Below are 144,179 nucleotides of genomic sequence, written 5' to 3' on the forward strand. Positions count from 1 at the left end.
CCTGGTTTGCGCACCTCGAAGTGTACGTGCGTTGACGAAGTGAGCCTGTATTCCTGATTGCATGTCAATTACCTTCAAGCCGCACCCTCTCATCACGATACAAGCAACCCAGCCCGCAGCTGATTATAAAAAATGAATGCCCAGCGGACGAAACGAAAACATTTGACTACAATTATTTACCTTAAATTCAGGAGTTGGGGGGCAACGCCCCAACACCCTAATGAGGGAGCCGCCACTGCATACAAGTTACAAAATGGCATTCAAATATTGTTTATGTGCGGGTCCCCCATCCGCACAAAAACAATGTCCCCCTCCACACGGGCACCCTTGCACTAAGGTGTAAGGATGCCTGCGTTTACGCTTGTTAGCCAAAGTTGGTGCCAGCGCATGTGGAAACGCAGGGCTGCCCCATATTCGACTAAATAAGGAATATCCCTGCATTTAAAAGTGATGAGACCGGTCGGTAGCCTTCTTGTCTTAACGATATGCTTCACCACTTTATTGTAAATATGCCCCTACATTCACAAACTTCATGGTCTCTCTGCTTCATGCACAATGTGAAAAGCCAAACAAATACTAGAAATTGGGATGTTTTGCTCCTTCTGGCCGTACCTCTGACCTAGATGCTCTGCGGGTGTCTACTGTATTAAACAAGTTAAAAATCTATAGTCCAACGAGAGCAAGTGGGCAGAAGCCCAGAGGCACTCCCATGTCATGAGAAATGAATATACTATACCTGTTGCGGTTCCTGCAATGGTTGAGTGCTGCTCACATCAGAGGAAGGACTTGTCTGTGCTGGCTCCTGAGACTGATAAGATGCACAAAAGAAATACCCTGCAAATAATAGAAGAGATGAGGGTTTACTACTCTAGAGTAGTCTTCGAATACTTGGTGAGTGTTTGCCAACCACGCAGTACTTCTGACAAATGGGGAGAGTAAAAATATGGGCATGTTACACACACGCAAACATCTTAGAACAGCAAAGAGGGAGATTTTGAAAACAAAAAATCGAGCAAAGGTTTATTTTCCCATGACTTCTAATGAAGCATGGGCAATTTCAAAATAGAGACCCCTAAATTAATGCCATTTGTGTATTCAGAATCGGGAGTCCCCAAGTCTGTTGGCATGTATGTGTCAGTGCGGATTAGGATCTTAAACAAACATGGGCCCGCAACAATGGACATTTGGGCTTCCGTTTGTCCCTATCTATAACCATTTTGGTCTTGGGCACAGACAAAATGTCAACTGTACTCGAGCGAGTGATAGATAAAGTACTATAATGTCCCCTCTGCCTGCCTTTTGAAAAAGCAGCCAAGCAGTCTCATGTCATGTTCGACTCCTTCAGCCAGCCCTAGCTCAGTAGCCCAAAAAGCCAGGACTTGGGGATTCTGCCGACAGGGACTGCTCTTGTGTGAGTCGGACACGTTCTCTCTGCCTTTCATAGCGCTTTCTCTGTGCTCCTGACAGGTACAGAAAAAAAAGTATATTTACATTTCTGATATCTGATCCTGCTGCAGCACATGTGCAAATCCCACACATGACAATAGTGCTGATTCAGGCATTATTAGAAGTCAATGAGAGAAAAACATTCTCCCGATTATTTTTTGAAAAACCTCCCACTTTCCTCTTCTAAAATATTGGCATGAATGTGAGTGCTTTGATAGTATGCACTCCTCTTCAGACTCTCAGCGCGGCATTCTGTCTGTGTGGCCACCATGACTCCTACCTCAGGAATGGGGTAATTGCTTTTCACTGCTGACCGAAGGGCTGAGACATACCTGCTGCCTACACACTCCCTGCAAAGCTGTTTACTAGCCCTCTCTAACCTTTCCATAATTTCCTGGCCTCCAGAGCATCAGGTGTTTATCCTTAGGAGGCACACTGGGTGTATGAGTACCTCTCAGACTGCTGCCTGGCACTACTGTGGTGTCACAGGACTTCCATCCTCTTACCATGCCAGTGGAGGCTTTGTTTCTACTAAGTTGCTCCTGAAGAAAGATAACACTGGAGGACCCTTGATGAGTGTACTATACTTTCCAGAGTGCTCCAGGGCTATGCCCCCCTTTTTTATACCAAGAGTGAATAATAATCTTTTATGCACTTTGGTATAAAAAGAAAATTCTGTCTAGCAGCAGCTTAAGGCATCTCTGTTAGAGACTGTTGGAAAATGAGGCAGTATCTGTGAGGCCTGCACAAATAACATTTCTACATGTGTCCTTCAGTGGGAACCAAACACCCCATTGTAGTGCTTGACTCTCAGAGAGTAGTGTTGCAGAGCAGTGTAAGGCTTACTCAAGGGAGGTGGCGTGGGCTAGTAATCACCATTTACCAGTACTCAGAACTAACACTCAATAATTGATTGTTCAGTCTGTACTATGCTTTATAAAAGGAAGAGCACTACTCAATACCATGCAACAATTTGCAAATATACATGAGCTGTTGGAGTGACTTCATGGCATTGCATAACATGGGGTCTAGTACCACCACTCCGATGTATGCACATCACCTTGCCCCCAGATGCAGTAGGTTGACCATAACCTAGAGTGAGGGCCCTGCCCACTTGCACCATACCAGTGGCGACCTACCCCATTATCTAAACAAGCATATTTAATGGGAACACCTGCCAAAGTGACACATAACCCTGACTGAGCATCTCATACTGACCATACAGTATACACCCCTGAATCATAGTGGCTAACAATCTGGGCTGTTCATCACTTAATGCAGTAGCAAGAATACATTTGTAGGCATCACTTAGACTGACAGTCGTTATCATATCTGGTCACATTGATAATGGAATAACATTAAAGCCCCTGAAAGGCATCACAGTTGTAATAATAGGATTATGCATGTACAACCAGGAACCCTAGCAGGAATGCTTAGCAACCTAACCCACTTTGTTTATGTCTTCACATTATACATGTGACTTCCAGTCCCCAAAAGAAATGCTATTCCTGAATGCACCACCTGTGCAAGTACACCTTCCCACAACTAAGGGATCACCTCAGTGACAATCCATGTTAGACACTGCACACTTCATTGCAACCCTAAGCGGCAGCTCCTGATAGTTAGAACAAAAGTTTCAGCATGAGGTAGGTTTTAAAACAGAGATGAACCATTGAGAGGTTGTCTCCTTTGAGTCCCCCCGAGACTGAGGGTGGGAATGTTCCATTTTTGTGCTGGGGGGCTGCATTGCTCCTGCACCTCCCCCTGCACCTTTGCATGCATTTTGTGACGACCCCACACCACCAACAAGCTGGTTTTCTTTGCAGGCCTTCCTGAGGGAATTTTGGGGCATTTTCCTCATGCACAGTGAATAACAGAGCAGTGGTTCCCCCCGCTGCTCCGGGACAGCCGTGCTGCCATGGTTGGTGGCCTTATGGCACTTCTGCACCCTGTTGCGTGTCTGATCCCACTTCGGGCCCCTTTCTTCACAGGTGAGGGATTGCAGCTCAGGGACTCCCCCTCCCCCCCCCCGGTTGCTCCTGCCGGCTCCCCTCTAGCCTGCACCCTTCTGTGCAGCCACGGGAGCCAGTGCGTCAATCTGGTCTGCCTGCTCCTGCGAGCATACATGGAGGCTGCTGCTGGTCCGGCAGGACCTTCTTCCCCGCCTTCCTTCTACCACGGGGGGAGTGCAGCAGCACTCCCCCTCCTTCTGGCATCACTGAGGCCCGAAGTTGGGGGTCCCGAGCCCCTAGGAGGTCTTCACGGGGAGTCCGACGGCGCTCCCCGACTTCTTCGTCGGGGGCAGGATAGGCTCCTGGGTACCTTCACGACGTTCTCTTCTTCTGGGGGCAGCCCCGGGACCTGACCTACTACGGGGCACATCTAAGACCAGCGGCGGAGACCCACGTGCTCCGTCATCAGTCAGCTCAGAGGCCAAAGGTCACCTACTTTCTGGGGGGCATATCTCCAGGGAACCGATTTCCACCATTCTGACCTCTTCGTGCTCCTGGTGGCCAGCCCTAGCCACTTTGAGCTCTCTTCACCACCCTCCTACCCCCCCAGGAGGGTGGGCTTGGCAGGGAGCTGCCTTAAGTAGCTCCCTGTGCCAGCTTTTCACCTGGCTCTCCTTCTGGGCCTCTCATCTCCTTGCGTAGAGGCCCAGAATTCTCTTCACTGGCCCTGGACTCCCTGAAAGGCACAGTCCAGGGTCTTCGGACAGTCAGGAGGTTCCTCCTGCCAACTGCCCATAGCACCAGTCTTCCTCAGCAAGACCGCACCCCAGAGAGAGCTCCTCTCCTGTGGAAGACCTTTTAAAAGAATCTTGAAGAAGAAGAGGCATTTATAGAGCGCATGGCTACCCATGGGCATCCCAGCGCTAAAAATGACAGAAGCTTTTTGAGATCTATCTAGGAAAGAGCCAGGTTTTCAACAACTTGCGAAAGGTCATATGATTTGTTTCTTTCCGCAGTTGAAGAGGAAGAGAATTCCAAAGTTTGGCGACATTATAACAGAAAAGCCGACCTCCACTTCGGGCTCTTTTGATCCTTGGGACAAAGGCCAAGTGCAGTTCACCTGAATGTAAAGGCCTATTGGGACGGTATATTTTGACTAAAGGGGAGATGATCTTAGGTGCCTTCCCTCCAAGCAGTCTGTGGGTAATACAGAGAGCTTTGAAGTGGACTCTCTCCCGGATGGGCAACCAATGTAGAGCTTTCATGGCTGGCATGGCTGACTGTTGATATGGCGTGCTTATGGGTTCTTGCTGCACGGTTTTGAATCATTTGAAGCTTGGAAAGTACTGCCTCTAGGGCACCCAAATAGAGTGCATTATTGAAGTCCAAGCGAGATAGAATAAGCGCTTGCACTACAGTTTATCTACCATGAAAAGGAAGTAGGGAAAGTACTTTATGTAGTGTTAGAACTGGCTATTTCTGGTTGGCTAAGGCTGACGCCAAAGCCAGGCAGAAACCACCATTCCAGTCAGGGCAAGGAAGTCACACGCCAAGATAACCTCTGCTCACCCCCTTGGTAGCTTGGCACGAGCAGACAGGCTTATCCCGGAGGCGATGTGTTGAGCATTTGCGCACCCTCACAGCAACAACATCCCTCCCAGGCACACCACAAAAGGGACTCCACACAAGGTTATATAAAAATAACTTTTGTATTGTAAAAACACATCAGATAAAATCACACATATACATTGTGCCAACTGGAACGGGCAATATTCACATGGGATTATTTGCACAGGAGACAGGGCCACGTGGGCGCCTGTCAAAATCAGATATAGCACTTCTAGAATAAAGAATAATAAACATAAAATGGTAGTCAAAAGATCACAACCAGTATCCACTGGTAACAGGAACCAGGACCTTACTAGGACCACCTGTACTAAAAAGAACAACCACCTAAGTATCACACAGCATTTAGGGGTATAACCAAGAACACATTACCCATGATGCCAAAACACATTCAGAGGAGTAGTAAAGGGAAACACATGATGCATAAAAACATTCAGAGGTGTAAGGACAACCACCTAAGTATCACACAGCGTTTAGGGGTCTAAGAAAGAACATATTACCCATGATGCATAAACCTACATTCAGAGGAGTAGTAAAGGGAAAGAAAGACACATGATGCATAGAACTACATTCAGAGGTGCACAACAACTCAATAGCGCAAAAACACACAGTAGGCAGTTACCATCCTAGACACAGCAGATTCCCACATTGCGCACAACTTACATAAGCCACAACCTGTGGCAGTCCCTAGGCCAACTGGCCTTGTTGGACAAAGATGCCCTAGGTCCAAATGTCAGGGCGCGCTGCCATGCAGCGCCAGTCTCAAGAAAAGAAAGCCTAAACGTAGCAGCTAGCACTAAGTGCTGCGCAGCTGTGAAGGCCTGGCACCACTGTGCCCTCTCTGTCCCACACAGGGACTCTCTCCTGAAATTGCGCCTAAACGGTGCTGCTGCCCACTAATTGCTGGGCAGCTGGAGAATCATGAAAAACCGTGGCAGGGCCTTCAGTAGCCCCTCTGGCGAATTGCGCCACAAATGGTGGAGCCACACAGGCTCTGCAGCAAATCCTCTCTCTGGAGCCCTCTGGCTCCTCAACAAAATACCCCCCCTGAGCCTAGCAGGCTCTTAACACAAATAAGGGGTCGTTGGAGCCCTCCCTCGGGGGCTCGACATCAAGAACCTGGCCCCCGAGCCTCTCTGGGCTCACAACAGAAAAATGCGGGCGGGGAGTCCCTCTCGGGGGACTCAGAACAAAATGCCCCACGAGCCTCTCTCAAGGCTCAAGCAACAATGGTCTCGATGGTGGGGCCGCCCGCTACCATCTGGGGCCGCCTGACATGCTAGCAGCCCACGGGGGGGGCGGGCACCGGCAATGTGCCCCGACGCCCCCCTCTGCCATAACCACACCGGCCCCACTCGGCCCAGCCGGCCCCAACTCACCGGCTGCTGGCTGCTGTTCCTGTCTCTCCGGCGTCGGGACCCGGGCAGGCTCCTTCCTCCGCTGCGGGGTCGGCCTTACTCTTCTTTCCCTCGCCGGACATCTCTCTCTCCTCTGGGCTCCCTCCAGGCCACGGGAGCCCCGCACCAGCCCGACATCTTCTCCTTCCCCCGAGCTGCGGGGGCAGGACTTCAGGCCGGCCGCGACAGGATTTGCCGGCCGGTCAATCACTTCAGGGTCGCCGCGGGCAGCGCGGCGGCCCGATTCAGACAGGCAGGTGGGCGGTGATCACAGTGACGAAATCGAGGTGGGCTCTCGATCAAAGTAAATAATAAAGCGAGGTGGGCTCTCGTGAATTGGCATCAAAAAGCGCTCCCAAGCGCTACAAGGACAATGAAGCGCTCTAAAGCGCTAGGGGCGAAATACAGCGCTAATGGACCAGAGCAGCACTCTTCAGTGCTAGAAGGGAAAAATAAGCGCTCCCAGCGCTAGCAATGAAATGCAGTGCTCCCAGGCACTGTAAGTTTAAAGAAAGGTCCACTACAGTTCTTCAGGGGGAAAACAGCGCCAAAAGTCCCCAGCAAAGTAGGACACACAGTCCAGCAACGAGGTCCTTCCAGGCAGTCCTGAAATCATAAAGAGGGAGCAGCATAGCCCCCAGCAAGAAAAGTCCTCCAAGAAATGCAGCAGGCAGGGGGATAGTCAGGAAGAGTCCCCCAGCAGTCCATCAGGGCATCCAAGGGCTGGGCAGGGCTCAGGGAGGCAAGCCTTCCCCTGAGCCCAAGCAGCAGCAGCCCCAGGCAGATTCAAGTCCAGAAAACAAGAACACATTGGAAGGGGACACAGCCCCTTCTTATACAGAAAAAAGTCTTTGAAGTATTTGTGCAGGCAGTGTGAGAAACAGCTAGAACTGGTTATAGGGAAGTCCCTTCAGTATCAGGGACAGAGGTGACAGTCGCCCAGCGGGTGGGTGGAGCCAGCATTGTGGTCAGGCAGGCACAGCCCTTCACTATCAGGTGCCATCTCCTCCCACTTCCCTGGCAGCAGATGCTGCCTTTCATCCACGGGCTGACTCAGACAACCTCCTGGGCTCTCCGGCCCCTGCTGTCACCCTCAAACCAGACAGTCAATCCACAAGCAGGCCCAGGCACTCCTGGACCAGGCTCACCAGCCAATCACACGCCAGACACAAATTTAACAAATATGCCAACTTCTAAAAGTGGCACTTCTAGACTAGACACAATCATGCTGCATATACCATTAAGTAGCATTCAATCTCACGAGTTCTCTCATACCAAACTCGCGCCCTGCACTCCCCACACATCAGGAACTACCATGGGCATACATATTCCCCATTCATTCCTATGGGAGGGCAGGTCACTCACCACACATACACAGAGAGCTCAAGCACTTTACACTGTACCACAGTGAAAAAGTGCGCTGAGGCCTAAAATCACCACCACCAGGTCACAGAAACAGGCTAGGAAAAAGCAAAAAGTCTCGGGGTGAACCTGCCTAAAGGGCCGGGTCCAACACGTAGCATTTTAAGCATGCCAAAACAGGCCGCAACTACCTTCCTGGCTTGGAATTTAAGAGTAAGATCTGAGTTCAGCCAGAAACCCAAACTCTTTATGTTTGGTTTGGGAATGGGTGCTGATCCCATAATGGTCGGCGACATCTCAATTCGTCTGAATAATGAAGAATTACCAAGAATCATGAGCTCTGTCTTAGGGGCTGCCAGGAAGGCCCTTCTGCCCGATTTTGCAGCGACACATCACCTCTCGGCCACTGCTCCCTCCTTCCTGCACAGGCCTCTGGGATACTTAAAAATGACGTCGTCCAGGGGTCTCATGCCACATGGTCTCTGAAATGGCCCCTTCCCCCTTGCTGCCTTCAGGGCCCGGGCCCAGCGCAGCCCTGGTGCCTGTCACCTGGAGACAGCTGCTGATAGATAACCTGCATGTTCACCCCCTTCTTTTCCTCCTGGAGAGGAGGCCTTTGCCCTTAGGAATGCTTCCGGAGAAGGGCTAGGCCTCTGATGCCACAGCTTGGGGAGGAAGGTCATTAATCCAGCCTGGCAGGATCACACCCAGCCAGGCTCTGATTATGAGCTGAGTCAGAGGAATATGACATTTCTGGATGACCCATAAGCAGTACAGATATGGCTTTGGACTTAGCAGAATACCTCTTTTTACACATCTTACAGTGTACTTTGCGGCATGTCTGGAATGTGTAAGCCCTAGGGAAGTGAAACAACCCCATGTGGTCCCCATCTACATAGGAGAGTAATAGAGTGTTCCTACAGTGAAAACAGTAAAACACACTGACTTTCCCTTCCATGTGTCTACCCACATTATAAAGCCTATTCCATGTCACCACCCAACTCTGCATCATTCCTGCCACACCATTCTATTTGTACCTGCTCCTGGTCTGCGCATGACAGGAGTCTTTCCAGAGAAGCCCCTACACATGTGCACACGCATGTATACAAGTGTCTATATGTAACCAGTCCGGTGCCCCTTACTCTGGCTGCAGCGCTGTGGCCTTCTCTCACAAGGGGGACACCGGTAAAATCCACATACAGTCTCTGTCAACATGAGTTAACTGTGGGTGAGTCCCAGCTTATGAGGGTCTCCCTCAGTAAAAGCTTAAAAATTAGGTGTTCAAAAAGCAAAAAATCTGGGCGGCTCAGATGGGCAGAACCACCTTCTAACAGAGACAATGTCTGATGTCTCATGCAGATGCATAATGGAGCCTGCACCAGCCATCAGAGATTATCTGCTGCTGTTGAAACCCCCAGCTCTGGCCTCAGGCCCCTGGCATTCCTCAGTGCTTCCCAAACTGTGATGTGGTAAAGCTTCACAGATAAAGTTAGACACGGGCATTGCAGGCTGAAGCCCTGCAGTGCCCGAGGCCACACATCAATCCGCAAGTCACCTCACCCCATGAGTAGAGACTGAAAACTCGAATCTGCGCCTGCGCAGGTTTGAGGTTTCAGTTTAAATTTTGGAAGCTGAAAGGTTCAGCAGCAAACAGGACCTGCATAGACAGCAAGGTGAGTAAAAACTGCTTTTAAATAAGGTGTAGTATATGTGAGTGTATGTCCGCGAGAATGTGTATATGTGAGCCTGTGTGAGTAAAAGAGATTGTCAATGAAGGCGTGAGTCAAAGTGAGGACTGCGAGTGATAAGAAGACTGAGAATGAATAAGGGACGGAGACAGACAGGGAGTGTAACTGAAGGTTACTTTTTGTGAGACTGAGTGAGTCAAGTCTGAGTGAGTCCGAATGAGTGGGACAGTGAGTCAGTGTGAGAGAGAGAGTGATACTGAATGAGTCAAAGTGAGCAAGAATGATTGTGTCTGAGTGAGGTTGAGTCAGAATGGCTAGAAAACCTTTAGGGTTTGTAGAGGTCTCTCGGCGGCAGGATAAGGCAGTCTTTACCGATTGTTAAGTTTGCAGTGGCGGGTAAGGTTTCGCGCTGAAATGTCCACAGCAGGTTCTCTGTTCTTGGGGTCAACAGCTCTATTTTGCCTTTCTCTTCTTACGTGCATCAAAGTTCAGGGCTTTGGGATGCTGCTTGAATACAAAATTTAGGGGCATTAAATGTAGTGCCAGGTAATGGCCATTGCGCCATCTACCTTAGGTTGACTACACCCTCTATAGGACCCCTCCCACTGGGGTATGTGCATGCCCCTAACATGACGATTTCCCTCCAAATCAAGACGGTGGGGACTGAAAATGTGTTTCCCCTCACCTGCTACTTCTTAGGGGAGGTGCTAGCTGAAGGTGGGCACACCTCCTATTCTTTCCAGTTTTCCCACCTGTCCTCACACCAAGAGTGAGGTCATGACAGGACGGTTGGCATCCAACACTAGTTGGAGCTGCCTGGGTTACATTTCAAAGATGGCATGGCCTTTGAAGCGTCCCACCCTGGAAGGCTGTTCCTGCCCTGGGGAGGTGTGAAACACCTCTGCCCGGAGGAGACTTTGTTCCCTGGCCTCTGAGAGCGCAGGCTCTCACTTCATGAGGTCAAGTACACATCTAGTGGTGGCGGCTGGCTGGGGATGGTCAGTAACCACACAAGTAGTCTGTAGGTTTTCAGGGCGCACCTGATGTTCTGTACCAAACATCTGTGGGTACAGTGAAGCCATCATGGAGCTAGGAAACTTGTAATGACGAGTGTCCTGCACATGTACTCAATATGGCTTTCCAGTGCACTTACAGTTTCCAAGAATGGACTTAGATATTGTAGGGGCATAGCTGCTCCTGCAGCTATGTCTACACCTGAGGTATAGTGAACCCTGCATTAGGGCTGGTAAGGTCTGCTGTAGGGATGGCTTACCTATATCACAGGCAGTGTCTGTAAGTATGGCACACAGGTATGTTTGAACATGAGGATGCACTATTCACCAATCCTGTAAGGTATATGGTTCATTAAACCAAATGTTTTCAATTGTTCACCTTCCTATTTACATAAACAAATTTTGTTCAAAACATATATATGCTCATCATAAATCACAAACTGTTGCTGGTGCATATCAATAAAGACAACACATTATTATATATCAAGTGTGGCTTTTAGAAAAGATACTGCAACCATCTTCACAATTCAATACACTGTATATTTATTTTCTTTGTTGAATGTTCGATTCTTAAAGCTTGAGAACGAATGTTTGATGGTTCACAACTCCCAATGCATTTCGATGCTAAGCACCTTCATCAGGGGAATGCTGTAAAGATATACAAATATTTCACATGTTTCTGATTCTCATCATGTGCGTGCAAACACCATCATAATAAGTTAACTCAAAAATGTTTTATAAGGTACACAAACCACAGTTCTATATGTGAAAAATCCAATCTGTATACATGCAACTACACCAGTGTTGCAACCAATGTTATTAAGGCCCACTAAAAAGTGTGAGAGCACAATGTGTTCAAATCACGCAAAAAGTACAAAGTCATGCTATGCAACGTCAAAGATTAGTGATGTGAGTTAATCTCTAGTGTATAAAAACCTGAAAGTGCAAAAACCAAAAAGTAAACTCTGTGCTATACAAGACCCACAAAGAAACACTCACCGGCACCAATGGCTGCCAACAGAATACCTCTCTGTAGGAATACGTGTTCAGTATAAAACAGGACTCTACTGTCAACAAAAACGAAATTCACCAACACAATTCAAAAAGAGGCCTCATATTGCAAAATGGAGAGGCTAACCAGGTTTTTACAGGGTTGCACCTTGCATACTGTTTTGAATACCATTGTGTTGCATTCTTGCTTTTCCACTGCTTGTTTATTTTACTGTGATTACCTCATTGTGCTGGAGCCTGGAATGTAGGATGCGTGCCTGCATCTTACATCCTTGGTTCCAGATTCTGTCCCAACTGTGATATTATCTTGTACCTGTTACCTAACGGATGTGCTGTGCTTCCCTCTACTTAACTTGAAATAAATTACCATTTTTGTACAAAGAAGCTTCTTACTTTTTTACACTGGCGACGACGGACCTTCATCTATTTTCTGCCACATCTTTTCGAAGCACAGGAGCAGAAATTCAAAGAATCCACATCATCAACCTCGTAAAGCTCTTCACCTTCTTCAGAAGTGAAGCGGAACTCTCTACACGGATTTTCCTTCAAATCCGGTCAAGCTGCGCTAAGTATTTTACTTTTTAAAGATTTCTTCGTGTTTTCTCATTTCCTTCGTCAAAAAACGGCATCTGCTCTACGTCAGCAAACACCGAAGTGCCTGCCGTCTCCTATTGGCTACTGGTAACCTGCCTTTATGCGCTTATCCAATCGGCCTTGGCCAGCCTTCGCCTTCTCTCATTGGCTGCTGACAACCGGCCTTTGTGTGTCATCGCGCGTCATCGCGTATGATCGCGCATTGCTTCACGCAGGCTTACTGTGTTTCCTTGACAACGTGATTCCCGAGTGCGAAGGCTTTCCGCATTGGTTTCCTTGGCGGCAGAGTCACTGTGAATGTATTTCACGAAGGATTTCCTCATTTTCGGTGAGAAAACGCTTGTCTATCAACTGAAAACTGAAAACATTAACCCCTTCCGTGCGGCCGCGATTTTCCCCGTGTGCGGCCGCCGGCAGAACATGGGCGGGCCATGACGAACCCCAGCCGTCATCAGCACACGAGCACCGTAGTGCATGACGGCTGGGGTTCGTCACCAGCATGGAAGGGGTTAAGGTACTGTTTGAAAACATTGAAGACATTAAGGTACTGTTTGAAAAACATTAAGGCACTGGTTTTTCACTCTCAGTGACTTACATTATTTGTCTCAAGACTGTTTTCACGTTCTAATATATTTATATATTTCATCAAAAAGACTGTTTTCACGTTCTTACTCTTTGTGGATATCTTCAGTGGATGTTAATGCTCCTTTATTAGACTGCCATCTACTGGATATTTTTGATATTTTTATTTTTTTTAATTTTTGCTTCTTGTATTATTCTCTGGCAATTATTTGACTATTATTTTAACATGCAATTTGATCCACCATCTAAGTTTTTACAGTCGAAGGGTGATCCACCTATTTCATGGGCAAGATGGAAGGAGGAATTTTTTACATATCTCAAAGCCATGGATGGAGAACGCATGTCTGCAGAGAGAAAAAAGAACATATTTTTACACTGTCTTGGCTCAGAAGGGCAATTAGTCTTCAGAACATTACCACCTGTAAGATCTGGGGGTGACACTAGTGTTTATGATGAAGCTGTGGCTAGAATTGAAGGGAGGTTCAAGCCTGTTACTAGTGTCGCTTTGAATAGATTTAAGTTTTATACCAGGGTTCAAGATGAAAAAGAATGTTTTGATGATTTCCTTACAGCTCTACGTGCATTGTCATTACATTGTAATTTTGGTCTTATGACAGACGAAATGATCAGAGATCAGATCATTGTGCATGTAAAGAATAAGAAAGTTTAAGAGCAATTATGGATCTTAGGTGATCCTAGTTTGGAAATAGCGATTAGTACTGCTAAGGCTCTTGAACAGTCCGATAAGTGGATAAAAACATTAGATAAAGCATCTACTTCTTCCACCTCTTCAAGTAGTTCTACTTCTACCAGCGAAGTCAGTGTTGTCAAACCCCAGGAACAAAGAAATGTTGCATCTTCCAACAAAAATGATGGGAAGGCTAGACAATTCTTTTGTTTTAGATGTGGAAATCCTGACCACATTGCTTCCTTTCCACAATGTCCTGCTATTTCTAGGCAATGCAATAAGTGTGGACGCTCTGGTCATTTTTCCAAAATGTGTAAAACTCCCACAAGACCCTTCCAAGACACAAAGAAGTCTTCTTTTTCTTCATCTAAACGTCCTTCTGGTAATGTGTCATATATCAATGATGATGCATGCAATGATCCTGATATTAGGGAGTTTGGTATTGTCATTGCTATACAGGAGTCATTTGACTTATCCCAAGCTGATACTCTTTCCTCCCCTAAAAGCCCTGTAACCATTTTGGGTAAAGTGTTAGAACTAATGGTGGATTCCTGTTCTCCTTGGACCATTATCACACACGAGTATTGTGTCAAGTCCTTTGGAGATCTAATTGATGTTAATGCTTTATCGAAACCTGATATACGTGGTTACAATTTTGATGGGTCCAAGATCAACATCATTGGCTTTAAGGAAGTTATGCTTACTATCAAAAATAGTTCTGCTAATGTGAAACTTTATATTGCATGGAAAGGTGTGAATGTTTTGGGGTGGAGGGACCAAGCGAGACTTGGTGTCTCTCTAAATCCTAGACTTAAAGATCCTGTGTTAGTTTTAGCTATATCTGGTGGTGATTCCACTGAATCGTCTGAGTTCACTGAAATTTCTCGTGACTCCACAGAATCATCTGAATTCACTGAGATTTCTAGTGCTTTTCCTAAAGTGTTTTCTGACAAGTTAGGCAAATTGAATGGGTTTAGCCATAGGATTAAAGTCAAACCTAACTCTGTCCCTGTTAAACAGAAGTTAAGGGGAGTGCCTATTAGTATTAGGGACGAACTCAGGGATATGCTTGACACCATGGTAAAAGATGGTATAATTGAGGAAGTGGAATCGTCCGAATGGGTTTCCCCCATTGTTTTAGCCATTAAACCTGATAAAAGTATTAGGCTATGCATTGATTTAAGGGCACTTAACAAGAGTTTAGTCACTGACTGTCATCCACTCCCTAATATTAACGAAATGCTTTGCATGTTGGATGGGGCTAGTGTGTTTTCTACATTGGACCTGAGATCTGCGTATCACCAGATCGAACTCACTGAAGACTCCAAACAATTTACTGCTTTCATTACCCCTCATGGGTTATTTCAGTTTAAGAGAATGCCATTTGGTCTAGCTTCCGCTGCTTCAGTGTTTCAGAGAGCTATGTACCATATTTTCAAAGACCTGTCATTCGTCAAATGTTTCCAGGACGATATTCTGGTTTTTTCAAAAAACAATAGTGAACATCATACTCACCTTAAAGATGTCTGTTCTAAGTTAGAGCAATTTGGCTTGACCATTAAAGCCAGCAAATGTAAATTTTTCTGTAAATCAGTAGAATATTTGGGTCATACTCTCTCTGGTGATGGAGTGGTGCCAAAGAAGAATCTTGTTGACGCAATTATGAATGCACCGGCCCCTGACAGTAAAGAGAAGTTACTCTCTTTTGCGGGGTTGTGCGAATATTACAGTAAATTCATTCAAACTTTTGCCAACAAGATGGAACCTTTAAGGGAGTTGACTAGAAGCTCAGCCAAATTTGTCTGGTCTGACAGGCAAGATATTGCCTTCAAGCAAATTAAGAGTGAGATTGTTAATGCCCCTACACTCAAATCTTTCTGCATAAGTAAGAAATGTGTCATTACTGTTGATGCCAGTGTGTATGGCATTGGTGCTGTGTTGAGTCAAACTGCGGGTAAGGATGAGTGGTGTGTAGCCTTCGCGTCCAGAACTTTATCTCCCACTGAAAGGAGATACTCCATTATTGAAAAGGAGCTACTTGCATGCATTTGGGCTGTAGAACACTTTAGAAACTATGTCTGGGGGAACAGGTTTGTTTTGAGAACGGACCACAAACCATTGGTAGGTATTCTCTCCCCTGGTGGTGGCTGGAACTCGACTGCCAGAATTGCTCGCTTGTCCTCACGCCTCCAGGAATATGATTTCGAAATCATGTATGTTCCTGGAAAAAGTAATGTAACGGCAGATTTTTTATCCAGACTACCGTGCAGTATTGATAAGGTTTCCACCATTGACCAGGATGTTGATGTTATTGCTTCCATTGAGGATTGTATTTCGAGGGAGTTTTTAACATTGTCTGAGGAGGAGTGGTTTAGTGAAATGCCAAAGGATTCCATTTCTCAACAAATTTTTGGCTTTGTGAAGGATGGTTGGCCTAATAATAGATCCATTCCTTCTGACTTAGCTTCCTTTTCCCAAGTCTCTTCAGAGATTGAAGAATTTGGGGGGTTTCTGTTTAAATCTGGCAAGTTAATTCCCCCTGCTTCTTTACAAGAGAAGATTTTGTTGTTAGCTCACCAAGGCCACATTGGCATGTCATCCATGAAGCGCCTGGTTAGGGAAAACTTTTGGTGGCCTGGCGTTGACAAAATGATTGATAGGATGGTAAGGGAATGTTCTCAGTGCATTAGTAGTGACAAAATGCTCCATTTGTCTTCCGCTCCCCTCAAACCCGTGGCTTGGCCCAAATTTCCATGGCAAAAAGTGGCTTTTGACATCTCAGGCCCTTTTAAACAGTTACCTTCTAATGCCCGTTTTGCGCTTGTGTTGGTTGATTACCATTCTAAATGGCCTGAAGTTAAATTTGTAAATAGTATTTCCTCTCAGGTTATTTTGTTTTTCTTGAAAGAGACTTTTGCCAGAGAAGGTTTTCCTGAAACCTTTGTTACTGATAACGGTACACAGCTTGTTTCCTCCGAAGTTACACAGTTCCTTGACTGCTGTGGTATTAAACATCATACTGTGTCTTTGTACGAGCCTAGAGAAAATGGTCTAGTGGAACGTTTTAATCGTGTCCTCAAAGATTGTATCTCTGGGAATGGTTCTTCCGACGATTCCTGGTTGGAGATGGTCAGGAAAAGACTTTGGGTCTACCGTATCACGCCTCATTCGGTCACAGGTGTGAGCCCTTTCGAACTCTTAAAGGGTAGAGAACCTTCTTCTGCCATTTGCCCCTGGTGGGTTAAAAAACTTAATAGGAATGATTCTAAAGTTGATGTAGAAAGTGTTGTCAAACGTGTTGAAGACAAACAGCAGAGTATGAAACTTGCATATGATTCCAGAATGAATGTTAAACTTCATGATTTTGTTGTTGGTGAGTGGGTGAGAGTAAAGAAACCTGGTTTTTTGGTTAAAGGCTTCTCCAAGTTCTTTCCTCCTATTAAAGTGGTCAAGGTATTTAAAAACTGTGTTGCCACACAAGATGGGAGGGTTTGGAATGTTCGTAGGGTTGCTAGATGTCCTGTTTCTTCTAACTCTTGTCCATCACCATCACGAGCGCAGATCAATATGCCTCTTCCTGCACATAACATAAGGTGCTACAAGGGACTTGTTTAAAAGACGTTGATTCTTGGTTAACGAGTGGTTTAACAATTTCCACCCTTGTGTATCCTACAGGATATCTGGTTCAATTCAAAGCAACATAAATGCAGGGAAGGTAAAAATACAAAAGAGAGCTGGAGAAGGTGGGTTTATACTGAAATAGATCTTTACTTCAAATAAATGATGCGGGATGAAAACATAAGTAAATTCAAGCAGTGAGAGTCATGAACTAAGATTTTTTCTTTATTGGGGTAAGATGTGTTGCATTCTTGCTTTTCCACTGCTTGTTTATTTTACTGTGATTACCTCATTGTGCTGGAGCCTGGAATGTATGATGCGTGCCTGCATCTTACATCCTTGGTTCCAGATTCTGTCCCAACTGTGATATTATCTTGTACCTGTTACCTAACGGATGTGCTGTGCTTCCCTCTACTTAACTTGAAATAAATTACCATTTTTGTACAAAGAAGCTTCTTACTTTTTTACACATTGGAATTTAGAGTGACAGTTTAATATTTTCTAAAATTAGGAGTGCAGGTTACGTCCATTGAAACTCCATTGAAACATAGAGATATGTGCCATGTTGACTCTTTTAGTTTTGCTTGCATCAAGGCATGCAGCCTGCAGTGGTAGTTTGCATAGCCTTGGTGAGTGGACCCTAGGATGGCACAATTGGTGCTGCAGCCCCAGTGGTCCCTTTTCAGTTTCTGTGCCCTTGGTACCAAACATACCCTTTACTAGGGACTTGTAAAGTGGTCTGAATCTGTGCCAGTTGTGGTACAGTTTAAGGGGAAGAGCTCTGGCACTGGGGCCCTCGTTGGCAGGCACCCAGTACATTTACAGTCAAAACCACAATCCCCTTAGGTTTGGCCTACCCAACACAAATCAAAATAGAGAAAAAACTGGAAGAATTAAAAAGACAAAGCCATAACCCCCCCCCTTTTCGCAACTTCACAAAGTAGAAAATGCAACAAAAAACATGTACCAACTACCTTCCCTTCATAGTCACAACTAGCATCATCCTAAACAGCTTAGCATCAGAGGTAGTTGACTTCCCATATTTAACACCTAGCAGCCCAATAAGAATTCTAAAAGTGTAAAACAGAATTTACTACTTAAAAAAATAAAATAAAACTTCCCACCCCTGTTCATGGTCAGCTAGCCTTCAAGTGTGTTTCCTGCATGCCTCATTTGCTATGGTGGTATTTAAGGTGGCTGAGGTTTTGGACCTTCAATGGCAGCCAAGACAAATGTCTTTACAGAGGTGCTTCAGTAGTGAGTCACCCCATCTGAACCCTTCTTTTAATGAAGCCCTTACTGATGTCCTACTCGGGCCTGTTCTGCGCCCTACAAAGGCCCTGCTGTACCTAATACAATTTCCTGCCATGGTTGTTCCGCTCCTGGGGACCCGAGTTTCCTTACCCAGCACTCCACCCTGGAGAACTTCGTGGCCAAGGTCTCCAAATTTGGAGTTAATCCTGATGTGTTCCATACCACTCCACCGGATTGGGGATACAAGAGGTTGGATACCTTTGGGAAGACGGGTTGAATGAAGGAACCCCACATGCATTTACCACACATGCCTTTACAATGCTTTCACTACCCGACTGTGACGTTACCACATGTTACTTTACCACGCAAGTCATTACGATGACTTGGTTTAGGTGGCACTGGACTTTGTAATAGTATAAATTACTATTCCAACTCCAGTTTATGCATCAGTAGGGAAGGTGTTTGACTTAAAAATCCAACACCAGTCCAACATCGCGTCCCATACAGCGAGTCATTGCAACACTTTGTGCAATAAAGTAACATGCCGTAACGTCATAGTCGGGGTAGTGACTGTGTTGTATAAGCTGGTCTTTGTTGAAACTGCGAGGTAAATGATATTTCATGGAAGAGGATGTCCTCTTCTGCCAGCCTTGCACTGTGGTCTGTGAACACCGCATGTATCTTGGGCAGATACTCTCATATGATCTGGGACTCGGAGGAGGCCAAGCCATACTTTCCGAAGCCATTGCTGAGGGGAGAGATGCAGCAAAATTAAACGTACTATGCGCACTGAACACAACAGAGTTGCTGTGACCTCATTGTCGGCGGCCCTTCGGCGCCATACCTTGCTGAGAACCAACTGCTTTTCAGGGGATGCCCAAGCCTCACTAATGGACATGCCCTTTGAGGGGTCTCATCTCTTTGGAGAGAAAACAGGCTCAGTGCGGCTGTGATTCAAGGACAGCAGATCTATGGCTAGCTCCTTGGGCTTTTCCATGGCCCTTCATCAACATCAGTCAACCTGCTGCCACACATGGGGGTTTTTAACCACATTCATACCTTCCCAGCCTTTTTGTAGTCTTGGACCACAGTCCACCCATGGACCAGAGACCATGTGGGAGAGGTAGCCAAAGTACACCGCCCAAAGCAGCTGCAGCCTTCAAACCCCTTTAGTTTGCCCTCAGGCAGGATAGGCCATCACCTGCACCACCGGAGTTTGGAAACATCCGACCATTGTGTTTTACAGATTGTAAAAAGGGATTACTCCATCCCCTTTATTACAACACCTACACCCATGTCAACCACTTACAACCAGCTGACATAGGACCACCTCTCCTTGTTCCATCTGGAAGTGTTGACTCTCTTGGCCAAGGGAGCAATCAAGAGGAGAGGGTGCCAGCATCAGAAGTAGGTCATGGTTTCTATATCACTACTTTCTGGCGCCTAAAAAGGACAGAGGCCTCCGTACTTGCCTAGACCTGCACCTTCCAATTTATTTCTGATAAAGGAGAAATTAAAATTGTTCATGCTTCCTCAAGTCCTGTGTGTCCTGCACCTGGGAGTCTGGATGGTAGCATATGACTTGTGTGACACATTTCTATCTTGGCGTGAAAGGCACTGTGCTAATCCTACGCTTAAAGACTTTGATAGAAAAACAGACATTTGAGGTGAGTGTTGCTGGTGTTGAGGGTTCCCTATACAGTAGCTGCTTTACACCTAAACGTGAGAACTACCCAGAGTTATCTGCTTCATATATATATATATATATATATATATTCACTGAATAAACCATAGGTTTCACACCAGTTATAGTTAAGAATTAGCATTTAAAAAACCTAAGAAATTCACTGAAAAAACCATAGGTTTCACACTAGTTATAGTTAGGAATTAGCATTTAAAAAACCTATTAAATTCACTGAAAAAACCATAGGTTTCACACCAGTTATAGTTAGCTGGAAATTTTCCTGACATAAAACCATTGAAATTCCACGTTATAGTTAGTTGGACTCACTATAACTTGCGCGCCTGCAATGCACTGCTGATGATGTCACATATTACATCACTCATGACATGGTCAGTGACATCACTCATGACATCACTGATGACACCATCCTTGTGACAGAGTGACAGACCTCCTTTCACTGTAAAGTAACCCTTGAAACATATATTCAAAAATAGAAACTAACATTTTCAAAAAAGTGGAGATACCCATACCAGTTAGAACAACCAATTCAGTAATTCCACCATCTATATACACATCCACTCATTCACCAACAGTTCTATATAGTCACTCATACATATATTCACTCATCATATGTAGTGAAACACCTATACATCCTGTTACACACCGACAGTCATCCAAAAGGTACTCACACACATAATCACACATGCAAATAAACTATTGAACATCCATTAATTTGCATATACAGCTATACACACACTACCACTTTACTTCTAAGGAAACTTACACATACTCACTCTCTTAAACAATCACTTATAGAAACACATACTTATTTAAACAGGAACTCTTACAATCTCTCACTCTCACATATACTCACTTACATACATCAATACTCACATATACTAGATTAAAACATATGTCGTTACTGATAAAGACAATAGTGAGACAGTCATTCACTCACTAACACACACATATACACACTCATCCACCCATACAGTCCTGCACATATGCTGTCTTCAAAACACATACAGTCAGTCACCAACCCATGCAGCCACTTATACACAAAGTGAAACACTGATACATACATTTCAATATTTAAAAGTTACTCGCTAATATATGTATTCACTAAAATACACTTAATAAGGCAGTTAACCAAACAATTTATTTATAAAAAACCTAATAAACATAAACATCCATTTAGACACATATTTTACCATTTATTCTTCCATCAACCTTTACAAATACATATATAAAACATATTTATTTTTCAGAAAGACACACATTCACTGGATGGTGTCATCAGTGATGTCATGAGTGATGTCACTGACCATGTCATGAGTGATGTAATATGTGACGTCATCAGCAGTGCATTGCAGGCGCGCAAGTTATAGTGAGTCCAACTAACTATAATGTGGAATTTCAATGGTTTTATGTCAGGAAAATTTCCAGCTAACTATAACTGGTGTGAAACCTATGTTTTTTTCAGTGAATTTAATAGGTTTTTTAAATGCTAATTCCTAACTATAACTGGTGTGAAACCTATGGTTTTTTCAGTGAATTTCTTAGGTTTTTAAATGCTAATTCCTAACTATAACTGGTGTGAAACCTATGGTTTTTTCAGTGAATTTCATAGGTTTTTTAAATGCTAGTTCCTAACTATAACTGGTGTGAAACCTATGGTTTTTTCAGTGAATTTCTTAGGTTTTTTAAATGCTAATTCCTAGCTATAACTGGTGTGAAACCTATGGTTTTTTCAGTGAATTGCAAAGGTTTTTTTAATGCTAATTCCTAACTATATATAGGGCCTCAAACCTATATTGTCTACTTTTTTTTTTTTTGCCGGGGAGCGCCGCGGTCAGCGCAATTTTCCTTCGCGCTCCGGGGTGCGTACCGGGGAGCGTCCCGTTAGCGCTATTGCCGCGAACAAAAACATCATTGTGACGTATCGTGTAGCCGCGTCCGCGTGATACGTACGGCGTAAGCGCGCCCGGAAGCACCCACACGCATACGATCGCGCAACATAATTATCTGACGCGCTTACGCGACGCGCCCGTGGGCGCGTAGCATAAGCGCGTCGGGTCTTGTGACCTGAAAATAACACTTTTCATTGGTGCAGAACAGTTTTGGTTTCCAAATGACGAAGGCCTGAGTCATGTGACCTGGAAATAACACTTTTCATTGGTTCAGCTCATTTTTTTTCTCCAAATGATGAAAGACCCCACCTTTTTCTCTTATTCTGACTTTGTCCTTTGACTGAGGAAGACCTGTTTGGATATCTTTGTGTTATATTTTGTACTTTAAAATGGCTACAGTAGCAGCAGCAGCTGGAGCATCTGCACCACCACCACCACCACAACCACCAAGAGGACCACCACAAGATTACATTGGTGGTCAACAAGAGGAGGAGGAGGAGGAGGAGGAGGAGGAGGAGGAGGAGGAGGAGGAGGAGGAGAGGAGAAGGTGGCTGCAAGAAGACAATATCCCATACCAGCCAAGACCACACATTGTATGGGAATTTTTTTCTATCCCAGAGGGCAAGAAAAAAGTCAATGCGGCCAAGGTGACTTGCATAATCTGTGGCATGGAACTTTCAAGGGGGAACCCTAACAAAAAATACTCTTTTGGAAACAACACCATGATTCGCCACATGCAGCGCAGGCATCCGATCAACTATTCTGCTGCAGAGATGAGGGAACTGGCCAGTAACCCTCCCCAATCTTCAAGCACCACCTCCAAAAGAAAGCAACCCACTCCATCGGGACCAGAGGCAAGTGAGACGATCCCTTGCCTTCAACCACGGTTTGGGGATTTCCGAATAACATGTATTTATTGTGGTAAGACCATCTCCTATGGGGAACTGAGCATAAAGCTCATCGTCCTTGCTGGGGACAACCACAAATGCCCCAAAAAACCCTAATTTTTTCCTTTTTTCTTTTTGCTCCAGTTGAGCCATTTTCAATTCCCTGTTTTTTGTTTCTCCCCATAAAAATAACAAAAAAATTAAAAATTAGTTCATAAAAGCCAAAAAAAGTACAAAATGTTCAAAAAACACAAAAAAAATATAAAACAAGAAAAAGAAGAAAAAAAACAGTTCTTTTTTGAACTACCTCCAATTTATAAATAAAGGCTACATTTTTTTAAAACTCTGTCATTCTTTTTTCCCCATGGTACGCTCCCCGGTCCGCTTCCCGGTGCGCGTACCGGGCGCTCCCCCGCGAAAATCGAAAAAAATAAAATATAATCTTTTGCACCGCTTGCCCCTTTTATGGCCCCCACATCAAACCTAGGGGGTCAGGGGGGGTCTACCCTGCCCCCTTATGGTCATTTCCCCCTTTGTTTTTGCCACCTCTTGTGTCTCGATCCTACCGAGACACAAGATGGCGGCCGCTCCGGACTGTTTAGAATGTTGACAGACACCCGAGAGCCAATCAGCTTTCCGCACGCGAACTCACGTAGCGCGCTCGGTACGCTCCCAGGTACGTGTACCGGGGCGCGCTTATAGATATATATATTCTTTTGAACCTGAATTACTCAAAATCCACTAGAGCACATATCTTGAGACATAGCAAAGGCACATCGGGCTACCAGTCCCTACAATTTTGCCAAATTTGGTGGAAATCCATTCAGCCGTTCGGGCTAAAAGTGAGTCCAACCGCCCTATGGAAATTAACATGGGGAAAACACGTTTTGGGACCCCCCTTTTATCTCGGCCCCCGCTTGTCGAATCCCCCCCAAACTTTCAGGGAAGGACCGGAGCGCCACGAGGCAAATTTGAGGAAATTTTCAGGCAAATTCCTCAACCGGCGCCAAAGTTATTCCCAATAGAATGTTGCGGATTTCCTTTGGAAAACAATCCTAACTATAACTACCTACTGGCGACCGCCAGTAGGTAATATACATATATATATATATAGTGATGTCATGAGTGATGTCACTGACCATGTCATGAGTGATGTAATATGTGACGTCATCAGCAGTGCATTGCACGCGCAAGTTATAGTGAGTCCAACTAACTATAACGTGGAATTTCATTGGTTTTATATCAGTAAAATTTCCAGCTAACTATAACTGGTTTTGTCAGTGAATTTAATAGGTTTTTTAAATGCTAATTCCTAACTATAACTGGTGTGAAACCTATGGTTTTTTCAGTGAATTTCAAAGGTTTTTTAAATGCTAATTCCTAACTATAACTGGTGTGAAACCTGTGGTTTTTTCAGTGAATTTCAAAGGTTTTTTTAATGCTAATTCCTAACTATATAAGACCTGAAAGCCCACCAGGAATCTCCAGTATGCGCCAGGGGACTGCATTGCAGAGAGGTGTAATGAAGCCACAACCCTTTTTACACCTCTCTGCAACGCAGCCCCCGTGCATGTTTGAAGAGGGGAAACTAATTCCCCTTGCATACTGGGGGCCCCTGGGGGCCAATTAGCCCACCTGGAACCTCCAGTATGCGCCTGGGGCTGCATTGCAGAGGTGTAATGAGACTATGCCCCTTGTTACACCTCTCTGCAACGCAGCCCACTGCCGCGTTTGCAGAGGGGGAACTAATTCCCCTTGCATACTGGGGGTCCCTGGGGTCAACTAGTCCACCAGGAGCCTCCAGTATGCGCGAGGGAGCTGCATTGCAGAGAAGTGTAATGAGGCCACACCCTTGTTACACCTCTCTGCAATGCAGGCCACTGGCGCCTTTGCAGAGGGGGGACTAATTCCCCTTGCATACTGGGGGTCCCTGGATCATATCTGCCCAAACACCGATATTCCGAACGATTGTAAATGACTTTTCTTGAGAAACATTTGGATTTGGATTATCATGTCCTATACTTTGGAATTTTTGAAAGACTGACTTTGAGGATGCTATAAATTACTCAAGTCTGCCCGAATTGTGTGGGTAAAATTGATACCTAGTCACTTTTAATAAGAATATACTTATGTCTCGTCTAACATTTGGAAGAAATATCTAGTTATATGACAACGGGATACCGACATAACTTGAAGGAAATAAGAACGCCCTGAAGAAGTTCTGTTGTACAGAACGAAACATTTCGGCTGGCTGTGGTACATAAACTTAAGGAAAATAAAAGCATTTGAATATACACCAAGATTCAGCGCTTCAATAAGTACTCTAAGTGATATGAAAAGATTGGACTCATTGTGAAAGTGGTGCTGTGCCAAACTTTGGAATATTCTCCACTACTCTCTACTACTTACTCTCTCCCACTCTCTACTACTCACTCTCTACTGCTCTCTACTACTCACTTTACTACTTACTCTCTACTACTCTCTACTACTCAGTCTCTACTACTCACTCTCTACTACTCTCTACTACTCACTCTACTATTCACTCTACTACTCTCTACTACTCACTCTGCTACTCTCTCTACTGCTCTCTACTACTCTCTACTACTCACTCTCTACTCTCTATTACTCACTCTCTACTCTCTACCTCTCTACCTCTACACCTCTACACCTCTACCTCTCTACCTCTCTCTACACGCACACATATAGACATATATGCATATATATATGTGCATATGCATTTATATATATGTATGTGTATATATAAAAAAAACAACTAAACATTTTTTTTTCTAATCAGCTACTTTTAAAACTGTCATTCTTTTTCCCCATGGTACACTCCCCGGTACGCTTACCGGTGCGCGTACCGGGCGCTCCCCGGCTTTTTTTTTTTGCCCCGTGGGGCCCTTTTATGGCCCCCACATCAAACCTAGGGGGTCAAGGGGGGTCTACTCTGCCCCCTTATGGTCATTTCCCCCTTTGTTTTGGCCACCTCTTGTGTCTCGATCCTACCGAGACACAAGATGGCGGCCGCTCCGGACTGTTTAGAATGTTTACAGACACCCCAGAGCCAATCAGCTTTCTGCGCGCAAGTCGCGTGACGCGCCCGGTGCGCGTACCGGTGCGCTTACCGGAGCGCTGCTATAGATATATATATTTTTTTGAACCTTAATTACTCAAAATCCACTGGAGCACATATCTTGAGACATAGCAAAGGCACATCGGGCTACCAGTCCCTACAATTTTGCCAAGTTTGGTGGAAATCCATTCAGCCGTTCGGGCTAAAAGTGAAATCGACCGCCCTATGGAAATTAACATGGGGAAAACGCGTTTTGGGACCCCCCTTTTATCTCGGCCCCCGCTTGACGAATCCCCCCCAAACTTTCAGGGAAGGACCGGAACGCCGCGAGGCCATTTTGAGGAAATTTTCAGGCAGATTCGTCAACCGGCGCCAAAGTTATTCCAAATAGAATTTTCAGATTTAACATTGAAAAAAATCCTAACTATAACTACCTACTGGCGACCGCCAGTAGGTAATATATATATATATATATATATATATATATATATATATATATAATCTATACATATGTGTGTGCTGCCCGGCATTGCCAAATGACACCTTGGGCCCTTTTTCCTGCTGAAACTGCAGCTGTACCTTCACCAACCACCGCCCAACAGCCGCACCCACTGCACAACGGGCAAATACCGGACCCCACGCGCCAGCTGTATTCTGCTCAGCGCAAGCTCCCTCCACAAAAATGCAGTGGAAATCTGGGACATACTCTACTCTATCGACCCCGACATCACCTTCCTCATGGAAACCTGAATGAACCCCACCTCTGCCCTGGACATCACCATCACCATCCCGGATGGCTACAAGATCATTCACAAGGACTGCATCAAAAAACTGAGTGAAGGCATCCCCATTGTACACAAAAGTACCCTCCGCCTCAATACCCACTCGGACGACCACTCAACCAACATGGAGCACCTCCACTTACAGGTCCAGACCAACCCGAACACCACCCTCTGCATCACCCTCATCTACAGACCCCCGGGCCCGTCCACGCTTTGGCGACTCCATCATCGACTTCATTGCACCACACGCTCTGGCCTCCACAGAATACATCCTCCTCTGAAACTTCAACTTTCACCTGGACAACCTCAATGACAAGAACACATCGTCCCTGCTGGAGTACCTCCCCACCATCGGAATCAAACAATGGGTCTCTTCCCCCAACCCACTGAGCAGGACACACGCTCAACACCATCTTCTCTGCCAGCGGCAACATCCCCTTAAGCCACACCTCTGAGCTCCTTTGGATCGACCACCCCTGCGTCCAAACCCACCATACACCACTGCGGCCAATGCTAACCTTTCAGAAGTTGGAACAAAGTAACTGCTCACAACCTCCCCCAGCAAAACCCCACCTCCGACATCTGCAGACACTAATACCTCAGCATGCAACCACCATTGATGGATCTCTAACTGCGCCAACACACTGGCTCCCCCCCCAAAAAAACAGGCAAACGACATTCCAAAAAAGCCAGCTGGTTTTCTCCCGTCCTTCATGAGTCCAGACGCATCTGTAGATGGCTCGAGAAGAGATGGAGGAGCAGAAAGACCCCAGAGGACCACTCAGCCTTCAAAAACCACTGTCATCGCACACCACCACCTCATTAGAACAAAGAAAGCGTCCCTACAAGAAAGGATCAACACCAACGTATTCAATAGCAAAGAACTTTTCGCCAAACCCAGCACAGAGACAGGAGACAACTCACCCTCCCAAGACCTCTACAGCAACCGCAGCACCTTCTTCCACTACAAGATTAAGGAGATATATGACAGCTTCAATACCCAATACCCTCCCCCCCCCCGCACCACCGCACCCAATGACACCGGACCCCAGCAGACCCTGCTCAGTTGGACTCCCCTCATTGCTGACAACACCCTCAAGACCATGAAGAGCATTCTTTCTGGAGCCCCCTCGGGCCCCTGCCCGAACCACATTTTCAACAGAGCCGCCACCTCCATTGCTCCAAACTCTGCTGCACCATCAACTGCTCCATCAACTCCGCCACCTTCCTGAAAGACTGGAAACACGCAGAGATCAACCCCTTGCTGAGGAAACCCTCTGCCAACCCGAAGGACCTCAAAAACGTCAGACCCATCTCTCTGCTCCGTTTCCCAGCTAATGTCATTGAGAAGACAATCAAAATCCATCTTTCTGAGTTCATTGAAGCGAACCACATCCTGGACCTCTCCCAGTACTGCATCTGAAGCAACCACAGCACGAGCCCGCCCTACCTGCAGCCACAGATGACATCTGCATCCTCCTCGACCAAGGTGAAACTGCAGCCCTCATCCTCCTGGACCTCTCTGCTTCCTTCAACACCATCTCTGACCGCACCCTATGCACAAGACTCCACAAAGCTGACATCCGTGACAAAGCCCTGGAATGGATCCGCTCCTTCGTCACTGGCCAAACACAGAGAATCAGACTACCACAGTTGCACTCTGAACCCACAGAGATCACAGAGCTCCTCCCTGAGCCCCACTCTCCCTGAGCCCCACTCAACACATTTAACATCTTCGCCTATACCAATGACACCCAGCTGATCCTCTTCCTCACCAACAAACCCAGTCTGCCAGGGACAACTCCTGGTGGCCCACAGACCTTGGATCCCCCCATACCTACAGCCCTTGAATCCCCCCACACCCACAAACCATGGATCCCCCCACACCCACAGACCACGCATGAAACCTCTGCATCATTCTGGACTCCAGATCAACGTAGTCTCATCATCCTGCTTCCACATGCTACATTTTCTCCGAAAGATCTTCAAGCGGATCCCCACCATGACCAGAAAGATGGTCACTCACACACTCATCAGCAACAGACTCAACTACGACAACACACTCTCCGCCGGCATCAATCAGAAACTCCTCTGCAGAACATTCAGAATGCCTCTGCCACACTCACCCTCAATATCCCCCGCCACGGCCACATCACTGGGCACCTGAGACCTCCACTGGCTCCCAGTCAACAAAAGAATCTGCTTCAAGCTCATCCTTCAAAGCTCTACACGACATGGGACCTGTGTACCTCAACCACCGCCTCGCATTACACTCACCCACCAGACTCCTCCGCTCTGCCCAACTGGCCCTGGCCACGTTTCCGCAAGACCACAGCCGGAGGACGATCCTTCTACTACCTTGCAGCAAAGACCTGGAACACACTGCATTTCCATCTCAGGTAATCATCATCACTGCCTCAATTCAGAAAGGACCTCAAGACTTGGGTCTTTGACTGAACCACAGTGCCTTCTAAGGATCAGCAGTCCCCCTACCAGCGCCTTGAGACCCTTACGGGTGAGTAGTCACGCTGTACAAGTCACATGATTGATTGAGTGACTCATGTGTCAAGGGTTGCTTTTATTCAATTCAAAGCTGTGATACAGTGCCTGGAATGGTATAACACTTTGGTTATTTTATTTCTTGGCATGGATGGCACTAGCTAATCCTGTGTCTAAAGACTTTGCTGTAAAAATGACAGAAGACAGGGCCTGATTACAAATTTGGCAGTTCAATGGACTGCCAAACACATGTAGCAGTGCGGGTACCGGCAGTCCTCCTGCCATATTATGAGTTTGATGGTCGGACCACCGTAGGACCGCTGTTACCACAGGGTTACAAAATCCCTGTCAGTTTTGCAGCGTCTGAGGCCCGCAATATGCTGGTGGTGCCGCTGCGGCACCGCCAAGCATATTACGAGTTTCCTGACGGCTACAGTTTTCATGGCGGTAAGCCCACCATGAAAAGTGTGGTGGTGAGGAAGCTAAGGGGGCCCTATGTGGCCCTCTGTTGCCTCTGGGCCAGGAAACACATGCAGGGGGGCACATGGTTTGCACCCCTGTCTGTATGCACATCGTGTTCCAGCACGGCATGGACTTCGCAGTCCATGCCATGCTGGAAAATGCTGTGGCGGTTGCATGCTGCCTCCTTTCTAAGGCTCACATATGACTCTTTGATAGGCACCGCCATGGGCCGGCAGGACTGCCTGACATGTATTTCAATCAGAATATGGCGGGCAGCTAGACTACGAGTTTGGTGGTCTTGGAGTATGGCGCTGGTGTGGCAGCCCACTCCAAGACTACCAATCTTGTAATGAGGCCCTTAGTTACTTTTCAGCTTGGAGTGGATGGAACTGTACAAATCCTATACTTAAAAATGGACATTTGAGGTGAGCAGATTTGTGGGTGTTGTAGAGTGCTCCATAGAAAGGAACTGCACTCCATGTAAACTTGGGAACTACCCAGAGTTCCCTACTTACTCTTTTGTATAATTTAGACATCCTGAAACGATAAAGATATATACATATGTGGCCACGCCCATGTATATGGATTTATATGTGTGTGTGTTTCTTTTTATTTTGTACATGAGAACCTTTTTTTTTTCCTTCCTTCCCTTTACGTCATCTACCCCCTTCCTAAACCCTGAAAGCACCATTACCTCCCTTTATCTCTACCCACCTCGAAATCCAAAAATAATTCCTACCTCCCTTTAACTCCAACCACCTTTAAACCCTAAAATCATCCTTACCTCCTTTTATCTCTACGCACACATAAAAAATTATGTTATTTACAAAAATACTCACCTATGTGATAAGTACGGTGTGACAAATGTAGAAATACTTACCTGCATTGCAAATAGATGCATGTAATGGATGCATGATAAAGACTTGTTCCTTGTTTTATATTCTGGTAAATCTCTGTTATTAATTGTAGTTGATTCAATGTAGTCCTCATTATATCATTTCAGGCTATGTAAAATTCATTTCAATATGTAATATTAATTCTAAAGCAAATCAACATAAGTTCATTGCAAGCCATATTCATTGGGACAGGTGTCATATTCATTTAAATATGGCTTGTGTTCATTTCGATATGTGGTTATAAATTTCAAAGCATGTTACCTTTATCTTAAATAGTTTCATATTCATTTAAAAAATGCCATATTAATTTTAATAAATGTCATATTCCTTTTGATGTGGACATATTCATTTTAACAGGTGCCATATTCATTTCAAAGTGGTTCATATTCATCTTAACATATGTCATATTCCTTTCAATGAATGTCATATTCATTTCAATGGATGTCAGATTCACCTCAACACTTGTCATAATCATTTTAACATGGCCCACATCCATTTCAACATAGGTCATATTCATTTCAATACATGAAATATCCATTTTGATGTATATCATATTCATTTCAAAGCATAACATATTGATTTTGACAAGTTTAATTTTATTTTCACTGTTGGTCATATTCATTTTAAGACATTTTAAATCAATTTCAATGGGGCTCATAGTCATTTCAATGCATGTCCTATTCATCTTAGCATATATCATATTGCTTTCAATGGATGTCTCATTCAAAATAACAAATCTTATATTCATTTTAACATAAATTATATCCATTTCAACACATATCATAATCATGTCAATGTGTATCAAATTACTTTCAAAGCAAGCTGTTGATTTTACTCGTATTCATTTTAAAACATGGCAAATTCAGTTCAATAGATCTCATATTCATTTTAACATGTATCATATTCATTTGAATATGTAGTATATTAATTTCAATGCATGTCATATTAATTTTGACAAAAGCCATGAGAATTTCAGCTTTGTTCATACTCATTTTAAGGCATGTTCAATTGGGGCTTATATTCATTTCAACACAAGCCATGTTCATTTGAAAACATCTCCTTTTCATTTCTGTATATCTCATTCATTGCAATCTAGGTAATATTCATTTCAACTTAATTTATATTCATTACACTATGTGTTACATTAATTTCAGTGTATGTTATTACAATTTCAATATGCATTATATACTTTTCAGAATATAATATATTCATTTCAGTAACTTATATTCATTTCAATCTGTCATTTTCATTTTATTATATGTCATATTCCTCTTGGCATATGTTAGTCATTTCAAGGAATGTCCCATTATTTTTTATGCATATTGCATTTGATTCACTGATTGCTATATTGTTTATAGCGAGGGCCAAATTGATTAAAGTTTCATTGATGTATATTTCAATATATCTCTTATTCATTTCAGAGTGTGTGTTATCCATAATAATGACTAAGTAGTATATTCACTCTGCAAGGTTTCATATTTGTTTTGGTTCGAGTCAGATTCACTCTGCCAGGTGTCATATTTACCTTCACATATATTATATTCATTCTGGTGTGTGTCATAATCATTTTGCATCACGATATGCATTTCAGAAGGTGTCGTATATGGGGATCTGTAATTTTGACGTGAACGGCTTCCCATAAATATGAGCACTCCTAGCCAAACCCTTTCAGACCTTTCAACATGTCGCTGAATGTGTTTGCGGGTTGGCCCCTATTCATGAGAATGACTGATCCGAGGAGGAGGATAGCAGAGCCTCCACCCTGAGTGCGGAGTCTCCGCTCCATATAAAGAGTGAGGTCTCCTCTCATGGAGTGGCGACACCGCACTTGGGGTGGAGCCTGTGCTATAGGGCAGAGATTACTGAAAATACACAGGAAGTGACATACAGCACATGACATATAGAAAGCGGAAGATAGCCATTTTGAGACCATTCTGTACCATCCTCTACTCAGATAAACAGCCTGTACCATCCTGCACTCTGTGACGATATCCTGCCCTTCAACACAGCTGAGGGCCTAGATGAGAATGCACCTCCTCTTCAGTGAATCTTAATTATACATCCTCAGTGGGGTGGTGCTAGCTAAGCACCCTCTGCTTTATGGGGCCTGGAAACACAGATGAGCTACTCAGCGAGTGCACAAATTTGGTACAACATGTAATGGGCGTGTACAGGCAAGATTTGCCACATGCACAGGGAGGACCTGTGACATTTGGCCTATGTAAAGGCCCAGGTATGTCCTCTCAACCCCGTTCACAGCGGCCCGCATGACCACATTATAGAGGAGGGTCCTGAAGGTAGGCTGCCTTCATGCTCAGATGGAGGAGTTTCAGCAGTAGAGACCTGGTAAGTCCATTAACTGCATTATGTGCCATGAAGTTTGATGTCAGTGGTGAGACAGTTGTCCTGTTATGTAGTGTTTGTCACCTTTAACTTTTTCTTTGTTATGGCTGCAAACTTTATGAGGTGTATGCATCAGTACAGCTTCAGGAATGGTGTTTACAGATGGAATTCTTGAAGTTTTTACCATGAATGGGTAGATTTGCATCACAATTGCAATTCTGAGATTCATGACTAGTGAACCAAGGACCTTATTACAGTTGTATACTTTGGTGAATAGTTGGATTTCACACTGTTCATTGTTGGTATGATAGTATGAACTGTTCCTATTGTTTACAACAATGTTTACACATCGCATGCCATTACAACGCAAGCCATTACAACGACTTGCTGTAGGGGCAGAAGGTGTTGGATTTTAAATCCAAAACCTTACCTACTGTTGCACAGCCTGGAGTTGTAAACATTTACAAGGCATGCCTTTACAACGCAGTCTTTATCCATTACAACACATAGGGGGTCATTAGGATTGCGGATTTTCCGCATCCTCTGGGCCGGCGGAAGCCACCGCCGGCCCAGAGGATGCAGAAAATCCGCAGCGGACCCACCAAAGACCCACCGCCACATTAGGATGGCTGGTGGGTCCTGATTTCCGTCCGCACCTTTTCCGCCGCGGTTGGCTTACAACCGCGGCGGAAAAGCACTAATATGGTGACGGTGTCTCTCAGACACCGTCAGCCAGATTAGCATGGGCTCGGATACATGCTTTTCCGCGGCGGCTTTTCCGCCGTGGAAAAGCATGTGTAACTTCACTGCGGGGGCCCGTTGCGGGCCCCCTAGGTGAAGGGTGGGTGGGGTATGCACATGGGGGGTACCTATGGTACCCCCCTGCATTTGTATGAAGAAAGCGGCAGGCACCGCGCGGTGCCTGCCACTTTCTACATGCAAATGCAATGCGTGCATTTTTAACATTGCTGCGGGTGCACCTTGAAGCTGCACCCGCAGCAATGTTAAAAATAGAGGATGTGACCGCCAGGGTGGCGGTCACATCCTAATTGCACAGGAGGGAACTCCGCATGCCATGCGGAGGTTCCCTCCTGCTCTGGGGTCGCGGACGGACGCAAGTCCGTCCGCGATCCTAATTGGCCCCATAATTTTAAATTGCATGCCATCACAACACATTTTTAGAAACTACATTTACAATGCATTCCATTACAACGCATGCCATTACAACGCATACCATTAAAACACATTTCACTGTTAGGGCAACAGTAAGGTAATGTTGGATAGTGTAGGGGTAAAAATTACTATTCCCACTCCAGTGAGTGCAACAGTAGGGTAAGTGTTGGATAGTGTAGGGGTAAAATTTACTATTCCCACTCCAGTGAGTGCAACAGTAGGGTAAGTGTTGGATGGTGTAGGGGTAAAAATAACTTTTCCGGATTTCTTACCATACACTGTGTTGTAATGGCATGGGTTGTAGTGACATGCGTTGTAATGATATGCAATGTAGTGACATGCGTCGTAATGACATGCGTTTTAGTGACATGCAATGTAATGGCTGCGTTGTAATGGCATGCAATGTAAAGGATGTTGCATTGTAATGACTGCGTTGTAAAGGTAGTGCGATGTAATGACTGTGTTGTAAATGTTTTTTACCTTTCTAAACGCATGCGTTGTAACATGACATATTCGTTCCTATGTTCTATCCCATATGGTTTTCATTTGTGTTGTTTATCATACCTACTACCTTTTGCTTGAAATAAAGTCAATGCAGCTATTGTGTCCCTTTTCTTACTCGATATGATACTTGCATATCCAATGTGTACTAAATGCACACATTTTTCCAACAATGCATTTTCCATAGCCGTTGATGTAAGGTGTGGTTATCTTTCTTTTTCCAAATATGTTAGTTGATAGTAAGTTTAAGATGGTTGTGACTGTGCCGTCGGGGATGAGAACTGCACACATTAACTGAGTTACCTAGATACACCTAAATGTGTGGAGATGTTCGTTCCGACTGTCTAGTCTCTCCACTCATCAATTTACTATAGATGAATAGTTTGTGAACATTGTTGAAACCCCAACTAACACTCCAGCTGAATTTTAGCTTTGTAAATACTGCATAAAATACTGACCAAATTTAGTTATTCATATTAAAGTCACATCACACCTAATTATGTATTTAATTCCACCTAATTATGCTTACTTAGGTCCAACAATGTCATGACTTGGTTTATATTTTCTCTACCTTTCAAGAAACTTTCAAGAAATTTGCTAAGAAACCTCAGGAGCATACGACAACATCCTTGGCTCATAGGCGGGTACTTCTTCTTGATGCCATCAGCGAGGAGAAGGAGGGAGACCAATCATTCAGTTAGGGTAGTGTGCCCATTTGAAACTGACAAATATCACCAAAAACAATCCAGGTGTTGGCTGAGGAAGCTTAAAGGGGGAGATGGAGAGGGACACCACCAGCCAGGGCAAAGAAGATTTTGATTTTCCTCCTGGCCCATAGGATGAAGCAACTGATATAATGTCGCAAAAGCAGGCCCCACCACCATCTGGCCCTGTCACAAGCCCCCAGCCTTACCCTATGCCATTGGGGCCTCCAGGAGCACCTCCTGACACAATCCCAACTCCAAGTGCTTGCCAAGAAGGTCAAAAGCTAAGGGAAACGTCAGCCCCTGACACCCCACAATTCTCATGTGAGTCCCAATCCCCGCCCTATGTGTTGCCTTCTGTGGATGCACCCCCAGGAGTCATAGGGGCTAAAGGTGGCGTGAGATCATCAATGTCTCCATAACCGACTTCAGTGCAGCTATATTGTCTGTGTTGACCAAAATAGCCCACCCAACCTCCTATAATTGTGTCTCCAAGGATATCAGCCCTCTTTGTTTCACCTGCTATCTCTCATGTTGCCTCCTCCTGTGGGGTGTCCGGTCCTTCATTGGCCAGCCACAGCGTGTACACAAGTGCAGATGCTTTGCACTTCATCTTGAAAATGAGAGCAAGAATGGACAGTGCCTGTCTCACCCAAGCCTGGACACTAGTATGTAACCTACATGTGTTGTGGGGGGGACAGACATTGTTTTTTTGAGTTTACTATGGTGTCATAAGCCACCTACCTAGATCACAGGTTATCCCAATGGGGCAGCAACGCTAGTACCTAAATCCCCTCACAACTTGCCCTTGCTGTACAGAAGGAGACACTGCTCTGGTGGCAAATCCCAGGGGGAAATGGGTTGGAGTGGAGACAGCGTGTGGAGTCAAAAGATGCTGTGACTCCTCTTCTCAACCGCAACTCTGCAGCAGGCATTCACACCAGTCTGATAAATGGTATTTTTTAAGGTACCACCTCACAAAAGCTCTTTATCTCTCAATCATCCTTTAGCTTTGTTGTCAGTTGTTTTTAGATAGTCCATTGAGGTTCCTTCATCAAAGTTGTGAAACTTTAGTGAGTATGATTCCAGCATCAAACCCACAAGCTAATCTGGAGGGGGTTAGCTTTACCCAAGCCCTTCCTGGCAGAGCCCAACAAGTTGAACAAAAACACTGGTTATCTTGTCTGCAAGCACGATGTTCCGACTGAGTTCAGCATGCAGCAAAATCAAGTTTGCTAATGCCCCTCTCCTTTTCTTCTTATTTTTCCATCCTGGTGTGAGACTGATGTGAGACATCCTTTTGTGGTGAGATCAAGGTGGAAGAAACTAGGGAGCTGGCAAGGCAGAGCCCTGGAAGTCGGGAAACAGGTAAGTGGCAGGCGAAGAGGGTAAGTGAAGGGGAGGCGTATGGACGGTCTATAAATAAGACTGCTTTAGAACGTTCATAAAAGTCATATTCAAATTATTTGTAACAAGGAACAGGTGCGGATAATTAACTTGATGAGGCTGCCTACTAGAATGTGCTTTAGAATGTTCAAAGAGGTTGCATTTCAATTGCTTATAGCAAGGACCACGTGCAGATGATTCATTTGATGAGGCAGTCTTCTAGAAGGTGTTTTAGAATGTTCACAAGGGTCGCATTCTAACTAATTGCTTATAGCAAGGAACAGATGCAGATAATTTGATGAGGCTGTCTTCTAGGTATTTTAGAATGTTAATAAAGGTTGCATTCTAATTGCTTATAGCAAGGAACAGGTGCAGATAATGAATTTGATGAGGCTGTCTTCTAGAAGGTGTTTTAGAATATTCACAAAGGTCGCAATCTAATTGCTTATAGTAAGGAACAGGTGCAAAGGATTAATTTGATGAGCGCAGTCTTCCGGACGGTTCATGTTGAGCTCATGTATGCTGTTTTCTTGATGCTTATTCTGGTGTATTTTCTGGATGTTTCCGTGGTGCCTGAAACCTGACCTTGCATATGCATGGTATAACATTTGTAAAAGTTATTGAGCCTTTTTAAACTAACCAGGGAACACCAGCTGCAACCAGCTATTACCAACAGAATGTATTCTGGTCAAAGGTCAGGGTACAAGACGTTTGTTCATTCATAAGTGTTGGGAGCAATGATATGAGTCTTGCCGGTACATTGTGAAAGTCAACAGAGGTGAACTGTGTCAGGAATCCTGGCAGTCACCCCTCCCAAAGTTATCCTTACAGGTCATGGTAATGGATGGAGTGCATGAAATCGTATCACCAGATGGGGGGTATGAACCGAGGAGGCTGGTACCCATGAACACTCTGAAGGGTTCTAATCCTTCCAATCTATTTTTTTAAAACATCTGTTTATTTGAAATGTGTTAATATACATCTGCTTATACATTAAATATATATAACATTTGAATTCCTATACAAAGTTTTAAGCAGTTGTGTTGTATAGGTGTTATTCACAGCTTTCCATTTCAGTTCAAGCTTACCCGCTGTATACATTATGCTTTACTACATGGAAAATGCAGTAGATAGAACTGGAACCCTTCCGATCAATTAGGTAATATGGTTATCCCTGAGATCGTTTAGAGTCCAGGATATTGTGCACTTCTTACTCTAGTTGGACATTAATCAGAATAGGTGGGGTATCTTTTCGTGTGCTGGGGTGGTATGGCTTGATCAGTGAAACGTGAAACGCTGGGTGGATAGTTTATTCAGGGGGAAGCTGTAACTTGACGGTGACAGGATTTATTAGCTTGATAATGTCATAAGGATCTATAAACTGTGGTCGTAGTTTTCTTTTGACTTCTAGTTAAAGGTGTTGTGTTGATAACCATACCATCTCCTTTTTTGTATATAGGTGCTATAGGGCTAGATGTAGGTAATTCCGATTTGCCTACTCTTAAATACCGAATTTTACCGATTCGGTATTTAAGAGTAGGTAAATAGGAAGGAGGCAGATGCAGGTAATTTTTATTTTACAATTACCGAATCTGTAAGATTCGGTATTTACCGATTCGGTAAATACCGAATCGGTATTTCCCATTGATTCCTATGGGCCTTGAAGCCTATAGGAATCAATGGGAAATACCGATTCGGTATTTACCGAATTGGTAAATACCGAATCCTGCAAGGGGGAACAGGGTGTCACTTTGACACCCTGTAGCACCCCAATTCCAGGCTTGTGTGCCATGTGGCACATATACATGCCCTAAGGGCATGTCTGTGTGTCACATGGCACAGGTGTACATGCACAGATGTGCATGTACACCTGAATTCGTTATTTACCATGCAATAGTATTACATGGTAAATACCGAATTCTAAAGGGCCTGTGGCACACTTAAAAGTGCCACCTACATCTGCATTTACAGATTCGGTATTTTTACCGAGTCTGTATTTACCGATTCAGTAATTGTACCGAGTCGGTAAATACAGAATCGGTAAAAATACAGATTCTGTGAATGCATGCCCCCTACATAGGAAAAGGCATATACCGGTCGGTAACGGCCGAATTCGGCCGTTACCGACCGGTAAATGCCTACCTACATCGGGCCCATAGTTCTGTGCTTGTCAGCTAGTGGCTTCATGACTAATTTCGATTTTGCGAAACTTGACCTAGCGTGTTTTTGAATCTCATGCAGTTGTTCTAATCTCTCTGTAACTGAATGTAGCGTAGTAGAAACTCCTGATATATCAATGGGAAGGGCCTGAGGATGCTGTCCTAACATGAAGAAGAAAGGTGTGTAGTTTGTGGCAGAGTGGGTGCTGCTATTATGAGTAAATTCATGGATAGGAAGCATCTTAATATAGTTTTTAGGGACTGGTTGTCCTGTTCAGTTTGCCCATCGGTGTGTGAGTGGAAGGCAGGTGACAAGGCTACCTCCTTTCCTAACTTATCACAGTGTTCTCCAGAATTTAGATGTGAACTGAACTCTGTGATCTGAGATGATTTTATTCAGTAGACCATGCTTTCCTACAATATGATCTGTGGTAAATAAATTTTATCTAATCATTTTTTCCATATCATTATCAATAAAAGACAGCTCATTCAAATGAGAGGCAGAGTCCGTGGAATCTGAGTCATACGGGCTTTAATGGAAAATCCTCGAGGATGGGACATCATGTTCCATCACCTCTAAGGTTCAGGAAGGGACATTCTTCTTGTTTATTAACATCACACAATATATATAGTAAAACAGTATAATTGCATTGAATACAGTAGGCGTGACAATTGAAAAGTAAGAGATAAGAACACATGTGCGTAACAGGAGGCGTGTAAAAAGGCGTACACATGGGCGTGCACTTGACATGTCAGAGAAACGTCACAAGAAACGTCACATGTGGGTGGATGCATAGAGAAAGTTGCAGGATCAGCAGAAACCCTTGACCTGTATGACGTGTAACTGGGGAGAACTGGGGGCTTTGACATTTGCACGAGTGGAGGAGACTGGTGTCTGGGATGTCAGAACGACCTGTACCTATAACATATCTTGTATCTCATGTTTGGAGGATGTAGTGTCTGAAGGAAAAGGTCTCTCGGGCATAGGCCATTCAATGCTGAATACTAGTGCATGCTTACATGTCTTGGTGCAATGCGCGGAGCCATGGGCCTACCATGGCAACGGGAGCAGTAAATCACTTGCAAGGAGGACAGGAAGGCCGGGCCCTTTGCTCTGCAGCCGGGAATATGTTTATGTATTTCACTGACTGGAATGTGTTTTCGAGGAGGCTGAGCAGATAACTGTAGGCAAAATATGATTTTGGCAGGCAGTCCAGGTCGAGCCGGGCTCCGCTTCGCTGGCAGGAAGTAAGGCAGGGGTCAGGGATGCATACAGCTTTCGGAGACAGGAAGGATGAGACAAAGGGGCCTCGTTTAAGGGCCTAGCTCGACTGGGCCAGGAAACATGGAGAAAAACGTGTGCGAGATTCAAAAGTGCACCATGTAAAAACGTTGGCACCATAGGCATAGAAGTTTAATTAACAGGATTTATTTGCATGACTGGATAGCTAACATGTTAAGGATGTACACAAATCCATATGCGTCTTTCTAGCATGAACAGAACAGAAGTTACACGACATACAAGGAACATGGGTGCATTGATAGGGTGCGAGTGGGGGACACATTAGCTACCTGAAAATTTCTAATACCTCATTCCCTCCTTGGACCCTACTACACCCTTTAGGATATATCTATATTCATGAGACCATCTATCTGTTCGTAAAGCATCATTTGTTCATCTTTCTTTATTCGGGAACGGGAACGTGTACTTAGATGGGGAATACAAGCTGTGGCGCACAAGCCGCAAATCGCTGGCCCACATTGCAGACAGAGACAACAACTGAATACTATAGCCAATATTATTCCCAGGAATGATAACAATTTCCATCCCCAGGCGGAAATTACACTCCAGAACCATCCGGACCAAGTCCAGGAGCCTGGATTCTGATGTATCAGGTGAGCTATTTCATGAAACCGAGTTATGGCCTTATACACGGATGGCGCGTTATTAGGAATAAACACGCAACAACTGGATCCGATGACTCTACAAGCCCCGCCCCTATCTGCCAGGATGACGTCAAGGACAAGGCGATTTTGAAGAACAACAAGTCTCATAGAAGACTGTTCCTCGGTCAGGTTACCTAATGCAGAAGTAGTCTCGTTCACTACTGCTTCTAGAGTTCTAGTTAATTTGCGTATCAATTTACTATTCTGGACAGGACCTACAAAGAAAAAGAATCCTTTATTGAAATCGGTATATTGCTCCCATGTTGTTTCAGTCTGGTTGACAATCGGGGTCTTGATCTCCCTCCTATGTCTTACATGTACAAGACGTGGATTTCTGTGATAATCAGGCGGTGCTAGGAAAACAGGTGGCAATAGGAACGCAATATAACACGTCCCATCCCAATCCAATGGCAGACGTACATAGGCTGTCTGACCACATATGAAATAGGAATGGCGGGAAGCTTTGAAAGTAGACTTTCCTTTATCATGGAATTCGACCACAGTATTACAATCACTGTGTCCTAGATGTACTGAACCATTCTTTCTGACGCATAATTCACCTTTCACGGGCAAAACTGTAATAAACGGCAAGTCCGAATTAGTCTCAGACTGCACATTCAGGATCATGAGGTTAAGTGTAAAATTACCTAATCCATACACTTCATTATCTAGATCGGTCCCTGTCCTTTGGGGAAGACCTTCTTGGTCTGGGAAACATATTTTATTCATGACTGTATTCAGGTTCCCCCATATCCAATTGCCTTGGGAAACCTTGGACGTACTTTCTAGGGAGGACATTAGAGTAAACCATGCACCACATGAACCGTTATGTGTGAACGGGTAAGGAAAGAGGGGCAGAGCTCCCTTGTACTTCTGATAAGGTGGGAGTCGGCCGCATACCCAACAATTCGTGGCATTGCTGGTCTGGTGAGAATGATGTAACATACGGATGAATGTATTGTTGCACATTGCTAATCGATAGGATAATTCATGTGGGGGCAGGTCGCTGAAAGTGTGCTCTGTGGAAACACTAGAGGAAGCGTGTACATGTGCATTGAAAGGACAGAAAATATGTAACATTAGACTTATGCCAATAATCGTAAGACTCAGAAAAAACATAAAAAGTAACGTAATAATGCAATGACTTCGGAGATTTTTACAATATTTCTGGTTCTTGATCTCCTGTCTATCTCTCTCGTTATGTGGGTCTATCTTATACATGTCAGAAACCTGTCTAACCGCTTCACCCGAGGGGGACTTAAACAATTAAACGCTGTCTGACTTACTAGACCTCAACTTGGTACGGTACTCCTCTTGGGGAGTCTTCTCTAGCAGGGGGAGTTTAGAGTCAGTCTCTAGAAGTGGGCAGTCCTTGATCGGAATTTCTGGACACAGTCCGTGAACTTTTTTAACGTGGCTCGAGTGCAGCCAGCCTTTTCTTCCTTCCAGCTTGACTGCAGTCCTCGTTGACATCAATACCAATTTAGGCTGCTTCCATCTGGGTTCCAGCGGACTTTTCCTATCGAAGTTCCTGACGAAGACATGGTCAGCCGGGACGACCTCATGCGGTTTCACTTGGGTGTTGTCTGGAAAGGCAGCCGTGACCTGTGAACGACAAGATTGTAGTGCAGACATCAAGGAAGCCAAGTAATCTGTCAGCATAGTACTATCAACATCTGTAATTTTCTTCGGCATAGGCGTACCCCACATATTGGTAGGCCGCCCGAAAACTATTTCGTACGGAGACAATCCTGTCCTAGAATGGGCTACCATTCGCATGTAAAAGAGTGCAACTGGCAAGGCTACGATCCAATCTACACCTTTTTCTGCACATATCTTTGCTAGGCGTGTTTTCAGGGTCTGGTTGTGTCTTTCTACGAGACCTGCTGCTTCGGGATGTCGGACACAGTGAAACTTCCACTGGTAACCTAACAGGAGTGATACCCTTCATGAGCTCGGACGAGAATGGCTGTCCATTATCTGAGTACACGACACGGGGCAAGCCGTATCGCGGGAAAAATTCACGAACCAGCTGCTTAGCAGTGGTCGCGGCAGTGTAATCTGGAACTGGATATGCTTCTGTCCATCTGGAAAGGGCACATACAACTACAAGAACATATTTGAATCCTCTACATCGGTCCATCTGGATATAATCCATCTGTAGGACTTCAAAAGGATGATCGGGAGGGTGGAAACCACCTTGTTCCACGGGAACACCTTTGCCTGGATTGAACTGACAACAGATCATGCAGGTACGCAGTTTCTGTTTCGCTGCTGCTCGTAAATGTTTGTTGAACCAGAGATTCTGTAAACTGTCTAACATGGCTTTCTCTCCTAAGTGTGCTGGACTATGTGCTGTGTTAATGATGATTTGAACCATAGAGTCGGGGAGGAACCATGTGGCTCTTCCCTTCGTCATCCATCCCTGATCTGTTTGGATCCTTCCTTGTTCAGTCCATTTCTTGATTTCGTCTGGGGTGGCATGTGTCTGTATGTCGAGTACGTCTAGAGTGGGATCCTTAACTGTCAGGCAATGTGTCAATGTAGGTACATCAGTCTTTGTCATGTCAGTCGGAGTGTCTGTCTGAGCTGTGAGTTTGGCTGTTCGATCTGCCAGGTCGTTACCCTGGGAAATATTGTCAGTAACTTTAGTATGTGCTTTGCACTTCATAATGGCTATGGCTGTAGGCAAGTGTATTGCTTCTAACAGAGCTTGAATAAGGGGACCATGTTGTATCTTGTTACCGTGAGAAGTTAAAAAACCTCTCTCTTCCCAGAGAACTCCGAAGTCGTGTACGACTCCGAATGCATACTGTGAATCTGTGTATATGTTTACTTTCTTATTCTTGGCTAGTATACAGGCTTGGGTCAGAGCAATGAGCTCTGCGGCTTGAGCAGATAGTGTGTCAATACGATGTGTTTCTATGACTTCAGTTTCAGTGGTCACAGCATATGCGGCCACTAACTCTCCTGTGCTTGTTCTCATACATGAACCATCCACGTAAAGTGTCAGGTCTGGGTCGGTCAATGCAATGTCTGTCAAGTCTTGTCAGGGCTTTGTCACTGTATTGATGACTTCTACGCAGTCATGTGGTGTCGGATCAATCGTGCTCGAGGGTAACAATGTGGCAGGATTTAGTATGTTGCAGCATCTGATTTCTATGTGTGGCTGGAAAAGTGTCAACTCATAACCTGTCAGTCGTGCTATGAACAAGTGTTGAGTCTGGGTACGGTTCAGAAGAACTTCCACAGAATGTGGAACCTGTACTGTCAGGGGATGTCCTAACACTATTGAATCGCTTTGTCTGATTGCTAGAGCTGTCGCTGCAACTGATTTGAGGCACGCAGGCAAAGCCTGAGCCACTGGATCCAATGTACTAGAAAAATAAGCACAAGGCTTATGGTGTCCTGCTTGATCTTGTGTGAGGACGGATAACGCTGTGCCATCGCGTTCTGTGACAAAAAGTGTAAAAGGTTTACTGTAACATGGTGTCGCTAAAACTGGTGCTTGACATAAAGCTTTCTTCAAGTCATTAAAAGCCTGTGTGTGTTCCTGAGTCCAAGGGAGGACAGTCTCCTGAGTTGTCAACTGTATGAGAGGTTTGGCTACAAATGCATACTGGGGAATCCATTGTCTGCAGTACGAAGTAAGGCCAATGAAGGCCCGTACTTCCTTTTGTGTCTTGGGTTGTGGAAGATGTGCAATTAACTGGATACGATCTGGTGTCAACTGTCTACCCCCCTTGGACAGCAAGTGCCCAAGGTATACCACTTGCTGGACACAGAATTGGAGCTTCGAAGGGGACACTTTATGCCCCTTTTCGGCCAGAAAATACAAGACTGTCAGTGACGCACGCTCGCAGTCACGTTCGGTCCGTGCTGTGATCAATAGATCATCGACTATGGCTGAGATACCCGCCACCCCCTCTCAACACAATCCCCAAGAATGGGAAACCGGAAACGGTTCTGAACTTTTGGAAGACGGGAGGGAGTGACCCTCCCGGCCGTATTTATTAAAATATGAAACAAAATTAAAACATTAAAATAACAGTTTCATATTAATGTACAATTTCATTTCCACATTGCGATGTTTGGCTAACCTTAACATATTCTCTAATACAAAGGTTCTCCTAGCCGAACTAACATCCTACAAAACGTTTAACTTGAAATTGTACATCCTAACGTTTAAGGGCCAACGGCAAGGTCGTAGCCGGTGTCAAGATCCCTAAACCAGACATATCCCCCTCACTTGTGAGGGGCGACCGCACAGAGGTGTACCTCAAGTGCATTTACCAATTTCCCTTGACTTGACGGGGGCCCCAATAAACTCGACGCCATTTAAAGGTCGTCCGAGGACTCGTGTGAGGTATCTAGAAGGTAGCGTAGACCCCCTCCCAAACCCCACACAACTTACCACATCTGCCGTCGCAGATGTCCAGGCCCCGGGAAATTCCCCAGGAGGGGGCTGTAGCCCCTCCTACCCAGGAAGGGGCCTTGACCGCCTTTCCTTTCCTTTCGGCGGCCCATCCTTAGAAGGGACCGCCTCCCCGTTGAGGGGCCAATGGCCACCTCCCTCGAGCGCTCCCATCCGTAATGGGTGACGCCCACCCATAGGGATCTTCCAATTACTGCTCACCGATCATGACCTTACCGCCCGACCAAAATAAATACGACAATTCTAACTAAATTACTAAATGACTAAATTACTAAAAGACAGTAACAATTTACAACTTTATTAAAAGGCATGATTACTGATCAACACTAGTGCATAATTACTTTATTTGCAAAACATATTATAATTCGACCATTCTTTATTGCATATTCAAAGTTATCACGATAGTCATCACCACCTGCAAAAATTAGTGTTACCTCATCAAACTTTATTCAAAACCACTTGCTGTCCCCAGGGGCTGGTGGGTGGGTCAAAATTGGCTCTTCGTTCCGTCTCGAACTCACGTGTAGCGAGGAGGTGCAGCTTCAGAGCACAGGAACAAGAGGATGCTTTCTTGGCTTGTTGCTCCTTTTATCCGTCTTCAGGGCGGGCGTCAACCCGCCCCTGCCTGCCTCAAAGGGCGTGGCCGGCCGCGTCAGTGTCTAGGCCAGCCCACTCCAGGGCGGGAAAAAGCGCGCCTCGGCTACGCCGCTTCGGGCATACCAGCCGAGACTCGCCTCCCGCCCAAGATGGCTTCCCGGGGGGATCGTGGTACTCCGCCATACGTTCGGGGGGACCGAATGGTCGCCCCTTTCCATATGGCTGAGATACCCGCCACCCCCTCTCAACACAATCCCCAAGAATGGGAAACCGGAAACGGTTCTGAACTTTTGGAAGACGGGAGGGAGTGACCCTCCCGGCCGTATTTATTAAAATATGAAACAAAATTAAAACATTAAAATAACAGTTTCATATTAATGTACAATTTCATTTCCACATTGCGATGTTTGGCTAACCTTAACATATTCTCTAATACAAAGGTTCTCCTAGCCGAACTAACATCCTACAAAACGTTTAACTTTAAATTGTACATCCTAACGTTTAAGGGCCAACGGCAAGGTCGTAACCGGTGTCAAGATCCCTAAACCAGACATATCCCCCTCACTTGTGAGGGGCGACCGCACAGAGGTGTACCTCAAGTGCATTTACCAATTTCCCTTGACTTGACGGAGGCCCCAATAAACTCGACGCCATTTAAAGGTCGTCCGAGGACTCGTGTGAGGTATCTAGAAGGTAGCGTAGACCCCCTCCCAAACCCCACACAACTTACCACATCTGCCGTCGCAGATGTCCAGGCCCAGGGAAATTCCCCAGGAGGGGGCTGTAGCCCCTCCTACCCAGGAAGGGGCCTTGACCGCCTTTCCTTTCCTTTCGGCGGCCCATCCTTAGAAGGGACCGCCTCCCCGTTGAGGGGCCAATGGCCACCTCCCTCGAGCGCTCCCATCCGTAATGGGTGACGCCCACCCATAGGGATCTTCCAATTACTGCTCACCGATCATGACCTTACCGCCACAGGCCGGATAGTTGACCGGCTATCCGGACCCCCCACAACACTCCTGCCTAAAGGTCATGTCATAAAGTCTTAAGCCAAGCTATCAGGTCTCCTATGAGCAATTCGTTCCCCACCCGGGACAAATGAACACCATCCCCCAAATACATACTGTCCCCTGTAATACAACCATGCGAAATACAATGCAGTGTACTTGAACGGAACAATCTACTCATTTTATTATTAATTTTCCTCACTGAATGATTTAGAGCAGGAACCGAAATAGCCCCCCGCCACACTTTCCGTGGGATCATATGGGACCATGCAATTGTGCACCCTGGAACTCTTCTCGCCAACCAACTTACCGTGGAAAGCATTGCCTCAAGAAGAAGTCGTCTACCAGTGGTCACCAAATCATTGCCCCCAAGATGTACTATGACTACAGACGGCGGTGACCTCGTCCGCCCTAACAAATCCTCAAAAAATGATCGAAACTGGTCAATACAGAGCCCGCCCTTTCCGTAGAAGGACACACTGTACCCGTATTCCCCAGCCACGTGAATCATGTCACCTGCTTTGAATACGTCCGCGGCACGCCTCACGTATGAGTGGCCCACGACCCACACCTCCTTTTTCACAGTCGGTGATGTCTGACCGCTGGCCCCCTGGTGTCGGGTCGACTGCACAGTCCGCCCCGCCTCGTAGGCTTGCGCAACTGAAAACCAAACAAAAACAAGAAGCGTGAGTACATCATTACAGCTTCACAACATGTGCAACCGCACATACCTCTTATAACAATTCGAGGACCAACGCCCCACACGTTTTACTTGTTCAACATTCAGACCCATGGCTGTAGCCTCTGTAGCAGCCCCTATCCGAAAGGAATGGGTCCCAAACTCGCCGGGGTTCAAGCCCGCGGCCGAAACTGACATCGCAAGCACCCGCTGAAACTGAAACCTCGTCAGTGGGGTGGCGTCAGCGTGTCTCAACAAGGTCCCCCCCCATGATGCCACCCTTTGTGCTAAATATTCCTCCACGCACACCACAGGACACATGGGAGACCCGGGAATCCTTCGTATGATTATGCAGTCCCCAATCGCACCCTGATCGGTCTTGGACCTGACAAACGAGACAGTCATTGTCTCCCCCCTGACCTGAACGTGCTCTCGGCACAGTCCCCCCACGGTATCCCGCTTGTTCCTTGCTACTAATTCGCTTATTCGCATAGCCCCATGGAATGCTAGCACAAAAGCGGCTCGGAATAACACTGATTCATACTGGGATGAACACGTTGCAGGAAGTACCGATAACAACAAAGCCAACCTATCGGGCGCCTTTCGTCTACTCTGCGACCCTCAAGGCGTTGCCACCCACGTAGCGCTTTTTGCACCACCAAAGACGCAGTCGGGTCTTGGATCCCATGAGCCCTTGCCATAAAGGAGATGGCGGCCCGATGCCTCTGGGCCGTAGCCACTGATTTGCCTGCCTGATGTAAGGACAGCAGAAATTTTACCACTAGCTCTTCCTGACCCCAAAGCTCTCCCCTAGCAGTCCCCAAAAAGGCCCAATAGGATCGGAACGCCCCTTCATATGCCTTCCTCGTCCTGGGTGCTAAACTCTCTCCCACGAGGTTCTGTAGTTCGGGGCACCGAGAGACCAGAGAGCTTCGGGAAAGGGTGCCGCCACCGGGTCCGCTGTGGGCAGAAAACCCCAGAAGGCCTGCATACGAAAACGAGAAAGGGAATCAGCCGCTTGATTCATTACCCCCGGCACATGTCTTGCCCTAAATAGCACGTTCAATTGCATACACGATAACACAATTTCTTTGAGCAATCTCAGAATCCATTTGCATCGTGCTGCCTGGCTATTGATACACTCAACCACGGTCATGTTATCAGACCAAAAAACCACAGAGTGATCTCTGAGTCCCTCATGCCAAGTTTTTAGGGCCACCAGAATGGGAAAAAGTTCAAGAAAGGCAATGTTACTTGTCAGCCCACACTCATGCCACCATAACGGCCATTTTTGGGCCGACCATTGTGTGCCGAATATGGCACCAAAGCCAATGGTCCCGGCCGAATCTGTCCATAGCCCCAGCTCTTCGGAGGACACTGCCGGTTTATTCCAGACAATTCGACCATTGAACTCCGCCAGAAATGCCAACCAAATGCGCATGTCCTGGCGAACCTCTGCCGATAGTCTCGTGCGATGATGACCCTCCTTCAGGCCGACCATGGCCTGAGCGATCGAGCGGGAAAAAGGCCGGGCCATCGGCATTACTCTCAAGGCAAAATTCAGCTGGCCCACTAATTGTTGTAATTGATGCAGTCTGACTTTAGACTCACTAATACACTTTTCCAGGGTAGCCCTGAATCTTAACACCTTTGCACTCGGTAATCGAAAACAACCTTCCTCTGAATCGAGCTCGATCCCCAGGAACTCGAGGCAAGTCGAGGGACCCACAGTCTTACCTGGTGCCAGTGGCACACCAAAATGCTTCATCAAGACACAAAATTCATTCAAAGCCTGTCCACATTCCGGATCCCCAGCCGCCCCCAGAAACAAAAAGTCATCGAGATAATGCATGACATGCTGGAAACCCGTCCTCTTTGTGAAGACCCATTGCAGAAAACAACTGAACTTTTCAAAATAGGCACAAGATATAGAGCATCCCATCGGCATACATCTATCCATGTAATAGTGACCCTGAAACATGAAACCAAGGAGACGCTGATCGTCTGGGTGTACCGGGAGCAACCGGAACGCTGACTCAATGTCTGATTTAGCCATCAGCGCTCCGGGCCCTAGGCGATTCAACATGGCGACGGCCTCATCGAAGGATGCGTACCGCACCGAACACACATCCGGGTCTATCGCATCATTCACGGATAGACCACGTGGGAATGATAAATTATGTATCAACCTAAACTCACCCGGGTCCTTCTTAGGGACCACCCCCAGAGGGGAACAAACAAAGTTAGCACATGGGGGCTCATCAAATGGACCGGCGACTCGACCTCGAGTAACCTCTTTCCCAATTTTTTCCTGTACCACGGTTGTATGTTGTAAGACCGACAGTTGGTTTCTACATTTTGCTAAACCCTGAAAATCCCCCACTGGGATGCGGAAACCATATGAAAACCCGTTCCGCAACACCCCAGCGGAAACATGATCCGGGTACTCGCTGAGCCAAGGAATCATTGCCATGGTATCAATCGGAGTAGGTAAAGGCGCCCTTCGGACTATTTCAGACCTGCTTGGCGCCTCCCCTACCACTGTTATCACCTGTTTTGGCTCTGCACATGGACTCAGGATGGGATGGTTGCCCACACCCTCCGCATTCATGTCTAAACTTGCATGACCCCTGGGGCCTCGTACATTTACCCCTGTTAAAGTTCCAACAAATCCCCCGTTTACCTGTGTTGCCGTTCGGCTTCGAGTGGTAGTCATTACCTGTACTCGATCGAAAGGGTGTCCCACCATATTGGCGGGAAGATTCACCCCCGCTGCTCCCTACCAATGGTAACTTCAACATACCAGTACTCTCCATTTTCGACCATGAAACAGAATCATAACAATCCCAAGTCAAATTTTTGTCGTGTTCTTTTGCTTTTCTAAAAATATTGTCGTAACAAAACCACTGATTGCCCCCATACGATACAGAATATTCCATGATTCGTGACTGATAAATAGGCAATTCAGACAGTAACTCGGGCCTACGTTCACCCATGATGGCGGTAAAAATTCCCCATGCCCTGCCCCAATTGCCAATGTTTTCGTCAACCTTAAAGGCGGCCATCTTTGCGCGCCAAACACTCGGATGCATGAGCTCCTTTTGGCTCTTAACATGCTCCATCTCATAATGATCAGTAAGCAACGAGAACATGTTTACATACTCATCTGCCCACATCTTTTCTTTAATAGCCAACGGAACATGCTGACCCAACTTTTCCCTTCGTGAGGGTGCAGACTCGTCCCTCGCAATCGGCAATGGCCGCTTACCTGAACCAGAAGCTGCATCTGCCGCTGGACCTGCTCCTGTCGATTTCCCACCCGCCGGAGACGGCGTGATAACTGGCGATGGTGTTTTCACCGCCTCCCTATTTTCACGCAGTTGCTTCATCAACACCCGTGCGTCGTCAGCCGTGGCGCCCTCGCCATCTTTCCCCAACCACGCTGCCAATTGTGCTGCCAACTCGGGCGGCATATCCTCCCCGGACACGGGGGTGACCACTACGGGAATCGGATTCTCTTCCGTCGGCACCGGAGTCGGCCTCTCGAGTGGGGCACAGGGAACCGGGATGTCCCCCCCAGCTGCTCCCCTTCTGGGCCTCTTGCCTTTTCCTCCCGGAGCAGCTCCTGCCAAGGGTCGTTTCGGTCCCCCTTCCCTGTCTCTATCCGCCATCCGTTTCTTCAGATCGGTCACTTCTTTCATGAGTACACGCAGCATCTGGTCGGTAGTCATTCGCTTTCCGACTTTCTTAGGCATTCTCCGACAGAGTATCTGTAAGACAAAGAGAAAGATTACCACACTCAAAATTGGCTCTTCGTTCCGTCTCGAGCTCACGTGTAGCGAGGAGGTGCAGCTTCAGAGCACAGGAACAAGAGGATGCTTTCTTGGCTTGTTGCTCCTTTTATCCGTCTTCAGGGCGGGCGTCAACCCGCCCCTGCCTGCCTCAAAGGGCGTGGCCGGCCGCGTCAGTGTCTAGGCCAGCCCACTCCAGGGCGGGAAAAAGTGCGCCCCGGCTACGCCGCTTCGGGCATACCAGCCGAGACTCGCCTCCCGCCCAAGATGGCTTCCCGGGGGGATCGTGGTACTCCGCCATACGTTCGGAGGGACCGAATGGTCGCCCCTTTCCAATACTGCAGTAGAGCAGTGTCAGTAGGCATATGAATACTGTCTAGTTGTCGTTTCAGTGCTTGACTGTAAATACTAGGACTTTCTGTGAACCCTTGAGGTGCACGTGCAAATTTGAAACTTCGGCCATTTAATGAAAATCCGTATAAAAATTGGCTTTCCGGATGTATTGGGACGCTAAAGAAGGCGTTCTTAAGATCTATTACAGTAAAGAACACAGCTTCGGAATCAATAGCAGTCAATAGTGATGAAATATCTGGGACCACTGGGTACTGTGGTACTATACATTTATTGAGTTCGCGAAGATCGATCACCAGTCTGTAGACTGGAGGTGCATTCGGGTCAGTTCGTTTAAGAATCGGAATGATTGGAGAATTACATACATTGGAGTCAGTTTCTACAACTACTCCTTGGGCAATGAGTTCGTCAATAATTTTCAGTAAGGCTGCTACAGCCTCAGGAGGTAATTTGTATTGTCGGATTCGGGGCAGTACAACACCTTGCTTGAGTGTGACACGATAGGGAGAAATATGCATACAACCTACATCAGTAGGACCTTGCGCCCATAAATGCTGTGGAACATTTTTCAATCTTGCATCAAAATCTCTCAACACATAATGACCCTTAAAGTCACGTAAGAACAATCTCACTCCTTCCGGGGAGCAACATATAACAGTTCCTAGAGGTTTCAGTGTTTTAATACCAAGCAAATTTTCGGGACATGATTTCGTAAGTAACAAGTCTGTAGTACGGGACAATGGACCAACTGCAAGGGGAACTGGCTTTGATACTTCGTTAACAATGGGCTTTCCTGAAAATCCAAGGGAAACATTCTGTGAGCTTGAGAGGGGTGCCCCTGGAACCTCGTCATGACTGATGGTCGTTCTACTTGCCCCTGTGTCAATCAAAAATTTTCTGTCTTTCCCTAATACCTGACTATGTACATAAGGACCATCTTGATCTACAGGAACCTCGATAAGGGGCAAGCCAATCTCCCTCTCTAGGCTGTTTCATGTGTACTGCTGATAATCAGGGTAATCTGACTGTGCATACTGGTACATTTGTTGAGTGACGTGTTGTGTTGCGGCAATGGGTTGGGGTTGCGGTACAGCTACTGTCTGTTGCTGTGCATTCTGTGGAGGTTGTGTATTCTGTGGAACGTGTTCTGGTCTAGGCGGACGTGGTCTTTCTTTCGTTTTGCCTGTAGCAATATTGTGTTTGAGAACGGCACATTCATTTATGTAGTGACCTGGCTGTTTGCAATAATTGCAATTCCCTTTAACAGGAGCTGCAGAATGGCTAGTCTGTGTGTTCTGCGTGTTACCCCTCTTCTGACCATCTGCTGGAACAGACTGGGCAACTAGTACTTTCATTTTCGTGTCTTTCATACGTCTCTGTTCATGATCGTGTTCCTCTCTAATTCTGTTCTGGTGGTACTGTAACATCTGTAACATTTGGGAAGGCGTATTTGCTTGCCATGTGCTTTCGACTTTCAATACTCTGTTCTTAACCTGGGGTAAGGAATTCTCGACTAATTTGGTTACAAAAAGATGTGGGTATGACTCGCTACTTGTTTTCAGGCCACTATTAATAATGAAACATTTCTCGAATCTGGAATAAAAATCACTAGTGTCTTCGTCTTGTTTCTGTTTGCAGGCTGAGATTGAATCCCAGTCTTCCTTTTTAACCGTCAATAATCTAGGCAAGACTTGTACTAATAATCCTGGTAATGCTTTAGTTTTGTCCCCAAGACCTAAACCTGGGGTACGTCCCTTTTCCTCGTCTTCTAATTCAGTCCAGTTAATCTTTTTATCTCCCACCTCCCATTCTTTCTCTTTCAGTTTCTCGTAAATCCCTGCTGGCAACAATACTTTTAACATTTTGAGAATGTCGGAATACGTGTAATCTCCCATAAGTAACATGTCTTTTAATTCACGGTGGAACCCTGCAGGATCTTTATCGTGACAAGGTACTATTTTCTTCATTTCTAATAATTCTATTTTTGTCAATGGAGTGTATACAAATACGCGTTGAAGCGCACCCCTTGTAGTCTGGACGGGATGAACTTCTCGTAAGGGATTCTGTCTGTCTAGGTGAAAAGGCTGTTTTACTGGAGGTGGAACAGGAACAAAATGTGGAGTCAGGAAAGTTCTGTATTTGTGACGTTGTTCTAGAATGGTATTAATTAAATCGGTACCTAGGCCTCTCAATCTTCTCAGGAGTAAGTCTTGCAATATGTTATACAATGGACCTGGATCGGATTGCTGATTTTCATATAGTGTGATGAGATGTTGGATCATGTATATACCAGCTAGTCGCTGTTCTTCTGGAGTAAGACTCAAAAATGTTTGCGCTACTGAATCATCTTTATATATACTGTCATTTCCAGCCCATTGGACTGCTGACCGTGCTAGTTCCTGATCACGCATGATACTAAGTTCATGATAACCTATTCTTTCTTTCAGTATTTTATCAGTGTCTTGGAATACATGTTCAAGAGAACATTGCTCCGGTATCGGGGAAAGGAAACGTTTCTTGTTTTCTAGACGAACGGGTCTGTCAAAAGGTCTGTCAGAAAAATACTGTTTAGGGAGTTTCACTCTACCTACGTACGCTATGGTATCTGGATTTTCTACTTGATTATCTATTTCTTCCTCTTCCGAGGACTCATTCTTGTCTGACTCGGCTTCCCTTTCAGCCTGTTGTCTGTTATGTATTGTTATTATTTCTTTACGGATCTTTCTGGACATGGCATCTATACAATTCTGTTTATCATGTTTACAATCTGCAATATTCTGACTCCATTTTGTCAGTACATCCATCTCTTCTTTGACAGCACCTGGCCGATCTTGTTCCCTTATCAAACAATTTATCATGAATCGTAATATTAAACCTTGTGTCTCAGCTTTCTGATATGCCATGGCCTCGCGAATACATTCTGGTCTCTCCCCCGTTCTAATAAAATGATATATTTTGTCTAGATGGTTTGTCATTTCTGGTAATAACATCAAATAATCTGTAACACGTCGTAGACGTAACGAGGCTAACATCATGTCTCCTTCCTTGCCAGGTACTGGATCATATCTACAATCGGTAATATACTGTCTAAGGTTTTCGTATGCAACCGCTTTTGGCGTACGTTGCAATGCGAATTCTCTGATTGTCATTCGTTTTATTGGTGGCGGGGTGCGAAGGTGGCCTCCCACGGCACCTCCTGAAGCGGAAACGTGGGCATGAACTGACTGGGCAGTGGCTGCAGATGACGTAGCGGGTAAAGGTGGCAATTGTAACTGATGTGCACTCTGTGTTGCATCCGTCGCGAAAGGATTATAAGGACCAATAGTAGGTGGGACAGTAACAGAAGCAGTAGCAATAGGGGAAGTAACAGGCGCAGGAAGCGTGACTTGGGAACGTGGAGGGGTTGTGGTTTGGACAGCGGCTTGGACAGATGGAGCAGGCTGCTGTACATTATTAACGGGTGGTACGGGTACATTGGTATATGCGGGAGCTACGCCATCTAAATAGGAAGAAAGGAAAATGTCTGCTGCGGTCTGTTTGTGACGGAGTTTAGTCGGAACCAATGGTGGTGGCAAGTTACGGGGTACTTCCGGGGTCGCCTTGGGCAGGCCCTCGGCCAGAACTGGATACATGCCTGTAATAAGTGCATTTCTTTGGTGGTCTAATTGTTCTAATCTGATCTGTTCTCCTTCTTCTAGTAACTCTTTTTCTTTGGCTTTTTCGGATTCTTCTCTACTTCTCTCTGCTTTTCTGATTTCCTTTTCATTTCGTCTATGCGCTTCTTTACGCCACAATTCTATGGCATCTTTCTGGGATTGTCTAGCTTTCTTTTTCCACAATGCTTCTTCTACTCTCATGATGCAATCAGCATCCCATGTCCCTGAGACAGGCCATCTATGCTTCTCTTCCAGATACTTAGTGTAGTCCACCCATAAATCTAAATACAGCACAGCATCTAGGCCATGCTTGTGGTACATAAAATATCCTGGAGTGTCCCTAGGAGGGACGGGAACTGCTTCTTCGAGTATCCCTTTCCTAGTTCCTATCTGACGTAATTTCGAGAACAATGGCATGACTGGAGTGATTCGGACGTGAACACAATAAACACAGTAATAAACAGTAAACAATCATTCACCCCACGGCATTAAAACACATTAAAACATTTCGGACTGGAATTACCTGGAACACGGAAAACACATATTCTGAAAATCTCGAGATAATACTGAATAACTAGATGCACTGCTGAAACAGTACAGACAATACCAGTCTCATAAAGAGGCACACCGGACCGTATCCACCTAAGTGAACACATCAGGACCAGATCTGTGTACCCAGACCTGTCTTGACCGGGGACAAATTAATGAACCCGTCTAGATGCGTTCCCAGCAACGGTACTCACCGGGAAGCAGAAACTGAAGGCCTCGGAAATTGGACTGGACTGGACTGCGTCAGGTGACGATTCTCCTACGCATGCGCTTCGGAACAGGTGGGCCTCCGGACTCCTCGGACCTTGCTCTCTCGACTAGGCTCTGGTCGGGATCCTCCGCATTCCTCACCGCCTCGTCTGGACGCCGGACCGCAGTCTCCGTCTCCCCCGTGGGCCCGAGGGAAGATAGCAGGAAAACCCGCAAACGTGCACGGTTTCCGTTGCGGCTGTAGAAGGGGTCAAAGTCTGCGTGACTTCACCGGCGAGTGGGGAAGGGGGGGTTCCTGTTCGGGCGCCAAATTATGTGGTAAATTAATTTTACCTAATCATTTTTTCCATATAATTATCAATAAAAGAAAGCTCATTCAAATGAGAGGCAGAGTCCGTGGAATCTGAGTCATACGGGCTTTAATGGAAAATCCTCGAGGATGGGACATCATGTTCCATCACCTCTAAGGTTCAGGAAGGGACATTCTTCTTGTTTATTAACATCACACAATATATATATAGTAAAACAGTATAATTGCATTGAATACAGTAGGCGTGACAAGTGAAAAGTAAGAGATAAGAACACATGTGCGTAACAGGAGGCGTGTAAAAAGGCGTACACATGGGCGTGCACTTGACATGTCAGAGAAACGTCACAAGAAACGTCACATGTGGGTGGATGCATAGAGAAAGTTGCAGGATCAGCAGAAACCCTTGACCTGTATGCGCGCGCAACTAAGCATGACGTGTAACTGGGGAGAACTGGGGGCTTTGACATTTGCACGAGTGGAGGAGACTGGTGTCTGGGATGTCAGAACGACCTGTACCTATAACATATCTGGTATCTCATGTTTGGAGGATGTAGTGTCTGAAGTAAAAGGTCTCTCGGGCATAGGCCATTCAATGCTGAATACTAGTGCATGCTTACATGTCTTGGTGCAATGCGCGGAGCCATGGGCCTACCATGGTAACGGGAGCAGTAAATCACTTGCAAGGAGGACAGGAAGGCCGGGCCCTTTGCTCTGCAGCCGGGAATATGTTTATGTATTTCACTGACTGGAATGTGTTTTCGAGGAGGCTGAGCAGATAACTGTAGGCAAAATATGATTTTGGCAGGCAGTCCAGGTCGAGCCGGGCTCCGCTTCGCTGGCAGGAAGTAAGGCAGGGGTCAGGGATGCATACAGCTTTCGGAGACAGGAAGGATGAGACAAAGGGGCCTCGTTTAAGGGCCTAGCTCGACTGGGCCAGGAAACATGGAGAAAAACGTGTGCGAGATTCAAAAGTGCACCATGTAAAAACGTTGGCACCATAGGCATAGAAGCTTAATTAACAGGATTTATTTGCATGACTGGATAGCTAACATGTTAAGGATGGACACAAATCCATATGCGTCTTTCTAGCATGAACAGAACAGAAGTTACACGACATACAAGGAACATGGGTGCATTGATAGGGTGCGAGTGGGGGACACATTAGCTACCTGAAAATTTCTATTACCTCAGATCAATGAATATTTGACACAATTCTGCAGCGATGGTATTTTTTTGGGGGTGGGGGGGTGAAATGTGCCATTTTTAGTTAGAGCATTCGAGCCCTCTTGGATATACTTTAGTATATACTTATATACTTTAGTATATACTTATATGTGTATGTACTTTGTGGGCTCTGGAGATCAGCCCCAGGACTTGTCTGGTTTCGCTTAGGGACTTTTTTTCTGTTCAACTGCCTCTATTTACCAGTCTTGATAGAAAACGGACAGCAGTAGTCAGTAAATTAACAGAATTGCTTTCTGCTGAGGGGCTTTCATTTTTTTATTTTTCTGCCAACTGCCTCTATTTAACTTTATTGATAGAAGACAACCAGCAGAGTTCAGTAAAATACCAGAATCACATTCTCTAGATTCCAGTCCATAGAAATTGTCTTCCACGAGCACCCGTAGACAATAATAATTTTTTCAAATCTTGTATTTTCAGTGATATGACCACCGAAGGCCCTGATTTTATAATAAAAACAGAGTTTTGGACTATACTATTTCCCGCTGAAAGGCAAAATTTCTCTCTGTGTTCCAATACCTGGCTTGTCATTCAGTTTGGTGCTTATGTTTTCCTCCATGTTCAAGAATAGTAGATGTTTCAGCACCCAGGCTAATGTGCTGCTTAGCTAAATACATATAAGGTCCCAAAGGCGAGACCATTTGCATTGCAAATGCTTGTTGATAACATGTCGCCAACTACTAAAATGGTAGTAAAGATATTGCTTACTGGATGGTTAGTAATATTATCCAGATTAAAGGTGTGCCACAGAACTAGGGGTGAAGGCAGAGGCTGCAATAAGCCTGCAGGCACAGTGTGAGTGTTATTGTTTTGTGCACAAGTTGGGCAACCCAATACGTATTCTTGTATATTCTTCCTCATGTTGCTTCAACAGAAGTTTTTTTGACAATTCCTCAGGGTTTTCGTTATACCTGTGTGCCCTGCTAATGCTGCGTGTTGATTCCACTGAATTACCTGATGTCTTAATTCTATAGTACATATGTACAGTTTCGGAGGATGAAGGGACAGGTTCTCTGTGATGGTTTGGTTAGGTGTTTTGATCCATTCTTCGGCCTTTAATTTTTATATATTCTTCATGTAAGGCCACCATAAAGGTGTCACCCTCACTGACTTCGATCATCTTTTCCCATGGAATGATAGTAGGCGAGTCTGATGTGGAAGGGGAAGTGTGATCATTCCCCAGTCTAGAAAGAACATCAGCCTGTAACTGGTTGGTCCCTGGGCAATAACGGACCCCTCTCCCCCAGCGCCTTGAGACCCTTCCAGGTGAGTAGCGCGCTATACAAGTATCACGATTGATTGATTGATCACGATTGATTGATAGTTGTTGATGAAATCGACCCACTAATAAAATGCAGCCATTGTATTTGATGGGAGTGAGAGCCGTAACAGAGCAAAAGAATTGTAAATATTTATCACCTGAGAATATTGTGACTGTATGTTTAGCCCCCTGTAGGTAATGACTCTATTCAGTGCACCCCAGTTTGATGGCCAGAGGTTCTCTTTCGGCCACTGTATAGTTGTTATATGCTGGTAGACGTTTTTTGGAATAAAATACTATGAGATGCATGTGGCCAGTTCTTGGGTTCTTTTGAGATTAAACTCCTCCTACGGCTACCTGCTAGGCATCGGCATCAATGTTATAAAGTTGGTCTGGTTTGGGATGCTGAAGAATGGGTGCACGGGTGAATTTAGTTTTTAACGGTTGCAATGCCTGATTGGCTTCTAGAGTCCAATTTAATGATTGACCCTTTATTAGCATCTGTGTTATGATCGCCCCTATCTCTGCAAAGTGTGGGATACAACGTTGATAAACATTTGTGAAGCCAAGTATCTGTTGAATTTCCATGACATTTGTTGGAGTTGCCCATTTGGTAATGGTCATCTATGCAGGTTTTTTGATGCGTATTCTGGTGTATTTTCTGGATATTTCCGTGGGGCCTGAAAACTGTCCTTGCATATGCATGGTAAAACATTTGTAAAAGTTATTAAGCCTTTTTAAACAAACTGGGGATCACCAGCTGCAGCTAGCTTTAACCAACAGCTTGTAATATGGTCAAATGTCAGGGTATATTGTGATATTCAAGAGAGGTGACCGGTGGCAAGAATCCTGACACATGAACTCTTGTGTTAGGACTATGTTTTGACAGTGGGCTATATTATTTTGACCCTTGTAGATATACTGATTCCCCTGACACTTTCTGACAATTTTTTATTAGGTTGCCCCACCACCTCTAAGTTCCCTTGCCTGTTCTGCCTGAATACTTAAATGTTGCTTCTTTGCCCCTTACCATATTGACAGTCTGATTCGATAATGATTTGATATTTATTTATTTATTTTTGATTATTGATTCTACTTCCATAAATATTATTTTCACAAAACATCCATGTCATTTATTTAGCAGAATGTGTGTAACATTAAATGTGGTAAAGTGTTTATCTGTGGGTGTTTATGCTTTCAACAGGATGCCTTATAATACGGATGGCCCTACAAGTCGACATGTAGTACTCACACACAGTTATGTAAACATATATGTCCTATAACCAGAGTAATCATTTTCAAGAACATCAGCATCAACTCAGGATAGTAGTGTGATCAGTACACATCTTTTTATTTATATACGTATCTGTGGTTTAAAAACATATTTACAATAGCTATGGGGTATACCTCTTACGACTTTGCAATTGTAGGTGTGAGGATCTTTGTGAGTGAAAATGCGTTCTAGGTAAGTGCCGATGTGTACATGCGTGGGCAGGTAGATCAGTTGGATCAGCTGAGGGGGTGGTTGTATAGGTGGGGGAGGAGCCTGAACAGATGATGGGAGTGCCTGTACAGATTGGTGTGTAGGTGGCTGGATAGATGGGAGTGCAGGATGTTGTATAGATAGTGTGCAGGTGACTGTACATATGGGCGTGCAGGTGGCTATACAAGTGGGGGTGCAGGTGGCTGTACAGATAGGGGTGAAAGTGGCTGCAACGATTGAGGTGCAGGTGGCTATGCCGGTGGTTGTGCAGGGTGGGGTGCAGGTTGGTGTGTAGATTTCCTTCAGTGTGTTGACTGTGAAGGTAGACTTTGGAAAATTTTCAACATTCGCTCCTTTATCTTCATGGCCAAGGCAGGGTATTTTGCACTCTCTTCCCTGTACATTTTAATTTAGTCTTGGTGCATCCTGTGCATGTCTTGGCAACATTTCACAACATTGTCCAAAGCACAGGTCTGACTATCAATCATCTGCAAGGTCAGACAAAGTAGCCCCTTATGCAAGAATGTCTTACCGCACATCAGACTTCTGTTAAAAAACATCTACCTCTCACTGGTCAACATGAGCATCTGCCACGCTCTTCTGGATGGGACACCCTCTGATATGACCATCAGGTCAACCAGCATGGGGAGGGGTGGCAGATGGGAGGCTGTAGGGAGGAGTTCCTGGATCTACTGCCAGGAGATTGCCGTAAATTAGTAGTCCATGCCACCGTAACATCTAGGCTGGACTACGCTAACGGCCTCTATCTTGGTCTGCCGAAGTATGCGATCCAGCGACTACAGATGGTGCAGAATGCAGCTGCGAGGCTGAGTAAACATATTCCGTTCAGACATCATGTCTCTCCGCATCTGCACAATCTGCATTGGTTACCAGTGGCAAGCAGGATTGCCTTGACCTTGGCCTATCAGGCATTGCCGGGTAAGTGCCCTAACTATCTTAAATTAAGATTCCCCTGATATATGCAGGCGCGGTCCCTGCGCTCGAATACTCTGAACTTGCTTTCTGTCCCCCGATTCGCGAAGGCTCATCTTGGAGGTAGAGCTTTTTCGGCTGGAACAGCTAAATTGTGGAATGCCCTACCACTCCCCATTCGTAATGCAAACTCAGAGACCTGCTTTAGGAAACAGCTAAAGACGTGGCTTTTTAATCAGTAATCTTTTTTTCATGCTGTTTTTAACCACTCAGTTTTCTGCTGCTCACTAAGCGCCAGGACACCTCCTTGTGAGGTAGCTGTTTGCGCTATATTAACTTCATTACTAATATTATTATTATTCATGCCTAGGGGATACCTGATCCTCACTGGGGATTTTGTCTCCGTTAGATGTCTGAAAGTAGGCGTGGATGCACCTTCATCAGAGGAGTATATAGGAGAAACTAGACAGTGACCTAGGACATGAGGGCTGTGAAGAGGTGAATTGTTTAATTAAGGTCCTTAGTATCTGTGGCTGCTTGGCTGACTGCTGGGGACTGGCAATCCTCAGAAGGGGAATGGGAGTTACAATGGTGGTCGGACATCAGGCAGCCTTCAGGCTTTTGGGCAGTGGGTCAACAATGCCCTCTCCTTCATCCATGCCCTCCTCCTTGAATGGCTCCAGCTCATCTTCTCTCTCTTCATGCTCTTCTTGTTGAGCAGCGTGGGCCACTGACATTCATGCTTGGAAATGGATTGGGTTCTCTCCTCGGATTGCATGCTGCCCTTCACTGGTGGAAGGTTCAACTTCATCGAGTAACTCATTGTCCTCTGTATCTTAATTCAGAGATTGTAACAGTGCTACAACATTACAGCTTCATAAAATACATTTTTGGCTCTATTTACAAGTACACGTCGTGCTGGTTGGACCCAGGAGCACCTGTTTGTGCTCTTGATGACCGATGTGCACCTGACAGCAGTTGTAATGAAGCCAAAAGAACCATATTAGAGTCCAACAGATTATGTGGTAAAAATATATGTATACGTTACTTGAATACATACATCTGATCTTTATTATTTCCTCCCTTTTCCTACTCACCTCGCATGTGACGCGCTGCTCAGCCCGCAGTCTCCCTTCCCATTCAGCCGGTACATCGAGTTGCTGAAGGGTATTCAGGGGCCTGCGGGCGCACAGTTCTGTGGCGGCCATCTTGGGGGGTAGGCTGGCTCGCGAGGTGGCAGTTTAGTGGTGCAGATTTGCGCCGCCCGCGACGCTTTAAAACTAGGTGCCTTTCTCTCCATGCAGCGGACGCGCGCTGCGGAGGCGCCTAAGGAGCGCCGAAGGAAAACCCGTCTGTGCCCATCAGCGTCCCGGAGGCAGTCGGGCGCGGGCCCGGCTGAGCGGGTGAGATTAGGATGACAAAATACATAAGGGGTGATCTGCTCTCCCTTAAGCACACCAATAACAACTGTTCTAGGGTTTTTCCCAATTCGCCCCGGACTAATAAGAGGTGCTCGGCCTGTGGCTGGCAACCAGGCCAGGGAAGTATCTCTTCCCTTAATCCCCCTCCCAACAGTAGAAGGTGCTTATTGCTTAATACTAGGTCTTTGGGTAAGCATGCGCTTGACGTTTATATTCTATTGACAGACTCTAAAGCAGATTGTCTGTTCTTGACAGAGGCATGGCTGGGCGAGGGAGTAGGACCCGATATTGCCACTGCCATCCCCTCGAGCCATGTTATCTTCAGAAAGGACAGAGCCATCGGGAAGGGGGGTGGTGTTGCCCTAGTCATCGACAGGCGCATCACATGCTCTATTCTTCCCTTGGACAACATCACTGGGTGTGAAGTTCTTGCCTTTTCCCTCTCCCTTTCACCCCAGCAATCATGTATAGGGCTATTGGTCTATAGGCCCCCGGGCCTAATGGGTACCTTTTTTGAAGAACTCCACTCGATTATTTCCATGTTATGCCTCAGGTCTAACCACTGTCTGCTCCTAGGTGATTTTAATATCCATATGGACAAGGTGGATGACCCTGACAGCATAAAGCTCAATTACATCATTTCATCCTTAGGGCCGCCGGTCCCCTACCCACTGTAAAGGTCATACACTGGACCAAACCTTCTCCACTGTCCCTGTAGTCCTGGCCTCTCTCACTCCTGTCCTGTGGTCCGACCACTTCTTAGTGGATTTTGAGATACCTCTTAAAGAGAAGAGCGCAGATAGTGGACAGTGGCGTGAAGCGCACCCCTCCAGAGCTTTCCATCGGGTTTCTTCGACTATGCTGATGCAGGCTTTAGACACCTACCCATGCCAGCTGACAGGTATTCTGGAAACGGATCTTGAGCTTTTGCAGGGATGGCTGACTCTACGGCTTGCCGACTTAGCCCCTCCCCTGCCCCCTAGGACTCTATCTGTGAAATCATCGGCCCCTTGGTTTTCCCCGGCACTTGCCAACAAGCGACGGCAATGTAAAAAAGCCGAAAGGGAATGGCATAAGCACTATGACGCCAGCTCAAAGGAAGCCTATAGGGCTATGGTTAGAGACTATCACCATGATATCACCGCTGGCAAAAAGTCCTATCTGGCTAGTAGGATTGATGATGCTTCCAGTTCCTGTAAAGAAATTTTCAGGATAGTCAAGGATTTTATCTCCCCTCCGTGGTGCACTCCTAGAACTTCGCATTCGGAGACCTGGATCTCCTAACTCGCTGACTTTTTTGCCAGCAAAATTCGGAACATCCAGACCTCCTTTGGGACTACCAACACGTGCAATACTCTTAATTCATGGTCTCTTGATCCTTGCCTGAACTCGGCGGGCCCCGCCCTCTGGAACTTTCCTTCTCTGACCTTACAGACCTCCTTAGATCTCCTCTCTAAACTGAAATCTGGTTCCCCGCTCGACCCGTGTCCTGCTAAATTCCTCGCGCAAATGGCCCCTACTCTCAACCATCTTATTAACCCGATACTCAATCTCTCGCTCAGTACGGGTGAAGTCCCCCAGCCTTGGAAACAGGCACTCATTCTGCCACTGCTCAAGAAGACCAACCTGAATCCTGAATCCCATGTCAACTACAGACCAATCTCCCTCTTGCCAGCATTGGCGAAAGTGGTCGAGAAACATGTCCACACTACCCTGTCCCACTTACTTGAGACGAACGACATACTTCACAAATCACAATCCGGTTTCCGCTCCAATCTGAGCACTGAAACAGCTTTGCTCGAGGTCACCAAGGCTATTAAGGAAACCTTGGACAGGGGAGGCAAAGCCATGTTGGTGATGCTCGACCTCTCCGTGGCCTTCGACACTGAACCCCATGACCGCCTCCTTTCTAGACTCTGGGAGGTTGGTCTAAGGGGGAGGGTGTTTTGATGGTTTAGGTCTTTCCTCTCGAATCACCAGCAAACAATCTGGGCCCCACCTTTTTCTGCCGCAATGCCGCCTTTGGAGGTCTGAGTTTCGCAGGGCTCAATTTTGAGCCTTCGCTCTTTAACATCTATATGACCCCTCTGGCGGCACTGGCGGAGGATTTTGGGGCCCTGTTCGTGTCATATGCGGACAACACACAACTCCTGTTCACCTGTGTCAGGGACCGCGATTTTGATGGGGCGTCTATTCGGGGCTGCCTTGGGGCTGTGTTTGACTGGTTTAGTCGCAACAGCCGCAAGTGCAACTCCAATAAGTCCGAAGTGCTTTTTTTCGGCTGCCCAGCGGACCCCAGATGGAAAGAATGGTGGCCGGCTGCATGTTCCCTCCTGCCAGCGACTCAGGGGCTGCTAAAAATCTGGGTGTCCAGATTGACAACAGCCTCTCTTTCAGAGCCCAGGTGTCTGGTTTGACCGGCAGGTGTTTTGCGATCCTGAAGATGTTGAGGAAGTTTTTGCCGCTCTTATCCTTAGAGCATAGAAAGATCATGGTACAGGCCTTGATAGGCTCTTGCCTGGACTATTCCAACGTACTGTACCTAGGCCTCCCGGACTTCCTCCATGCGCGTCTCCAGGTTGTGCAAAACTCTGTGGCCCGGGCCATCTTTGGCCTCACTAGGAGAGCCAGGGCCAGTTAACTTCTTAGAACTCTTCACTGGCTGCCCATCAAGAAGCGGATCACTTTTAAGGCCCTGACCATTGCCTTTAAAGCTCTTCATGGTACAAGATCCCGTTATCTTCAGAAATGGATCAGCTTCTATCGGCCTTCCAGATCCCTGCGCTCCTCTACCCAGGCCAGGGCAGTCACCCCTGTGAACCGGCGTGCTCGCTGTGGGGGCCGTTCCTTCAAACATCTTGCCCCCCGGCTATGGAACGCTCTTCCTCTTTCTCTCAGATCCAACACCAATTTGCTGGCATTCAGGAAGGATCTGAAGACCCTGCTTTTCACGCAATAACCCGTTCTTTTCTGAGCTATGTTCTCTCTCTCGCTCCCTCCTCTTCCCTGGGCCCGTGAGGTTCTTTCAGCGCCGGGACTCTCTTCGGAGTAGCCGTGCACTATAAAAGTTCCCCCTTAACATTAACATTAACATACACTTTCTAAACATTTTGAGCCACTCCTCCATAGATGAGACAATATGATCAATTTGGTTCATAATGTATTCCTTCTATAGAATTGTTGGCTCAGACACCAATTGCCCAACAATTTATGTAGTGGCATGATCTTTTAAACCATATTTGTGAATATGGAGGTGGATGACAACAGGTTGCACAGACATGCATGATAAATGCATGCGCAGTTCGAACATACAACCGTGGGGGCCGCTTTTATGTGGTTTGCATTTCATAAGCTTTAGGTGCCATTAGTTGTGTCCAGTTGTAAATACTAAGCCTGGGCAGAGTTCGTGGATTTCTGCTCTGCGGAACTCCGCGAAGTGACAAAAAAACTCTGCCGTGCAATGCGGAATTACTAACTAATACTAACACCAATAAAAAGTGTCAGGATGAGAGGAGGCGGGTGAAGGAGAAGAGTCTCTCCACCATGCACCCCCACCTGCTGCATGGTAGCACAACAGGCAGGTTTGGAATGTGATGGGAAGAAACAGAGCCTTGGATGTGGGCAGGAAACAGCCTTTACAACGCAGCTTGAACTGCGCTGTGCCATTACAATGCGGTCCAAATTACGAATGCATCTTTACAATGCATTCTTTTACCACATAAGTCGTTACAATGATTTGCCTTGGGGAAAACACTGTTGGACTGGTGTTGGATTTTAAGTTCAACACTTTCCCTACTGTTGTGCAGACTGGAGTCTGAATAGCAAATTATACTATTCCAAAGTCCAGCGCTTTCCCTAAGGCAAGTTGTTGCAACAGCTTGTGTGGTAAAGGAATGCGTTGCAAAGATGCATTCGTAGTTCGCACCGGGTTGCACAGACATGCATGATAAATGCATGCGCAGTTCAAACATACAACCATGTGGGCCGCTTTTATGTGGTTTGCATTTCATAAGCTTTAGGTGCCATTAGTTGTGTCCAGTTGTAAGTACTAAGCCTGGGCAGAGTTTGTGGAGTTCTGCTCTGCAGAACTCCGGGAATTGACAAAAAAACTCTGCCGTGCAATGCGGAATTCCGCAAGCAGCTGAGTGCTATATTGTCATGCTGTTCGCAGTGATTTTCAGGGCTGAGTGTTTGTCCCACGCTGGAAAATCCTTCCGAATAGCACCATGTGCAGCGCAAGAAGGCGCTGCTTTTTTTCTGCTGCTTGTTTAGATTTTCTGCCTGAGCTGCAGCTTTCTCAACGAGAACAGAAGGTTTCTCAGCGTGAGCGGTCACGCGCATACGCAACCACTCGCATTGAGAAATCCGATGGCCTGTGTTGAGAAATCTCACTGGGAGGTTGATTTTCCTCATACACGCTCACCAACTAGACATTAACCAGCGTAAATGAGGAAAAAACTCTGCTTCGCTTCGCAGAGAGGAGTTTTTTAGACCTGCGTGAGATCTGCGGAATGTGGATTACGGAAAACTCTGCAAACTCCCTGAGCGGAATGGGGTTCACTGCCCAGGCTTAGTATGCACTCGCTTTCTGCAGAACCTCCACCTGAGTTCGGATCCGCTGTCCTGAGTGTGGAACCTCCTAGGTGCGAAACCTCCGCAGATGTAACTCTACTACTCATAAACCCCTTTCTGAATTAAAAAAAGTACTAAATTTAGACATTAGCTTTAAGTTTAATTTTGTGAATTGGGCCTACATACGTTAGCCAGCCTGGCCTTCAGCATCCCATATACTTGCTCCATTAGGCCAGAAGCCTCTGCCCGACACACAAAGTATTCTCAGGACTTCATTATTAAATTGAGCCCCTTATGACTCCAGAAAAAACAGTAATCCGAACCTTGGTACAAGTTTACGCAGCAGCTTTTTAGCCACAGTGAGATTGTAATTTCTATTTATTGGGGTAGGCTTCCACTCATTGAGATAAAATGCACACTATAACTAGAACCTATCTCGAACTGTTGCACACAGACATCTTGACAAAATCCAAATTCATTCTATTAAACGGACCTCCTGATATCCCTACATGACTCATGAGTACTGTGGCCCTCCTTCCCATGTTCATCTGTTCGCACCAAACACAACAATGGCACAAATTCTCAGCCATGATTCTAAAAAAATTATTGAAACAATTCTCTTTAACCCCATGAGTGCGGCGCATTTTCCCGCTGTGCGCTGACTTTTTGAAAAACCCGCAGTTCATGACGAGCTCAGCTCGTCATGAGCGTACAACAGGCGTACCTCATGACGAGCTGAGCTCGTCATGCGCGTCGAAGGGGTTAAACAACCTAATCATGACATCTCTCCCGTGCGGGACCATATAAGTGTCTTGTCATCAGAAAAAACATACTATCAGGCAACACTGCTGGAACACAAACCTCAATTTCATGCTTGGTGCAACCTGCTCTGATCCAACTCTGCTGTTTCATTTCTAGCACCTCCTCTTGCAAACTCTTGAACTCTTCCTACGTGTCTGCAACAGACAGCAACATGTTGAGATCTGTTTCCTCCTCAGATTCATTTGTGCACTCCTCGTTAATAAAATGCCACATTAGCACAGTACTGGGTGGCTTCATTGGCATACCGGTTAGCAGTTGCTGCTTCTATGAGCATTGCATTTATTTTTATTTTTTTATTTTAGAGTTTTCTATAGCGCGAACTTGAACCGATTAGGTTATCAGAGCGCTTTACATAGCACCAGTTCCGTTACATGTTATCACAGCAGTTTACATAGAATCAGTTACGTTACACATTTCAGGAACTTGAACCGATTAGGTTATCAAAGCGCTTTACATAGCACCAGTTCCGTTACATATTATCAAAGCACTTTACATAGAATCAGTTACGTTACACATTTCAGGAACACGTTTCTTTTTGTTCTAGTGATTAGGGTTATCTCTTCACACGGGGAAGGGATACACCTGGCTATATTCCAACAGTCACACAGGCGACTAGTCGTTACAGCTATAACTCTAAACACAGGGAGGGGATACACATGGATACAATCTAAGAATCACATAGGATACTCGTCATTAGAGTTACAGGTCTATTTGTTTTAGTAACCTGTGTAAATACCAAATCAAACCGTGCTTAAACCTATAATGCAGATTTCAGAGAAGGGAGGGGTGCTCAGGGGTCTTCTTCGCTCAGAAAGAATTCCAGATCCTCCTGCGATAGCTGCGCTCACATCCAGACCCACCCAATTTCACAGAAAAACAACTCTATTTCACAGTCTCTTAAAGTGCATAGAACATTGCGCACAGAGTGCAGATCAGATCCTGAAGTTGAGAGACATTCACGTGTGTGCTTACAGGTAGAGCATCTTGTAGAGCTGAGCAATCTGTAGTTTACAAAATCCTTCAATGAAAATATACAATAATTACCTTTAAAGATCAATTCTCTTTTAAGAGCACAGTGGTACAATAGGCTGTTTGAAAACTGAGAAATAAAATGCATCTTAAATTCATCATTTCATAAACAAGTGCATGTCTTCAAACATTTTATAAAGTGATAAAGTGCTTTTCACACTAAGATTAAAGCACAGACGAGGTCAGTCTCCGGTGAGAGAAGGAGGTGCCTGATAACACAGGACAGATCTCTGAAGACCCCCACACCTCTCTGACACGGGTTACTTCAGGTGCAGCTGCTCACGGGACATGAACCCATATGGACTATTCCTGGTGAGTCCACGGGGGTTCGGACTCTAGTGCAGGACACACTGTAATGATGGGCCATCACCCAACACTTCTGCCTCTTGCGCCCTGACAAGTCCCTCACCGGATTAAATAAAGTCCTTAGTGTCCATCTTTTGACTTTCCTGCTGTGTATTTCTGGTTACTCACACGCACGCACACACATGCACACTCGCAAACGCCCCTCATCTACTTGTGCACATAGATTTTGTTAGTTCAACAATCGTCTGAATTTCGAAACCTGAGTTGATGCTTACTTGGCAAACTGTTCTAGCACCACAGGTTATTGGGGAGGGGGGGGGGTATTAAATACCCACCAGTAGTCGCCCCTCCTTCAAACATGGCTGATCAACCCAGCACCATGTGACTCTGGGCAACAGCTCGCTTAACCTTCCTGACGGTCGCCAGTGCCGGGACACCTTCAGGCAATTGTTTGCGCTATGCTAATACTGGACATTTACAAGAAGGAATAAAGCAGAGGGTCTGCAGAGGGCACTGGAGGGGGTAGAAAGGGTTTGGTCAGAGGCCTCTGTCTGCAGAGGGGGCACTTGGGTGGGCAGAAAGGGTTGGGTCAGAGGCCTCTGTCTGCAGAGGGGGCACTTGAGTGGGCAGAAAGGGTTGGGTCAGAGGCCTCTGTCTGCAGAGGGGGCACTTGAGTGGGCAGAAAGGGTTGGGCCAGAGGCCTCTGTCTGGAGGGGGCACGGAGTGTCCAGAAGATATTTACGAGTCTTAATTCCAATGTAACTCTGAGGTTTAAATCACACTGACGCGCCTCCATTCATCATCTTTGCTGCTTCCGGCGACCCCTGGCTCGTGCTGCTTCTGACGTCACTTCTGGTGCTGGAACGAGTGATGAAAAAGTGCTTTAAAGTTTCCCGTTTCCAGATCATCGCCGCAACCAGCAGCACCGATACCGATCCCAGCAGAACCAGCCAAAGAGGCCAAACAGGCCAGCGCCTTCTACGTGGATCATACGTCATGGATCATATCACGAAAGATACGGTTCAACCCCTTATCGCCCGCACCAAATCTGGATCTCCATTTGATCCATGCCCTCCTGCTGTTCTTAACCTTATCCCAGAAGCTGTTGCCCCGTCACTCACTACGATCTGCAACGCAATGTTCACATCGGGCACCTACCCTTCAGTATGGAAGGAAGCCATTATCAAGCCGCTACTCAAAAAACCCAGTCTAGACCCGTCTCTCCCATCCAGTTACAGGCCTATTGCATGCCTTCCTTTTCCGGCCAAAATCTTTGAAAAGATCATGAACCAGCAACTGGCAACATACATCCACAACAACAACTTACTGGATGACACCCAGTTCGGGTTCCGTCAGGGACACGGCACAGAGACAGCTCTCCTGAAGGCGGCGGACGAGATTCGATCTATTATGGACAATGGAGGAGCTGCAATCCTCATACTTTTAGATCTGTCCGCAGCCTTCGACACGGTCGATCATGCCACTCTGATCGACCGTGTCGCGGCCAAAGGAGTAAGGGACAAGGCTAAGGAGCTTCTGGCCTCATTCTTGTCAAACCGCCCACAAACGGTGAAGCTGGGGCAATACACTTCCCAGACTTTCTCCCTGCCTTGCGGTGTACCACAGGGATCCTCGCTAAGCCCGACACTGTTCAATATATATGTGTCTGACTTAGCGAGGGTCATCAAGTCCCACGGTATCTCTCTCACTACATACGCAGACGACACACAACTGGTGTTGTCCGTATTCGATGATGGCCAAACAGTAGCGTCAAACTTCCAATCTGGCATGGAAGCAATAAGCTCCTGGATGTCATCAAACTGCCTCAAGCTAAATTCTGATAAAACAGAAGTGATGACATTCGGGAGACTACAACCAACCTGGTCTCCTCAATGGTGGCCCCAACAAATGGGACAACCTCCAGTACCAGTGGTCAAGGTACGAAACTTGGGGGTCATCTTCGACAACAAACTGTCCTTCCAGCAGCACACAAACTCAGTGGTCTCATCTGCCTTCCACACCTTAAAAAAAATCAAAAAACTCATCCCGTACCTACCATCTTCCGCAGGCAAAACTTTAGTCAGCACGCTAGTCTTTTCCAAGACCGACTATTTTAATGCCTTACTCCTAAATGCACAACAAAAGGTCCTCAATAAATTACAGACTGTACAGAATGCAGCAGCTAGGACCCTGCTACGCATTCCTAAATTCGCATCTGTCTCCCCCTACATCCAACAGCTGCATTGGCTGCCGGTAAGGAGCCGCATCAAATTTAAAGCCTTGTGCATAGCGTACAAAGCCATTCATAACCATGGCCCCCTATTTCTAAAACTAGCCTTTCGCCCACCCGAACAGCAAAGAACATTGCGTTCATCTTCTGCCCATCTGCTAACAGTCCCCCGCACAAGAAGGGCTAACTGGGGAGACAAACGTTTCACAGTTGCCACAGCTAGACTGTGGAACACTCTCCCTCTCCACCTCAAGTGCGCACCTACCCTGCTTAAGTTCAGAAAAAATCTGAAAACATGGCTATTCCATGCCTAGTTTCCTTTTCCTACGGAGAGTTCTGTGTCATAGCGCCGAGACACCCTCGGGTATTTGCGCACTCTAAAAATCGCCAAAAATAAATAAATAAATAAATACGTCACAGTCGTCAAGATTCCTTGTTGTACCCTCGACTTAATCAGTGGGCAAATTCTAACCTTTTTCACATGTGTGAGACTGCAATGTGGCTTCCTTGAGTAATCAGGATTAGGTTTAATGGTTATTTTAATGGTTATTCAGGCAGATTATACACCCTTGTTAAGTCTGTTGCCTGTGCCTGAGAAGTCCCTAACTTCAGGCTTCACAGTGCCTTTTTAAGATCATCTACAGTCATTAAAGGGAACAGTCCAATCGCTGTCTGGCCATTTAAAATTGTATAGCCTCATTAAGAGTTTGGAACTCAACACTATTGAGTGTACAGTAAATAGTACAATTACACTTGCCCAAAAGAGTACAGCCTGACAAGTTGACAGGGCTAGAGTCACATACTACAAATTGATGATCTTCTTCAAAGGAACCTATTTTAAATGGGACCTTTTTCTGAAACTGGATTAACAATGTGTTTGTTCCTCACACATACAAATTGGTTCTGTTTCCCAAGCGGGGTAGGCTGTGACTTTCGCTGTTCCAATGGTGGAACAGGTAGCATCAGTTTTGATCAAGAAGGACACTTGGTGGCCATTTCCCTCGCCTTGTTCAAATGGACCATTTTGTTCTGTCTCTGAAACGGAGCCAAGTGCACAGTCTTCCTCCCCCTTCATGCACTGCCATTGCGACTGATCAGTGTCCAAACCCTCAAACTCAATCATTGAGTACTGCTGAAATGGGTTCTGATTTTAGAAAAAATTAAAATGTACCATCTGGGCTTGATTCTCATTGAATCTAGGGTTTTCCATGGTTTGCGGGGCCATCACTGGGGCTTGAGGCATATTAGGATTTTGCATTCTCTCCACTGGAACATTGTGTGCTTGGTGAAGATTTGCATCTGGTCATCATCAACTTGTTGGGGTTCTGCCTACACTCTTGCTTCCAATCATCCAATTTCTTGTAATAGTGAAATGGAATTGATGGCTTCAATGTTTCAATATCTACTCCTGAATGCAGTTCAACCGGGACACCACATCCCCTAACATATGGAACATCCATTTTTACATTGCATCACCTGTCCTGCATTCTGACACCCTACACCTTACTTCCCTCCAATATTTGCCACAAATTGCAAATTTGGGATCCCTTCTGTGCCATGTTTTGTTCGGCCAGCATAAACTTCTCCTTGAGCTACTTCTGTCTCATTTCCTGTTCATCACTACAATACTTAGTATACTTCAATATTTCATCCAACGACTTGCTCTGCCAACAAATCACATTCTGCTGAATATGCCTACTAATCTCTAGTTGCAGCCCAGGAACAAGCTGCGATACAAAATTTCCTGTGTCTCCCTTTTCTGGGTTCTCATCACTGCTATGTTATTTAAACACCTATAACAATCATTCAGAATAGGTGTCCACTGATTCCTCTTGACTTGTTCAATAGATTTGTGTCCAATGATTAATTTTAGCCCAAATGTCAGTTGGTACTACAGTGTTGAAAAACATATTCAAGTCTACCCACAAGACTTTTGAGATCATAATAAACCGATCAACTTGGGTGTACCATTGGGCAGGATTCTCCCTCAACACTGGCAAATTATTTGTGAATGTTGCAAAATCGCGTTTACTCTAAGGCTCATGTACATACCCTCCGCCTGCTACCTCTCTCATAGGGAAAGACTGAGCTTTACTTCCATGTGGCAGTGCTGGAGGTGTTTTTCCATTTTCCACCTCACTGTCAGCCTTTCTCCTTTTCAATTATTTCTGAGCCCATTTGTCTCGTAATTTATCAAAATCGCTCCAATTTCAAGCACACTTGACCAGTTGTGTAACATGTAATCTCCTCCCTGAAGACATCATTGTTGTAATCACTTCACATCTAGCTGAGTGCAAAAACTATTCTGTAAGAGAAATCTTACATAAAGTTCATCATTCTTTCCTGCGAATTCTGTCAACTTCTCATGTGTGCTGGCTGCACGCCTAATAATCTATTTACTGGGATATATATGGTCATGTTCCTGATAGTAGAGTATGCTGAATCTAGATTCCCTCTGATAAATTCCTCCAATTCTACCTTAAATGTGGGCAAATCTGAGGGTTTAATTTTAAGCTGAATTCCTGGTTCTGACTCAATCTTGTCTGTCTCAAAGGACTCTTGAAAACCACCTGGACAACTTTCCATAGTCAAAAAATTCGGTGCCATCTTAGGCACATGGGGTTGTCAATACAAATCTGCCTACTGAGACTAGGGGTTGCAGATGCTGTTGGGGCCTTACACTAATTTGCTATTTCAGTGATGTAGAGATAAATCCTGATGCAGCCCTCAACAACCACTCCAGAAATGGTGGGTATGGTAGCAATGGTCATTGGAACAGTGACAGCTCAGTCTGAGTTATCATTACCATAGGAATTGGAGCAAAGGTAGGCACTACAGGGCAGTAGTGATAGTAACAGTCAAAACAGCTGTTTGTCTGGATGGGCACAGTTGTAACTGGGACAGTCGGAATCGGTCCACCTAACTGTGTCATGTCTTTACTAACAGGAGCTTTGTCTGGCACAGGTTCACAGGTGCACTACTGGTTATGTATGTGAATTGTAAAAAGTAGTAAATCTGCCCTCATAAATATGCATAGTTTTATGGACGCAGAGTTACTATTTTCTTTATGAATTGTCCCCATCATGTCAGGATCTTGAGACTTTGTTTAATAAAATGAATTCCCTGGGAACAGAAACTAACTTTAGGTCAGGAGGAAGCATTGTTTAACAATGATAGTGTGCCAAGGAAAACCAAGAAAATGTTGATGTAGTGATAGGACACCAACCACCCAGCCCCCCAAAAAAACCTGAAAAAGGAGTTGATCAGGTCAGTGGCCTCAATTGTTCCCATGCCCTCCAAAGTTGTATTTTGCAGATGGGTTACAAGCAAGCTTGGTGCTGTGAGAGGGTGCATCCGTCTCTTAGGCCTGAATAGGACTTTAGGGCCATATGTACCAACAAACCCTTTTGCGATTCCTAAATAGCGATTTTTAAGGAATCGCTATTTAGGAATCGCAAAATGGTATGTATGAAGAAAATCGCTGTTTTTTAGCGATTCCTTAATGTTCCTTATTTGCAAATTCGCATTTTGCGTATTCGCAATTAAGGAATAATTCTCAATGCATTCCTATGGGCCAGGAGGCCCATAGGAATGATTGCGCAATAATCCTCAAATTGCGAATTCGCAATTTGAGAATTATTTCAAGGGTGCAGGGGTGTCTCAAAGACACCCTGCTGCACCCCTTAAATTTACATGTGTGTGCATATGGTGCACATACATTCCCTATGGGCATGTGTGTGCATCACATGCCACCTTCAAAAATGCCAAATTGTGCATTTTTTGAAGAATTCGCAAGTTACCATCAACTATGGAAGGCGCCAACCCCCTCGGGGAATGGCGTCGTTAGTGGCAGCCAAAGGGCCGACCCGGAGTAGGATCGCTTCCGGGTTATGTGACCCGGAAGTGAGCGCGGCGCCAGGACCAATGGGAACAAGGGTCGAGGTACGCCCCGGAAGTGATAGTAGGGCGCGAGGCTTAAAAGCCCGCGACCAGCATAGAGGCCCCCTCTTTGTCCGCTGATCGCCCAGGAGTCGGACGTCTCCAAGAGAAGACATCGTGGGAACATCGTGTAGGAGTATACAGCGAGAGTTAATCCGACTCGTGGTGTAGGTTGGCGGGCCTTGCAGTGTGTGCTGGATTTCTTTACAGCTTTCGTGTTTATTTCTCTTGATTTAAATATTAATTGCAGGGGGGGATTGCCGTGGTAAATCCTCATGTCCAGGGGGAGGGCGAGCGCGGGCGCTCGATCATCCGATTCCCTGGGGTCCGGGCCCATCCGCGGCGCGGTGGGCCTAAAAGTCGTTTGGGGTTTCTCGATAAGTTTTTAACGTTGTTTTCCTTAAGTGCAGGATGCCGTCGAAGAAGGTGCCGAAGGGTAAACAACCCGCAGCCAAGAATGAGGAATACCTTGCCTTTACGGAACTGCTGGAATTCACAAGGGAAAAAGGCATGGATTGGGTACTAAAGAATATGAGAGACGGGGCTAGAGCAGATGCGAACTCTCAGGAGGAGAGGGGGAGAGGCAAAAGAGCGAAGCATACCCCAGAAAAGCTTAGAAGCTCGGCAAGAGGCAAGCGGTCTAGGCCGACGGATTCACAACCAGTATCACCAGGTGAGGAGGAGGTGCCAGAGACAATTGATTCGAACTCAGGCGCAGATAATGACACAGATGACACCGATGGGCAGTATGATGCATCTAGGCCCACGCAGATAGGAGGGTTCCCCGTCACTTCTGTGGGGGGATCCGGTCCGCACGGTATGTTACCGCCAGTAGTGGCACAGCCGGGTAGCGGAGTGTCGCAAGTTTGGGTTCAGCCCGGGGGGGTCGCCCAGTTACCAGGGATGCAATTATATGGGTCGCATGGTCAAGCGATAGGTAGCAGCCCTGTAAGCTCAATGGTTCCTGCCTACACGGCTCACGGGTCCCCCTTAGCAATGACTGCTTACTCCAACCTGGGGGGTCCAAGTCAGGGCTCAATGGCAAACGCCGTAGTTGATGTGGCGGGTCCCTCTAATGGCCAGATGCATGGGGGGTTGGGGGGGCAACCAGCTGGTTCCCCGTTACTAGCATTCAGCCTGTTAATGTTCGGGTCGTCCTCAATGACCTTATCGCCATCCGCGGGGATCACATGGCATGTGCCAGCAGATATGAAGGACAGGATACTCAGAGGCGAATACGTAGAAGTGTTCGACCTTATCAATGCAGGGGTGGCGGCCGGAAAACCCAAGGGCGGGAAAGAGGGAGATTACAATCAGAAGAAATCGTGGGTGGAATGGTCCATGAAGAATTGGATCACGGGATTTGCAATATATGCCGCTGTTATGCTTGAGAAGTATCCGGTTTTAGGCCCACAAATGATGAGCTACATATCCCTGATACATGGAGCGGCAACAGAGTTTCCAGGCCAGGGGTGGCTGAAATACGATAAAATGTTCAGACAGATGAAGGCAGTTCACCCGGGTATAGCATGGGACCAGCGGGAGATTAATTTATGGCATACAGTCTTCTATTCCACCCCTTCAACGCCTACCCCGGTCCCCTCAACTCAGAGCCAGTCCTTTCGGACTGACAAAGGGGTCGGTGAGAAAAAACAGGCCTGCTGGCAGTTTAATAGAAATGAGTGTACCAGGGGGGTCTCGTGTAAATTCAAACACTGCTGTTCCTACTGCGGGGGTACCTCTCATCCAGAGGTTAGGTGTTTTAAGAAAACTGGTAACCCCAAGGAGCAGCCCAGCCACAGAGCCCCAAAAGGAAAGCCAACTAAGACTCCCGACAAAGCTTCCAACTCCAATTAAACGGCATGTCCTGACACACCTCCTCAGTAAGTACGATAATCTTGAGGAGGCTCAATTCCTACTGCATGGTTTTACAATTGGATTCCGTATCCCGTCTTCAGCCCCCCTTCCAATGTCCCACCTCGTAATCAAAGCTCAGTGTTGCGAAATATGGAGGCAGCTCGAGAGAAGATCATGAAGGAGGTAGCATTGGGGCGGGTCGGGGGCCCTTTTACAGAACCACCTACCCATAATCTGGTTTGCTCCCCATTGGGTCTAGTTCCGAAAAAAGAGGAAGGTAAGTTCCGTCTGATCCATAATCTTTCAAGTCCTCCAGGGCTTTCGGTCAACGACAAGTTAGACCCAGATCTGTGCTCGGTGAAGTATACCAAATTTGACACGGCTATTGAGAAATTGCAGGCATTTGGGAAAGGAGCCTTAATGGCTAAAGCTGATATTGAATCAGCCTTTAGGTTACTGCCCATCCACCCGGACGATACCAGGTTCTTGGGCTTCACATTTGACGGTAGCTATTTTTTGGATTTGTGCATGCCCATGGGGTGTTCTATTGCCTGTGCAGTTTTCGAGACTTTCGCAAGGTTCCTGGAATGGGCGGTCGAGCAGTTTCTGGCCTCGGACAGCTCGCATTCAGTAGTCCACTACCTGGACGATTTTCTGTTCATGGGTCCCGAGGGTTCTCAGTCGTGCAGGAAGGCCCTGCTGGGCTTCCAGCGCTTGGCTGAGGCGCTCGGAGTACCTTTGGCGGCGGAAAAAACCGAAGGCCCGACCACGTGTCTGACCTTCCTGGGCATAGAGATTGATACAACGGCAGGAGTGTGCAGGCTGCCAAAAGTCAAGGTCGATGCCTTTAGGGCCGCTATCGATAGCTGCCTGGGGGCAAGGAAGGTAACCTTACATCAGCTACAAGTCCTCTTGGGTCAACTGATCTTTGCTCTGCGGGTCATCCCTATGGGCAGGGCCTTCTCCAGAAGTATAGCGAGGGCAATGTCTGGGCTGCGGGCCAAACACCACAGGGTGAGGCTTTCAGCCGAAGTTAGAGAGGACCTTCTGATTTGGAGAAGCTTTTTGAGGGATTTCAATGGCACGGTGTTGTGGCGAGCAGCCTGTTCTTCTAATACGGATCTTGAGCTTTTCACCGATGCTGCAGGTAGTATTGGCTTCGGAGCTATATTCGGTCAAAAATGGTGTATGCAGTGCTGGCCAGTTGACTGGATCGAGCGAGGCCTGACTACTAACATTTCCTTTCTAGAACTTTTCCCCATAGTGGTAGCTTTGCACTTGTGAGGAGATCTGCTGGCAAACAGGAGTATAGTATTCTGGTCGGACAATATGTCTGTAGTCATGGTGATTAATAGCCAGAGGGCTACCTGTACTTGGGTACTCAGGTTATTGAAAGAATTGGTTTTGCAGTGCCTGAGCCATAATGTCCAATTCACTGCTAAGCATGTTCCAGGTGTAGAAAACAAAGCGGCTGATGCATTGTCTCGTTTTAAGTTAACAGAATTCCGGGAGCATTGGCCCCAGGCAGAGACGTCAATGTCAGCCTTCCCAGCGGAGCTATGGAAGTTTGGTGCCCCACAGCCGCCGAGTTGATATCTGCATCCTTGGCCCCAAGGACTAAGAGTATGTATCAGAGATCATGGGATTCGTATATGGCATACCTGAGGGGTGTGGGTGTAGCGGACATCTTTGCCCCCCAGAGTGTATTGGGCTTCATTGTACAGCAGAAGGAGCAAGAGAAGTCGGTAGCATTCATGAAAAGACAGTTGTCGGCGTTAGCATTTTATGCGGGTCTACGGGGGGTGTCTGATCCGACAAAAGATCAGAGAGTTAGAAGAGCAATGAGAGGTTGGGAGCGCCTGGCACCCGGGGAGAAAGATTCTAGGAGGCCGATAGACGTAGAAAAATTGATTAAAATCTTAGAAGCTCTACCGTTCGTTTGTTTCTCACAGTATGAGACGCAACTGTTCCGGGTGGCCTATACCCTAGCCTTTTGCGGGGCGCTGCGAATTTCAGAATTACTTCCGGCGTCCAAATCGGATAGGGAAGGGGGTTTGAGGTGCTCGGATATAATCGAGTCGAAAGGTGTCCTGCGGCTTAGGGTGCGGAGATCGAAGACGGATCCGCTGGGTAAAGGTACCTGGTTACAATTGGGTAGAGTAGAGGGTGAGGCCTTCTGTCCAGTCAACTTGCTGAGGCTATTCCTCCAAGCCAGGCCCCAGGGAGCGGACGATAGACTCTTGATTCATGAGAGTGGGTTACCCCTTACCAGGTTCCAGTTCACTCGAGTAGTTAAAATGACCCTGGCACGGATCGGAGTTGATCCAGCCGATTTTACATCACATTCGTTTAGAATTGGAGCAGCAACAACGGCTGCTGGCTTAGGCCTACCCGAACAGGTAATCAAGAGGTTGGGTCGCTGGAAATCAGCTTGCTACGAACGTTATATTTGCCCGCAATTAGTCTAACATGTCTTTAGCCTTCGTCCCCGTTGTTAGAATCGGCTGTCTGTATCTCTTCACATTTACTCTTCATATTTACTCTAGGTACCTCCCCTAAGAGAACCCAAATCTGTTGGTGTGGCCACTCCTTCATTCGCAGGGCCGGGGCGCACTTCGAAAAGACACTCAGGGACAGGGTGACCATGATGCGAGGTTGTGACCATCATTGGGTGGGGATAGGCGGGCAGCGCCTGGCGGACGTCCCGAGGGATGTGAAAACGGCCTTGGCCAGAGGCATGCCTTTGCCAGACGTATTCGTGTTGCACTGCGGAGGCAACGATATGATTCCGGGCGGAAGGAGAGAAGTGAAGGAGTCCCTGTTCTCTACTCTAGCAGCAATCAAAAACATTTTCCCAGAAGCTATAGTACTATGGTCGGAAGTCATCCCTAGACTCGTGTGGACTCGGGGCGCACCCATGAAAGCAATAAACAGATCCGTTAAAAGGCTGAACCAGTCGGTGGCGGAAATCCTGCAGAAATCTAGTATTAAAGCGATTCGTCACAAACTAATACAGGCAGACAGGCCGGAGCTATACGCGGAGGACGGAGTTCACCTGTCGGAGGCGGGTATGGAGATATTCATAGAAACAGTCCTAGGGGCCGTCTCCGAAGCTCTGGAGCGCAGGGGGGGGAGGTCGAGTCCGCCAGTAAGCTCCTCGTCCTGTGGCGGGGTTCCGGACAAGAATACCACGGGAACTTCTTGTCTAGAGACAGTTAACTCTGAACAGGTTTGCTAAATCATTATGGACTCTGGGCTGGCGGGAGAGTTGGGGCCGACCTGCTGGTGGCCTTGGCTTTTCAGCCCTACCCCGGAGGCCTATGGTTGCCCAAGTGGGCGCTTTCCTCACCTGCGGCTCTGTTGACCAGAAGGGGGTTAACGTTAAGGGAGCAGGTGATCTGGATTGTGGCCTGCTGGCGCAACCCTGAACTCAAATTAAAGGCCCATTGGGAATGGGCGGTGAATGTATATACTGTATATAAGTGCAAGTTTACTCTTAAATACTGTGTTGGAATATGTACGAATCAATAAAGAGATTGGTAGGTCAATGAGGTAATTGACCTGTGAACTTAATTTTAATAAACAAGCACACTGCAGAAAATCAAGTACGACTCCAGAGTTTTGATGTGGGATGGGGTCCTTGTAAAGCATGCAGTGTGGTGGGGGGAGAATGCACTTTGTCTGCCATCTAAAAGTTGGTGGTAATTTGCGAATTCTTAACCATAATTCGCAACACAAAAATGCTACATACATAGCATTTAAGGAATCGCAAAATTGCGATTCCTTAAATGCTATGGCAAAATAAGGAATCGCAAAACTTTGCTATTCCTTATTTTGCGAATGTTTCATACATCCTAAAACATGCATAAAGGCCATTTGCGATTCGCAAAGGTGCGATTCACAAAAGGCTTGATACATATGGCCCTAAATGAGATCACCAGATTGTACTTCTGCACATCCACTCACAAACCTGTGAAAGCTTTGGAAAGGAAAGAGGGAACATCTTCCAGCTCCCGGGACATATGTTAGTCTAGGTGTTGAAAGCTTTGGTAAGGTGTGACTAAAGACCTATCCTTAGCCAGAAACATTATGTTCACATCTGAACACAGCTTTCAGTAAGGTGATATTAAATATTTTTCCCTGACAGGCCCGCTCCAGCAAAAAAGCTTTATCAAGTGAGATGGATCACTGACCCAACAGGGATGTACAGTGAGTCCTGATGTAAGATTTGCATGAATGGGTTTCTGTAGCTGCCTCATTTTTTTTTTTTTTTTTTTTTAAATATATTTTTATTGCAGGAATCAGTAAAAAATTACAAAGTAGACCAGCATTATAAGTTCAATCGAAAATAGTAGAACACATCCCATCCCCCCTCGGTAAGATATTCTGTTACACAGCCATTCAGCCCACAACCCGAGGGTCGGGCGGCGATTACCAGTGAGGGCCCAATAGGAGGTCGAGGCCGGTCCGGATGATCCATAGTCCGTCATCTGCTTTTCTAAACCATCCAACAAAAATGAAGCAAAAGAAAAACCCCCCCAAGAACCCTATGAACTAAACAGAACCCTCCCCAACCCCGCCATCAGTGTATGGTAACAGATGTAGGAGGATCTATGGGAGAATCCCCCGGGAATGCTGCAGACATGTAAAGTACAATTGTCTATCGGGACTCGGAACGGGCTGCATCCTCACTTTCGGAATCGCTGGAAGCGCAATAATCCCTGAGGGCCTGCACTAATGTCTCCCATTCTAGCGCTGCCTCCTGCGCCTTCTCGTTGTGTTGCCTCCTAGCTAACTCGTATCGCAGCGTGCTTTCCCCTGCCGCCCATTTCAAAAGTTCGCTGTGCCACCGAACCCCCGTTGGACCAACCCTTGCCTTCCAATTCCTGGTCACCTCCCGTTTAGCAAGGAGAAGCCCTAGATCGATAAATTTACTAGAGATTATATTTTTGGGGGTATGTGGAAACCAGTGTAGGAGCCCTACCGCCGCATCAACCGATAAGGACCTCCCCGTCACCCTCTTCAGGGTGTCCCCCACTTCGAGCCAATAGGAGGACAACCTCGGGCAAGACCACAGCATGTGGAGGAGGTCTGCTCCAGGTGTTCGGCACCTGGGGCAGTCCGCAGAGTCCGTGGCAAAGTATTGTTGGATCTTTGCCGGGGTCAAATATGCCCTGTGGAGTACATAGAAGTGGACCAATTGAAAGCGGGCGTGGCGCGTGCCCTTCCAGGCCTGCCTCATGAGTTGTGACCAGGTCGTCTCCGGGATCTCCTTCCCTACGTCCGCCTCCCAGCGGATTCTTAAGGTGGTGAGGGGGGTTAACCCCTTGTTGATCAGTCTGTTATACAGGCAAGTGACCGCTTTGACCGCTCCCGCGGACATCATAACATACTGGCACACTGGGGATGTAGGCGGTTCCTCCAGTCCGTTCTTCCAGTGCGCCTGAATCGCTCGGACCAGGGCCGTGTGCAAAAGAAAGTCGCCACGAGGAACATCAAAGCGGTCAATGAGCTCCTGAAAGGGCAGTAGCGCCCCGTCTTCGTAAAGGTCACCCACCAGCTGCAGAGCCGCGTCTTCCCAGTCCGCTAGTCGTGACCAATCACCGCCGTGAGGCAGGGCCGTCAACATACCCAGAGGTATTTCGGGTGCATATGGCAGCCGCAACTGTCCCCGGGCGTGGGCACGGTTCCAGCATAATCGAATGGTCTTTTCTTCGAGCGTCAGGTCCTGCAAGGCCAGACGTTGTCGCAGCGCGATGAAGGAGATAACATGCCTAGCCATCCCAGGGCCCCTCCCGGTCTCTGGGCCTCGGAACTCTCTGGCGACCTCCTGAGTGAAGGTCTGTAGCTGTGCTGCCAAGTAATACTTCTCAAAGTCCGGCACCGCAAGACCACCCTCAGCTTTCGGCCTTGTCAGGGTCTTGAGGGCCACTCTCCGGCGGCCCGAACCCCAGAGGAATCCCACCACCATTGACCGTAACAGACGAAAGGTGGTCGGCGGGATCCAAACCGGCAGCGCACGGAAATAGTATAGCAGCCGGGGGAGCGCCACCATTTTAAGCAGAGCGATTCGCCCCGCCACTGAGAGCGGCAGGGTAGCCCAGAAGTCCATGCTACCACGCAGCGCGCGAGTGCTGCGAGCTATGTTCCCATCCAGGAGGTCCGTCGGGTCGTGGTAGATGTACACCCCCAGGTACTTAAAGCAGTCAGGTTCCCACCGAATCTCCATACTGATGTCGGGGCTGGGCGTTCCCCTGCGAACCGGGAACAGACAGGTCTTGGCCCAATTCACCCGAAGGCCCGAGATCTCCCCAAACGCCGTGAGCGCCGATGCAGCCCCATTCAAGGCATCAATCGGGTCCTCAAGGAAGAGCAACAGGTCATCAGCGTACAGCGAGACATAATGTGGGCCCGATGGTGTCCGCAAACCGTTAAAGTGGGCCCCCGATCGGAGCAGTAGCGCCAGTGGCTCCACCGCTAGCGCGAAGAGAAGCGGGGACAGTGAACAACCCTGCCTCGTGCCTCTCTCCACCGGGTATTGTGAGGAGATCAGCGGGCCTGCCCGTACCCTGGCCGACGCCGAGGCGTATAGTACCGTAGTCCACCTGACGAAGCCCTCTCCTAGGCCGAACCGCAGTAGTACACTGCGCAGGTAGTCCAATTCCAGGCTGTCAAAGGCCTTTTCCAAATCCACCAAAAGCACCACCGGGCATGGGGCGTCCACAAGCGGTTCTCCCAGCAAACGGAACAGCCTGCGGATGTTCATGGTCGTGTTTCGCTTGGGAATGAATCCGGCCTGGTCCTCGTGTACCAGAGAGCGCATGTGACCAAGCAGCCTCGATGCCAATATGCTGCTCAGTATCTTATAATCGACCGTCAACATTGATAAAGGACGGTAGGACGCCGGGTCGGACGAATCCCTTCCCGGTTTGAGGAGGGGAACCACTAAGGCCTCACACATCGAGCCGGGGAGTCGACCCAGCCGTTTCGCCTCTCTGTACACTATCAGCAGCCTCGGTGCCAGGAGGCCAGCGTAGGCGGAATAAAATTCAATCGGAAGGCCGTCTAGGCCTGGGGTCTTATTCCTCGCCATCCTTTTAATGGTGCTGCGGATTTCACCCAGTTCGATGTCGGAGCCCAGGGCTTTCGCTACGTCCGGCTCCACCGTTGGGAGCTCCAGGGGTCGCAGGTAGTCCTCAATCAGGTCAGGGTCCCTGGCAGAGCAACTGCGGTACAAGCGTTCATAATAGCGCAGGTAACAACTCAAGATCTCAGGCTGAGTGTGCACTTCGGTCCCTTCCGCCGTGCGCATGGACGTCGTTAGAGAGGTTTGGCGTGTGGGATTAGCTAACCACGCCAGCAATGCGCCCGATCTGTCCCCCTCCGCGAGCGACCTAGCAGTATAAGCCTTGTAGTCGAAGCAGCGCAACCGCTCGACCTCCGCCGCCACCCCCTCCTTCGCCGCTGCCGTGCGCTCCTGGAGTTCAGGACGCCCGGGGCGGCGGAGTTCCAACTCACGGAGTTTCCGATCAGCCGCAGCCAAGTCATCAAGGATGATCCGCCGCATGCCCACCTTTTTAGAAATGCAGTAGCCCCTGACCACCACCTTAAAGGCGTCCCATTCCAGCGCCCTCGATCCCGCAGTACCCCCATTAGACGCAAAATATTCCGAGATTTTATCCTCTAGGTCCGCCTTAAAGACTATGTCCTCCAAGATCTCCGGGCGCATTTTCCAGGTGGGCACAGCGGGAACCCCGGGAAACCAGCGAAGGTCCAGCAGGAGAGGGTTATGGTCTAAGATAGTCCTGGTCAGATATTCAGACCGGACCGCTGCGGAAGCCAACTCCGCCGAGCCCAGAAACCCGTCCAGTCGGACGTGCAACTCGTGCAGGCCCGAGAAGTAGGAGTAATCCTACCTTTAGCCACACGGCGAACCGGAGAGTCAGGGAGGGGGGGGGGTGCGAGCGGTTGGCCTCCACGTCCACTATTGAATTAAAATCCCCTCCGAGCAGGAGGGGCCCAGAGAAGAAGTGGGCCAACGAGCCCGATAACCTAGAAAGGAAGGCAAGCTGGTCCACATAAGGCGCATAAACACAGCAAACGTTCAGGTCTCTCCCCCCCAGTGTGCCTGAGATGGCTACGTAGCGACCCTCCGGATCCACCACTGATTTCGTAACCTGGAATGGAACCCCAGCCCTGATCCAAATCAGCGCCCCCTTGCATACGCTGAGTACGAAGTATAGAAGACCTGCCCTCTCCACCTACGCTGTAGCGCCGCCCCTTCCGCCTTCTTGAGATGGGTCTCCTGCAGCAGCGCCATTTGCACCCCTCTACGCACTAAATAAGCGTGGACTTTGTGGCGTCTAGACATAGTGTGAAGCCCCCGTACGTTCCAAGTGATGCATTTCACATTAGCAACATCAGCCATTGTCCCATATCGTTCGTTCCGGGTCTCTCCACCTCGGTCCCAACAAAGAAAGAGCAACAATCAACCCAACACTGATGGCGGCCATTTTCCCCAACCAAAAATTAACAACTCCCGTACGGAACAAACCCCTGCCCACCCTCCCCAGAACAGGACCCAAATAGTACCATCTAGTTCCGATCCAAACCATACCCCCAACAATCCCACAATCCCCGACTAATCCTGCAGTCGCCACCGCAGGAAGGCCTTAAGGGCTAGGTGCGGGCTGGGCGCCGGTAATGGGCCCTCGACTCTCGGGCCACCGAGACTAGAGTGAGCCCAAGACGAAAAGCTATGTCACGAGCAGGGCACCCCTCCCCCATTTTCACCGAAGTACATGAGCAATCGCCTACCCCTGCCACCCCCGCTGCAGACCCCCACCCAAATGGAAGTAGCTCACCCCGTCACCCTTGTCCATCCAAAAGGTCCTCAACCGAGTTTGGAGTGAACACCGGCATGTGGACACTCTCGGTCACCGATTCCTCCGAGTCCGTTGGTGCCCCCTCGTCTCCAGGGTCCGTTTCCTCGATAATGGGGCCTTCTCGTGAACCAGACAGCGTAGACAACATCTCCAACACTCCCTTCCGTTCCGCCGATGTCTCCACAGTCGAAGGTCTGCCCGTCTGGCCACGGCGACTCCGAAGCCTTTTGGACCGCCGTCGCTGTCCAGGTTCTGCTGCCAGCTGAGATGACGAGCTGAAACCATCTTTACCAGCCCTATAGAGTTCGAGCCAGTTGCAGACTTCCTCCGGGGAATCAAAGAACTGAGTCTTGTCATCAACGATTATGCGGAGCCTTGCAGGAAAAAGGAGCGAGTATTGGATGCCCTCACTCCGGAGTTCGCGCTTGATCGCCAGGAAAGAGGACCGTCTGCGCTGGGTCTCATACGTGTAGTCCGGGAAAATGTTCACCTGGCTATTCTCCACCTTGTAAGGGCCATTATGTCTGGCGGCATTAAGGATAAGGTCTCTGTCCCTAAAATGCAGCAAACGTGCCACCACCGGTCGTGGGGCGCGGCCCTGCTGCGGCGGCCTCGCTGGTACTCTGTGTGCTCGCTCCAGGGTGTAGAAGGAGGACAGGCCTTCCGGGGCCACTGTGTCCCGGAGCCAGGCTTCCAAGTAGGCCACCATATCGCCATCTTCAATCTTTTCCGGCAGGCCCACCACTCGAATGTTGTTTCGCCTATTACGTCCCTCCGCATCCTCCGCTCGCCGCTCCAGGGCCTCAATCCGGGATAGGGCATCCTTAATCGTCGCGGCCAGGGTCTTCTGTGCTGGCTCTAAGGCCTTTACTGAGCCCTCCACTTCCTTGACTCTATCCGAGAGCCTGCCAAGGTCCACTCTAAGGAGGCCCAGGCTTGTCGCAACCTGGGCAATGTCCTGCTGGAGGGCCGAGCGCGTGGTCGCGATCGCCCCCAGGACCCGGTCAAATTGTTGTTGCAAGTGAGATCCACCAGAGCTCTCCGGGTCCCCACGATCATCCTTGTCCGGCGCCTCCGAATCCGAGGCGGCTGGGGTGGCCCCCTTGGGTCCTCTCGGTTTTCCCATGGCGCTGGAGTCCCACGGTGGAAAGTCAGTCAGAGGCACCACCGAGTGCGGGCGTCGACTATGTCCCTCCCGGCAGGCTGTCGTGGAGCCGAGGGTCGTCGATCTCCGTCTCCAGGGCCTGTTGGTCTTCCGCAACCTCGGGCCGCGCCACCACCGTGTCGTCGGAGGGCACTGAGGAGGAGGCGGGGACAATCGGCGCCAGGTCGGGTAGGCCCGCTTGGCCGATGAGGATCTGGAACGAGAGTCACCAGCGCCGCCGGAGACTTTGTGGCACCAGGGCGCCGTGCTGCCCATGGAGTTCAGTCACTCGGCGGGGTGCAGCCGGGTGCGGCACAGGGGGTCGGTTCCACACACAGGGCCGCCAGACGTCCGTGTTCCGAGGTCAACGATAGTCCGGTCCTCGAACCGTCCGGGATCGGTCACCGTGCTCAGATTCTGATTAAAGCGACACCCAGATCATCACATCATAGGGAGATAGGAGGTGGAGGGTGCGCCGTGCCCAACGATGCTCCTCCGGATTGAGGGTCCCGGCCAAGGAGTCGAGAAGGTCCGGGCGCCATCTTGGGTCTCACTCCGCGGGTCCCCAAACTTCGATTTTCCGTCGGATCAACCGTTTTTCAAGTTTCACCGGGTGCCTCAGCAGGTCCCAATCAGTCCGATCATCGGTTTGCGGGGACTAGGGTGCCCCGCGGACTCCGATCTGCAGGATCAACGCGGGCTCAGTCCCGGAGCCGAGCTCTCAGGCAACCATCGCCATCGGCGTCCAAGCCACGCCCCCCTCTGTAGCTGCCTCATACAGGTTCATACTAAACACAGGAGGGTGATGTATGCGGAGAATGTGTCAATATATGCAAACTACTACATCTGAATAAAGCCGGGGACCAATAAGAAGGGCAGTTTTATGCAGTATATCTGTCTCCTGATCACCACCCCTGCTGCCTTCAAATGTGGCTGCAGCTGCTGTGGCCTAGGTGAATCTGGCTGTTCTTGGCCAAGGCAGTGCCACCTCAGAAGCCGTTTTTTCAAGGTTGATCTTCTGCTAGGAGGGTCAGGGGGCTCATCTGACTCTAATGCTCTTGACCCCCGGCAATCTCCGGGCTTGGATACACATGAAAAGAATATAGGTTTGCGCTCACTCTGATTTAAGACATGCACTAATTTTCCCTTTCTGATTAACAGAGTGAATTTGTAATGCAGCATACGCATTGCTGTGCATGGCCATGCTGCCATCAGTACTCTGTCAAGCTGTTACTGACCACAGCTGGTGAAATGTAATGCTTACTCGTATGAATTGTGCAGCCACCAAGAAGGCCCAACATGACATCAGTATGTTGTCAAAAATTGGGCTTCTGGTGCTCAAAGAGGTTATTTGCAGCACAGATGTGATGTGAGCAGCCTAATCTTTTTCATTATTAATGATTTAATGTCTATCCACAGTGCAAAGAAAAGGGCCAGCCCTGGGGTCTGGGAAGGTGGGTAGGGTGGGGTCAAAGAATGACAGCTATCCCCACGCAGCGTCACAGGAACCTTATCCACTTGGAGAACCAATGCTTCATCTGAGCCATGGTTAGGTATTGCTTGGGTGAGAGAGCAGCTTTGACGACTGTTTGACTACAAGCGCTACTCCCCTCCGATGTTAAAGCTCATGGGGCTTTAGTTTAGCTCCAGAAAGTATTCATTTACGGGAATATACCAATTAGGTATTGTATGAGTGCATGTTTTACAATATGCACACAAGACTCTGACATTGATCAGGCAGACCACATTGATTTCTTGTAGAGTGGTGTAGGGATCAACCGCTTTGATCCTGAAGAGAAGCCAAGAGGAAGACTTCGAAACATGTAGACCAGGGAGGAAACAGCTCTTTATAGCATACATCTTCCTCTCCCCATTTTTACTAATACCAGGTATAGGGAGAATTAACATTTTGTTTGCACACAGCCAAGTTTATTGTAACTCACTACATTTCTTCTGACCCTTCCACTCCCACATCAGCACATAGTATCACCTCACTAATAAGTGCTCCCACGTCTTCATCGAACGCAGCACGCCCCGTCCCGCAGCGTGGTAGGAAGAACCCGATGATGAAGCATGCCACCAAGGGACCTTTTGGTGGGTGAGGGTTATTTTAACAAAACATTCTAGGGCAGATTAACAAGCCCTTTGCGTAATTTTTGCGTCGCTATTGCGTCACTTTTTGTGACGCAGCAGCAGCGTAAAAATGCGGCCCATTTACAACGTGACACATCTAGAGTGATGTGTCACTTTGTAGAGCCCTGCATCACATTATACCTGCGTCAGGTATAATGTATGCAGGGTGGGCGTTCTAGCGCAAAAAAGCCTTGTAGAAATGACACAGTGAAATCTACAAGATTTCACTGCACCACTTCTAGGACGCGACTGCGTCAAATTCTTTCGCATGCTTGAAGCAGGCGTAAGGAGGGACACAGTGCAATGAGGATAGGTCTCCCCCTGCATTGCTGGAGTTAAGTTGTGCTTGCGACATGACTCCAGCAATACGTGACTTTTACGTCAACAGATGCGTCAGAATTAATTACGCATCTGTCAATCCTTGCGCCATGGTGCACCGTACTGTAAATACGGCGCATCCATAGTGGTGCAAGGGTATCTAATGGTGGCACTGGGAAAGGGACGCATCTTTACAGATGCGTCACTTTCTTGTAAATCTGCCCCTCTGTTTTCCTATACATCCTAAAGAAAACCTACAGTCTTCTAAATACTCACTTTAGAAACAATCTCGGAAGGATAGCATTTTTCTACAAGTGTGGACTTTTTTCGCGTTTTCCATAATCTATGCTTCTTCCCTGGAGAGGCAGTGGGGGAGGGGCGAGGGATACTGCCATTCCTTATGGGGAGGGCGGTACACACTCTGTCACCATGCTAGAGCCCACCTTGCACACAGGGACTTTTCTTAGTGACATGTGAACGGCCTGTTTCATTACTATCAATATGACAAGAACCAGCATCTTGCCTCATTGCAGACGGAAGCAAAAAAAAGTACGGAGGCCAGTTGTGGCACCTGCACCCCGACATTGCATCCACAGCATGCGGGTATTGTGTCCTCAACTCTTAAAGGACCAGGGGTCGACGTGCCACAGAAGTGGCACATTGTGAATTGGCTGCAGTGTCACGAGACCAGTTGGGTATTGGCAGTGCTTGAAATGGAGAAATAGTACCTGCTTGTTTTCTGAGAAGTGCTGATACTCTCCAATTAAAATGATTACATCTTTCTTGAGAAGTGCCAGTACTCTCCCTCTCAAAATAAAAAAGTGTCAGAAATCCGTCCTGGAGAGAACCGGCCCATTTAAAACACTGGGTACTGGGCACTTTGTATACATGACACTGGCTGGGGAGGCGAAGCCGGACAACAAGAGGCTGCTGAGGAACGTCTCCCGAGGGCGGGGCCTCATGGAGACAAAGAAATGCCTGCGAAAGTGCAGGGCAACAAGAAGGAGAGGGCTGGCAGGGTTTGAACCCACCAAACAGCCCAAGGTCTTGGTAAGGGGCAAGAGTGGTCAAGAACAGGTGAGGTCAAGGAAGCCCTATAATTGACTGCCCAAAATTGGTGGAGGTCACCACCGGAGTGAGCTACAGCGCAAAGGAGCAACGATGGAGCGAGGAGAAAGGCCGCCGTCGCGGTGCGTCCATTGCGGCGTTGGGCTGTAGCTCCCCCCACCCGCAGCTCCCTCTGTTCTCTGAACTTAAGTAAACTGAATCAGTTTACTTAAGTTTAAAGACGCCGAGAGATAACTGACAATCATGTCAGTCAGCATGACGTGGGACTCGGACAGCCCACCCTCTTCAGAGTATGAAGGGGGTGGGCGGTCCAGCGTCATGTTCACTGACATGATTGTCAGACCAGGGGGCAGGCAGCAGCACAAGTGCTTTAATTATCCGAAGTCCACCACACACAATCTAGGGCCAGATGTAGGTAATTCATATTTACCGACTCTTAAATACAGAATTTTACCGATTCGGTATTTAAGAGTCGGGAAATATGAAGGGGGGAGATGTAGGTATTACAGATTCTGTGTATTTACCGAATCTTTAAATACCGAATCGGTATTGCCCATTGATTCCCATGGGCCTTAAAGCCCATAGGAATCAATGGGCAATACCAATTCTGTAATTACAGAATCTGTAAATACCGAATTTTGCAAGGGTGCAGGGGGGTTCACTTTGACACCCTCTGGCACCCCAAAAATAGGCATGTGCGCCATGTAGCACACAGACATGCACTAAGGGCATGTCTGTCTGTCACATGGCTAGGTGTGCATGCACACATGTGCATGCACACCTGAATTCGGTATTTTAACACCCAAATGGATTGGGTGGTAAAATACCGAATTTGTAGGGCCTTTGGGACTCAGAAGAGTCCCACCTACATCTGGGAATTACCGAATTGGTAAAAATACCGATTCGGTATTTTACAGATTCTGTAAATTTACAGATTCGGTAAATTTACAGAATCTGTAAAGTCTGGCCCCCTACATCTCAAGATGCCAAATACCGGTCGGAAACGGCCGAATTCGGCCGTTTCCGACCGGTATTTGCCACCTACATCGGGTCCTAAATGTCTCATCCACATCTTAGACGCTAAGGCCCCCACCCCCCTTTCGTCCTCCTTAAACAGAGTGCACAATAGATACAGGCTTAAGCATGTTGTTTTTAAGGGGTGGGGGGATACTCTCAGGGCAATACACAGTTTCTTCCTAATAACATCCCCCGCTTTGTGGTTTTGATAGCTACACATTAAAGCTAGTGCAAAACCCAGCACCCAAAGGTGTGATGGTGATGTGCTGCGTAGTTTTTTGTGCACAATGCGGCGGGCCACGTGACAAGCAAATGAATTGACAATGAGCTAAATAACACTTCTCGCTCACCTTTAAGCCATAAATTGTCATTGCCCTTTTCGAGGCAGCCCATTCCCCCACCCTCCAGCGCTTCCAGTGCCTTTATTGCCAAACATTGCATTATCAGAAAGCATTGCGGCGGGTTTCGAAGATGTTTAACCCTTCGGCAGGAATGGGTTTTTAATGAGATGGTGCGTGTCTATGAAACTATCGGGAAAGGTTGCTTTGTTGTCTTCATTGAAGCGGACTCAGTGTATTGCAGGCGTGTTAATACGGACACAATGATCCTGGTAATATGGTTTGACATTCACAAAAAAGGCTGGGGGGGCAGGGGGAGGAGGTAGAAAAATGCCTTCGCTTTAAAGAAAGAGAACGACAATGCCTATCCATCTGTTACTTGGAGTGTGCAAGTGAGAGGGGTCAACCCCCTGTAAAGCAATTCGTTTTTAACCATCAGCTTGGTGATGCCTGGGTGGCAGCAGAGATGTGTGGCAGTGGCATTGTATGCCTCCGCTTGAATGCAGCAATGTCTTCAAATAATAGGAGGTGTCTGTGAGGAAGCTGTCGCCGCGGCGGGAGACGGTGCCTAATAGTACCCGACAGCTGTGCATTGTGTATATCAGGTACAAGGATGTAGCACCAATGCTATTTGTTGTGGAATTGCTGTCTGGGGTGAATTCTGTTTGATTCAAATACTGCCAACAATGTCTACACACGGAGAAGGTCTTTGAGAGGGTGGACGTCTTCTTTCTGTTGGGATATTTTAACTTTGCTGCTGTGAAACGCCACTTATAGTGAGCCTCTCTGCCTGCCTCTTGATAGGCAACTCTGTCGGTTGCTCGGGGTGTAAAATGACTAGGGTTTCATGTTTGTTTTTGTAAATGGTTATTCTTTTACGCTCTTGCTTACTTGCTAATGGCAATTGCAGAGGCTCTTTAGATTTCACAGAACATCTTTATGCGCTTGCTGGATAAGGATGCTTATGTTGTCATGTTTTTTCCCTCCTATTGTAACTGTAGGGTTGCTTTTTGGGAGTCGATGAGACACACCTCCTTTTTATATTTTCAGCTTTTATTATATCTGAAGACTTTGTGCACCATTTGTTTTTTCACGTGATTTATGATACTATGTAATTTATCGGGAGCTAGATGCGTTGCTTAAATAATTATGGGTGCTGGGGTGATACTGATACAAGGTTATTGACACCAAAATGCGTATTGGTATTACACAGTTACATTACTTATATTTACAATTTCACATATTTAAAAGACTTTTAGCAGACAACAAGAGCACACTGATTTGGTGGTATGCCTGACAGACAGGTTTGGGGCTTCAAGCCCTGAAATAAAAACAAGCCATGAGGATGCGTCGCAGTACGTAGAGTGCGATGAATGAGGTGGTTGAAGATAGAGTGCTGTGGGATATGGGTGCATTTTTGACAGGTAGATACGGTTAGCAGCCCTTTAGTATGATGGCTTTATTTAAGTTTTCTGGAGAGGTGCATGAGGATCTAGGTGTGTTGGATAAAGGCAAAGGGGTTTGGGATGGATGGGCACAGGGAAAAGAAAATGTACAGAGGAGTGATCTGTAAGAGCACATGGAGAGGCAAAGACACAGAGGTGTGATGTATAAGGGCAAATGGAGAGCAAAGACATTGTAGAGTGATATGTAAGAGCACAGGGAGAGCAAAGACACCGAGGAGTGATATGTAAGAGCAGAGGGAGAGCAAAGACACCAAGGGGTGATATGTAAGGGGTCTAGGAAAGAAGAGACAGACAGGAGTGATATGCAAGGGCACAAGAAGAGGAAAAAAAACAGTGGAGTGATATGTGATGACACAGGGAGAGCAAAAACACACACTAGTGATATGTAAGGGCACATGGAGAGGCAAAGGCACAGATGAGAGATATGTAAGGACACAGGCAAAGGAAAGACACACAGGAGTGATATGTAAGGGCACAGGGAGAGCAAAGACACAGAGGAGTGATATGCAAGGCACAGAGAGAGCAAAGACACACATACTGAATAAGCAGCTACCTATGTTATATGACATCTCTTTATTCGTGTAATACTTGCACTTTCATAATTGCTTTATTAACCTTCCTGCTTTCTCAAATTTGCTTGAAAATGTTATGTACTGTCTCTTCTATAGCACACGGCTACCCCAAAGAGACCTGGAACTGAAAAAACACAACACGGCAATTCACAGTGGTCCAAAGAAACATGCAGAAAAAAGCCAAGTGTGGACAAATGCACCATTTGTCCACTCTTTTAAATTCGGGGGGAGAACCCCCCTGAACCCTCCGTAGGTTGTTCCGGTTCGCTCACTACTCTCGCTCGCTGTGGTGCATTAGGACAATAATTTTAAATCCTCACCACTTTCAAATGTCTCCAGCCGCCCGTGATAAAGGGCACCACTCCCTTCCTGTGAGGTGACCTGGACGTTTGCACTACTGGGCTCAAGTGAAACGGGGAAGACAAGCGAAGTAAGGAGATTTACCCCATCTCGCTCCCTAAAGGAGCGCGGTGTGCCCACCGCTTACCTGTTGCACCACACGAGGAGTCAAGCACAAGGGAAGGAGGGGCATAGGAGCGGGAGCAGCCAGGGTAGGGTAAAATATAGAATAGCTGCCAGTTTCGGTCCCAGCGAGGTACCGCCCACCGCTTGCCTGGTGCTCCCCGCAAGTAGGCAAGGAAGAAGCAGTGGCGGATGAGCAGGAGCAACCAGGGTGGAGTGAGAGCAACCGAGGCGGTCAGCGGCCTCCACGTTGGTCCACCGCAAGGTCACATAAGGCCGAAGATTGCAGCAGGACGGTTTGGGAAGGCAGGAGCAGCTTTCCTCTCTGGGGAGGCCTCGCTCACACAAGGCAGACGAGTGCTGAATGAAGTAGCAAGAGAATAGCAAGCAGCTCCCCGCTCTGGTGAGGCTCTGCCTGTAAATGGAAAAATGAAGGCTGAAAGAGTGGGAGGCTGTGAGAAGCCTCCGGTATCAGTTCACAGGGCGAGGAGAAGACAGCGCGAGAAGCCTTACAAAGTTGTGGCAAGGGCCCACACACAAAAGGCTTGCAATTGAGTGAAGAGCCACAGCAGAGAATACAATGGAAGGGCAGGGGACCTAGGGAATGCTGACGGCCCGCCCGTTTTGAAGAGCAACAAAAGGAGAAACAAGGTATGTTCCATGCTTGTTTGATTTGCAACTGCACTATTATTTAAATACATTATAATTAGTGCAGTCTTCTTTATATGAACTGTAGGGTTACAAGTTTGCGCCTACGATAACATCTTGGGGCATAGTCCTTTTATACTTAGTTATTGCACTGGTGATTTCTAAGTATTTAAACACTAGTACGTCCAAAATGGCATGTGTTCGTGAACACGGTTGCACAAGGCACCCAAAACGCATCTAGGGCTAGATGTAGGTAATTCCCATTTACAGACTCTTGAATACCGAATTTTACCGATTCGGTATTTAAGAGTCTGTAAATGGGAAGGGGGCAGATGTAGGTAATTTTAATATCTGAATTACTGAATCTGTAAAATTGGGTACTTACCGATTCTGTAAATAATACAGAATCAGTATTTCCCATTGATTCCTATGGGCTTAGAATCACTTTGACACCCTCTAGCACCCCAAGTACAGGCTTGTGTGCAAGGTGGCACACATACATGCCATAAGGGCATGTCTGTGTGTCACATTTCACAGGTGTGCAGGCACAGATGTGCATGCACACCTGAATTCGGTATTTTACCACACAATAGGATTGTGTGGTAAAATACCGACTCTTAAGGGCCTGTGGCACTGTAAACTATGCCACCTACATTTGTAATTACAGAATCGGTATATTTACCGATTCGGTAATTTACCGATTCGGTAATTTTACCGAATTGGTAAATATACTGATTCTGTATTTTTCAGCCCCCTACATCTGAAAACCCTAATAACGGTCGGAAACGGCCGAAATCGGCCGTTTCCGACTGGTATTAGGGCTCCTACGTCTGGCCCGTTGTCTCCTCCTGCCAATTAAGAGAGTAGTTAACGCAGCTGACTGGAGCTCCGTGTTCGTTCTTTACCAACAGACGGATCTGCTTTGATGTTTGGCGCGGACACACCTGTTGCACGTCACCCGTGACGATTAGGAGGCACACCAGCGCCCGCTTACAGCATATATAGCTATATATCTCTCCAGGATACAACCACATAATCGGCAGAATCTTTTCTCTTGGTACACTGCCTCACGAACCTTACGATCCTCCTCTGCTTGCCTGGTAACGGTTCCCAGGTTCCAGAGGTCTAGAATGGGCGGTCGTTCCTTCAGCTTTGCTGCCGCCAGTCTTTGGAATTCTCTTCCGCTCCATTTGAGGAGCCAGAGTGAATTCCTCTCTTTCAAGAGAAACTTAGAAACTTATCTCTATCCTAGAGAAGCGTGAACTCTGTGACCGTTGCTAGTTTGTCTCTCAAAGCGCCAGGATACCCTTTGGGTGGCAGTGTTTTTGCGCTATATAAGACCGGAATACAATACAATACAATGTAATGTGCTTATTTTTTTGCACAGCAGTTGAAGTAATTAGTAGAAGCAGGGGAAAACCAGAGTACAAGATATATCTACACTCCATGCCCATTCAAATACTGGTCTCTGCTGAGACTGTAAACGAAGTCCAGTTTAGCACAAACGTATAGCAACTAAGTTCAAAAGTGCTGATGCTCTAATAGTCTGAGACGTTTTGCTAATATATCATTTAATGTAGATCATCTCCATGGAGATGATCTACAGTCAATTTAAAGCATAGAGGTCTTGCAAAGACGCTCAGAAACTGTTCCGTTGCATGTATAACAAGCGCGTTCCTCGCACTTAAAGGAGGCAGCAGGGGGAGGGGTGAGAGGAGAGGGCGAGTGCGTGAAAACATTTCACTTGCAAGAGCTAGCAGTGCCAGGAGCGATAATTGCTCCCATATGGCGCAGCGCGCTCCCGCAAGTGAATCGCCACACATGCACGCGTTGCCATTGATTGCAATGGAACGCGTGCACGTTTTTGGCTGAAAAGCCAAAGCGTTCGCAAAAGGTCTTTTTGCCTATGCAGCACTTGCGCGCTGCATAGGCGAGACCTAAAAAGCAGGCACCTAGGGCCAAACAAAAGGGTATGAAAGAAGGAGAAAATACTAAGCCATCATGGAGCAAAGGACAAAAGAAGGTCCGAGTTTCCGTGTAGGCAAGGTCCAGCAGTGAAGAGGGCAGCTCAGAAGGGAGCGACAGCAATGACAGGAGGCGCGTGGTGGTTACGTAAGTGAACCAAGAGGCAGAGGAAACACAAGCGGTGAGCACAGAGAAAGACAAAATGGTGAGCAACTGTCAGGTGCGTTAAAGAGGGCGCAGGAGCAAACGTTGCAGCAAGGTCATGGGGGGGGGTCAAGCATTGCAAATCCTGGAACACGGGTGGGGTAGTTAACACAGCCATACATGGCCCGGGGCAAACAGGGGGAGGTACCCTGGCCATGGACAGCACCTTAGGGACTTATCAGAATGATCTAGAGCTGAGAGCAGGAGGGGCTCAAAGGCTGGAGGTAACTGGGATGCAGGCACAGTACCCAACACCATTCATGTGCCTGCACAAGGGAGGGCAATGGTGGCCGTGGCAGATGGGGAAATGCATGCAAGTTTAGGCATCCCTGCCGGAACTGTGCAGGGGCACACCCAGCGAATGATTGCAGGAAACCAAAAGGAGCAGAGGAAAGCAAAGAAGGCAACAAGAAATTACACCAAGGGTGAACTGATGGGGTCGTCCATACACCGGACCCCTGGATCCCCGCCCCCGTTGCCACACCTATTAAGAGAGAAGTGTTGTTACGGCAGCGTAACAAATATACCAACCACCTGAATGAGGGACAAGTACTGGCAATAGGGTTTAGAGCAGGTTTCCAAATTTCCTAGCAGGGCCCACGGGTCAGTCGACTGAGCCGCAATCTAAAGTCAATTAGCGAGAACTTAGACGTAGCTAGGCAAAAATGTAAATATTGGAGAAGGAGTTCACATTAGGCATGATAGCAGGTGCATTTAAGGAACCCCTCTGGAGTAATTTGTAGTCTCCCCCTGGGCCTGGTACCCAAGAAAGAGGAAGGAAAATACCATCTGTTTCACCACCTGTCATACCCACCGGGTGAGTCAGTCAACGACGGGCTGGTACCAGTGAGCTATGCAGTATTCTATGTGCTGGCCAAAAAAATACACTGAAGCAGCGTTCAGACTCTTACCCGCACATCCCGACAGCTATCATCTCCTGGGGTTCAAGCTGGACAACACATACTACTTTGATAAATACCTGCCCATTGGGGGAGCCATCTCTTACGCATACTTTGAGGGGGGCGGATACATTATCAGGATAATTTTTTGTTCATGGGCAGTCAGGTTCACCAGATTGCACAGGCCTGTTGGGAATCTTTATTGAGTTAGCACAGGAAGCAGGGTTCCCACTAGCAGCGGAGAAGACCGAGGGGCCAATTGCAAAGTTAACCTTACTGGGAATTAAGCTGGATAAAGAAGAAGGGGTGAGCAGGTTCCCCGCAAACAAAGTAAAGGAACTGCGGGAGATAGTACAGAAACTGTTACAGAAAAAGAAGGCCACATTGCTGGAGATCCATCAGCTCCTAGGTAAGCTAAACTTTACTAACAGGGTTATCCAAGCAGGACAGCCTTTTGCATAATGCCTGGCATGGCTTACAAAGGGTTTGGCAAAAAAGCATTATAGGGTGTGTCTCCGGCTGGGAGTCAAGGAGGATCTGGGGCTATGGGACATCTTCCTAGCGAACTTTAATAGTACATTGATGTGGCGTGAGCCATGGGTGACAACCAAGCAGCTTGAACTGTTCACAGATGCTGCAGGTAGCGAAGACTTTGGGGCGATACAGAGCACTGCTGGATGGCAGATGGGTGGCCAGAGGCCTGGCACAAAGTGTTGGTCACAAAAAACAACACCCTGCTAGAGCTCTTCCCCATCATTGTGGCATTCACAATTTGGAAAACACAACTCACCAACAAGCCGATCATGTTGTGGGTGGACTACCACGCAGTGGTACAGGCAGTGAATTTGGGAACCCCAAAATGTCCAAGAGTAGTGAGGTTGTTAAGATACCTGGTTGGCTGCCGGCTGAGCATGAATGGAGCGATAAAAGCAAGGCACGTACTGGGTTGCGAGACTGCCAGAGCTGATGCTGTGTCCCGTTTTCAATGCCAGAGATTCTGGGAACTGGCACCACATATGGAGCAGGACATGACGCCCAGGCCTAAGCAAATGTGGGGCTAGGTGGAGCTGACCTAAGTATGATGGCGGAGAACGCACCGCCGCCCAAGGCAGCGCAGAGATATCGTAAGTGCTGGGAAGTATTCCAGCAGGTGACAGGTGCGCAGGGGCCCAGCATGGTGACAACTTCACCTTCATCCAGTGGGAGTTCAAGAGTTCAAAGGGGGAGGAGTAAGGTATGGGCACAGTCCCGCCTCATGGCAATGTCACATTACACTAAGATGGACACAGGGGTGGATCCTGGAAATATATTCTATTATAAGGCAGCAATGAAAGGGTGGGCGAGGAGTCAGCCAAGGCGCAAGGACGATGGACGGCCACTTGAGTTTTCATTATTTACAGGAATGTTGGAAATGCTCCTGGACATTTGTTGAGGGGACCAGGAGGTAGTACTGTTCAAAGCAGCATTATTTGGGGCGAACAGAGTCAGCGAACTGGTCGCCCTGTCAAAACGTAACACTGAAGAGGTGTGCCTGCGGGGGGAGGACGTTTGGATGGGCGACGGGCTTATGATGGTGTATTTATGCCGATCCAAAACAGATCAGGAAGGGAAAGGGAGAAGCACGAGGATGGATTTCCTGGAAGACAGGGCATGCAGGCGCGGTTCGTCCATTGGGGAGTGGGGGCATAGCCACCCCTGCCCGACGCCGCCCGCAGCTCCCTCATGACAATCATGTCAATGAATCAACATGACGTCAGACCGCCGGGCGGGCGTCATGTTGATTCATTGACATGATTGTACAGACGCAGGGCCGGCTCTAGGCTCATGGTGACCCTGGGCAGGGAGCGTAGGTAGGGGGCCCAGAAGAGGGGGTCCGGGCGGGGCGGAGCGCGCAGGCCAGTAAATAGGGGAGGGGGTCAGGGAGTTTAGAAGTGGAACAGAGCCGGAGGCCGCCAAATCCCTGCCAGGGGCCACCACGCAAATATGTATCCATCCTCAAAGGATTAATATATTAAGGATATATATTGGCATGGTGGCCCCTGGGGTTTGGTGGCCCTGTGCAGGTGCACAGCTTGCACATGCCTAGAGCCGGCCCTGAGAGACGGCAACACAAGTACGCATGCGTGGGGACGGAGGGTGAATTTTTACCCGTGCCCACGCATGCGCACTTGTGTTTTGGCGGCGTTGCGCATGCCCATCAGGAGCCCTAATGGGCGTTCTGCGGGCGAGAGGGTACCTGTGCCCCTGGCACCAGGATTGGCCAGGGTCGCTGTGAGCCTGTGACGTGTGCGGGACCGGCAGCAAGGTAAGAGTGTGTGTTTTTCGGTGTTCGAGTAAACTAGCTTGCTGCTTGCACAAATGACTTGAGATAGTTCAGTGTGTAAAAGCATCTGCTGCAGAAATGTGTGCGTCTATTCCAGGTCACCCGTTTATTTCATGGCATGGGGTTTTGGAAATGTAAAAATTCTCCGAATTTCTTTTTTGATAGTTGCAACAACAGCCTTCAACAGATTTCATTTTATAAACATTTTCCAGAAAATGAATTAACAACTGTCACCACAAATATAATGTACTCTTTGAACTAAGGTTATAAAATTTCAAAATGTTAACAAACGGAAGAGGCGAATAGCATGATATATGCATTTATTATTGCATGCATGTTGGTGTATGTTTGTATGTGAATTTGTATAGTACATACCTAGGGCTTACAGGATGGCAAATACATGGGCGGTAGAAGGTTTCCAGCATAAAAAGGTAGGGGTGATGTAATATGTAAACTGGCACATCCTTCAACATCGATCCTAAAGGCTTGTTAGAGTCCATAATTTATTTTTATATGGTCATAAAAATACATGAATGATGGATAGATGCAGGATGGTTGGGTGGATGGATGGATGGGTGGATGCATGAATGATGTATGGATGCATGCATGCATGATGGGCGGATGCATGATGGATGGATGGGTGGATGCATGAATGAATGATGTATGCAGGGTGGGTGGGTGGATGGGTGGATGCATGGATGCATGCATGATGGGTGGATGCATGATGGATGGATGGGTGGATGGGTGGGTGCATGAATGAATGATGTATGGATGCAGGATGGGTGGGTGGATGTATGGGTGGATGTATGAATGATGTATGGACGCATGCATGCATGATGGGTGGATGCATGATGGATGGATGGGTGGATGCATGAATGAATGATGTATGGATGCAGGGTGGGTGGGTGGATAGATGGGTGGATGCATGAATGATGTATGGATGGATGCAAGGTGGTTCGGGCTCGCTCGCTGCGCTCTATTGCTGCGGTGCAATATGCAAATTAGTTTACGCCCACCACTTTCATATGTCACCAGCCGCCCCTGAGGGCATGTTGCCCAGTATGCGTGATGCAAGAATACAGAGGGCAGGTTGAAAGCCGTTGTAGACCACTTTTCAGGCACCAGGACAGGTCATATCTGAGCCACTTCCAATTTTCGACAGTGCGCAAATTGGCAATATGCAAGACTGACCTACTGGCCAAAAAGTTCGTATAGCACTCATTTCGCATAGGGGCAGCACCAACAGCAGCAGTTAGTGGTTTGGGCAAATAACGAATAAAGCAGATAGGGTGCTGGGTGTCTAAGGCCTACTAGAGCTGTATACAACCCTCATCGAATTAAGACTTTCATCTAGATTCATCATAGTCCCGTTTTGTGAGTCCTTAATAGCGATTATTAAGGAACCGCTATTAAGGACTTGCAAAACGGGATTCATGTAGGAATCGCTAAATAAATTGCGATTCCTACACATTCCTTATTTGCGATTAGCAAATTGCTAATCGCAAATAAGGAATAACTCCCCATTCATTCCTATGGGCCTAAAGGCCTAAAGGCCCATAGGAATGAATGGGGAGTATTCCTTATTTGCAATTAGCAATTTGCTAATCGCAAATAAGGATGCGATTTCAAGGGTGCCAGGGTCCAAAGGACATGTGTGTGTGTGTGACATGCAACTTAGAAAAATGCATTTAAATGCATTTTTCTAAGTTTTACCTATTTACCACGAGGTTTGACCTCGCGGTAAATAGCGGCCCAATATTGCGATTTCGCAATTTTGAAATGGTTCATGAATTGCATTTAAGGAATCTCAAATAGAGATTCCTTAAATGCAATTCCTCGCAAATGTGTGAATTCTTTATTAGCAAATTTTGCATTTGGGATGAAGAATCCCAAATGCAAAAATTGCACTCGCAAAGGGCCAGATTCTCAGAATCTGGCCCTTTGCGAGCGCAATTAAGCTTGATGAATCTGGCCGTTTGTTTCTCCCACAGCAGGGCCATGTGGCAGCGGGCGCAGAGTGTGGATCCTGGGACAGTCTTACGTCACAAGGGCGTAGAGGTAGGCCGAGGCACGCAAAGAATACAAAGGCACATCGTTGCGAAACACAGAGGTGACATGGCTGGAGCAGGCAGGCGTGCAATGGGCACAACTGCTGCCCGCCCTGCAAGAAGAGTTAGGAAGGGCTGAAAGACCCAATGCGGTCTGGGTACACCTCGGGGGAAACGATCTGGCAAACCTTGGTAGGAAAGACTTACTAGGGGCGATGATATCTGGGCTAACGGCAGTGGCTAGGCTGGTATGCCTGGCAGAAGTCATATGGTCTGAGGTAATAGCACGGCGCGAATGGCGGCTGCTCATGACCAAGCAGCCCTGGAAAGGTCCAGAAGCAAGCTGAACATATCTATGGCACAAATCTGCAGGGGTAATGGGTGGGGGTTCGTGAGGCACAGCCTCATTAATCTGAAGACCCTGGGCTATGAAGCAGACGGAGTTCACTTGTCAGGAGTTTGGATGGATATGTTTATACTCCATTTAATGGGGGCGCTGGAACCAGTGGCGTCACTAAGGTTGGTGTCACCCGGTGCGGGTAACTCATGGTGTCACCCCCTCACGACTTACCGCATGGACCTCCTTCGCTCCGAGTCTGCCAGTGGGCACAGTTGGCAAATAACAGGACCATACAGAATCCTTAGTAACGTTTGTAAATTTAATTTGTCACACCCCTATTTGAGGGGATAGCGAAGTCTATAATCATTGCTCCTGAGGAGGGGGCAACCCTTCTAGCCCCGAGGAGACGGCTTCCCCCTCATTTCATGGCGAACCTGGCGGTTTAACCAGGTTTTACTGGTGGATGCGTTTCTGCCAGGCAGCTCTTCACCATGGCGGCGTTGTGTGACAATGACACCGTAGTTGAGCCTCCCACCCAGGCTTGGACATCGGGAGGAGCTGCTCCTACAAGCTATTCCAAATAAAGGTCTCAGTTCAATACCACATAAATGCCCAATAAAGGACTGCCAAATATAGCCCCTGCCCCCCTTCCTGTACTGTGATGGGAGTGACAGAAGTAAATGGTCTGAAAAATGATAGCGCCACAGATTCACCCCTTGTGTCGTCTTCACATTTCAATTTACAGATGGCTGCCAGTGGCAGGTCCCATGATAGTGAATCTTACAGCACATTTTTCATTACATATTAAAATTGCATCAACTTTCAAAGCACAGCAAATAGTAGATGGTGACTTTAAAGAACATCAGGTTACTTGCCCAATCCTACGTACCCATAGACATTCTTTCAGAGAGCACCGAAAATAGACACAAGTAGTGAATCAGAGAGAGAACAAAGTAAAAGTGAGAACAGCCCACACATGGTGTGTAGCGAGCAAGCGCAGTGAGCAACCACTACTAGGGGGAGTTTGGGGAGTTACACTTCTCCCCTCCCAAGAAAATTTGAGAGACAGAAAGGTCAAAAACAAAGCTTTTTTGAACACATATTAGATTGATAATTGATTTAAGGTTATAATGAGTTATTGACAGTAAAATGTATTCAGAAAGTGGCCGTGGGATATGCTTCTAATAGCAGAATGTCCCCAAATACGATACAATGTGGAAGCACAAGCCATTTCTCTCCGAGCCATGGAGTTTCTGTCATCATTCAGCACTTCTCCCTTTTCCACAACAGCAGTTAAAACATGAATGGCTAAATATCCTAGTTTGCAAAAGTTTTCTAAATAATAATGGCTCAGCCATATTTGTCTCATAATGCAAGATGATGTGATCATTTCAACTAGTTCAAAAGTTCAAAAGACCTTTATTCGAATTTGATAAAATTCATAAAAGTACCGAACACAGCAAAAACACACATATACATATAATACAAAAATACAAAACAGTTATATAAATAGCATTCCATAGTTACAAAGTAATTCATACGGTAATTAAGCAATGAATTTCGTTATCTTATAAAAAAAATTTACAGTAGTATCATTATGACTGAATCTGATTTCAGGGACTTTCCATTGTCTTGCGTGCGCGTATGGCTAATCTTAAAAAAGTGCTGGTGCGAAAGGTCAGTTCATCAGTGTCCAGGGTAAGCAACAACATGTAGGATTCCTGAAGTGTGAGAGGTCTAAGTTTTCTAAAATATGGGGTTAAAAGCCATTTAATATATCTCATATAAAATTTACAGAAAAACAGGAAGTGCACATCATCTTGAATGCTTATACCATCGCAGGGGCAAGGGGTAAGATCTGTACAATGTTGGTACCCCAAGGGAAAAGACAGCAAAAATTTCACAGTTCCTGCCCTCAGACGAAATAATAGAGATCGCTCCCAGTGTGACATGGGGAGCGAAAGGTAGGGCGGCATAATTTGCATACACAGACCGTTTCCTATGTATTTCTTGACCCTTGATTTCTGAGATTCTCTCCCAAAGCATTCGTTACGATACGATAAAGTGCATAAAGTGCTTTTTGGACCTCGAATTTAACCTTTGGTTCGATTGCAGTTGGGTCAGTGAACAAAGTACCTCTACCAATTTCGTCAAGTGTTTTGAAAACTTCTTTGAACCAGGGAATCTGCATGCCATTTTCACAATTTAGGCAATCCTTAATGATGTTTTGTGTGAGGACAGCAGCATCATTCCTCCAAATTCTAATCCAGAAGAGAACTGGTCTTGCTTTGATGAAATCACTTATAAAGGGGAGGTTAAGTTCATTATGGCAGATAAAATCAGAAGAGGAAATCGGTGCACCCAGCACTTTTCTGCAGAAACGGTTTTCCTCTCTTTGAATACTGATGCTACTGGCCGATCCCCAGACTTCGGCTCCATACGTAGCAACAGGAGAACACTGTAATTTACAAATCTTAACAATAGCCTTTGTGGCGCCGATTTTCTTTGGGCGGGGGAGACTCAGGACAGAATTGTTGGCTTTCGAGAACTTGCTCGTGGCGTGGGCCACATGCCCACTCCACGAGCTGTTCGCAGCGAAAACCAACCCCAGATAAGGAAACTTATGGACAGATTCTAGTTTATCTGTTCCGATTTGAATTGTACTGAGTTTCCTTTTGCCCGGCCCACAGGACATGATAAAAGACTTTTTAAAATTAACTTTCAAATCCAGTCCCTCCATAAAATTTACAAAACTATATACAAGCAGACGTAGGGCGTTAGGTGTACGTGCCATAAGGACAGCGTCGTCTGCATATAGAAGCACAGGTAGGGGGTTGCCTAGAATTATTGGGACATCAGGGGTGGCTTTCTTTAGGCAATTGGACAGGCCGTTAATATAAATGATAAACAGCAGGGGTGCTAGAACGCACCCCTGTCTCACCCCCCTCCCTATCTCAATGGCTCCCGATACCTCTACGCCCATCCCGATACGTACCCGTGCTTTCAGGTCAGTATGGAGATAGGCTAAGAATCTAACAAGAGTGGCATCGAGGCCATTCGACAGGAGAATTAACCAAAGCTTAGATCTGTTCACAAGATCAAATGCGGATGAAAGATCCATAAAAGCTAGGTAGACAGGGGATGAGCGGGCAATGCAATATTTGTCAATTGTCAATTTTAGATTTAAACATTGCTCTACTGTTCCTACCCCGCTCCTGAAACCCATCTGACAGGGATCTAAAAAGTCAGTATCAGACGCCCATTCCAATACCCTATTATAAATTATACGTCCTAGTATTTTTAAAGTATTATCCAAAAGGGAAATGGGACGATAATTTGCTGGGTCTGATCTGTCTCCCTTTTTATAAATTGGAACGATGATACTAGTAGCCCAGGTTACAGGCATGGCTACTTGTGGGAGACTGTTAAAGATGTTAAGGAGTATTGGTGACCATAGAGCAGCGTCGTGTTTAATAATATCGATAGGGAAGCCGTCTGGTCCGGGTGCCTTGTTACCTAGACTTTCTTTTATAGCTTTCCTGACTTCTAGGTCCGAAATCTCTAAGCCTTCTGTTTGATCTATATTAGGGAGAAGGTACTCATCAGAGGGGGCGGCATAAATTTTGGAAAAATGGGTCTCCCAGGCTGCACTGGTTATATTGCAGCTGATTTGTGTAAGCTCTTTGCCCATTTCCCTCGTTCTCCTGACAGCCGACCAAAATGGGCCACTGCCACCCAGATTGGCACTAATGACCAGCTTATCCCAGTGTTCGGAGAGCAAGTTAGCCTTCCTTTCCGATATTTTATCTTTGTAGTTTTTTCTTTGCAGCTCGAACTACATCTTTACATCTGGGTTTGGCAGAGAGGGCCTTTCTTAATTCTCTTTTGGCCACGGAGCAAGATGTATCAAACCACTGTGGCTCTTTGTGTTCATTAGGGAGTGGGACTGACAGGAGGGTTTTTATATTTGAGCATAAAGCTTCAAAGTCTGTTATCAGTTTATCATTATTTGTGCTTGGGGAAGAGAGGGATGTCAACAAATCGGGGTGTGTCTCCTGGACCGTATCTATGATGGCCCCACAGTCAATTCCCCTCCATTTTAGGCGAAGGCCATCAATAGAGGGTGTAATATCCCTCGCCCCGTTTAAATTCATAAAAATTGGACTGGGTACAAAATTAAAAGTAGCTAACAATGGATTATGATCACTGAAAGACGTTTGCACCACAGAAGTTTTAATTAGACAATCTGTTAGCAGAGGTGATGTAAATATGTAATCGATAATTGAACCGTTATCCCTGCCCTTAAACGTAGGGGCATAAGGAAAATGCATATCATACCCTACACTCATAACATCAGCAAGATCAAAATCAGAAAGTATACTGATCAGTTCCAAAACCCTGCGGTCATTACAGTAATCAAAGTTAGTGGATCCATAGTTCTCTATAAGTTTTACGTTAAAATCACCCCCTATCAGAATGCTAGTCTTGGTATCTACTGACAAGGAACAGTCAATCGTATTTAGAACCTTGGATAATGCAACAAAATTTTTGTTCGGTAAACCATAAAAATCATTGTTATAAAAGTTAATTAAATAAATTGTGGTCTTTGATTTCGGTTTGTATTCCAGAATTTGAATATTTGGATTGGCAAGGTTATCTAGCTTCAGATCTCTAATTGTACCGCCTGCCAAGATTCTAATCCCCATAAAAAGACCTCCCACTGCTCGACCGAGGCTAGGTTTTGCTGATGTCAAGCTAAAGCTGTGGTAGCCTTCAATGTACAGATTATCAACAGCCCAAGTTTCTTGGAACATGAGTATGTCCGCATCGTTAATTAGTTCAGTCCATGCAGGGTCCGAGAGCTTAGATTCTAAACCTGCAACGTTCCAGCTTAGAATTGATAAGCCATGTTTGGTTCCATGTTTGGCAAGTGTATTCCCGGTATTCCCATTATCAAGGTGGGGTAATTCGTTAGAAATGGCCAGAATACTGTCAGACGATATAGTTACTGTAGAAGCAGTTTGGGCGTGGTGCAATACAGATGGAGTTATGAGGCCATCTGAGTTACAGGCTTTTACATCGTTGCACATTTCTTTGTTGGGGGATATACACAGTCAATCCTGTTCGTCTAAAGATGATAAGTAATCAAACCGATTGTAAGTGGGGATGTTATACATTGGCCTAGTTTCAGTCATCTGTGCAAACTGGAACGGGTTAGAGATTGGGTAAGGCCTATCTCTATAAGTATTTGGTGCATGATTGGGGCTTGAAAGAACTGCGGAGGGTTGGGAGTTGGGATTGGCATTGGGGGTTGTGGGTGCCAGTTATGGCTATTAGAGTGGGCGGTATTTGGGTTCAGATTCTGGATAAAGAAGGGTGATTTGATCCTTGCTCCAAAATTCAGATCCTGGTAAGAATTTGTGGGGAGATTAGTCGTGGCTTGTTCGGGAGGTATCAGATGTCTGTAAAAATATCCTAAGGGAAGGAGTGTGGTGTTGAATTCCCAGGGCGATGGTAAAGGGGCATTGGCAAGGGTTTTCTCTGCCCATTGTGGATTTCTAAAGCTTATGGTGACACAGTCGCCCTCAAACTTTTTCCTGAGTGGGCCGATCCAACCCACTCGCTGTGTGTTAATAATCTCCCTTGCCCCATCGATAGGGTAATTGCAATTAGCAATTAGCCAATGCAAGGTTTTGTTTTTGAGGGATGTGGGATTTTCATCCTGATCCTTCCTTAGCTTGGTGACATTTACTAACACTAATACATATGCACCGCATTCCGGTGGGAGGTTAATGCGGGCGGGAACTTGTCTAGATGTTTTTGGTATTGATTGGGCCGTGGTAGGGCTGCTTGTTGAAATTGCAGAGTGACCTGTGGTACTCACATTTGGGGGTTTAGTGTTAATGTTGGTATTAGTGCCAGGGTCCTTCCTTTTGTCTGAGGCTGCGTTATTAATATGCAGCGTTGGTGTTTTTTGACTAATGCTTGATCCATTAGCCAATGCGGCAGGTGGAGCTGTATGTGCATTATTCGGGTTTGTTGGAGGTGCCTGAGGAATATTGATTTTGGTGCCTGCTGTTTTGGTGGTGTTGTTGTTATTTGTGCTTTTTGCGGGACCTTCCTTCAGGAAATTCTTAATAGGGATACTCAATTCAGCTAGTTGTTTTTCTATTCGAGTAAGCCTGTTTTCAATGGGGGATAAATAAATGCTTAGTAATTCCCCCAATCTTTCCAACATAGGGTCGTATGCATTGTCGGTGTTATCATTAGTGTCCATTATTCTACCCTGCTGAACCATTTCACTTTCATCCCCTTGGGATATTACCGTGGCTCTGGACGCATTGTGGTTAGGGACAGAATTAGTATTTTTCCCAGACTTTCTTTGTGCCCGGCCATATTTCCTGGCCAAGGTAATCCGGGGCTTTGGTGCATGGAATTTCTTTTTTTGAACTGCGCCCTCTCGTCTACCTCTCAGTTGCCTGATGTTGTCAGCAGATTTTACTTTAGGAGAAGGGTTGATGGGTAGATCAGGAGTTTTTTCTAAGTCTGTGCTGATTTCGGTGTCTGAATCTAAAAGGGGAATGGAGGCTGAGAGGTTAACCTCGCTAGGAATAGTGTGAATGTCAGCACATACGTCAAGTTGGGGTCTGATGTTATTAGGCATAGCCTGTGCAGGTGTGGTAGCGGTGGCAATAAGGCCAAGTGAAGAACGTTTGGCATGTGCCAGATCTTGTGATACCCTGCGTTCTAAAAGGCTAATGCCCTGATTGATGGCATCATTGGCCTTAGATATAAAGAGGTCAATGGGGCCGGTCACTGGGCTAGCCCCAGTGGCAGCTGCTTTGCTGCGGGTACACCTTGGAGACATGTTGACAAATGCTTATCCTTATTTGAAGAAATGGGTTAGTACGCAGAACAACAAACACAGTTGCTAATGACTGCGGGCAAATAGTTCCAACCACGGTGAACAGCAATGTTTACGGTATCCACAGTTCCCAAGTGGGAGTTGACCAATGAGTCACAAGAAAGTACCTTATTGAGATGGCGATGGGGGGTGGCCCCGTCCCGTCCTCCTCGTGCCTCTGAGGGCCACAGAGGGCCCGCCCTTGTCCCGGGCTTCTCCCGCGCGCGACTCACGGGGCGAGAGGCGTTCCTCTCCCTTTACACGCCTCCGGGCGCTCTGATCTCGTCACTTTTGCGCCACAGCCGCCGGGGCACCTGGGGATTGTAGTCCCAGCCCTCACGGCGACGGTGGCACTGGCGCTGGACTGCGGGACCCGCTGCTGCAGAATGCCGTTTCCCTCACGGCGTGGACACCAGCGTTGGAGTGCGGGACCCGGTGAAGCACTCAGCCGTTCCCCTCACGGCAGGTAAAGCAGGTCTCCCAATGTGCGCTCGGCGCTACTCTCCCTTTACACGCCTCCGGGCGCTCTGATCTCGTCACTTTTGCGCCACAGCCGCCGGGGCACCTGGGGATTGTAGTCCCAGCCCTCACGGCGACGGTGGCACTGGCGCTGGACTGCAGGACCCGCTGCTGCAGAATGCCGTTTCCCTCACGGCGTGGACACCAGCGTTGGAGTGCGGGACCCGGTGAAGCACTCAGCCGTTCCCTCACGGCAGGTAAAGCAGGTCTCCCAATGTGCGCTCGGCGCTACTCTCCCTTTACACGCCTCCGGGCGCTCTTATCTCGTCACTTTTGCGCCACAGCTGCCGGGGCACCTGGGGATTGTAGTCCCAGCCCTCACGGCGACGGTGGCACTGGCGCTGGACTGCGGGACCCGCTGCTGCAGAATGCCGTTTCCCTCACGGCGTGGACACCAGCGTTGGAGTGCGGGACCCGGTGAAGCACTCAGCCGTTCCCCTCATGGCAGGTAAAGCAGGTCTCCCTCAAAAGTTAAGGAAAATGTGACTTGTGTTGCTGCAGAGTAGATGACATAGCTCAATGTTCGATGTTAGGATTTTAACTTATAAACTGCAAGTAACAAAAGGAACGCTCTGACAAAAACAGTAGCCCACCACCCACTGGCCTATTTACATGATTATGTGCACTTTGTGATCTGCATGGTACATGTTCTTTGCAGCAGGTACATTAACCCTCTGAGCTACCTTACCATGAGTCAAATCTTCCATTAGACAAAATTCCGATCTCGCTCTAGGAAGAACATTAATCACAAGTCATCATGACATTTTTGTTGTTACCGAAAATTGCTGGAGGGCAGGGAGGCATCTGCGTCACTCACAAAGTAAAAAGAAAAAAAGAAGAGCAGCCTGTGACTGTGGTATTATTAGTGCGTGCCCCCCCCCATCCCCCCCCCGCCGGTCCGGACGGAGAAACTCACTGACTCACCTGTCCTGCTGTTAGACGGGGGGAGGGGGGAGTGGGGGGGGGGGGGGGGGATCTACACATAGCTGCCAAGGTTTCAGATTGCTATGTGTGACATTTTCATAATTTCAGTGTAATTATGAGTGACATTTCAATGACTATGAGTGACACTTTCTCGCTAGCAAAATCAAGCAATGAAGACGAGGGAATCATGTAAATATCGGAAAGTACACGCATTTGAGCATAGCTGCTAAAGTTTCAGACATTTTCATAGATTCAGTGGATTTAAAAGAGTCAGGAAATGACTAAATATGTAACACATAGAGTGGCAATTTCTTGCAATCAAAATAATGTAATGAAGTCAATGGAAATAGACAAATAGCAGAAATTAACCTCATTTGAGCAACAGGAAGTCGAAGTCTGCAGTAGGTGCGTTTAAAGCTATGTCTTAATTTCGAAACAATCAGCACCCTCCGCCCCAGGCTCTGCAGAACCACAATGCGCCTCAGAGTCAGAGGTGATCTCCTAACGTCTGCCTCCACCCCTCCTAAGCAGCAAGAGCACAGTGCAAAGACGGACCCTCTCAAGCACAGTGTGCCAGGCCACAGAATGAGCCCCATGGGAGAGTGAGACAGAGCCCCCCAACCTCAGTTCTTGTCCCAATCCCTAGTCTGCCCCCCGCAAAGCAGACACAGAACTGAGCTAAGAAGAGAAGTGTCCAGGGTAGGACAACATGGGAGAAGCACATAGTGCTCCCCCAACCAGGCCCAGACTCTTACATCCCCCTGCCCCTGTTCCAATCCAACCGCCAAAGTATGACAGACAGGGCATTGCCATGTCTCGGCTGTAAGCACCCTTCTCAGACCCTCCTCCCTGCCGAGAAAACATGTGGGACTGGGAGAGCAGACTCCTTTAGGCTGCACTGCTCCCCCACCCTCGGGACGTTTTCTCATCCCTCCTCCCTGCCGAGAAAACATGTGGGAGAGCAGACTTCTTTAGGCTGCACTGCACACCCAGCCCACGGGACCCCAAACGTCTACCTTCAATCACTTACACTCCCCATCTCTGAGCAGGTGGATTTGTTCCCAAATCGTGGAAAAATACATGGACAAGCATTTGCAATGCAATAGGTCTCGCAGCATTTAAGTTTGAGTTACTGGCATTGTAAATGACAATGCTTTGCATAATTTTTGTTTTTTGGTGTCCGTGTGTGCATGGCAGTGGTGGTGTCTGTGTGTGCATGGCAGTGGTGGTGTCTGTGTGTGCATGCCAGAGGTGGTGTCTGTGTGTGCATGGCAGTGGTGGTGTCCGGGTGTGTATGGGAGGGGTGGTGTCCGTGTGTGTATAGGAGGGGTGGTGTCTGTGTGTACATGGCAAAGGTGGTGTCCGTGTGTGTGTATGGCAATGGTGGTGTCCGTGCGTGCATGGCAGTGGTGGTTTCCCTGTGTGTATGGCAGTGGTGGTTTCCCTGTGTGTATGGCAGTGGTGGTGTCCGTGTGTGTATGGCAGTGGTGGTGTCCATGTGTGTATAGCAGTGGTGGTTTCCCTGTGTGTATGGCAGTGGTGGTGTCCCTGCGTGCATGGCAGTGATGGTGTCCGTGTGTGCATGGCAGTGATGGTGTCCGTGTGTGTATGGCAGTGGTGCTACGTATATAAGTGTGCTTGGCCTGTGGCCATAGATTAGACTAAGGGTGTGATCAGAGTGTGTGAGTCTTTTGTTTGAGGGGGCAAGTGTGCGTTTCTGTGAGTAGAAAGTGAAGTACGCAGTTGTATGTGTTTGTTAGTGTAAATGGGTGTAAATATTCCACGCACTTACATAGTGGCAATCCAGAACCCTCACACAACACAGCGGATGAGGGGAAAAATCTTGCAGATGGGCACCTGAGCCAACAGAGATTACGTGGGCGTATGTGAGGAAATGAGAATCGGTACCAATTTGTGTATCTTTGCTTCGGGAGGTTGGATATGTGGCGATGTGTCCATAAGTCCCATGGAGAGACGGGAAAAAGAACGAGAGAGAGACCCAGCGAGCACAACCTGCAGCGTCGCGGACAGCCTGCCGGCTCCAGCTCTCTTCTGCCTCCACATTGCGCATGTTGCGGGGCGACACTTCCAGAAGCATAGACTCCCTGGGTATTAGCTGGTGCCGTGGTACGTGTGTTTAGAATGGAGTGGGCTTGAAAGCGATTGGTCAGCCAGCTCGAGAAACTCCAGCCACGTGTAATGTTCACCTATGTTCAATGTAATGGTGCATTTGGAAACATGACCTATACCACAACTCCTGTGCGATGCAGCGAGTTTATATCCATGTAATGCAAAGAAGCGGCTTGTTTGAGACCACACTTTGATTGGGTCCCACGCACTCCTGGTCATCAGGTACGTGTGATTACAGTGCTTGTAGATTATAGCACAGTGACACGCATTATCGAATTATGATTGAGAAAGCATAGGCCTCTCTTGTTTGTATTAGTTGTGGTATGGTGTTTGTTTATCTCCATTTAGGGGGAGGACAAAACAGAATATTCCCGTGTTGTTGCTGGTTGCAGATCAGCCCGCAGTGCACATTGAAGTAATCCTGGTGCTGGGTTATTCCAGTCGATGGTTTGCGACTTTCCGTGGGGCGGGACTTCCGGCTTCAGAAGCCCGCGCACGCGCCCACGGAGAGAAGCCGTGCCCACAGAGAGAAGCACTGCTGGTGGCGCGGGGAGAGCCCCGCGGTGGCGGCTGAAGTCCGGAGTGGCGGTAAGTGGGCAAGCACTCGGTGCACTTGTGGGTGTGTGTGTGTGTGTGTGTGTGTATGTATGCGACGGCGGGGGTGGGTTCTCTGTATTTGTGGGTGCGTGCGTGCATGAGCGCTCGTGTGTGTGTCTGTCTCTGTTTCTGCGCATGCGTGTGTGGTGTTGCTGCTTCCCAGGAGACAGCAGCTGAGCGTGTGGCCAGCGGAATTCGCCTCCTTTAAGAGGCAATGCGCGTGGCCGAGGCTGTCTCCTGGGAAGCAGAGTCAGTGACAAAAGATCTCGGCGAGTACAGCGCTGACGCGCTGTATCACTACGAGACCTAAAAAAGGCATTACTGGGTCTGTGCGATCTTTGCACATTCCAGACGTTTAACAACTATTCTGCTTTCAATGATTTTCAAACAGGCAGCGCTGCCTGACTGGCGTGTTGGTGACTCGAGACAGCTCAGGCCTCAACGAGCAAGCCACCGCACTGCCCCCCCCCAAAAACACACTTCCGTCTTACTTGTTGGAGGTCCAGGTGGCTGCTGCAACCTTGACGCCAGTCATCATGACTTTGTCACTGACGTCCTGCCCCACAGTGCTCTCTCTAAGCCGGCACGGAATTATACTACATTAATATACTTGAAATGATCATCGGTCACGGTGGCCGGGGAATAAAATTAAAGTCAAGACGTGCCGCCTCTGATCCACCTGCTGCAGTGCAGGCCAGTCACGCGCCCTTAGGGCCCAATGCTGTGCATGCGGATTCAGAGTCAGAGATGAATGGCAAGACATAATCCGCCTGTACGCGGGCGGCGGGCCTAAGAGGCACGCTGACGTGGCACTGCGCACAGGCACCTCCTCCAGTCCTCCTGAGCAGGAAAGTAAGGTTGCAAGTTGCTGCGAGGCAGTGCAACTGACTGAACTTGCACGTACGTTGCGGTGGCAACGTCATTTACTAGTTTTTCACTTCAAGCAAGTCTGCACACTGTTTACAGCACACACTGCTGCTGACCGCATTGGTGTCACCCCAGTGGGATGGTGACACCCGGTGCGGGCCGCACCCCCCCCCCCCCCCGCACCCTCCTAGTGACGCCGCTGGCTGGAACAACTAGGAATTTCATAAGGTAGAAGGGAGCAAGGGGAGCTGCCAGAGGTCGGGAAACCCCCATCAGCATGGCGGAAACAGCACAAAAAATAGACAGACAAGGCAGCACACTAGCCTAAATTAAGGAGCCGCTAAACAATGTCCTTGGGATGCCTTACGGCAGGGGCACTGAGGGAGCAGGCGAGGTCCCGCACGGGATCAGCAACAGCCGGTCACGGCATTTGCAGCCCAGGTCGGGCCTTTTGTCACCCACACAAGTTTGCAGTAGCAAAGTTAGCCTGGAGGGCGCAAGCGCTGGACACCAAAGGATGACGGTCATCACACAAGGGGCTGTGCTGTAAGGAATGTAAAGAACAATGCATCATTGTGACACGTTTATATGTATGGAATGTACAGATGACCATAAAAACGTGATGTTTATGTTTTATGCTTTCAAATAAATTGCAGACGTTATGCACCAGCTAAAGGGCACAATAGGATGTCGGGCAGATTGCCACCGCCATGAAGGCGGTGGCGATCCGCCTGACATCCTTGCCCGCCCGTCACCCAATTACCCCCGCCATATTACTATGGCTGGGGGGACCGCGGCAGACTTAAACACCGTCCGCCGCTTTTCCACCCCGGTCGCCTTGCGACCGGGGCGGAAAAGGGTTTATATGTTGGCGGTGTCTATAAGACACCGCCAGACATATTGGGATGCAGGCGGGAGGGTGCCTTTCAGGGAAAGCCATGTGGTCTTCTAGTTTGGAGGCCCATTGCGGGTCCCCAGGATGATGGGGGGGTGGGGAGGCACATGGGTGGTACCTATGGTACCCCCCTAAATGTGCATGCACAAAATGACAGACACCGCGCGGTGCCTGCCACGTTGTGCATGCACATGCATGACATGCATTTTTAGCATTGTGGCGGGCGGTGCTGAGAGCACCGCCCGCCACAATGTTAAAAATGCGGGATGCGCCCGCCACTGTGGCGGGGGCATCCTAATTCCCCCCACGGGACTCCATCCCTTATGGCAGGGGGTCCAGTCATCCTAATGACCGCATAAGTCTTTAAATCTTATTACCTGTTGTGGGGAAGGGATGGCTAAAGTACACAAAGGAGTCCTTGGGCGGAGGAAGGCACTCACACGTCTGGGAGAGTTAGAGCTCTCTTCACCTCATGTTCACAAATGAACCTACTTGCAACGGTGTGTGTTACTCTTGCAAGCGGCTGTAATTCAGGGTTTACGGGTTACATGATTTTCTCAAAGTGCACCGGGGCACCATCGTGGCACTTAATCATGATGGGTTTGTGGTAGTTGTAGGCCATATACTTGCAGGTCGGCGGCATTTCCTTTTCTAGGGAAAGATGTTCGCAGTGCGTGAGAAAGTACGGGTTGTTGCTCGTGATGAACTGAGATCCCTCTACGCCCGTGCACAAGCCCTTGATGTAGTAGGGCGATGCGTGGATGAAGGTGTTTATTGGTTTACACTTTCCTCGTGCACCTGTAATTCCTCGATTTCGGATTTCAGAGTCGCAGTAATAGTTGCCTCCTCCTCGTACCGAGTCGTCAATGTGCTTTCTCTCGAACTGCTCCCAAGACTGCGAGGAGGCGGGGCTAAGACCGGAAAGGGTGATGACAACAACAAGGAGAAAGACACAATATGTCATCTTCTTCACAGCCAGCTTCGCCTAGGACAGGACCTGCATAGGCAAGAAGGAGAGAGTCATTGACAGGGCAAGAAGGGGTGTGCAGCCAGCCAGGTGACTCTCACACTTAAACCAGCACTAGCCATGCATGGAAACCTGTAATACTTTTATACAAACCTACGCCTTATTTTCATGTATCAATCTACATGTGACATCATTACTTACCGTCAATAGGAACATTACATCACTATTCTACTTTAATAAGTTATTACAGTTGTCCTTTGATGTCACAGTGCCTCTTCCAGAGACTTAAGATAGTGTCAGGAAGTGTTACTATTTAGACAATAAAACCTCTTCTATCCAAGTCTTTTTTGCTAAATTTTATTCTCTCAAAATGCATTCTTTATCTTCCAAGAATGCTTCTTTGTTAGCATTTGTATTTTTCGAAGAAATCAGAAATTTATATTTTATCACTATAGTTGCTTTTCAACGTAGCATATTTGCTTAAAACGTATTGAACAAAATAATTACATACTACACGTAATAGTTGTAGATAGAACTGTGCAGGTGTGCATTGTTTGGAATTAAGCTCCTAAGCAAAGGGGCAAGTAATGCCTTACTGTTTTTGTTGTACAAGCCACAAAAAAAATATGCAGCAGTGATTTCGCAGAGGCCGAATCGCATGAACACACTGTGAGGTTCTAGTCACATCTAGTCACTCGGTATGCTGGATTTATTATTAATCTGAAATAAATCCTTCTTAACCACAGCTACTGATTCCTGGTCCTTATTGTGAAGTCAGATGTATGTCAGTACAACGCGATCTTTTAGATCGCTGTACATGACAACGCTGCCATTACAACGCAAGTCGTCACAACGATTTGCGTTGTAGGGCGTGGATTGTGGAATATTATAATTTTATATTCCAACACCAGTCCACGTAACAGTAGGGAAGGTGTTGGAATATAAAATTACAATTTTCCTTATACAACAGCGCCATCCAGCGCAAATCGTATTAACGACTTGCGTTGTAATGGCATCGTTGTAAAGGCAACGCGGTGCAAACACCGCGTTGTAAACGATGTTCCCCTGTGAAGTCACCTTGGCTTCACAGGTGTGAAGTGCATTGTTGTTGCCTACTTGCTTATAGCGCTTCACATCAACCAACAAAGTTCCATATGTCCACTGGTGAAAAATCTTTGATCACTTGACTAAGAGATTCCTGATATACTTCCCTGTGCGATCTCAGTGTCTTTCACCATAGAGATCCCTTTTTCTTTTCCGTTTAGAAGCCATGTTATTGAACATGTAACAAGTGATGAATTACTATTTTATCTAATGCACGTTTCTGGCATGTGCTTTTTTATTCTGTAAATGCATAATGAATATGTCTGATCAGCAAGATCCATCAAAAACATTTTCTGTGATAATTTAATGAATATTTAGCTTGGAAGTTAATCCAGGAATGTCATAAATCATATGACTCATTTCCTTCCTAATTCTATTATTGTAATCACTTGATTTCAGGCTTCTTTCTTTTAGTTTTAGGTTCTTAAACACATACAGGATAGGAGCCATTTTAGCCAGTCTCCACTTTAGTTAGCTTGTCATCTTGTTTACGTTTAGCCCTGAATCCATCTAGGTAATGGAGGTTTCCATCTTTTACATTGGAGGCTGACATTTTATCTCAAATTAACATGTCTTCCTATGACGCAGATGGATCCTATGCCTATCTTTAAAAGAACTGTGAAAGTGTCAAGACATTCAGATATAGATATCAACAAAACCCCCAGTGAGACATCAGTCTGGGACAGGTGCCTTTTTCAAGGCTAAATTACAACGATAACCCAATTAATGTGTATTGATGTATTTTACCTTATTAGTACATCCAGCGATGTATATGATTATGTCAATACATTTTCAAGGGGACTTTGCAAACTCCATCTTAGATAAGATACAATATATAAGGACGACCACTTGAACACTTTTACTAAGAGAGAACCTTTACCCAGGTCACAGATGCAGATCGCAGATAGGCGCAGCATCTGATTCCATCTCAACAGAGAAGCCTCCAGAAAGACTTCCTAAAGCTCTGAAAAGCATTTCCTTTCTGCCTTCACAGAACTGATGCCAGGATTCTGTTCTCACACAGTCCCAATCTCCTAGATCTTCCTTGTGCTCTAAATAGCTGACAAGCTATTCCAAACATGGTTAAGCGACAATGGGGTAACCCTGTGTCCCTCAGAACCTGGGTATTTGTAAATAAACAAGAGGCGGTTCTGTCAGGTAGAAGGTCGGTTACTTAGTGGTGCACTGAATGCCCTAATTCGAATTGGATAGCAACCTTATCTCCCAGCACCTGGAAAGAAGAACACTTATTCAGTAAAGAATTTGAAACAAAAATCTGGATGCTTTGTACTGTTTTTGTTTATCGGAATTAATTCATTGATAGATAATTACAGTAGTCGGAGGCTGTCAACATAGAGTAAATATTTACATAAACAGGTGATCATGTGACACAGGAGCTCAGTGCTCAAAAGGTGTACAATATATACAAGGTGGTTAAGGCTTTATGTACATGCGGGGGATAGGCCAGATAATGCTTTAATACCAATGACTCTTTTCACTGATAATGTCCTTTTGTTATAGAGTGTTGGTCAGTCTGGGCCTGGAGTAATCGTCGATTAGGGCATTCAGTGCACCACTAAGTAACCGACCTTCTACCCAACAGAACCGCTTCTTGTTTAAGTTATTCCAAACAGACAGCAAAACATGTTATCCACATATGCGCCCAATCTACGAAATTTAGGCATATTATTTATTCATCTGCCAGAATCAGCTTGCGGTTAGATATAGTACAGTGAGGGTTCAGGGGCTATAAATTGAGAAGTTAATATTTTTCCCCGTTTTCACCGGTTTTGAAAAACTAAGCTGCTTTTTGTTATCTTCTGTGATGTTACCAATATTGTGTGCACTAGACACTGGCATTTTAAAATAACTATTTAAAATCAATATGTTGAAATACATGCTCCATTTCTAGTGATATTGAGTGTGTAAATCATTACTGAACTATTGTTTGGATTACCCCTGCTCCCTTTAAGTAACCCAAAAGCATAGACACCACCTCACTCATACAATGGGTAGAATTCTGCAGGGCTACAATAAACTGTCTTTCACATTCTGCATTGGTGCATTGGACTAAGTTTACTCGTGTCACCCGCGAAAACAAACCTTATAGAGTTGAGCCACAGATTTTGTTTACGCAACACTAGTACATGTAACAATACAGCAGAACCAGGAGTGGAGACAAATACATGAGGTATGCATGGAGTACATTTCATGTTCTGAATGGAAAACATTACAACATTGTGCACCCTATGTACATTGAGGTCTTCGAATGCTCAAAATGTGCATGTCTGCGTATAACCTACATTGTTCAAAGCTAGCTATAAACAATGGAGTGCTGTTCAAGATTAATCTACTGGGAATAGGTCTGAGATGCTAAAATTCTATGTAGATAGCTGAACTGGTTACAACTAGAGTTCAAATGAGTGATCGAGGTGTCAAATGGGTAAATGTCCCCAGGCTTTAATGCTGATTGAGGACTTCCTGTGAGGATTCTTACTCATAAATATACTTGTGATGCCTGCTCAGGCTGTGTGTACCCTGGTATTTTCAACTTCTCATTGTGGCAGGCAGTAAAAATGTGCCACGTTCACTCACCCACTCCTGCACCTCCACTGCCAGCCAGAGGAGTAGTCAGTATTGAGTGCCCCTTTTTTTTAGGCACATTGAAGAGAGCTGTGAAGTTGCCTATGAGTACCATCACCATTCTGGAACTCATTGCGGTGCGAAGGCTTGAGTGTTAAGAAGATTCATTTCAGCTTCAATGCTTTTTTGTGTTAAGCAATGAATCTCACCTATTCCAGGCGCCACTTGTTATAAAGTCAATTAGTTCTCATCTGGTATATATTTATGCAAAAATATTGGTATTTTGGCCACTCTATAGTTCCCCCTCCTTTCATTACTTGTTGGTGCATTCCTCGGGTAGGTAGTGCAGCCTGCCTCAGAATGTTGAGATTCCAGTCTGTCAAGCAGACGACAGAGAGCGATATCTTGGTGGAGACGCATAATAAACGCTAGAGTCAACTTACCTGGCGAAGTGTCACCTTTTCAACACTGGCTCTGCGTAGGGGACAGAAGCTGTCTCTGCCCCTTCTGTGTAACCTCCACCTGTTACTTATCCCGTATTTCAATTGGGACCCTTTCTGAAGTTTATCTACAGATATTGATTCATTGTGGCTTTAAAAGGAATACGGTACTATCTTTTTTAGCACCTATTACATGCTACTGCAGGAGTGAGGAATCCTTAGAGGTTTTCCCTGCCCTTACTGGGCCTCTTCCGTGCTTCTGGATATCTTTATAGGGCTCCGTGAATAGTGCCTTGCTGTACCGAGTTATTGGCCTTATCTCTTTTCCAACACCCTCACACTGCTATCCCCAGAGCCGAGCACAGCGCTCTCTGTGCTCTTTTCGGTCGCCGAAACCTTCCAGCCTGACTTCCTATTGCACGCTCCAGTCCTCTTGCCTTCCCCTGGGGGGGGGGGTGTTTTGGAGACACGTTTGTTGTGCTCGGCTCATTTTATTAACTGTGTCACGTGCTCTCGTGACATCAGTGGTGGGTGGGTGTTTAGTGTAGGATTACACTCGCACGACTAGAATGTGTCCAGCAGGACACAACATTCCTCCCAAAATTTAATAAAAATTAAGGAAAGACAAAAGTTCGAATCTGTGAGAGGAAGTACATAAATAAACACTAATTACAAATTTACATTGAGTCTCTTCAGCTGCTTGCTTGATGACGATGGTGGAAATTGCTGCTGAAATAATAATTCTTCTTGGCTCGACGTCCTGGTTCTCGGTGGGCGTGCTCTTCTGCACTTGCCGTGGAGGTGTGTTGGTCAGCCCACTGAGATCTCGCTTTTGAGGGTGACGCCAAACAGGATGACCAGATGTTAGACTTGAAGGATGTTGTCTTCTACTGGCCCGTTGGTTTCTTCACTGTAGGCAGCTTGGCTTTACATTACAAAGGATGGAGTGTTTGAAGGACATTCTTCTCACTAGAACGCCCCTCTCTCGGGTGTTCTCCTAACACGAGATGTCCTGAAGGCCCTTTTCATCAGGTTTCCACTGGGCCGGGTATTCTTCCACAGCGTTGCTCCAACTCCACAGTCTGCGTGTGAATGGAGGAGACGATGAGGGTACTACCTCACAAAGTCCGTGGCTCCACCTGAAGGTTAGTTGTTGACTCCTGCCTTCGCGCACAAGTTCCTCTTCTTCCTGGGACGTGCAGGTTAGGCGGCGATGGATCCATCTCTCTTGTCGGGACCCTCTGCCACCGGTGTGCCTGAGGCCTTTGCCCCTTGGATCTCCACGGGCTGGTGTGGATTGGTCAGTTCTCCTTGTTCAGGCCGTCTGAGCTCCCTCCGCATCCAGGTTTCCGCTCGATCCCAAAGGTGGGTGTTGCCAATGGTCCGGCCTGTGCTCTCCTGTAGTCGACTGGTTGTCGGGGTCTTGTGAATAGGTGCCTGTTCTGTTCCTGGTGCCATCAGTGTTCTCCTGGACGTGTGGGTCACTATACACGATGTTTTGGTGTGTGTCACCTCTTCTTCTTTTAAGTGTGTAGACTTATCACACCTCTCCTCACCTTTTCCAGATGTTGTTCTTGGCGTCGTGCCACATGACTTCTTTCTTCATTCTTTCTTTTCACAACACAGTGCGGTCACCTTTCTATCTTAGTCTTTCTGACCAGGCTTCTTCAAGCAGCATGCACTCCGCATGTTTCCCTCTGGTCTTGTCCTGGCTTTAGGACACTGTCTTCTCTCCACTCTTCTGTGACTGGACCGGTCATTATGATCTTTTCTCTTGCCTCCGTTTTACTTCTTTTCTTCAGGTCGGTGCCATCAGATTTCTTTGTGGTCCCATCCCTGGACCTCTTCTTGATCTTCACATCGGACCTTCTGACATGACATCTTCATCCTGTCTTCCTGCAGAATACCTTCGCTGCGCCTTTATGGCGGGTCAGCATTCTGGCGACCTATTGGCAAGTCGGCTTTTGTTTGGACGCCCCTCTGGCTTGTCGGATCATCCTTTTCTTCTTGGGCGATCTTCTTTGCTACCAGATGAGGTGGACAGCTTCCTCTTCGTGAGTCTTCTCGCTATCCGCGATAGTTGGGATCACCATTTGTTCTGTTACAGTGCTTTTGCGTTGGCGCAGTTTTGTCTGCGCTCTTCGCGTGCTCTGCTGTTTCTGGAGGGTTACTTCACCGCTCCATGGACCTTCTCCGGTGGGTGCATTTCTCGTGCGCGCTGCCGGTGAGGCTCTTTAGCTTCTTGGCGTGGTGATCTTGCGTCACTCTTTCAATGCACGTCACTGTGCATGGCAGTTGCAAGTTTGTGCTTCATTTCGTACCGTTGTGGTACATCTTCAGTGTCGCTTTGTTCCTTGCTCTTTTTTAGCTTCTCTGGCATCATCGCTCTACTCCACGTGCGTGTCGCACTTCTGCTTCTTCCAGTACTTTGTGTACTTGCTGCATACTTCTTCTAGTACTTGAGGTGTCGCTTCCTTACTGTCAGGCGCTGTCCTGTACCGTCTGCATCCAGGGTACACTTGCGTTCTTCCATCGGTTGCCTTTGAATCATGCTGCATTGCGGTAGACTTTTGGGACCCTGGAGCAGTGTTGCTGGTCGTCGCGCTTCCTCAGTGTTGCACTTGCCTGGTGGGGAATCTTGGGACCACTGTGCCTTCGTGTGGTGGTGCTCCTTTACTTTCTTCCGGCAGTGGTGACAACCTGTGGCCACCAGGCGTCACTGTGCTCTCCTTCGGTGTGGCTTCTGTGCTTCTGAGGGATTGCACCTCGCTCCGTTTACCTGCTCCTGGTCACTGCGTGAGTTCTGATCACCGCGTTTTCCTTCGTGCGTGGAGCTTCTTCACTCCTCGCGCTTCCTGTGCACTCACTTGTCGGTGGTTTGGCGTCTCTCTAACTCTGTAGTGATCTTGCGCCATGCTCTCGTTGCATCCTCTTGTGTATGGAGTTCCTTCAATCCTTGCACCGTCCTGCGCAGTGCTGTATGTAGCCATGGTGCCATCTTGGCTGGTTGCAGGCTTGTTTTCTGCAGTTGCTGCAACACTTGATACCGTCCACTAGGTGGCAGTGATGCACGTTTCCACGTGGTCCTGGCTAGTTCCTCGCACGCTGCAAACCATTTGTGCTTTTCACTTTTGGCCCAGCCGTGCCCCGCTGAGGTTTTTGTTATCCTTTTACCTGGGACGTGTAAGGGGGGCTACAACGCACGTTCAGTGTTTTCAGTGGGGGGGTGCAGGGCTGTGTTCCGCCGTTCGCTGCTCTCAGCCACTTCGACCGTTCGAGGCCACAACAAACCGGCTAGCGTGTTCTCACTCCTGCCCTCCAGCAACCTTCTCCCCCTGGGCCGGTCACAGCCACATGTACGGCCGTTTCCAGGGCATTCGCAGGCAATTGGGCAGTGCCGGGAGACTCCGCCTCAGACCCGGTGAGTCCCTTCCATTTCTACTATCGCGCCACTTCTCTCCTGGGCTGCGACATGGGGGAGGGTGACGGCACTGTCCACATTCACTATGCGGGTGGGCTCCGCTTGTGTGTGTGTTCCCGTCCGCAGCTCTCCACACGCTGCGGGCGCTTCGCTTCCAAGTCCCTTCACCCCCTCGCCGCGGCAGCCTCAGTCCCTCGCTGCGCGGCGGGGGACAGGGGATGCTTCAGGCAGGCCACGGGTGGGCTCCGCTGGCCCTGCTTCATCTTTACAGTCCTGGGGGGGTCGCTGCAGTCACGCGCGGCCCCCCGATCTCCAACAGCACTTGGGCTCACCTCCGGCCCACGGGCCTTGTCTTCAGCTGCGGCTGTGGCGGGTGGGCTCCGTCCAGCCAGCACTCCACTCCTATGGGGGCAGTTTGTCACGGCCGGCACAGGTGGGCTCTGGCCAGTCCGCACTTCTCTCGGGGCACTTGTTCGCCCGGGGTGTCTTCATCCGCGCGGGTGGGCTTCGCGTGGATTTCCAACAATGGGGGCATTGCAGGCTTGGTGGCGGCCGACGCGGGTGGGCTCCGGTCGGTCCGCTTATTGTTCGTGGGCACACCTGCGGCACGGCAGCCCTCGGCAGGGCTAGAGAGGTGCGGGGTGGGCTCCCGGTCACCTCCTCAGCAGTTACTAGGCAGGGGCACGGCACTCGCACCGTGGGCCTCTCGGCGGCCGGCGCTGCCTCCTCCTCAGGGGGTGCCCTTCGCTCGGGCAGGATTCACTCCCCCTCACCCACGACGAAAATGGCTGTGGCAGGCTGGGCTCAGCCACCACCCCTCATCGCCATTGTTGTGTTGGGGCCCTAGGCCCACATGCTAATAATAACTGCGACACGGACACACAGAGCTGGTTAATGAGCCACAAGCACGTGCGCTCGGCTCCTTTTATTAACTGTGTCACGTGCCCTCGTGACATCAGTGGTAGGTGGGTGTTTAGTGTAGAATTACACTCGCACGACTAGAATGTGTCCAGCAGGACACAACAACGTTCTTCTCGCCGTTTTGCAATGATACGCACACCAGAGAACTACGGGGACTTCCCCAAGGCGGTTTATCCCTCATCCTCTGCAGTGATACGCACACATCACAACCTTGTGTAGCCTCAAGATGTGTCTTCCTGGTTCCTACGGTGATGCACACCCGAAGATTTTCCTCGGCTTTTCGTAGTACACTTTGCCTTTGCGATGTCGTGTTCTACATTGTTCCAATGGTGACACGCACACCCAAGGTCTCCCTTTGCACGCACAGTTTATAAGGACCAGTTTGAGTGTGTTTCACATACTGTTGAACAGTGACAAGCATATGTTAATCTGCATCTTTATTGAGCACCTATTGGACAGGAAATTACGGCGACGCACATTTACTTGTTTGCGTGATCAAATTGGTGGTTACAGTGAATGACTATTGGCCTTCTTCTGCATACGATCAGTGATTATCTTCGTATTTTGCCATGTTCTACATGCTATCTGTGATTTTCTGTCCTTGCGCATTGTTAGACTTGGCATATTTTAGCGTGTTTCCCCTGAGTTTTTAGGTCAAGGGACCGTCGCACTGCGAAGCAGTGAGGGCGGAGTCCCGAAGATTTAATGTTTTGGAGTTAGGGGGCTTGGAACCCGCCTCTCTCCTACATTCTCCTCCATTGGCTGGCTTCCTAAACGGAGGCCAGCCATTGGAGGAGAAGGGAGTCACTCCAATAAAGCCTCGTCTCTTTTGGATTCGGGGGCGTGTTTTTTTGCGTTCTTTCGCCTGTGACGTCATCCGTCACTCAGAACGCCAAAAACTTGTCCCCGAATCTGAAATTTTGGGATGTTTGCGGCCGCCATTTTTTTTTTGTGCCGTTTTTCTTGTTCATTCTGGAAAGCTGCTCTGCTGTGCTACCCCGTTGCGCCTTCACATCTCCCCCAGCCGGACCTCGGCTCTTCCCCTGTGCCCCGGCCGCCCGCAGCTCACCGAGGCCTCTTAAAGATGCTCTGCTGTGCCGCCCCGTCGCGCCTTCACATCTCCCCCAGCTGGACCTCGGCTCTTCCCCTGTGCCCCTGCCGCCCGCATCTCACTAAGGCCTCTTAAAGCTGCTCTGCTGTACCGCCCCGTCACGCCTTCACATCTCCCCCAGCCGGACCTGGGCTCTTCCCCTGTGCCCCGGCCGCCTGCAGCTCACTGCGGCCTCTTAGAGCAGGGGCGACCCACCCTCTCCGGGACACAATGCAGCAGCAGCCCACTGTGCCCGGCGTGCCACTTCTCTCTCTCTGCCCCTCTTCGCCCCTCTCCCCTCGTTCCGTTTCTCCTCATGAGTAAGTGGGGGAGGGAGACACCGCGCAGTGGGTAAAGGTAACACAGTAAAGATGTGGTGGGCTGCTCAGGCAACTTGAGACTTCGGCAAAATAACTTTTCCTCTGCCCCTCCGCTGTGCCCGGCGTGAGACTGGAAGCCCACTGGTCCTTAACGGAGGGTCGGAAGGTGCTAAACGGGAATTGGGGCTGCCGGGAGTGCCCGCCGGTTCTCTTGGGTTAATCGGTGTGTCTGTGGACAGATAATGCACTTGGCATTCCTTCAAAAGCCAGTGACGACTGCAGTATCATCCTCTCTCTCTCTCCAGTTAATGAGCAACATCCGCCCTGCTTGCCGCTGCTCCTGCCGCCGCCACCGCCGCCCAGGGAGAGCTGCCGGGGCACCCAGGAGAGCCATGGCCTTCGGGACCCAGCTGGGCCTGCTGCTCTGGAAGACCTTCACCTACTGGCGCCGGCATACGGTGAGTGAGTGAGCGTCTGGGAGGGTCTCAAAGCATGAGTGCACTCTTGTTGAAGTTGAAAAGTTTCTCCCTCTCTACCTCCATGCGCCTCTCCTTCAATCACTACTCACCCAGAGGGTCTCAAGGCACTGGGGGAGGGAGGTCCGCTACTGCTCGAACAGCCAGGTCTTGAGTTGCTTCCTGAAGGCGAGGTGGTCCTGGGTCAGGCGGAGGTGGGTCGGGAGGGAGTTCCATGTCTTGGCGGCGAGGTAGGAGAAGGACCGTCCCACTGTGGTGTCTCTTCGGATGCGGGGGACGGCAGCGATGGCGTGGCCGGTCGATCGAAGCTGGCGTTTGGGAGCGTAGAAGTTGAGGCGGCTGTTGAGGTATCCTGGGCCTTAGTTGTGTAGGGCTTTGTGTGCGTGGGTGAGGAGTCGGAAGGTGATTCTCTTGTTGACCGGGAGCCAGTGCAGGTCTCTCAGGTGTCCGGAGATGTGGCTGCGACGGGGGATGTCCAGGATGAGTCGTGCTGAGGCGTTCTGGATCCGCTGGAGTCTCTTCTGGAGTTTGGCGGTGGTTCCGGAGTAGAGGGAGTTGCTGTAGTCCAGACGGCTGGTGACGAGGGCCTGGGTGACCGTCTTCCTGGTCTCGGTGCGGATCCACCGGAAGATCTTACGTAGCATGCGCAGGATGTTGAAGCACGACGAGGAGACGGCGTTGACTTGTCTGGTCATGGAGAGGGAGGAGTCCAGGATGAAGCCCAGGTTGCGTGCGTGGTCTGTTGGTTTGGGTGCGCTGCCTAGGGCGGGGGGCCACCAGGAGTCGTCCCAGGCGGAGGGTGAGGATCCCAGGATGAGGACTTCCGTCTTGTCCGAGGTCAGTTTCAGGCGGCTGTTCTTCATCCATTCGGATACCTCTTTCATCCCTTCGTGAAGGTTGGCTCCGGCGGTGGCGGGGTCGTTGGTGAGGGAGAGAATCAGCTGGGTGTCGTCGGCGTAGGAGATGATGTTGAGGTTGTGCTGGCGTGCGATGTCTGCGAGGGGGCTCATGTAGACGTTGAAGAGGGTTGGACTGAGTGAGAAGCCTTGAGGAACGCCGCAGATGACTTCGGTGGCTTCAGATCTGAACGGGGGGAGGCGGACTCTCTGTGTCCTTCCGGCGAGGAAGGAGATGATCCACTCCAGTGCCTTCTCCTGGATTCCGACGTTGCTGAGTCGCTGCACTAGTGTACGGTGGCAGACAGTGTCGAAGGCCGCGGAGAGGTCTAGGAGGATGAGGGCTGCTGTTTCTCCGTTGTCAAGCAGTGCTCGGATGTCATCGGTGGCTGCGATCAGGGTGGTCTCGGTGCTGTGGTTTGCCCGGAAGCCGGACTGCGAGAGGTCGAGGGATCCGTTCGTCTCGAGGAAGTCGGCCAGCTGCTTGTTGACGGTCTTCTCGATGACTTTAACAGGAAACGGGAGCAGCGAGATGGGGCGGTAGTTCTTGAGGTCGGTGGGGTCGGCTGATGGCTTCTTTAGTAGAGCGCTGAGTTCGGCGTGCTTCCAGCTCTCCGGGAAGGTAGGGGTGTCGAAGGAGGTGTTGATGATGTCCCGCAGGTGGGGTGCGATGACAGCGTCGGCCTTGTTGAAGACATGGTGAGGGCAGGGGTCGGTAGGAGATCCGGAGTGAATGGAGTTCATCGTGCGGACGGTGTCTTCGGTGTTGATCGGGGTCCAGGCGCGGAGGGTGGTGGTGGGGGGCGGTGGTTCGGTCGTGGCGTGCGTTGGTTGAGTGCTGAAGCTGTTGTGTATGTCCGCGATCTTGTTGTGGAAGTAGGAGGCGAGGGAGTTGCAGAGGTCTTGCGAAGGGGTGATGTCGTTGTTTCCGGCGTTGGGGTTGGAGAGCTCTTTAACGATGTTGAAGAGTTCCTTACTGTTGTGTGCGTTGTTGTCCAGTCGTTCCTTGAATGCGGTTTTCTTGGTGGCGTGGATGAGTTGGTGGTGTTTTCGGGTGGCTAGCTTAAGGGCAGTCATGTTGTCCGGTGTTGGGTCTCTGCGCCATGTTCTCTCGAGGGCTCGGCAGTTCTTCTTGGAGCTCTTGAGTTCGTCGGTGAACCATGGGGCTTTCTTGCTACCGGGTCTGCTAGGCGGAGTCTTCAGAGGGGCGAGGTCATCTGCGCAGTTGCAGATCCACTTCGCGAGGTTGGTGGCCGCCTGGTTTGGGTTTGTTGCGCTGGTGGGAAGGTTCATGCTCAGGGAGGTCGCGAGCTGGTCGGCTGTGATCTTGTTCCAGCTTCTGCGTGCAACCTGTTGCTAGTGGTGGTGGATTGTGGTCCTTCTGAAGCTGAAGTGGACGCAGCTGTGGTCCGTCCAGTGGAGTCCGGTGGCGTGGCTGAAGGTGATGTCCTTGCTGGATGAGAAGACAGGGTCGAGTGTGTGTCCGGCGTAGTGGGTGGGGGTGGTGACCAGCTGCTTGAGTCCCAGGTTTGCGAGGTTGTCCAGCAGGGTGGTGGTGTTGCGGTCGTTGTTGTTCTCCAGGTGGAAGTTGAGGTCCCCGAGGAGGATGTAGTCAGCGGAGAGGAGGGCGTGCGGGCTGATGAAGTCGGCGATGTCTTCGCTGAATTGTGTGCGTGGTCCCGGGGGTCTGTAGATGAGGGTGCCTCTGAGGGTGGTCTTGGTCACCGTCTCTCCTCCCCCTGGTGTTTTGCTATCTGCCTGCAGCCCACCTTCCGTCCCCTGCTCGCCTCATCCCTCCGGACAGATTTGATTGTATTATCTTTGCCAGTGTTTGTTCGCTGCTGGTATTATCTTTGCCAGAGCTTGCTGGCTGTTGGTGTTGTCTTTGCCAGTGCTTGTTTGCTGCCGGTATTGTCTTTGCCAGTGCTTGTAGAACAGCCGCAACGCACTGGCTAATTGTGCAGCAGAGACTTTATACAAGTGTTTCCCTCCTACACTTTTCTTCCAGCTGGAGGAGTAGGTTATATGTCGGAGATGCCTTGTAGTAAATCAATCGCACTAAAACGTGTGAATAATGACAGAGGCACGAGGCAGGGAGACAACAGCACCTCGGAGGCAGCCCAGAGCCAGGGAGGTGTCTGGGTCCTCTCAGTAAACAGGTCCTAGCTCCAGACACAACCTTCATTAATAACCTTATAATGACGTTTCACATAGTAATGGGCAACAAGCTGCTTCCATTGGCCGAGCTCTGGCCAATCACCTGTAACTTTCATCTTACCACTTCCGTCTTACCTTGTGTGAACTGAAAAGGTCACTAAAAGCTCTCTTTACACTTGGCTTGAAACTGTTTATAAGACTAAGTTACCTTCAAAAGAGAATAAAGTGAAAGACAAAACCAGTAACACGACATAATGAACATATCTTCACTTGCATGAGCGCCCTGTCTGCACCTGTTCTATTGCTGAGGAGTCATTTCATAAGATGGCATATTCAGTGTCCCCAAAACCTTGCTTTGAATTCAGTAAATTATTTTAAATAAAAGACGAAAAACGAATCCCTTTTTGTCAGGGACTTTGCAGCATAAAATGCAGTTGCTCTCTCACAATGCATTAGGGATTCCTATAACTGTAAAAGCTGTGCTTCGACTGCTAGGCCTTGAGATGGGGCCGTTCTCTATAGCGCCAAAAAGCCCAAGGAGATCTGAGTCCACCTGTGATGTCAGAGACTGAAGATACCGGTCTGGATTCCTTGGAGGCTCCCTTAGTATGACACAGCCAGCTAAACCATGTGCCTCAGCATCACTCCCCTTGTAGAAAGTCTGTCCCTGTGCCTTGCGATACAGAGAACAGTTTGATGGCCATCTCTTTAGCGCCAAGAAGCACAGAGACTTATGTGTCCATCTGTGATGTCACATCAGACACCAGAGTTTCCAGGCTGGATTCATCACAGGCTCTCTGAGTAAGTAAATCTTGACCCTGCCCTATTATGTACATCACTTACCTCGTGGTGTCCTTTGTGCTGCTTAAGGCCCATCTCTTGTGCCAAGAAGCCCAGAAAGTGCTACGTGCATTTGTGACCAGAGACTCAAGAGTTTCCAGGCTGAATTATTTACAGTCTCTATGAGTAAGGAATAGAACCTGTGAGAGATGTTGGAGCTGTGAGAGCTGTTTGGGCAGTGTGGGCTGTGTGGGCTGTGAGAGCTGTGTGGGCTGTGAGAGCTGTGTGGGCTGTGAGAGCTGTGTGGGCTGTGTGGGCTGTTAGAGCTGTGAGAGCTGTGTGGGCTGTGAGAGCTGTGAGATATGTGTGGGCTGTGAGAGATGTGTGGGCTGTGAGAGCTGTGTGGGCTGTGAGAGCTGTGTGGGCTGTGAGAGCTGTGTGGGCTGTGTGGGCTGTGAGGGCTGTGTGGGCTGTGAGAGCTGTGTGAGCTATGCAAGCTGTGAGAGCTGTGTATGCTGTGAGAGTAGTGTGAGCTGGGTAAGAAATTTGAGCTGCGAGAGCTGTGTAAGCTGTGAGAAGAATGAGAACTGTGAGGGCTGTTGGAGCTGTGAGAGCTGTGTGAGCTGTTTATTTTTAAGAACAATACCCTAGAACAAATAATTATCTTTGCTTATGTTTTTTTTTATTCGGCTGTTTAATACACATTAGCCTCCGTCGCATTGGTTAACCGTATTGTTTATATTCACTTCGCAGTACCGCTCATAACTCTCTACTAATACTCTCTACTACTCACTCTCTACTACTCACTCTAATACTGTACTACTTACTCTACAACTCTCTAATACTGCCTAATAGATTTAGTAATGAGAAAAAATGCGGTAAGGTACTGACTGTAACACTGTACAAAAAAATTTCACACTACTACTCACTCTTTACTACTCACTCTCTAATATTCTCACTACTCACTCTACTAGTTACACAACAAATATCTAATACTCTATACTCACTGTACTACTCAATATCAACTACTCACTACTACTCACTCTACTACTAAAGTACTTATTCAACAACTCTCTAATACTCCCTACTCACTTTAGTACACTGATAAATACTCTACAGTACTCACTATAACGCTCTATTACACACTCTACTGCACACCCTCTACTACACTCTCTACTACTCACAAATACTCCCTCAAATAGTCACTCTATACTACTCACTATCAAATATTATCAATACTCACTCGAATACGTACTATACAACTCCAAAACACTCTCTACTCACTGTAATACTCAATATCAACTACTCGCTACTACTCACTCTACTAAATAGCATCTAATGTATAGTACTTACTGTAATACTGTACTACACACTCTGCTACACTCTCTTCTACTCAACATTACTCACTCATAATTAGTCACTCTATACTACTCACTCTTTACTACTAAAACTAATAATACACTTTGTATATGTAAGGGTGTGGCTGTGCATGTAAATGTGTGTGGCTCTAGGACTCTTTACTACTCACTCTCTCACTATTTAATACTCACTCTTTCACTTTTTACTACTCGCTCTCTAATACTCTCTTTACTAATAACTCTCTCCTACTCACTATCAACTACTCACTCTACTACTTTACTACTTACTCTGTGTGTGGGTGCTAATGCAATAGGTCTCGCATATGCAAGCGATTAAGCTATTGGCAATGTAAATAACAATGCCATTTATTTATGATTTAAAAAAAAAAAAAGAAATGTCATGAGCAATGCCAATAGCTCTACCTTTAATAATGCCGAAACCATTGTATTGTAAATGCTTGTTGCTTTTTGACCTCACGGTTTTGACTCTGTTTTTGCTGGTGTAGTATTTCTGCGCACTTTTCTCACTGCTGACCAGTGGTAAAGTGCAAGTGCTCCTGTAGTAAAAAGTATTATAGATTGGTGTTTCCATGATTGGCCTGTTTGATTTATGTGTCTTTCGGTGGAAGACCGGCACCATAGACCAGGCGTTTCGCCTGGTTCTGCTGTATTGGAAGGTAGTTGTGTTGAGCAAAGGCAGTTTATATCTTGCCTTTATTGACCTGAAAATAGCTTTCGACCTAGTCCCCAGGGATTTACTCTGGCAGGTTCTTTGGGACATGGGCATGCCCTTGGAATTTCTAGAACCACTTAGGCTACACAAGGATAATTTTCCCTGTGTAAGGTGGGGAGACCAGGGCCAAAACACCGAGTCATTTAATATCAGGCGGGGGTACTGGCCCCCACCCTCTTTTCCCTCTATGTAAATGAGGTGGCCGACCTTTTGTGTTCTACTCCAGTCGATGCTCCCTCGTTGGCAAACCTCAAAATAGCTACTTTGTTGTTTGCAGACAATACCCTCCTGGTGTCTAAAACTCCCATGGACCTACAAAAACTTCTAAATTGTTTTAAGACTTTTTGTGATGAGAGGGGTTTGGTCATCAACATCACTAAAACAAAGTTGATGATGCTAGATCCCCAAAAAATCCTTTAAAGGTAACTTTGTTCTTGTTAATGTTCCGCTCGAACGAGTGAGTTCTTTTGATTACCTGGGAATCAAGCTGTCCGAGGGAATGGTATGGAAGAAACACCTAGAGAGGGCTTCCCTGAAATTTTCCCAGTTAACTGGGGCCTTGCGATGGGAGCACTGCCTTTTCCTACACCAGGCCTGTAGCCCGTACTTAAGTTGTATAGCTGCAAGGTAGTGAGTAGTGTGCTCTATGGGGCAGGACTCTGGGGCACTACAAATGTTAACTTCCTCTCAACAATAGAAAACAAGTTTCCTAGGAGCCTGGTATCACTTCTACAGAGCACTCCCCTCCTTCCCTGTAAACTTGATATGGGTATCAAGTCTATCAATGACCAGGCAAGCTTGCATCCATTGCTCTTCTGGCATAGATTGGTTACACCCCCGAACTGATGTCCTATGCTGCCTCTTATACAGACGTTTCAGCCTTGGACATAAATCATAAAATCAGGTGGTTCAAGTACATAAACGCCATCCGGGCAGACATAGGTGTGCCTAAGGAGCTAGAAGGTCATCCGCCCACATACTCCAGGGACACACTAAAATCTCAGTTTTGGGCGTGGGTAGAACAGACGAATTTCTTGAAAATACACCATGGCTCCTTAACTGATGTGTTCACTGATATTAAATCTGGCCACCGGCTACTAGGAAGTTATCTTGATTTCAAAAAACTGCCAGCAGACAGAAAATTGTACACTCAGTTTAGATACGGCTACCCACCTATTAATGCTTTTACTAATACTTGGCTGACAAAAACATCGCTTCTTAAGCAACAGTGGTCCCATGCATAATAGGTACAAGAAAAATAAATATAGACACACTGGAACTATATTGAGTAACGTGATTTGTCCAGCCGGACAGGGATCACAAATATTTACTTATAAAAGAATTCAACAAGGTAATACCTTACATTCACAGCAGGGTCCATACACGAAGCCTTCATTTCTGGCTCGTGTGCTCGCGCCTTATTTTTGGCGCTGAATTGACTGTTTCCCTACTACGGGCTGCTTGAATCACAAGGGTCCATACACAAAGCCCTTCATACTGAACCACGAACGCCGTGTCCGCGTGAACCTTGATCGAATGTGATACTTCGAACCGATTTTGGTTGCCCCTTGGTGGATCTGCCCACATGCTAAAACTCCTACCCAGTGCCCATTGCGGGCTTGTCCTAACTGTATTGCACGTCGCAGTGTGACGCGCCAGCCACTGACACGTCCCTGGATAGTAAGCTTCCGTCATTGCATGTATCCTTATCTGCCTCCTCCTGAACATCCGTGGAATTGCTACTTATCTTACTCCACGGCATTGATATAGTCCGTGTTAAAGGCTATTGTGTAAAAAACCCTTTAGGCTTTATTGATTGTACTGATAATGATCCCATGTATTGTGTTTAAGGGATCGAAACGCCGTCGACTTGTTGAAACACCATATATTTGAATGTATATCGAATGTGCTATGCATATAATGGTGTAATTGAATTTCTGTCTTTCTTCAATTTTCAGAAATCGTTCACTCTTTGCCTAAAAATTCTCTCCCTTCTGCCTTTTTCTATCCTTTCACTTTGCCAATTTGTAAACGTGTGGGCACAGGCTTGTGTCTCATTCTTTTGAATGTAAGGTATTACCTTGTTGAATTCTTTTATAAGTAAATATTTGTGATCCCTGTCCGGCTGGACAAATCACGTTACTCAATATAGTTCCAGTGTGTCTATATTTATTTTTCTTGTACCTATTATGCATGGGACCACTGTTGCTTAAGAAATATGTTCCCCGAGGTCCTATGCTGACTCGTTTGGGTGCCCTTGTTGTTTTTGATACATAGACAAATACATCGCAGCACAAGGGCTGTCCTTCTTGTCCATGCCCTAATGAAACAACCGGCCATGTTTTCTTTGCATGTGCTTCCTATTCCAGAACTGGATGGAATTGGCTAACTCTGGTATGTCGACAACTCGGGACACATAGCCATAAAGATGCCCTACGCATTTTAAAGTCAGATGTGAGACCACTTTATGGTTGTTCAACAACAACATTTCTGGGTCAATTTTGGGCGATAAGAAGGAGGGCTCTATCTACTCACCCATTTGGTGCAAATTAAATATATCAAGCTTAAACGATCAGACCAATCGGGCGTGTCTTTTGCACTAGCACTCTAGATAAATAATTGTTTTTTAAACTACTATTTTAAACTTTTATTCTTCTATCGGTAGTTTGGGGCATGGATTTCAAAATGGAAGTTGTTGTGCAATTGGGTTGTATATTTGTAAAATTGATGTAAAAAACAAAGTTACATTGGCACTAGTACTTTAGCTTTGTTTTTGATAGGACAAAGCACTGAAAATACTGAAATTTATCTAGCTTGCATCTTTTATGTATTCATATTTTTGTGCTAAGTTAATTGTGGATGTACACCCGTTTTAAAATTCCAAGAGTCTGTATAGGGAGTATTTTATAGTGCCTTTTTATCCTGTTTATTGTCAAATAATATTAATGTGCTTACCTCTTTTATGGTACTGTAAAACCGAAATAAAGACTTTTGATGATTGATGTGTCAGTCCCTAGTAACGTGCCCTGAGTGTGCCAGGGCCTTTGAATCAAAGGCTGTTAGTGGGCTGCAGCACTGGATTGTGCCATCCACACAGACAGCCCGTAAATGTAACTCAGGCCTGCCACTGCAGAGCCTGTGTGCAGTCTGGGTCTGCAAAGTCGACTTGTCAAGTGCACCCACTTGCCAGTCCCTAAACCTTCCCTTTTCTACATTTTAGTCACCCCTAAGGTAGGCCCCAGGTACCCCTGTGGGCAGGGTGCATTGTATGTGAAAGATAGGACATGCCCTGATATGTGTGGCATGTCCTGATAGTGAATTACAGCCAATTTCTTTTTTCACTATTGCAAGGCTACCTGTTCCCATAGGCCAGAATGGGCAGTTTGATTATACCATTTTATAATCCTAACTGACCCAGGGAACAAGGTAGAAAAACGAGTTTATATGCCTGAACTCATAATGTTAAAATACATCCTTGACTGAGGGTGATTCCTACATTCTGTGTTTGAAAATACCACTGTTAGAAAGTAGGTATTTTCTTGCCTAACCATCCTGTATGCCTCTGCTAGGTTGTGTATTCCATGTCTGGTTTGTGAGTGACAGGGGGCTGGAGAGGGCCTTGGCTCCAGCAGTCTGATGGGTCAAGGCTGGGCTGAATGGGCACTGCATTGAATAGAGAGTAGAGGAAGGAGATTTCCTTTCACTTGTCTGAGCCTTCATAGAATAGAGAGAAGGGGGAGGAGTTTTCCTTTCAGCTACCTGGGCCAGGTCTGCTTTCAACAATGCTGTCTCCACCTCCTGCCAGGAAGCTGCACCAGGGAGGACAGAACGGGTTTGGGCTGGGTACAGACACTCTATTCCTTCAGAAAACAAAGGATTTGGTGGTATAAATATTGGGGCCCAAACCCCAGAACTTTAGACCTCTTTTGGACTAAGAAGACTGCCAAGAAGAAGGCCTGGATAAGCTGTGAGGAATGAATGAATGGATGAATTACTGAAATTAGATTTCTGTAGCGCGTAGCTACCCTGAGGCCTCCTAGCGCATATGGACCGGGCAAACAGAAAAGCACGTCATGTTAATGCGTAGTACTGAAAAGACGGGTTTTGACAAGTTTACGGAAGACCAGTAGGTTTGGTTCCCCTCGAAGAGTAGGGGGGAGAGAATTCTAAAAATTTGAAGCATTCAGGGAGAGAGAGCATCCACCCCATCTAGATCTTTGTACTTTCCTTGGGGTGGCAAGAAAAGCGGAGCTAGAACGAAGACTCCTGGGAGGTTGGTATGGGGTGACTGGATGATGGCTGGGCCTGATTTCCAGATGGCTCTTTGAGCCAAGCACATGGCCTTAAACTGTGTTCTGGCCCAAATTGGGAGCCAGTGAAGGTTCCTCAGTGCCGGTTTTGCTGATTGTCTCCGAGGAATCTGGAGAAGTTGGTGAGCTGCACAATTCTGGATCACTTGTAATTTCTGCATTGTGGACTGAGGGGTGTCCAGATACAGCGTATTCCCATAATCCAGGTGGGACAGTATGAGGGCTTGCATCATAATCCTTCTCGCCTGGAAAGGGAGCAGGGGAAGGATCTTATGTAGCATTCTCATTAGGCCAAAGCATGTAGCAGAGAGCTTGGTGCCTTGGTGATTGAAACAGAGGGAACTGTCAAGCCACATGCCCAGGATCTTAATCTGCTGCTTTGGAGCTGGAGTAGGGCTAAGACAGGTTGGCCATATGAATGCCAAAGAGGGTGATTGAGGTTTTTCCAAAAACATCAATTCGGTCTTGTCCCCATTTAGCTTAAGGTGAGAGAGTTCCATCCATTCGGCTACCGCCTCTAGGCAAGTACCTAGAGAGCAAGATGATCCCTCAGGGTGGTTCAATGCCACAACCAATTGAGTATCATCTGCGTAGGTGATGATCTTTATGCCAAATGGAAGGACTATCTCTGCCAATGGAGCCATATAGGTGTTAAAAAGTGTGGGGCTCAAGGAGGAACCCTGGAGAACCCCACTACTAAGAGGCCACCGGTTTGATGTGGTAGTTCCCTCAAAGACTTGAAAGAACCGGTCCTTTAGAAAGGACTGGAACCAGGTAAGTGCCAAGTCTGTCACTCCAAGATTTTTTAGTCGCTGAAGCAGGATGTTATGATCAACAGTGTCAAAGGCGGCATGGAGATCTCAAAGAATGATTGCCGCTGAGCCGCCCTGGTCCAGAAGTCTCCTTGCCTCCTCTTTTACTGCCAGAATGGCCGTCTCTTTCCCGAGCTGAGGACCGAATCCAATTTGAGAGACACACTTTCCTGTGTGCTTTGCTGTGCTGGCCTGCAGTGGCTGCTTCTGTCTTGGGCAGTGAAAGGACTGTACAGAACTTTCTGCACTCTACTTTTGTGAGTTTCTCCAAGGGCTCAAGGTAGAGCTTGCCCCCTGTTCAAGAAGTCTCAGGAACACCAAAGAATTCAAGTTCTTCTGCCCTCAGCACTGGTGACTGTGTGTTTTGTGCTGCCTTGAAAACAAGGAGAGGGGCTCAAAGAGTCCAGAGGGACAGAGCACCTATACTGACACGTCAAAAAAAAGATTCCCTTTGAACCAACCACTTTCAATTTAACTCACTTCCCACACAAAGAGCTGTCATTCAGAATATGTTTCATACTAGGAACACCCCCATAAGGAATATAAGGAATAAAAGAACACAATAATTAAAAAAATATAGTATCCATTTAATAAGACATCACAAAAACAATTAATTAAAAAATACATCATAACATTAAAAGAAGTACATCATAAAAACATTGCGCTACAGTCACTCTAATAGTGAAAGACCAACAAATTTTAAACACAAATGTCAATACAAGAAACAACATAACTAAGAAGATACATGGAAGGAAAAACGGAGCAAAGCAATTTAGGCCTTTGCAAAGTTAATTCAGAGTAATGGTAAACAAGGCAAAGGGCGTTGAGATTTTTGGCCTCAGTACAGCCTGTCCCAATATGAATTTAACCAGAGTCTAAAGCGTTGATGCGTTTCGGTGGTGCCAAAGAAATAAAGCGAAGTTCTTCAGGCCACAGGCGGATAATGTTCCTTCCTTCAATTCAATATATATATCTGTCAAAATAATTGGTAACGCCCTTCTACTCCTTTCATTTGTAGAGTCCAAAATGGTCTGGTCTATCAGAGCCAGTTGTTTGTTAGAAACGGGTGCATACCTCGAGGTTGAAGCATATTGCGATTCAATTACTTAAATGTTGGACAGGACCTCTATATGCTAGGTTTCCAGAATAATTTCCTTATTCAATGATCCTGATTGGTTGTTAAATGATCTTAAATCTATTGTGCTATCCCCAATATCAATTGCGGCAACACGCACTCGGATTGATTGTTGTCGGGGCTCCTCAATAAAGGAAGATCCAGGGTTCGTAAGGCACCAGCACTGGTCGAATAAACCTTCATACACCGCGTATCTTCACCGGTATAAATCTTCTTGACGTGCTGCAACAGAAGAAAAAGCAACCTAACGCCATCCACGATGCCGCTGCCGACTCCTTGTCCTGACGTCACCGCATAGGGCACCGTCGCAACGCCGCAATGCAACCCTGGTCTCACTGATGACGCCTGCAGACGCCGCCACCGAGCCGCTGCTCACACCCTGAACTTTGGGCACCGCACTCCGCATCTTCTCGCTTTAAGACGATGCCTTGGTATCCCCGACGATGCCACTCCACGCCAAAATGTACGGCGTTGCTTGCACCGTGGTTCAAGGGCACCGCTCGTACAGTTACATGACACACCGCCCTCATCCCTCACCGCAGCCTTGGCCTATGGACGCTGGTGCTATTGACTACAGTTCGCCATCTGATGACAGCGCTTCAGCAACGACGACGACGCTGCTTGACCAGTGACCTGCCAGCACCGCGACGAGCACCACATTCACTTTGCACTGCGACCCTGGTCTAACTGATGATGCCATCTGACGCCACCACCAAGCAACGCAACCAGAGGGCACCGCATGCCGCACCGCTGCTGTTCGCACCGCAGCACTCGACGAATGCCGACGCCAGTGCTCCTGACTTCAATAGAGAGGAGCTTGATCTGTAACACGTGTGACTTCGAGGGCCTCAACGACTCCTGCACCGACCTCTGGAACCGACGCCTGCGGACTCCGTGCTTTTGGAAGCTGCACTAGAGGTCGCTGACGCCCTGCATTTCTAAAAGGTACTGTAGCTGGCCCGCGACGCTACATAGTCAGCCAGAACTGTTTGGATTTGTTTGCTCACGACGCCGCTACAGCCCGGGATGGAGCTATCGACATCAAGGAACTGTTTTTCAAGGTTATTTTGATACCTGAAGATGTTTTAAGTACTGCATTGTGGATTTTTATTGTTTTTGGTCTTGTCTTCATTATATAAAAATATTGGATATTTTTCTAAACTGGTGTGCTGTCATTTTGTAGTGCTTACACTGTATTACTGTTGGTTATGTGCAAATGCTTTACACACTGCCTCTAAGATAAGCCTAACTGCTCATGCCAAGCTACCAAGGGGGCGAGCAGGGTTTATTTTAAGAGTGTAACTCCCTTATCCTGACTGGGAAGAAGGGTCCCTATTTGGACAAAGGTGCACGCCCTTGCCAACTAGAGACCCCCATTTCTAACATTGGTTGTCACAGGTGAGGATAGGACTTGAGTTTGCACTTGGCTTACAGTTATTGGTGTGCACTACTACCATATCGCAGACAATTACGTACCACATACTGGTTCTTTTTCTTTTTGGCCAATATTTGATCTTGCCAGTTTTGACTTGCTACTTCATCATGCTTGAATCAAGAGCATCATCTGTTGCATCCCTGGAAATTGCCTTTGAGGGGGATAGGATGGAATCCTACAATGTGAAAGAATTGAAAGCGATTTGCAAGAACCTGAAAGTCCAAGTCAGAGGCCTCACTAGGAAGGAGGTGCTACAAAAGGTGCTGAGGGCCTGGGTAGCAGCCAGACATACCAGCGAGCAGTCCCATACTCCCAGAGATGAGGTGGAGGAGCCTGTTCTAAGGGTTGATGTGCTTTTGGGAGGGGGAACCCTCCAGGCCGGGCAGCAGTAACTTTTCCCCAGAGGAGCAAGGAAGATCAAATTGGAAAAACTCAGGATTGAGAATGAGAGGGAAGAGAAAAGAATTGCCATAGAAGAAAGGAATATGATCTTAGATCTTGAGAGAAGTCTTAATGAGCTGTAACTAAGGAGTAGGCCCAGCTCAGATGGTGGAAGCAATTCATCAGTGCAGGCAGATAGAATTGTGGACATCCCCAAGAATGTAGGCAAAGAGTACAAGAAGGGTGATGACATTCAGAGGTGGTTTCGAGGGTAAGAGTCATCCATTTACATGAATGGGGTCCTTGAAAGGATTTGGGGATGGGTTATGGCCACTCTTTCCAGAGGAAGCAAGGGATAGCCTGATAGCTTTGGGTAAGGGGCAGAAACTCACCTAAGACGACATGAAGAATGCTCTCCTCAATAGGTATGGACTCACTTCTGAAAAGTACAGGGATCAGTTTAGGTCCAGTAAAAAGTCTGATGCCAACACTTGGTTGGAATGTGTAGATTCGTTCTACAGCTCACTGGATGGCTGGGTGAAGGGCAGTAAGATGACAGATTTTCACGGGCTGTAAAATTTGATTACGTGAGAGCACTTGCCTAGTCTATGTTTTGCAGATCTGCGGCAGCACCTAGTTGATAGTAAGCTGACTGACCCCAGGAAGCTTGCTATGGAGGCGGACCGCTGGGTGGGTGAGTACCAGGGTCCACAAGAAAGTGTATGGGGGAGACTCAGTCAAAGATGGGCAGGGTCCCCAACTGAAAAGGGGGGGGGACAAGGATAAAGCACAAGAGTTCTCTAAAGGGCCCCAAACAAATACCCAGGTTAAAGATTCCCATCCCCCAGGAGATAAGAAGAAAGGAGTCTATACAGGAAAGCCTGCTGCTACCGGCCCGCAAGTGTTTTGCATGTGACCAGGTGGGTCACCTGAAGAGAAACCCCAGGTGCTCAAAGGAGACACAGCCACCCACCGGTAGGCAGACCGAGGTGTTGGCTAGTGTAGCACATGAGGAGGAGGGGTACCCACAGGAGGGGGTGGATCGTGCAGAAATGACCCTCATCTCACTAGAGGACAGTGAGATGGCCCCAAGAAACCAGGTGCCACGTAACACAAAGAAATACAGCACCTGGGTGACCATCAATGTGAAAAGGGTAGAGGCTCTCAGAGATACTGGTACCAGTGTAATCTCTGTCCGGTGTCACCTGGGCTCTGAGGAGCAGGTAGTCCTAGGGGCATTCCTCCAAGTAGTTGCTGTAGACAACTCAGAGTACCAGTGTATGGTGGTGCAGGTTCCCTTTGAATGGGGGGGAGTTTCAGGTCCATTGAGGGTGGTTGTGAGACCTACCATGCCTGTAGATTGTCTGCTAGGTAATGACCTGGAGCAGTCCTTTTGGAAGGATGTTGAGCTCCGGTCTCACTTGGAGATTCTTGGGTTGCTAGAGTGGGCATGCATGTCCACTCAGTCAATGGCAGCCAGCCAAGGGTGATCAGAAGTACCTGGAGCCTTAAATAGTGGACCAGGTCCCTGCCAAGAGAAAGGGCAGGGGATGCAGGAAACCTGCCCCTGAGGTTCCCACAGACCAAGCGCCTTGAGACCTCACGGTGAAAAGTTGCGCTATATAAAAAAATGTGACATGACATGACAGGAGGAGGCTGACCTTGAGGGGGACTCCCCGTGGCCTACAGGGGAGCTAGTAGCTGAGCTGGGGATCATCTCTGAGCTAACCCAGTGGCAGCAAGAAGGGGGTCCCACCAGGGAGGAATTCTGCAAGGAGCAGAAAGAGTGCCCATCTCTGGAAGGTCTGCGGCGGCAGGCTACAGACCAGGCAGCTGGTGACCAGTCAAGATCACATTTGATCTACTGGGAGAAGGGTCTCCTGAATAGTGAGCCTAAGTTTGCTGAGCCTGGGGCAGCCCATTTGCTGGTGGTAACCCAGCGCTTTAGGACCTTACTACTGGGTATGGCTCATGACTTGCCTTTGGCAGGACATTTGGGTCGGGACAAGACCTTTGACAGGCTTGTCACCCACTTCTTTTGGCCCGAAATGCGAAGGCAGTCAGATGGACATTGCAGGTCTTGCCAAACTTATCAGGCAAGTGGCAAGAGTGGGAGGAAGGTCAAAGCTCCTCTCCAACCTTTTCCTGTTGTTGGAACACCCTTTGAAAGGGTAGGGATGGATATTGTGGGGCCACTGGATCCTAAGACAGCCATGGCCAACAGGTACATCCTGGTCTTGCTACATCCTGGTCTTGCTGGACCATGCCACACAGTACCCGTAGGCAATCCCTCTCAGAACAACAACAGCGCCAGTGGTGGGCCTGGCATTAATGGTGATCTTTTCCTTTGTGGGGTTCCCCAGAAAGGTGGTTTCTGACAGGGCAACCAATTGCATATCCAAGTATATGACATCCCTATGGAAGGAGTGTGGTCTAACCTACAAGTTCACCACTTCTTACCACCCCTAAGGTAATGGACTGGTGGAGATATTCAACCAGACCTTGAAGGGCATGATTAAGAGAACCCATGAGGTGTTAGTGGGACGTTCTCTTGCCATGCCTTCTCTTTGCATATAGGGAGGTGCCTCAGAAGTCCCTTTGAGCTCCTCTCTGGCCACCCTGTCAGAGAACATCTGAGTTTGGTAAAGGAAGGCTGGGAAGCATCTCCCAGGAAGACCCCCCAGCATGTGTTTAGTTACATGCTGGCCTTCCGAAACCAAACTGCCCGCTTCAGGAAACTCCACAGTCGAAACTAGAAGCAAGCCAGCAAGAAATGAAGAAATGGTATGACCAGAATGCCACTCTGGTCGAGTTTCAATTTGAGCAAAAAGTGTGGGTCATGGCCACAGTGGAACCTTGTACCTGGGCCATTTGAGG

Source organism: Lissotriton vulgaris, chromosome 2_1 (genome assembly GCF_964263255.1).
Source record: "Lissotriton vulgaris chromosome 2_1, aLisVul1.2, whole genome shotgun sequence".
NCBI lineage: Eukaryota > Metazoa > Chordata > Amphibia > Caudata > Salamandridae > Lissotriton > Lissotriton vulgaris.